Here is a 142,588-nt window from a genome sequence, read left to right on the forward strand (position 1 = left end):
CCTCTTTTGTTGTTTTGTTCTCTAGAGAGTTGTGCTTAGCTGGCCATGCAGTGGGATGTTTTTCCTGCTGTAGGTCAAAAGGAAATTGGGAAGAACTGGGTTTTTTATTCAAGGCAGGGATCTGCCTCCTGCATGGCATCAGACCAGCAAGTATGGAAAAGCAGCATCTGAGATGTGAAAGAAGCCCAAAAACAGGGACCCAACCCTTGATGCCAACACCCATCTGCCTTTTACTAGATGCCTCCTTCATCTCCACTCCTGGGGAGTGCAGAACTGCCCCAAACACAGCTCCAAACACAGCTTTCACTCGTCCTGTCACAGTGCCCAGCTCCACTTGCTCCAAGAGCACTCTCAGAATGTTTTTCCTGCCTCTGTGCAATCCCCATGCTCTGTTTGCGTCTCCTCCAGGCCTTTAGCTGAAAGCACAGCAACATCTCCTGGAGCAGGGCGGCTACTGCAAGCTCAAAGGGCCACCATCAAACTGAGTTCCCTCAATTCCAGATCCTCTGGATTTGTTCCCATGGTGCCAGGGATGCCCCAGGGGCAGTGTCCTGCACATTTCCTCACCTTTGGGAGGAGAAGGAAGGACCTGCTGTTGGAAGCTGCCTGTTCATTGTTCAGATGTCCCTCAGGAAAGTTGATCAGACCTGAGCAGGCAAACACCAGGTTGTGTGAAGAATTTAGAAGGAAACCAGGAAAAAGGAGCTGGATTGGTGGCATCACACTAAAGGAGACAGGAGGGATTCACCCCATCAACAAGAGGTGCCAAATGCTGGATTTTATTACCAAATGGTTTCCTGTAAAGACAAGCAACTGGGGATGTGCACTGTGGGTATCCCTGGCCCACGAATAAGGAAATTGGAAGAAGGAGCCACCAAATGAGGTCCTCTGCATGGAAATAAGGCAAAGTGCTGTCCTTGCTGGCCTCCTCAGTGAAAATGAGGCAAATGCAGAGCAGCAGTGAATGGCACCTCAGAGGAAACACAGCAGCAGTGGGGCCAGGCAGGATCTGTGTCCCAAATGCATCCTCCCTGTTTGCAGTGACCCCACATCCTGCTGCCACCTCAGGGTACAGAGCCCAGCTGGATGCCAGCCCAAGCCCACCTGCAGCTCCCCTCCCTTCTCCTTCTTGCACAAAAAGGTGGAAAACCCTGGAAGCAAACAGTTGCTCCCCTAGCTTGGAGGGAGCTGGAAGGAGAGTGAGGATGGATGTGAATGCAGATTTCCTGTCTGGTGCCATGAAAAGGCATTGCTTGTACTACAACAAGCCCTGCAGCCTCAGCAGACAAATTATTTGTTTAATTAGAACTGCCGTCCTTGATGCATCTTGACTTGCTAATTAGTATTTAAGTGCTTGTGAGGTAGTTTGGATGTATTCCTTCAGCATCAGACACGTCTCCATCGCCGTTGCCATTCCTTCCTCCTGCCCTGTGCCATCACCTAAGTAACATCATTCCTGCTTCCAGACAGGATGAATTCTCTAAAGCAGGAGGGAAACACAAACTTCTTTGCTTATTCATGCACAGGGAGCTCTTATTTGCATGAGAAGAGATGAGGCTGTGGAGCAGCACGCCCTAAAATCTGGGGAGAAGGGAATCTTTGCACTAGGCAGGGAATAATGAAGCACAAATGTGGATAAACTGATTTTTTGTCTGTTCTGCAGCATTTCTAGGTTTTTACACCCTGTTTTCATCACACAAACCACTCCACTCAGCTGATCCACAGCAATGGTGGGCTGGGAGCACCCCTGGCAATCCCAGTGGTGCTGCGGTGGGCAATTGCTTTGGCAGGGAATGCAGGGGGATGTCCTACATGACTGGGTTCCAAAAACAGGCATGGGTTTCTGAATGGGCACCATGGCTGCTGCATCAGTCAGAATAAATTGGGTTCAGCTAAACTGGGTTCAGCAGGCATGGACAAAGGTGCAGCCATAGGGGAACTTGTTGGAGCTGGACATTAGCTGAGGAGTTTGTTAAATTGCCCCCACAAGCAGATGAACTTTGAATTACCCTCACAGGGAACCTCAAACTGGTTTGGGGTTTTTTTTTTGCACATAGTATCTGGCAGCTGTACAAAGTACCAAAAAAAATCCCTTATTTCACAGATTTCCTCTTAGTTTTTGGAATGTTTTTCTTTCTGTAAGCATGAAGATAGGAACTATTAAAACCCATTTTCAGCAGTTCTCAAAGCACACAGTCATGGCAGCTGCTATTTATGAATGATGTTTGGGAGGTTCTGTCAATGGAGGAACAAACAGATTTTTGTACGTGCACAATTCTGGATATTTAGCACACAGAGGCACTTCCCAAATGTTTTGTGAGAACAAAAAGCCCTTTCCCTGGCTGTTTACAGATGGCTTGCAAAGAATAAGTGAGAGGTTCAAGCGTGGCTGAACTGAGCAGCTGCTGAGAGCTCAGATAAATGATTTCCAGCCCTGCTCTTCCCCAGCTCTGCTTTGGAGGCTGCAGAAGGAGACATTGCAGGGTGATGCTGCCCATCACATCAGGGGTCAGAAGGAAATCTTGCCTCATTTCCATTCTCCCCACCTGCCCTTTGGAAGGTTATCCTTTAAGCACTATCACTGCTGGAAGCTTTTTAGTGTTCAAGTTCCAGCCATGACCTCATGGGCTTTTTGGAGATGAAAGAAGCTTGTGTGAGCAAGGAGATGAAGACAAGCCCTTGCTCCTGGATGCCATGTGCCCTGGGATGTGTCCATCCTTGTGATGAAAAATGCACACATCATCCCCTTTGGTTTCCCCAGCATTGATTCTGAGCTTGTGTGGCTTCAGCAGGGCAAACTCTGGCTTTCCACATTTCCCAGGCTCTCTTGTGTACCTGCTGTAATGATGAAGTGCTGAGATGAAGAACACAGCATTTCTTTCAGAGCCAAGTTGGCCTCCAATTCCTGTGTTGCCAATGTCTGCACCCAAAAAAAGCTGAGTCAAATAATAAAATAAAGTCACCTGTGAGGTATCCTCTGCATCCCCCATCACCAGAGCTAATAAGGTAATCCCCCATTAGGCCATTAAAATAGGTTTTAAGTCCCAGAAAGGTTTTCCTTCAATATAAACAGAGGGTTTTTCTAAGTTTCTTTTACTTCTCCTTGTTTGCTCATGAATTGGGAATCTCTCACATCCTATTCAGAAGCTGTTTAGGATATTTCTTTCTTTGTAGGTGGGGTTACTGAGCCTGCAGGAATACTTGGCTCAGACTTTACAGGAGGCAAACTGAGACCTCAAAGGCTATTTAAACCAAAACATAATCAAAGTAAAAATGCACTTCTCTTAGGAAGATCTTTCTGCACAGCTGGTCTAGGACAGGAGGAAGCCCTCAGAGCTTTTACAGGGATTGTTAGACTGGACCTACCACTCTGCTGTGCTTGAAACTTGTGGAGAGAATGCCTCCCACCTCTGAAACACAGACTTCAGCCAGGGCATCCTGAGGGGAGGGTGAACCAGCAGGGTTTGTCTAACACATCATTGTGCATCAACCTAGAACATGGAATAAATACCTTCACAGTCAGATGTAAGACATCCCTTAATTTTTCATGGTGGCTTGCTCTGGAGTGTCAGAGTTCCTACTGGAATATCCACTAGGAAAAAGAAAGGATGAGTGCTTTCTACCCTGACACAACAAGGGAATGGAATAACAAAAACCTTAAATTTTCATCCTTTCTGCAAGGAGCAGTAAGATGGCTTGCTCTGCATCAGATCCTAACCTCATCCATGGATTTCTCAGGCTACAGAAGGGGATTAAATCTGGTCCCAGCTTATGTCTCTTGGGTGGGAATGGGTATCACATCAACCTCTGTCGTGCACAGAACAGGGACATCTTAGGGACATGTTCAAGGCAGATGCTGCTCTGGGTTTTGTGGCCAGCTTTGGGAATGTGTCTCTTTTTTTGGTCCCCAGACACAGTATGTACCCAAGAGTGAGGTTATTATGAAAGCCCTCAGAAAACTGAGTCAAGGTAAGCAACACTCCAGACTGAAAGGTCATGGAATCACAGAACATTTTAGGCTGAAAAAGACCTCTGAGATCAACTCCAGCTGTTCTCTCAGCACTGCCAAGGCCACCACTGATCCATGTCCCCAAGTCCCACATCTACACAGCTTTTAGATCCCTCCAGGGATGGAGCCTTCACCACTACCCTGCACAGCCTGTGCCAGGGCTGGACAGCCCTTCCCATGGAGAAATTTTCCTGGTATCCAACCTGAACTTCACCTGCCACAGCTCGAGGCTGTTCCTTCTCATCCTGTCCCTGTTCCTGGGAGCACAGTCTGATCCTTCCAGGCTGTCCCCTCCTGTCAGGAGTTGTGCGGAGCCAGAAGGTCCCTGAGCCTCCTTTTCTCCAGGCTGAGCCCCTTCCCAGCTCCCTCAGCCCCTCCTCATTGGACTTGTTCTCCAGTAATGGTGAAAAAGCCCTGGGGACTGGTTAGAAACTTCAACTCGGGGACTGGTTAGGAACCTCAGCTCCCCCATGGGTAGAACCAGCTGGGCAGGAGAGTACCCAAAATCTTTAATTGTTGGTTGAATTTAGTTTGTGGACTTTTCTGTAATTCAGGACCAGTAAAAGGAGGAGTTGTGACAGAAACTCGCTGCCTGGTTGGTGTGGACAGGTCCCTGTTCCATTTTCCTGGAGCAAACACCATTTTGTGTTTCCACCTCTGGGGAGCTGTGTCCCAGAGCTGTGCCCCCACACACAGCAGCTCATGCTGGCTGCTGATACACAGCCAGGGCTGTGGGCTAGAAGGTCTGCAAGAAGATCCATATTCCATGAGGGATTGCTGATGTGACAGAGAATGCCCAGGACAGGCTTCACTCAAACCTGCTCACATGCTGGACACTCCAGTCACCGCTCTTTAGACTGATGGCCCAAGTGCATAATGGAGAATTAACAGAGACCTGGGGGGACTGAGGAGTCAAGTGTTTGACAGCAGTGCTCTGCTCTCCCTGTTGTTCTGACAGCTTCCCTGTCAGGCCTCATCACACAGCCACTCCTGGGTCTGAGGGATGACAAAAGGAATTAGCTCAGCTGAGCTGGATGACGTTGGAAACAAACATCTCTCATCTGCTGAGCATTCCCTCTTGGAGCTGTTCCCATCGCAATGGCTGCAAGGGGATGCTGGGCACCACACACCTCCTGCTGCTCCCTTCTGCTGAAGGATGGGCACCCAGGAATGGCATCCCAGAGCTGGGACAGGCACCTGCCACCAGGAGCTCTCATCCTGGGACTGTCACCATCGCTGGGTTCTGCTCAGCGCCTTGGAGCTCACAAACGGTGCAGCTGGAGATCAGCAGCTCCAGTGCAGTAATGCACCACAGTGCACTGATCAGCAAGGCATGCACAGGCTGTTGGAGTCAGAGGGAAGGAGCTCTGTGGGCCTGGAACACTTTTGGATTGCATCCATGCTCCCTCTGAAGCTGCCTTGTTGTGATGCCCTGGAACAGAGGCTAGACAGAGGTAAAGGAATAAAGGAGGAATTAATTTAAAAGCCTTCAAAGGACACACCTTGGTCAATATAAGAGCCTGGCCATGGTTCTGCCCAAGATGGATGCAAAACGGATGACCAGTCACAAATTTTCCCACTTTTGTAAGTTTTGGTCCATTTCCATATTGGGGGTCAATTGTCCAATTACAGCTTCAGGTTATGCAGTCCCATCCTCTCAGATTGCTCTCCTCAATTTGCTGTTGTTTGCACTTCTTGAGCCTGAAGTTGCAACACTGTCCTTGGTTCTCAGGCTGGAAAAGGATTGTTTTGTCTAACTAAACTGTGAAGAGAACTTGCTAACACTTTATATGCAGCTCAGAGTCACACACTAAGGCAGTACAGAATCTAAAAAATATGAAAGCTAAAACTTAAAGCATCAGTTATACTATTACCGTCTCCTTCTATTTATCTTGGATGAACTCTAAAACAATGGTTTTAGATATCCATGCTGAGAGCATTGACACTGACATGTGAAAACCCCATCTTGGAAAACAGACCTGCTCAAGGCAGAGGATTTATTTTAAAATCAGAGCAGATACACTGCATGTGTCAGAGGTTTCTCCCAGACCTGTGGGGTAAAACCTTGCAAGGCACCACAGAAGCAGCCAGATTGGTGGAGGAGAGTATTGAGGAGCAGATTTCTTCTGCTCTAACAGGGATTTGGGATTGGGACTTTAGTTGAGCACCTGAGAGGTGCATGTCAGTGGAAAGAGTCACCCTGCAAGTATTTGTGTTTACTGTATGCAAAATATCAGCACAACAGAGCAGGAAGGGACCCAGGGATGGACCAGCACCACCCACAAGTGCTGGGGGTTCACCCCACCCCAAGCTGGGGTACTGACTACGTCAGCCATGCTGGACCTGCAGTCAGCTTGTGGCAAAGCAATCTCTGCTCATGAACATAGCTTTAAATGCAAAATGCAAAATGAAGACCTGAATCCACCTACAGAGTCCAAAGATGAGCCCCCAGTTACAAGATAAGTCAGTCTGAAATGAAATCGATTGTCAGTTGAGGTGCCACCTTTGTGCCACCAAAGGACACAGGAGATGCATTTCAAACCACTTGAACAATCAGGCCTGTTCCAGCACCAACAGTAATAGTCACTTTTCCAGACAGAATTGACATTATAAATGAGTTGTTGGTTAATTTGGTGCTGTGTTAAGATCATTGATTCTACAGCTACGTCCTTAAGCAACAGTGCCTGAATACAAAGTACCCAGCAGCAAAATTATAACTGCATTTGGATGCAGAACACAACCTTCTTATCACCAGACTTCAGTGCAGAGTTTCGGGGTTACTCATGCAAAAATAGCTTGTCTGAATGAGTGAGCATGTGAGGGCTGCTCCTCAGCCTGTAACCAGCAGCAGCTGGGAAGCAGCTCAGCAATATCTGCCTCTCTAAGATCCAAACCCACCTCCTTGTGGAGGAGCCCACGTGTTGGCCCATCAGCAGCTTCCTCACCCTGCCAGAGCCAGAGCACATCCAGATTTGCTGCTTTGGATGGGGTCATCCACCAGATTTACAGCTGGCCTAGCATTTTGAGGACATTGAAACAGCATGAGTTTTAGCACTCATAGGGGCAGGACCACACAGGTGAGCCATGAAGATGCTGGTCCTCACCTCAGTGGTGGAATTCCAGCTCTTGTGGAAAAGCTCTGTGCTGGAAGTCTGGTGGAATGTGTCCCTGTCCATGGCAGAGCAGGTAGGACTGGGTGACCTTTAAGGTCCCTTCCAGCCTAAACCCTCCTGGCATCCTGTGATTCTCTCTTTTCAAAGCTCCCCTCCACAATTTGGCACTATGTTTGTTTATAACTTCTGCCTTTCCCATCCCAGCCTTACAGGAATGCATTGTGCTCCTAGGCAGGAGTTGTAAGGAAAGCTTCCAGGCAAAAAACTATGGGAAGGGGGTAAAAAGTGCAGGAATGTCCCTTTCAGGGGGAGCAACCATGAAAAAACCAGGGACCATGAGTAGTATAACTAATGGTGAGGAACAAGCCAGGAGCCTGTGTCACACAGCTGCTGGAGCAGAAAGCAGAACCATAACAGAGCAATGGGATATTTTCCCTTAAAGTTTGCATTGCTCTCCACAGGAGCACAAAAAGACCTTTGCTCACCTTGCTCTGACAAGTTATAAATAGAGGTTAAAAAAGATTATTAAACTTGACCGCTCGTGTCCACCAAAAGAATGAAAAACCTTTAAACCCAAATTATTTGATGTAAGTAGGACAGTCCAACCTTTATTCTTTGCCAGGAGGTTGGTTAAATAAATGCTTTTCTCTGAGTGAATAAATGAACTTCTCAGTAAAATCTGTCAGAAAAAACTCCCAGTGGACAAGGCATTGAGAGGCCAATACTGACACATTCCCAGACACTCAGAAATACTTTTTTTCCTTATCAATTCTGCTTTTGAGATAAATAGCCCCCTCTCTCACCTACCCCTGTGTGTTTTTACACACACCCACACACAGATATGTATATATGAATACATAACTATTTATTCCCAAAACTTAAAGCAGCTTTTAAATCACATGATGAGATGTAAATGCTCATCTCCCAGGCTCATACCCATGCCTGAAATATCAGGTGTGCTCCCACCTGGTTTGGAGCTGGCTCTGGACCCATCAGATGGCAAGCAAGGGCTATAGATCCTGATCCTATACATCCCCAAGTCACTCCAGCTAAACCATGTTTCCTTGGCAGCTGAGAAGTGGGATAATAAGATTTCTACTCCAAAGATACGTGCCCAGAGCACCAGGCCTTTAATTATGCAAAGGACTGGAGCCAGCTTCCTCCTGCCTTTTCAGATAAGTGGTTTCACCGAGAGATTACAGCCAGCAGAATTTGGCACCTGGCTCTGCTGGCACCAAGGGCCCTTTGTTCTTTGCCCATGCAGTCTCCTGCCACGGAAATTTGTGCTTATCCCAGGATCCACCCCAGTGGATCCAGCTGCCATGTCAGCAGATTAGTGCCCACAAAAGAGCAGCAGCAGCTCTGGGCAGACATTTAGCATCTCCCAAAACCTTGGGGCCGAGCGGTGCCGATGCTCATTTGTGCTCTTTTTCCCTCATGGGAAAAGCTGGCTCCAGCCCCATTCTGCTCCAGTCCCTCTGCCCTGGGAGCCAGGAAGGCAGTGAGCAAGCCCTGCTCCTGCTGAGCTGGGTGCTGTGGAGGCTGTTTTGCTGCAGAACAAACTGCTTCTGAGTGTGCCAGTGGTACCTGGGCCATGGCAAATCACAGGAACCAGCAGAAATTCAGCAAATCCCTCTAGAGCTGGCTTGGCAACCTCAAAGCACCTTTCACTGTCTGATAACTAGACACAAAACCAGCCTTGTTTTCCTCTTCTGCAGCCTCATGGTGGCTGGCCAGCCGAGCACCAAGGCAAGGGCACCTCACCCAGGGAGAGGAGCACAGGGCTGCCTCCTGACTGGAGCCACTCCTGCTCTCAGACAGTTTCATACCCAGAAATCAGCTGAAATCAGATCTGCAAAAAGTGTCCTTTAAGTTCCTGTGGATACAATGAATTGCTGCACTAGCATGAAATGTGCAGAATGGGTCTTGGGAGCTTTGGGAGAAGCAAACTCTGGTAGTAGAAGGTTGGGTGGAGGTTTTGGAAATTGCCTTGGTGTTGGGTTAATGCTTCTAAGTGAAGTGAACACTAAAGCTAATACTGACTTCAAGGGGAAGGGGTACCCCAAGGGTAAATCCTGGAGATAATTTGGATACTTTCTCTATATTTTAATGTTTACACAGAGGAAAGACTTCACAGCTGCATATTTACGGAGACTGTACAGAGTGAGAGTGACATCTAAAGAAACACATAGGCTTTCTTCTCCAAAGAGAAACCTGGATTGAGACAAAAATGACCTAAATAAACATTGGAAGATCATAGGAAAGTATTCCTTGGAGGCAGAGAAAAGGAATATATACATGCAGATAAGTGTTGGGTATTGTTCTTTGGAGAATTTCAGTGCATCAAAGGAGGCTGGTATCAGCCCTGGAACAACATCAGAAGAAATGTTGTCTGAGGAGAAGAAGAAGGGCTAAAAGAAATTTATCTGGGCAGAGGAAGGTACAATGGACTCGCCAGTTTTAAATCCTGAGGTGGTTTCTGGCTTTTCCATGTGTTGCTCACTGGGATTGAGAAAGAACAACCTCTCCCAGCTCAGAGGCTTGTGAGCAATGGAGAGATGGACAGGTGGAGTTTGTGGTGGGTGCAGGAAACAACAATAACTTATTGGGTCAGATTATATAATAAATATCATCATTTATGGGCTCAGATGTCTATTATAAGCACAGAACAAGGTAACTACACTTGTATCTGCTCTATCCCCATGTTGGAACTGTTCAGCACCCCATTGTGTCATAAATCCAGAATATAATTTAAGAAGGAAAAAAGCATCAAAGCAAATGAGAGGTGGACTTCAGGAATGCTTCAATGGTGTGTACAGCATGGAGCACTGACCTCAGAGTGCAATTGAAAAGGATATCATAATACATCAGTCTGGAAGCAGAATGCACAGTTTATTGCAAAGAAGAAGGAAAAATCCAGGGCAGAACTCACTCACTCCTCCCCACCTCCATTTTTCACTGCAGGTAAATCAGATTACAAGAACTGCAGCTTCTGAAATGACTGTAAACTCAACTAGCAAACTGCTGGGCCTCCTGAGCACCTCCCCATGTGGAAAACAGCATAAAAACTAAATACAGCTTCAGGAAAGAGCTGTGTTAAGTGGCTCATCTTCAGTGTGCTGTCTGTGTGGATGAGCTGACACTGCCAGGTACAAAGAAGAAAGAAGCAGTTGAAAACAGACCTGTTTGCTCTGATCCAGCTGGGTGTGTTCTGCCCTCTGGTTTGTCTGGGTGATAATGGCCATTAGGTGGTGGGTGGCTTGTCATTATGCTGTCCCCATCAGCTCAAGAGGGCTTGGAGTAGTCACTGAGCTGCGTTTTCAGTGTTAGGCTCCTCCAGGTTTCAAGCCTTAGCCAAACAGCCCCTCTGCAATCCAGACCCTGAGTGAGTTATTGCAGGGCTGGATTACCCCACCCTGCTGAGACCCAGCACTGGCAAAACCAAGTCACTAACACAAATCCTCCTCCTCTTTCTTCAATTCCATGGCTTACACTGCCATATCTAATATTTAGTAATATTTAGGAATACCTCTGACTGCACAGAAAGCTGTGCCAACCTAGAACAGCTTTAGCCCGAGGTGCTCTTTCAGGAGCACTGAGAAAGGAAAACTTGAGATTCCCTTCAGCGCTAATGAGAGGCTCTCCTGGGTACTCAGTAAATCTGACCAGAGCCCATTGACCACAAGTTCAAAGACCTGTGAGGTTATTCTCAGGCCAAGGAGATGCTGCACTAGAGAGGAACCCCACAGGGACCCCACAAAGAGTGTTTGTGTTTTGAACATCAGTTTTCTCCCTTTCCTCTCTTGGCTTTGCAGGACCCTCACAGGGTCTGGGTCCATCCTGATACCTCTCACAGCAAAGCCTTTGAAAAGTTTTGCATGAAAGAGATGGAAATAAATGGGAGATTTAGGTTCCTTTCCCAGCCTGCAGGACCAGCCAAGCATGTTGTGATGCATTTCAGGGCTGTATCGGGCTGGCACATCACCTGGACATGAAAGGGCTCTTCACACTAAGGAAAACCCAGTAAATGTTGGAGTTATTTCCTGGGGAGGAAGCTGAAAAACTACCAGCACAGAGAGCTGGGATGGTGCCCAGTGCTTCCCTGGGGAAATTATCCCAATTCCCCATCTCATGCATCTCATACCCAGGGTCCCAGGACCACCACAAGCACATGGTTTTTCCAGGGGACGCTGCTGCCAGCACATGGTTTTTAAGGTGTCTAAGGAATAACCCTGCACAGCCTAAAACTCTTTGTCCACCAAGAAGAGAACTCAAAGAGCTTTTTATACTGATGCTCCCACACTGGATTTATTTGGTTTTATTTTCCTGCCACCTTGCTGTGCTTCCTATACACCATCTATCATGCCATTTATATACTACATTTATATGCATCTACCTCTGTGCAACCCCATGTGGCAATGCAGTGTGACCCAGGCTCAAGCCCTGAAGTGCCCAGGCTGAGGCAGGGATGGCAGCAGGGAGGATGAGGAGAAAGAAAATTGTTCCACGTGTGATTGCAATGGGGAGATGCAGGCACCGAGGGGGAAAACCTCTGCAGGCACCATAAGGGAAGGAGGAATGGCTGTGGATGTGCACCAGATCCCACTGGCAGAGCTGTAGGCACCAGCTCCAGCACAGCACAGGTGCAGTCACACAGTAGAAACACATCTCCTGTCCCCTGGGGCTCAGCCTCTTTCCTGGGAAGTGAGGATTCACAAAAATAGGAAGCTGGAAATGCTACTACACAGCAGCTAAATATAGCCTGGCCAATGGAGGAGCTGCAGCCCTCAGTCCAAAACCACAGTCAGGGAAAGAGAACTCCTCATTCCCTGCCAGGATGAGGTGGGATGGAGGGAGCTGTTGGCCATGGTAGAGCTGGCACAGCTCCAGCCCTTCCTGGGTCCTGTCCCTGGGCATAGGGAGCAGAGACCAGAGCTGCAGAACACACAACTGAGCTGCTCTTCCATAGGGCTCCTAATTTTGCCATCCTTGGAGGTGTTCAACCTGTTCCCCCCATGAAAAACCCCTTGGTTACAGCTGTATGTTTGCCAAATGCTGATTTTGGGGGCTGATTCCCCCAAGGCAAAGAAGCAATGGAAGGTGGATGTGGTGTTACCACCACAGAGATGCCAGCAGCGGGGCTGGGGCTCAGCACATGGATCAGTTGTCTTTGTTTTGCTTTTTAACAGCCGATAACCAACTTGGAAAAGTAGGTCTGGATCCAGCATGGAGGTAAGCAAATCACTGACATCATAAGGGAAATTGCAAATTTACTTTGGGAAGGGGAAAAAACATCCTTAGATGCCACTTTAGCCCCGAAAGTGAAGTTTTCTTCAAGGTGTGGAGACTTTATGGTTTAGTTATAGCTTCCACCGCAGGGTGAACTAGTGAAGGGCAGTAGAATTACTGGGCATGAGTAATTAAATTAAATTTAAAAATTAAGTTCTCCTTATCTGAAACTGAACACTGGAAATTAGTAGACACTTGCAGTCTTAATCTCTGTTCCTCAGATCTCTGTCTGCAAAAGGAAGCAGCATCACCCCTGTCTAATTTCCTCATCTAATTACACAGGATTACAGAGCCGGCAGCTCACTAATACTTATGCTTTGTTTGAGATTCCAGTGCAACACCCCAAAGGCAGGACTTCTGTGTTCAGTGTCACGTCCAGACACCCTTTGATTAATAACTTATAAAGTAACATGCTAATGAGAAGGAGAAGAAAGACTTTTGAGTGACTCCACATTTACCAAATGGAAAAATAAGTATTGAAACCTACAGCAAAGGACTTTTCAAAACTTATCCACAAGAAGATCAAGCCCAGGATGACAAGACCAGGTTCAGGATGCACAAGCACCCTGAATTCTGGGATCACCTAGTGCCAGGCTTTGCAGCCCTGAAACTTCCCATAACAGACCCAAATTCCCTCTTGTTCTGTGGTACCAAACCCAAGGAGGGCCTTGCTTGAGGAGACATCCCTGCTGCTCTTTACAGCCACCACAGTTGTATCAGGGGAGGTTTAAACTCGATATTAGGAAAAAATCCTTCATCCAAATGGTTGTCCAGCCTGGCACAGCTGCCCAGGGCAGGGGTGGAGTCCCCATCCCTGGAGGGATCTAAAAGCTGTGTATATGTGGCACTTGGGGATGTGGGTTAGTGGCGGCGCTGCCAGCGCTGGGGATGGTTCATTTCAGTGACCTTACAGGGATTTTCCAGGGTAAATGCTTCCATGGTTCTGTTATGGGAGGTCTGTGTGTCTGGCAGGACTCCAAGGATGAAAACCAGCACTTCAAAGCTGCTTGGCTGCTCAGGCCATGCCAAACCCTGCCTGGGTGCTGCAGGGGGAAAGGGGCAGCAGCAGAGAAGGGCTCCACTCTGCTTTTCTGCTGGATTTGTTCAGTTTCAGGTCTTCTCAGATTTTTTTTCTTAGAATCACGGCATCCCAGAATGGTTTGGATTGGAAGGGACCTTAAAGCTCATCTCATCCCACCCCCTGCCATGGGCAGGGACATGTTCCACAGTCCCAGGTTGCTCCAAGCCCCATCCAGCCTGGCCTTGGACACTGCCAGGGATCCAGGGGCAGCCACAGCTTCTCTGGGCACCCTGTGCCAGGGCCTGCCCACCCTCACAGGGAACAATTCCTTCCCAATAGCCCATCTAACCTGCCCTCTGTTAGCTTAAAGCCACTCCCCTTGTCCTGTCACAACATTCCCTTGCCCAAAGTCCCTCTCCAGGAAGGTTTAAGTAATACCATTTCCTTCAGGTAGGAAGAATTGCCCTGGCAGGTGTTTCTGCTGACAGAGTTTACCCCCTCCTTTTGTTCAGGAGAAGCAGGCGAGGTGTGCAAGGGGAGCTCTGCAAAGCTCCAGCATTCCCAGGGGAGGAAGACTCCGGCTTGGCAGTCTCCAAGCGCCCTCTGGTGCAGACCAGACACAGCCAGCAGCTCCAGCCAGCTCTGCCGGGGATTTATCCAGCAGAACATCCATGCCGGATGTTAATGGGGCTGTTTGAGGTTATGGAAAGGGGGGGGGGACAGCCACCCTGCCCTGTGAAGGCAGCGCTCTCCAGGAGAGAGAGCCTTTGGATCTCTGCTCCCTGTGACAGGGACAGCACCCAGGGAATGGCTGGAGCTGTGCCAGGGCAGGGTCAGGATGGAGATCAGGAAACGTTCTTCCCCAGAGGCTGCTGGCACTGCCCAGGCTCCCCAGGGAATGGGCACAGCCCCAAGGCTGCCAGAGCTCCAGGAGGGTTTGGACAATGCTCCCAGGGATGCACAGGGTGGGATTGTTGGGGTGTCTGGGCAGGGACAGGGTTGGGCTGGATGATCCTGAGGGTCTCTTCCAGCTCAGGATATCCTGTGAATCTCTTTTGGCTGGACATTGGCACAAGACTTGCTTCAGAATTTACCGTAATTTTTAATGGTAAATGGGATGGGTCTGGTGGAATTGAGAGGATCAGCTGGTACCTGGATTGGAGCAGAGAAAGGCATAGATGGCTCTTCATAGACCATCCAGGCAACCCAGCAGAAGACAGGAAACTTGGAAAGAAAGAGGCTTTTCCAGACAGCACAGAAAGATAAATTTGAGGATAACCAAGGGTATGAAATGTGGGCCAAGAGGGCAGTGAAGAATAGTAAGAAATTTGCTGAGATAACTACAGCAGTGAGAAAGAGGGGAAATAAAAAGCAATGAAAAAGATCAGCAGAGCCATTCTAGATTGGCACTGAGAGCTCAATGGCCAGGCAAGATACATGAGGAGAAACATGCAGCCAGGTGGGGGTGCAAAGAATGACTAACGAGGCATCAGGCAATGGATTCTGTCTGTCAGGTGCTGCAAACACAACACCCAGCATGGGGCTGAGCAGGAGTCAAAGCATCATTAATTCAGTGAGGTCTGCTACAGGCAGGGATCCGGGGTCTCAGTGGGAGCATCTGAGAAATGAGGGAATGAAACAGAAAAGCCATCAGCTCCCTGGATACTCTGAAATATGAGCTGCAGCTATTTTTAGAAGGATGAAATATCCTGAGTGGGAAGGGAGTCACAAGGATCAGTCATGCAGTCCAACTCCTGGCTCAGGACACCCCAACAATCCCACCCTGCGCATCCCTGGCAGCATTGTCCAAACCCTCCTGGAGCTCTGGCAGCCTTGGGGCTGTGCCCATTCCCTGGGGAGCCTGGGCAGTGCCAGCACCCTCTGGGGAAGAACCTTTCCTGATCTCCAGCCTTCCCTCGGGTCCTGGCTGTGGAGGACTAGAGAAGGTTAACAAGTTGTCCATTTACACAGGACATGGCTTGCAGGCTAGTTAGATTCTACTGAAATCTGCTGAAAACTTCTTGGGACAAGCTATTAAACATCTAATTCCTATAGCTCTGCAACACTAGTAGGTCCATTAATAAATTCATATGGATTCTTTACTAGGAAAAAAATGTTTTAAACAAAAAGGCTTTTGCTGACAGAAAAGAGGAAGATTAAGATGGCTTGGCTTTAGCAGTAGCAGTGTTATTATCTAACTGCTGGGTCCCAGCAGGAGATCCTGTGGAAACTGTGCCAAGATCAAGGATGCGTTACAAGAGCCCACGTCTTCCTTCTAGTGATTTCTGAGAAACTCAAGTGTTTTGTAGAGATGCTGAGGGCCACTTTCTAGGGAGTGGGATTGTGCTTAAGATGTGGAAGCAACACCCCTTTACCAGGCCTGTCCTCGCTGCCATGCCAGCATGCCCAGGAAGCAGAGACAATGCTGAGCCAGAGATTCCTGTGCTGCTGCCCCAGAGCACACACAGCCACGGAGCCCTGGGAGACTCCCAGGGGAGCAGCTGCTGCCCAAACAGCCCTCTGGGCTCGCAAAAGGCTGTGGGAGCTCTCCTGGCCACTGCTGGCAAGCTCAGCTCCTCCTCATGGACCTGACAGGGCTCTCCTGCCTCCCCACCAGCATTTCTTTGCATAAAACATTCTGTGTGTGCTGCAAACAGTGAGGCTGCACTGGGAGAGCTGGGAGATGGTGCCAGCAGTGCCTCAAGGAGACACAGTGTGCATAAGCAAGGGCTCCCTTATGTAAGAGTCTGCTGTCAAAGCCAGGTCAAAACAGCCCTTTGCTTTTCTGTCATCCTTGACTCGGTGGGGAAGCGTCAATGCAAACATCCCTCTGCAGTGAGGAGAGGCTTGCAACAATAATCTACTGCAAAATGATACTCTCCAGATTTTAAACACCTGCTGTTGGTCAGGGGCATTCAGTGAAACTTATCAAGCTGTGCTTGGTAAATAAAACCCAAAAAAACTCTGAAAGATAGCAGTATGGAGCCTGCAAAATCTTCTGGGCTGAAATAAGTGCTGGATTGGCAGCAGGGCCACGGCTCACACTTCCATGATGTATCACAAACACTTAAAGCAGAGTTATGCTTGAGCACTTTGGGCAGAGGACCAGGATGCTATGGATTCAGGAATGTTAATGAGCTACTGCTCTGAACTGATAGACTTCTGTGGGAAGTCTCTTCCCATCTTTATTCAGTGCCTGGAAGACCAGAGGCTTCAGTCAGTGTGTTGTTGACTTGACAGAAATACTTCAGTGGAATGTAAAGGAGCAGCACAGCTGGCTCCAAGCTTATTTAACATCCCTGTGTTTACACTGTAATACCTATGGGACAAACAGTGCTGTGATATTATTAGTTCTTCTCTGTTTTAATTCCCTCAGAAATAAAGAATCACCACAATCTAAGGAGGCTGGAAAAAGGCCTATAAAATCATTTCTCAGTGGGACACAAGAAGAAACAGAAATCAAAGCCTTCAGACACAGTTTCCCCAATTTGACCTGGGGAGCCTGGGTCAGCAGTTTTCAGTGTATAGAAAAGGAGGCTCAAGTTATGAGGCTCCTCTTTCTCAGGATAGAAATAATAAAATGAAGGGTAAAGCCAAGGGATTCCTCCATGAGGGGAACAATGCTGAGAAAGACAAAGAAAAATTCTTTTTCTCCATGACTGAAACCCACAGATGCTGTCTCTCCTGGCTGTACTGGGATAAAGGTGCCCTGCAGAGCTCCATGTGACAGTGACACACCTCCTCCAAGGGTGTGCAGGATTCCCTGTGGGATCATTCTGCCTCCCAGCACATTTGGCCAAACTAGCATCAAGCTCCACAGCCACAGAAACACCCACTCCAGTCCCAGAGATAGCAAAGCTTAAATGGTCTTTCATTTCCACCTTTGTTTTTTGGATTCTCTCCCATTCTTCTACTCATGCAAGATAACCTCTTGTGCTTCACCTTCTGAATGTGTGATCCTTGGCCACACAGCTGTCACACAGACAATCCTGTGCTCAAGAAGCTGCTCTGAGATGTTATTTGATTGCCAGGGAACTCTTAAGTTTAACCTGGAGCAGATCTTCAAGCAAAAGACATGGAAAATTCCTGCAGAAGTAACTAAAAGTCAGTTATTTTCCTCTTAACTCCAAGCTGAAGCACCTCCTGGGCAATCACTTTCAATATGCAGAAGCTGTGTCCAAAGACAAAATAAAATAAATCCTAGGAATGCCAATGGCTTTGGAAATCTAGCTGGTGCCTGAAGAAGGTAACTGGCGTGCTCTTACAGCATAGATGGTGACATACTTTGGTGTTTTAGTTGCCTCTGGTGCTGCTAGAATCAGCTTTCCTCTGCAGGGAAAAAATTAAAATAAGCTATTTCTGTGGAAGGGCCTTTTCTCCAAAAGCAGAGGGAAGAAAGCAAAGCTCAGAAATGTAACCTGGGGGGCAGCACGAGTGCTTGTGACAGGGCTAAGACAAAGACACTCTGTAAACTACAAAACTTCAAGCCCTTCAGACTTACCTGTAACCAATATTTACAGTATGGGTAAGGATGTGTTTATTCTGTTATGTGCCTGACCAGATAAAGAGGAAACACAGCCTTTGTAACACTTCCCAAGAGTATTTATTATTCAGGACTGATCTGTGTCAAAGCATGACTTACTTCATACCTCAAATGGCATTTCACCACAGTGCAGCTGCACAAGCCTCTGCTCTCCCTGAACACATCCCTGATGTGCCAAGGCAGACTTTAGCTCACCACTTAATTCACATACATCAGCTCCTGCATTTGTTTGAGTTTGAGGAGTTCAAGAAACGTTCTCTTTTCTCTGCCCCAATCATTTGAAAAGTTTCTTTCTTTTCTTCCTCCACTGTATATTATCCACATCTTCAGTATCACCAGGAGGATCTGGCATTACAAAGCCATCAGTCATTTTATAGTAGACTATTGTGGAGTCTGTCTCAACTATGGCCAAGGTAACTGACAGCAGGGTGTCAGGATCCTCTGGAGGCAGAGAGGCTTTCTTCAGTATTTCCCTTAACCTAGGAGAGGAAAAAAAACATTTAGAAAGGAATCCACCACCATCTGTGATGGCACAAAGGTAGAACAGCACAATTTTTATCCAGCCTGTTTTGACTCTGCGAAATTGTCTTCACTAAACTAAGCAGAATATCTGTTCTAATAAAAATCCAAAGTTGTGTAATCAAGCAACAAAAGAAAATAACAGAGTCAGTTACACACACCTCTCAACACGTTTCTAAGCTTTGTTTAGGCTGAGGGAGGTACACTCACATGCACATCCCTCAGCCATCCCTCATCCACCACAATCCCAGCACAGCAATGTCTACTGGCCCTGTTTTCAGCAGACTTATATAAGAAATCTAATTAAGTAACACCTGGTGCTCAGTTGGAGAACTGAATAATTAAGATGTGTTCCATTTGCAGAGGTAAGTCTGCCAGTCCCTGTGCCACAGGTCTCTGCCAGCCTGTGGAAGGCCCAGGAGCCCAAGCCAGGTTTCTCTACATCCCTGTCTAGACTAGAAGCCACAGGACTAATGCTCTTCTTCAGAACAGTCAGCCCAAATAATGTCTTCCTTAAAAGCTCAAGACAAAGTTATGCAATTTTTCCTGTTTAGATTATTTTAAGAGTAACATGCCAGTTACTTTACGGTTCAGAGCTCAGGACAGCACTGATCCCTGGAGTCCCTGCATTCCTGGTCTGACTGGGGAGCAAGCTCTGAAGGAGTGTGGTGAGCACAGACAGACCCTGCCCCCAATGTCAGGTGCAAGAGGGCTCCTCTGAGATTGCTGGGACAGGTTACATTCCAGGGGGAGTTCAGCTGTGCACCAGGATAAACCAGTCCTGGCTTTGTGCACCCTGGAGAGCTCACCCAGCAGAGCACAGGCAGCTCTGGGGCCAGGGCTGTCTAAAGGCAGCAGCTTTCAGACTTCAATCATCATCTTCCCTCAGAACCCCTTTGATCCTCTAATAAAAGCCAAATGGAACGTGGCAGAGAATGAGCAGCAGCCTGGAAAGGCTCCCTGTTAAGCCCATGACCTTCTTAAGGACCCATCTGTGTTCTGAGCTGTGCATAATCCAGCCTGGTAAATTCAGGAGGGCCTCTCCTCCTGCTGCACCACTGGCCCAGACACAGCAAGGCAACACAACACATTTACTCCATGCCACAGAGATACCAGGGCTGGGAAAAGCACTATCCTAGCCCTCACACATCAGCACATTTTCTAACAACACAACAAATAAGGTGACAGAGACTGTGCTGGCCACTGGTAGAGGAGAGAGACTGCAAGAGACTCCTTCAGGTAATGGGGCATTACTCCTGTGCTCACTGCCACCCCAGCAGCTCTGTCTGCAGGCTTATTTGGCAGGTAACTTATTTATTCTGTGCTCTGAACCTCTGGCTCCTGTCACTCCCAGCCCCTGTGCAGAGGCACCCCCAGCACCACAATGTCCTGCCAAAGCCCTGGCAGGGGACAAGAGCCTGGGAAAAGATTACAGATCTCTTTCCTGATACATGCAGAGAGCATAGTCACATGCAGAATCATGGAATGATTTGGGTTGGAGGGGACCTTAAAGCTCAGCCAGTTCCATCCATGGGCAAGGACATTTCCATTATCTCAGTTTGCACCAAGCCCTGTCCAGTCTGGCCTTGGACACTTGCAGGATCCAGGGGCAGCCACAGCTTCTCTGGGCAGCTGTGCCAGGGCCTCTGCACCCTCAGCAGCCAAGGGTCTGGGAAAGCTCTAAGCAGACAGACTGCTGGCAGAGACCCTGTGAGGGAAGAACTATCCGTGAAGCAGTGGACATTGATCTCTCTTGCTCCTGTGGAGGCAATATAGAATTAATGACAACATGCCAAATTAAAGGGCATAGCCCAGGAGAGATATTTTGGGAGCCAAAGAAACCAAACTTGTGTTGAGTGTGGACAATGCTGTATCTGAGCAGACTTGGGCAGAGGCCTGGATTGGATTCACCTGTCAGCCAGGGCAGAAGCTTCTTCCTATTTTCTGGAATACCTGTCACTGGTTTTCCTGATAGTCTATTAAGAGGAGGGATGGAACAGTGAGGCTGTACATCTATATTTCTGATACTCATGATTTCTCCTTATACTGCCAAGCACAAACACCTGAGACTTTATTTCCCTCTGTTTAACACCTAGGACTTTGAAGATGCCCCACGATCCCAAAAGCAGCCAGGTCCTGACAACAGATTAATGCCATTTCTTGATCCTTTTCAGGAGACAAGAGTTCCAGGATTTATGTAAGGGGCACAAAGACACACCATTGCATCAGGGTGATCTGCTGGCTCTGCTGTCCACAGATGAGGAATGACAAGTGCAAATGCCCCCTTTTCCCCTTCCCCCTCCCTCCACAGGCAGCCCCAAGACAAGGGCTCTCATTCATGCATACCACAGTGTCCACAGTGCACTGCAGCACATCTGCACAGTGCTGAGAGGCTATCTTTTAGAGGGATAAGCTCTGGAATTCAGGAAGTCTGTGTCAGACATCATGCCTTGCCCTCCTCCCCTGAAGGCATCCCCAGCAGCCTCTGTGTCCAGCCTGCTCACAATGTTCTCTGCACCAGCAGACACTGCAAAGGAGCCATGGCACCTCTGATTTTACTGTGCTTGCTGCCTGCCACAAGCAGGAAGGTGAAACACTGCAGGACAGGTATGGCTTTTGTAATCCTTTTCATGCATCAAATACTATCTATGGAAAAATAGGAAAGCATCAAGCCTTCTTGGCCTTCTAAAATCCAAAGAATGCACGTTGGACATCCTAAATGAGGCAGGAACCCTTTATTTCAAGGCTGCCCATCTCCCAGACAGCTGCAGTCAATGACGGAAATAAAGTCCTAGGCAGGAAGCCCATGTGGTAACACCCCCAGCAGAGCCATACCCTAATTTAAATTCCCCAGTTAATGGCTACCAATAAGCTCCTCAGTGACCAGTACAATCTGCGACACCATACAGCTGATGACAGCCATAAAAGATGAATTTGCTTAAATAAAAGTGGATTTAACATTTCTGAAGGTGTCAAGCATCAGTGAACAGAGGAATTCAGTGCATCCAGCATTCTGGCAGATGCCAACAGCCTACATTCCCCAGCACCCTGAGCAGCCTTTCCCCGAGTCACAGCTGTGCCAGGACACCTCTGGAATTACTGATAACTGATGGACACTGACACCAAGGGGCCCATGACCACTCTGGGCTTGGCTCCCCAGCTGTGCTCCAGCAGTGTGAACCCCACAGAAGCTGTGGGGTCAAGCCTTTGGTATGGCCTGGCTCCCTCTGGGTCCTCCTTTTCCACAGGAATTCCAGCATGCCCACTCCACTGTCTGCACTGCCAGTTTTCAGCAGAATGGAGGCTTGACAAGAGAAAAGGTGCAGCTGAGAAACAGATCCTGCTGTTCCGCAGGGTCTCAGTAAAAGCTCAGCTGCATGGTCACTCAAATCCAGATCTGCTCCCACCAGGCCAGATCAAGCAGGACAAAGCTCTCATTTTCCACCCAGGAAGCAAACTCACATTCACCTCACGCTCCAGGAGATGCAAAGGAGCGTGCACTCAAACACTCTGGTCTCCAAAGAGCTGGCATTTCTAAAACACTTTGCATTAGAAAAAGGGCTCAGAAAAGGCTTCCCAGCTATCTCTAGACTAGAGTCAGTAGGGATTGTCTTTTTCTACCAAAAAATTAGTCATAGGAGCAGGTTTAACTTACTTAACATTCTGCAAAGAGCACTGCAAGCTAAGGGAACAGCACTGGCAATGTCATCCTGCCTCTGTCATTACTGCTGCATTCAAACTTAAGGATAGCAGTGAGCTGACCCTATCTTCTATTACTGTGGCAATTAATAGCTTCAAAATAAAACAAATCCCAAAACAAAACAAGAAAATCCATACAAATCTATCCAGAGAGCAGAGGGGAATGTTGCATCCTTCCCCTACCTTAATTTTGCACCATGTAGGCCCTCAACATCCATCAGAAATCTGTGCTGTGTTTCCCAATAGCTCCTAACAAAATAACACTGTCCTTTTCTCTGGGAGAGAGAGCCAGGTGTAGGCTGCTGACCCTGAGCTTTCAACTGACTCTGCAAAAACCAACCAAGGGCAGAACCATAAAGAACTCGAGCAGCAAGGTCTGTGATGAACAAAAGGGCATTTCAGAGACACATCCCATGCTTGCATCCCTCTGCAAGCTCAGGGCACGTTTATGGAGGTTGCATAGAGCTCCACTGAGCTGAAATGGAACTACTGCCTTCCATGCCATAAAAGCCAAAGGCTTTCAATCTGCCCTTTATACTTGGATGAGTAATTCCTGGCAGGCTTGGCCAGCCTGACCAGCTCCCTCCCCTGCTGGCCAGGCAGGGCTGCAGAGTGCACACAAGTTGGTCTCTGTGCCCCTGCAGAGATCATTACCCCAGGCACTGGAGCGTGCCACTGTCCCAGCAGCAGGGCACAGGAACCTCCCAGAGAGCACAATTCCTTGGGTTTAGCCAGCACTGCAAACTTCAGCACAGCTCAGCACCAGCAATGCTGCTCCAGACCCTGCTGCAGGGCAGGCAGCATGAACCCAGTGCCCTGAAATATGTGGGAAGGAGCACAAGGGGCTGGGAGGAGGTGTAAATGCACAGCACTGCTCCTTGTTTGTGTGTTTTGTTCCCAAAACACACAAACAGGGAATGCTAGAAGAAACCATGGAGTGTTTTATTTACATTTATTTTTTTCTTTCCATTACTCAGTTTTTTGTAATGGAAAGAAAAAAATAAATGTAAATAAAACACTACATGCCACACTGGTCAGAAGAAGGAATTGAAGCCCTGAGGAATATTAAAGATATTTTTCCATGGAAGCTCAAGAAGAAAACAAGAGAAACCACACAAGAGGGAAGTATCAAAGTTCAGCAAAGTTCTACAGGATACACTAAATACTGGATATTCAACCAAAGTACTGCATAACCCACTCTGCTGTGGGAGCTGCAAACTAATTTAAAATATTAAATCTAAAAAAATAAATAAAATACTAATAAAGAGCTTACACTTAGGAGCCACTAATTATATTTTCAATGTGTAATTTACTGCATGAGTAAATTATGCTTTTAGCAAGGGAGTTACTGACAAAACTGTGAAGAGGATGCAAGATGCACATCACACTTCCAGTGCTTTAAAATAACAGGATTTTTCAGTTTACAGCAAAATTTATTTCACAGTCTACAGACTTTGAAGACAGTAAATTCCAGTCCTCAGATTTCCTTCTCAGGATGCTTATCAGCCTTAAAACAAAACATTTATGAATTGCTTTCTTCTAAAGTAAGTCAGCATTTTAACAGAATAAGCCTTTCCCAAACTTCACAGGTCTCCATGACCTCAGGCAACTTCATCCTTCATTTACAGCAGGCCAAGACTGACAGAAATTGCATCATATTCCCCAGGGCTTTGCTCACAGGAGATTCAGCAATCTTCATCTGAAGAGCACACAGAGCACAAAGCCACTTCTCAAGACTGGGCTCCACAGCCCATAATTCTGTAAGTCAGTGGGTTCCACAGCCCATAATTCTGTAATTTAGTGGGTTAGGGTGCTGCTATCCTGCCACAGCTGGATGAGCAGCTTCCACCCAGCTCTGCAGAAGTGAACAGTGAGCTTAGGAAGCAGAACAGCTTTTGCCTTCAGCACTTATCTGTCATGCTCAACCTGGACATGATGAAATTTTGTAATAGGCAAAAAATATTGAGTATAAAACATTTAATTTTTGTAGGGCACTCATATTTGTCATTTGCCCAGGTGTCCTGCTGGTAATTTCCACAGCAATTTTCCTGTGGCCTTTTAAGGACACACTTCTCAGTGGCAGCCAAGTTGGGAACTCCATGAGACACCTGGAGCTTGGCTGACATGGATTTCAAACAGAGAATCACCACTGTATATCTCTGGAAGACCAAGCCCACAAGAGTGACTGGACTAATATTGGCAAAATGTGAGATCTTTTTTAGCACATACATAGTGCTAAAACCCATTATTTTCCAGTGAATCACTTTTTTCTTCTACCAATAAGAAAAGCACAGAGCAGAATGAAGATGGAACTCTGATTTCAAGGTGTCACTTCCAAACCCTACTGGTTAAACAAGGAAGTGCTGCCCATAAATGCTGCTGTCACTGGCTTCTTTTGCAGCTAGCACAATTCCAGGCCCAGAATAGACAGAACATTTTCACCTTCCCAGAGGAAGGGCTTATTTTAAGGGCTTATTTTCAACACTAAGCAAGCTGCATTCACTTGTACTCATACCTCCTCCCCTGCTTTTAGCAGGTAACACAAAACCACAAAGTGCTGCTTTGATCAAAGTGTAGATGCACATTCAACGCCACAAACACGAGTGTTGTACAGAAACACAACCTCCCAGCCTGACAACATCCATGGCTATTGAACACAGACAGGACACAGCTGGCACTGCAACCTGGGATTCAGCTCATTTCAGTGACAACACACCCTGTGTCACTGCTCTGCAGCAAAGCCTGTTACAAACTGTACTTTTAATCAATGTGATGCATTCACCACACATCCTTCCAGTACTGGATTCCAGACACTCTGGTGCCAGAGGCAGAGCAAACAGCATCACCACAGAACAAACAAGTGCAGAGGCTCCCCATGAAAGGCTCCAATGACACAGAGTAAGATAGGACAGGCATGCAGTGGAATACCTGTCATTAAAAATCAATCAGAACATACTCCCAGCCTTTAGCCAATGCCAGGAATCCAAGTTTTCAGCCCAGGTGGAAACACACTATACTAACCAAGCACAAGAGCTCAGCATGTAGGTGGAATTCCTCAAAGATCCCACATGCTCACTGGCTGCCTTCTATTTCCCCTAAAACCTCTGAGCTGAGAGCTGCAGCACGTCCCTTTCATTCACACACACACACACACACACACATCTCCTGCTTGCAGACAGGCTGAAAAACACCCAGCATTTCACCCAGCAGCATTCCTCTCCTGTGGAGATCACATCTCCAAACCCTCAGGAGTGATTAACCAATACTTGCAAATACAATATTTTTTTCAGCACAAAACCAGTAGTAAGCCCCATCAATACCTAGTAAAGAATTTTCTTCCCCTTCACCTAACAAACAGTAAAATGATGATAAAAGTCTGTTAGCAAGACATTGATCTGTCATTTCCAAAACCCAAAATAAAAAGCAAGAACATCACTCCTAGAGTGCACAAACACATCCAATAAGTGCAATTAATTGCCCACCTACCACTGTGTCAGGCTGCTGCCCACAGAGCAAGAGGAAGCAGCAAAAAACAGTAAGATTTTTAGAGCCAGCCATGAGCCAGCTCCTAGCAGGAGTGGGAACATAAGAAATTGAAAAATGTACAACCTTGTGATGCCTTTAATAGTTCAGGTCTTCAGAGTCACCATGGCAGACACCAGTCAGAGAAGGCAGCCTTTATCAGAGAGCAAATCATACCCTGTGTCTGAGGCTGCCCTAAGGGCCAGTTAAGAGAGACTGTAAAACTACTGAAGTGGAAGTTTTCTAGGCTGAAAATATCTGTAATGTAACAAATTCATGGCTGTGCTGTCTTCTGCTTGAAGAGTTGCTCCTGCATGTGTGAGGAAAGCAAGCCAAAAATCACAGGCACGTGAGACTCTGGATGTAAAGTGAGAGGAGTTTCCTGTTCAAAGTAGCCAAATTATAGTTTGAAAACTAAAGCAAAGCAAACCATACAAGGTTTATCCACAAATCTGACAGTAAAAAAGCTGATTCTTAGGCAGCTCCAAGAGGATTGCTTTCCTCTTAGGTCCTTTTAAGTCCAGCAATTCAGAAAGCATCACACATTTCCAAGAGTACAAAATCAGCACAGGAATGTTCAAAACATAAGCTGTGAAGGCCTTGTGTTCTAGCCTTGTCTCTCAAACACATACTTTGGTGTCCATGTTATCTCCTAGCACATATGCAACTCCAGACAACAGGAAGTGTTTATCAGTGGGCATCAGTTTCTGCTTGACCTCCAAGAACCACCTCCAGACAGGGAGAGGCAGAGACTGATGCAAAGCTGAGGTTTCCTTGATGTTCCAATCTGCCTGTGTGTCTGCAGAACCAAGTAACTCTGCTTACAGGCTGAGAGGCTGCTTTCCTCTGATATTGCTCCATTTCCTCCTCCTTCCCCTCCTGACCAAGCCATCCCCAGGCTGTCAAATGTCCCTGTGCCCCATTTTCTGTCAGTGGTGACCCCAGCAGTGAGCACAGCCTCACCTGTCGTGGCTGATGAGGATGTGGGCAGGCACTGGCACCATCACCTGGAGCCCCTCGTGCTCCTTGGCTCGGCCATGCAAACACACCAGCTGCAGCTCTGCCACGCCCACCGGCTGCACCTCGTGCCAATTCCTCCCTAGAAAGGTTTGTGGGGATGAGAGAACACAAAGCACAAGTTTTTATCAGTCAAATAACAAATGCAGTGTCTAAGTTAACATCTGAGGTTTTCTTTTCCCTCCCCCTTTTCCCCCTTTTCTTCACAGGAAAATTCCATTCCTCTGCCAAAGCCCCCTCCTGAGAAGCAATCCTGCTAAAGAAATCCAAGGAGCAGGAGCAGCCTGCTGGCTCCAGAGCTGCACTGAGGGGTGGTGAAGCGATCTGTCTGACAAAGCTGCTCTGCAGAAGGCACAAAGCAGATAAAACCACAGAGATTTAGCCACCTGGCTCAGGACCCTGATCTGTGAAGCAGCAGGTGTTAGAAGCATGGTTAGTGATCATACACAGTTCTAACCTCTGCTTGAAGGGATAAGGATGAAGTTTTTGCTGCAGAACTACAGAAATCTTCTTCTGAAGTCTATTAAGGCATTTTCTTCAGAGGTGTAACAGCAACAGACACAGCAATTCCTGCACTGTACAATCCCTCCCTTCCCTGACCTTGAGAAGCACCAGGCTCCAAGCAAAACTGAAATATTTTTCTTAGGCTGGCTGGCTGCCTACTCACAGTCCCTTTTCAATAAAGCCAACTTGGAAGAAGCCAGGCAGAAGTTTATATATCACATAACTCTGCTCCACTCTGAGCAGACAGCAGCAGAATACACTACAGGATTTCACAGGACCACTTTGGCCAGAAAAGTGCCAAGATCAGGGAGTCCCAGCAGTGACCTGACACTGCCAGGTCCTCCAGCCATGGCCCTAAGCACAAACCCTACAATTTAATGAATAAATTACTATGTTGTTACATAATATTACTACAATGGTTACAAATTACTGCTACCACACTTGCAAATGATCCTCTTTGCTAGAGGAACCACTGCCCTTTGCAGAAAACATTCCACCACAAAACAGGCCAGCACACAACACTCAGTCACGTGCTGAATGGTGACTTTTGTGAAACACTGTGATGGAGTTAATTCACTTTAATCTGCAGGTGAGGACTTTTACAAGCTCAACCACGGAACCTGTCACTTCACCTTCCTACATTCCTTTTCCTCCCCCTACTCCTCTTTTGCTTCTATTTCCCTGCTGACTGCCTTTTCCCTGAACACCTGCACCTGGAAGTGCTGGATGAAACAAGAACTCATCTTTGCACAGGCTCCAGGTAGGAAGAGGATAGAAACTTCCAGCACAAAAACTCTCAAAATGGGCAGCAAGGCCTTTGGAAGGAAAGGTCCTGTCCCAGGGCAAACAATGAATTTAACAGCTCCTCAGGGCAAAGGCATTGGTTGGGATGCAGCCACTTCCCCCATTTACCTTCCAGGAGGTCCAGGTACACCAAAAAGGCAGCGTACACTTGAGTGCTGTCAGACACATCCAGGGACATCATTTCTGTGAACTGAGACCAGAGAGGAACATTAATGAAGGAAAGCACAGGTTAAACTAAGAATGCACAGACCAGCAGAGCCACTGGAGCTTCAAACCCGTTTGAAGGCAATCAAAAAGCAGGATTTGTTTCCCGACAGTATCTCAAAGGCTCCTTTTTTCACATTCCCCATATTTTAGCGCTTAAAAAAGCAAGCAAAATAAACAAACAGAAGAGGAGTCTCAACTATTTCTGGAACAGCTCTAGCTTTGTGGAATTTTACCTATATTGGGGTAAATAATTGTACCTATTTTTGCTGCAACGCAACGTAACACGATGGCCAAATTAAACAGCTCCAGGTTTTCAGTGTGGTAAAAATTAAGACGGAGTCGATGTTTAAGGCATTTACGTTTCCCAGATGGGATCCCATGATTTAAAACCTCCTCCCCTGCTGGCAGTGGCATTCCCCAACTCCCCCTCGAGCCGGAGCCCCCCTCGATAAACCCAATATCATCGATTAGATGGGAATTTCCCGGCAGAACCCTCCTGGGGGGATCCCATGTGCACCTCGAGGGGAGAATCCTGCAGGGTCCGGCCGGGAGAGCGGGACCCCGAGAGGGAGCGGGACCCCGAGAGGGAGCGGGACCCCCGCCCCGGCCTACCGTGGGGTGAGCCGTGATCCAATTGCCGCCAGCCGCCCCCGACCAGCTGCCCTGTGCCTTCTCCTCCCTCCCGGCCGCAGAGCAGCCCTGGCCCGGATCGGTGCCCCCCGGAGCCGGGCAAAGGCCCCTCCGACACGGCCCGGCCGCCGGCTCCATGCTGCCCTCCGTGTGTGCAACGCGGCTTCACTCCGGGCGGCGCACGCAGCACAGCGCTCCCGGAAACTGCCGCACCGCCACCACCGTTCCGCCGCCGCTCCGCTCCTACCTACATACATACAAACATATATATATTTATATATATAAATATATATAAATATATATATATATAAACATGTACTCCTTTCATGGCCCCTTCTCCTAAAGGCTCCAAAGCGTTATCAATCTGCAGCGTCCAGAGCTTTGCCAGACTACATAAGGGACATGCCTTCAAGGTATTGCCATTAAAAGCACCTTGGATTGCTTCATTAGAAATATCTCTGACTTTGCCTAATGCCAAGTGTCCCAGGTCTGGCTTATCAGCTCTATCTGTCTTGGTGACTCTTCTGATGAATTTCAAACAGTGGCTATTCTATAACACAGGATCAGTGAAAATTGGTCTCTACGTACGTAACATAATTGTGTGTGGTTTGTAGGCACAGGAAGTTATATTTGGGCCAATCTAATTCAAGGAATTTTGTGGTAAACTGAGCAGCCATTCTGGCTGTTTATAAAGTATTGTGTTAGCCAGCAGTTCAGTTTGCTGGGCACAGAATAGACAGCTAGATGGATAAAAAAATCCAGTGTCCAAGACTTTCATGGAAGAGTTGGGAACTCAGTGCTGGGAAAATAATTGGATGGATTTGAGTTCTTAGAAGCGAAGAAGCAAGTGAAAGGAGATGGATCCACATCAATCTATAGATGAGTCAATTACATCACCAGCATGGAACCTCTGTTTTCCTCAATGTGGGAAACAATTTAGAAGAAATCTGCCAAACCGAGGGATTATGCCTCTGCCAGAGACAGCTGTCATAGCTGGAATCTCCTTGTTTGGTGTTACATATTTAGAGGAGGCTGAAACAAATGACTTAAATTGATTTCCGTGGGACTTACATCTGCAAAAAGCCGTTTCTTCCTCAAAGCTAAAATATTTCATCACAGAGTGGCTCATTGTCTTGCCACAGCAGGATGAAGTCTGGGCTTAAAAAACCCCACAGAATATAGTTTTGGCCACCAAGAAAGAAGTCAGAATGAGTACAGATTTCTTTGTGCGTGGACATGGAGTCATACACATTTACAGGTGTTGGAATGACATGAATTGCCAATTAACAGTTTACCTGAGCTCTCCAAACTTTCCCCAGCTGTGTGTGACTGGGAGTGCGAGATGAAGCTGACTCCTTTCCCTTCTGCATGGAAGAACAACATCTCATGTTTCAGGCTTCTGCTGCTCTCACTCTTTGTGCTCCACGGCAGCCAGCCAGCCCAGGGATTTGTGTGAGCAAGGGAACATCACTTTGGAGAGAGAATCACTGGCTTTGGGATGCTGCTGGAGTCTTTTCATTTGCCCCCAGCAAATCGTTATGGCTCTGATGCTGCTCCCAAAATAGAGGAGTGTGAAAAGAGCTGAAGGTAGTTTAGATTTCACTGAGGACATCAAGAGCTGCTGCACAGGGGAAAGGCACAATCAGAACTCTGGCAAAGGCAGGCAGAGGAGGGGCTTATTTCTGCTGAAACATCCTAAAATCGGGACTGTGACCCAGCTTGAATGTCCATGGATGGAAAATGCCAGCTTCCAGCCCTCCCCCTCCCCATCAAGAACAATTTGGCAGAGTTTGTCCCCACCCTCCAAATGCTCCCGGGGACAGCAGGGGAATTCCGTGCGTGTGGATTGGGCTGGCTCCTGTGGAACTCTAATCACCTCCCACCCGCTGCAAGGCTGCTCCTTCTATTTGGATAATGAATCCAAGCATAAAAGCAACATGTGGCAAACTAACCATCACAGAAAAGCCTCATTAATGTATCATTCTAGAAGGACAATTATAAAGGCATCTGAAGGGCAAACAGGAGCGACACATTTGTGATAATTGTTCAGGAAGATGAGGACAAACTGAGAGAGTTTCTCAAATTTTAGTGCAGATGATTCTATAACCCCTAAAGACTCTTTATTGAAGTTTCCTAGAATGATCCTTTTTGGGAAGTCATCTGCTCAGGAAATGAGACAATATAATTTGGTGTGCATGATAAATTAGGTTCTATAAGCAAAGAGGAGCAAACATTAACTCTGTATATATAATGTGTATGTGTGTATATTTTTATATTTACTACCTGGATGCAAGCAATTCACAGTGAGACTATGGATAATTAAACAATTGTTTGCCTGCTAAAGGTTTCCTTCTTTTTAAGTGTTGCAAGCACACAGCCAACAGGAACACATGCTCAAAGTGGGTCTGTCCACCTTGGAGAAACTTCCACAGTAAAACCCAAATATGCTGTGATGGGGTCCTTAGAGATAATTAGAGATTTCATCTTGAAAAGGGTCTAGCATGCCCAAATCCTATTAACTTCTAAGAGAACTATGATTACTATGCCCCTTTTAAGATCATGACCCAATAATTTTAATTGCTGGAATATGTTTTATGTATTTTTATGCTAAATTGCCATCAGTCTATTCACGGGAACATTTCCATGGTGGGTAAGTCAATGAAGTAGAGGGAAAATCTTCCCGGTATTTCCTGTCTTCAAAGAAGAGGTGCTGAGAAAGCTGTGGTTGTTCAGCCAGGAGAGGAAAAGGGTCCAGGCAGACCTTTGAGCCCCTTCCAGTCCATGAGAGGGGATTACAAAAAGAGGGAGAGTAGCTTTTTAAACGGGCAGATAGTGATAGGACGTAAGGGGAACATCCTTAAACTTACAGAGAGTACATTTAGATTGGATATTAGGAAGAATTTCTTTCCGGTGAAGGTGGAGAGGCCCTGGCACAGGGTGCCCAGAGAAGCTGCGGCCGCCCTGTCTCTGAAGTGTCCAAGGTCAGCTTGGATGGGGCTTGGAGCAGCCTGGGACAGTGGAAGGTGTCCCTGCCATGGCAAGGGGTTGGAATGAGATTGTCCTGAAGGTCCTTTCTATGACTCCACCATATTAATCTTCCAGCTGCTTTCGAGCTGGAACAGCGCATCCCTCCTGCAGCGGGGGATGGGTGTGAGGTGTGCGGCTGCTCCGTACGGACATCCCGCGGATGTTTGCCAAAAAACTTCCTGATATGAAAGCTCAGAGCTACTTTAATTCCCTACCCGCGTGGAAAGGATGAGGGCGAGATCTTCGCGTAAGCCTCGAACAAAGGGACGTCTCAGCGTTAGCAGCAACACTCCGAAAGCCCCTTTAAAGCCCAAAACTCGTGTGGAGAAATGCGGGCTTTGCAGCTTTTACGGCGGGGGCTGCGCTGACCGCAGCCTCCCGGGTGGGCACCGGCTCTCACCTGGGGTCGCGGCGGCAGCGCGGGGTCCGGGCGGTGCCGGGGGCGGTGAGCGGGGCTGGCTGGGCGGGCCGCGGCGCCGCTCGGCTCCTCCTTCCCCTTCTCCCTCCTCCGTGCCGAGCCTGCCCCTCCTCCTCCCGCGTTCCCTGCTCCGAGCCCGCTGCGCTCTGCCTGCCGGCGGCTCCGCGGCTGCCCCTCGCCCGCCCATCATGGCTGCGAGCGCGCCGCTGCTGCTGCTGCTGCTGCCGCCGCTGCTGCGCGGCTGCGGGGCCGCCCCCGAGCCGCCCGAGCCGCCCGAGCCGCCGGGGCCCGAGCAGCCCGCGCTGCCCGAGTCGCCGCTGCTGCAGCCCACGGTGCTCCTCGCCATCCTCGCCCGCAACGCCGCGCACACGCTGCCGCACGTCCTGGGCTGCATCGAGAGGCTCAGCTACCCCAAGAGCCGCATCGCGCTCTGGTAAGGGCCGGGGACGGCCGGGGAGGCGAGAGGTGGCTCCGCGGGGTTTGCGGACTCTGCGGGACCGGGCAGCGCGGAGGGGCGGCGGCTGCGCCCAGCCCTGGAGCCGGAGCTATGCTGTGGCGGCCGGGGAGAGCTGAGGGCTCGGCCCCCGTTCCGCGGTCCCCCCGCGTGTCGGCAGCGCGGTGTCTCCACCGGGAGCCGCAGGGAGATGAGTTATCCCAGCAGAGCTGGCCTGGAGCCTGGGAACATTCAGCACCGGAGCATGTGTCCAAATCCACAGGCACGGAGAGCGTGGGGCCGGCTCCCGGCTGGTAAATCCCGGGCTTTGTGGGAGCTGCTCGGGATGTTCCAGGGCTGGGGAGCGGCGGGCTGGGTAGGTGCTGGTGGGCATTGAAAGGAGCATTGTTGCCAGGCTGGAGGCTGGAAGATGGATTAAAAGATGTATTCAGAAATCGCAGCATGGGGGCAGCTGCGGCGGTCAAACAGGGGTCGGGATGGAGGAATTGGAGCAGTTTGGGAACTGGTCAATCTGCCTTTGCGAGGAGACAAAGGAAAAAAATAATGTTTCATCCTGACATAAGTGTTGGGAGGAACAGGATCGCTTGGAAGAACCCCAAACAGAGTTTATTTTTTCTCTGTAGAGCCTGATCAAAAGTTCGCTGAATTCTGTGGTGAACTTAAAAAGTCAAAGTTTCGTTTTACTTTGAAGGGGCGTGGGGAGGACCTGCCCCCCAGTCACATCACTGAAGTGTCATTAAACAGATGTTTCTGTGTATGCTTCAGTAACACGGCTGTAATTTGTCTCCGAGTACGGGGCTCTGCAATACGTCAGTGCATGGATCTTCGTCTTTTTTTATTTATTTTTTTTCCCCTTCTTTTCATGTTGCAGGTGTAAAAAGCAAGTTGTGCTATCAGGCCAAATTCGGGGTGCCACACAAGTGTGGTGTGGAATCACAAGCTGGTGTGTGGCAGTGGGTAAATTCACATTCCTCTCTGTGTAGATCTGTGACTCCTCATTCATTTGTAACAGCAGGAATTTTGCCAGTTGAGACTTCCTCATAGCAGATGTGTATAAAAGCAGATATTATCAGACCCCACATGGCCTGTGATTCAGCTGAGCTTGCTGTTTATAAAAACTTGTGGGAGTTGTAGGTGCAGTCCTGATCACCAAAGCAGAGCGCATCTCAAAATGTCTCTTGCTGTACAAGTGCAAATAAGTTTTATGGGGGGATTTTAAGTCCTGCAGATATTTGGTTAACTCTACAACTTTTTTAGTACATTACTTGTATTATCCTCACTAGACTTAAGGTCACTGCAATATTGTGTGAAAGTATTGTGGGGACTTACTTTTAACCTAGCTTAAAATACGCTAAGGTTCTTATAAGAAATCACTCCCTTTTTAAGAGGATTGCACACAGATACAAGGCATGGCTAAGCTGGAAAATCTGCTGATGAAAATGTCAAGATTTATAAAATGAGAGTGACTGAAATTGTCACAGCTACTGGAAGAGAAGTTCTGAGGATGCTCTGAGTTGCCACAGAGAGTGAGAGGTACCTGTGGGGTGGCAGTGGTTCCTTGGAGAGGTTTAGTTCTGCTCCTCAATAAGACTTGAGCTTTTCCAGAATGTTCAGGACACAAAGTACCCACTCAGAGCAAGCTCACATACGATACCTGTAAAGTCTCTTGAGAACAAGTAAAACCATTCAGACCGTTTCTGGAAGCATCTTGTGTTTCAGAGAGAGTCCTTTCAACAGATGAATGCCAAGATTTACCTGTGTCCCTGTGTTACTGGGATAGGAGGGCAGGGGAGTGATGTTTGTCATGGACTTGCATTCTTCCATTGCCACTTATATCCTACTTCAGTGTTTTCTTGAGTAAGTCAGCATTTTAAAATGCCCAACCGTAGATCTTGAGAATGAAAACTGAAACCATAAATCATCTCTCAAGCTCCCATATGCTCTCTCTGTGTAGCTGGAGGGCTGAAATTGAGCAGTGGATTCCTCTGACAGATTTCTAGGAGGGAAGCTTTGTGAGTGACAGTAAAGATGGGTTAAGAGATAATGAATTTGAAGCAGACACTGAATTTCTTTTGTGTAGTCTGTATCAATTAATCCCAAGCTTTGTTACCCTGATACTGAGCAAAAGTCTTACCTTTGCTCTTAATTATGACTTAATTCTGAAAATGATTGTGGGCCGCTTCGGGAGGACTGCCGGCTCCTAATGAGCCTTGCAGGCTGTTTGGTCTGGGGCCAGCTGGCACGGAGGAGCTGTGGCCGTGCAGTTAAACCCTTCCTTCCCTCCATGGCTGTGCAGTTAAACCCTTCCTTCCCTCCTCGAGATTCCCTCCCGGGAATCAGGAAATGCATCCGAGCTGCTCCCTGGCCTGTGTTAACCCCAGCTGTCTTTGCTGGGGACAGGGTCATCCCGGGATTGTGCTGTGACTTCAGCTGGGAATTTCTGTGGGACAGCTCAGGTTTCTGTGCTGGCCCTGCTGACAGACTTGGCCATCGGTGGCCTGGGAGCCCTCGGTGCCAGCCAGGCCGGGGGGAATGGCAGCTTCCTGCTTCAGGGGGAATGGCAGCCTCCTGCTTTGGCCACAGAACATGATCTGGTCCCATGTCACCATGGAGGTGCAATGCTGAAGGGAGCAGCTGTCCCTTCTTGTGGAGGAGGAAGCGTCACAGCTGTCCCCTCCGGGCGCCCAAATACCCCGCGCTGAGGGAAATGGGCTGGGGCCCACAGCAGGAGAGGCCTAAAGAGAAAACCGGGCTGTGGGACCCAAGTGCCTAAAGAGAAAACCTGGCTGTGGGGCTCAAGTGTCACAACAGGAGAGCCTAAAGAGAAAACCTGGCTATGGGACCCAAGTGCCACAACAGGAGAGAACCTGAAGAGAGAACCTGGCTGTGGGATGTAAGTGCAGCTTTTTATAGCCACAAAGGTTCTTCTGATGTGCTGTTCGTGTGGCTGGGCTTCTCCCTGAGCTCCCAGCCCAGCTGGGAAACTTGCAGGGAAAGTGTGCAGTATTGTTTGTGCTGGGTTTGGAGAACTGCAAAGGGAGGGAAAGAGATCTTTATCTTGGACAAGAATGACCCAGAAGTTACAGTGTCAGTGTGCCCCAACCCTCTTTTTTTTAGTGGGCGAGGTTGTGGGGTTTTGTTTTGAGCTTTATCAATGCTGAGTGTTTATTTGAGATTGGTCAGTTACAGGTACGGAATGTTTGCTTGTCAGGAAGGTTCGTCTTGGCTGCAATAGACAGCCTTTTAAAAGTCTGTGTATTCAGCAGTTTATCACATTGCCTTTCACTTTCCTTAGTCTCAGATTAAGTGATGGTATAGCAAAGAAAGTTGCTGTAATTTCATCTTCTGCTTCATCCTAGTGGGTCATCTGCTCTCTCCTCTCTTAGTAACCTGGGGATGGAATGCCTGCATAAATGAGTTGGTGCTTGGGAGCAGTAATTAGGTCCTTTTGTGCTTGAAAATCTGCTTTGGAGGTCAGAGTATACTTATATTTCGGAAGTGATAATGTGAACAATAGTGAGCCAGGTGGAAATATGGGATAAATCCCAGCTGAGAGATGAGTGGATGTACTGTAACACAGCTCCAGCGAGGCAATAGTTTCAACTTAAAAGAACCGCTTAAAGCTAAAAATAGAAGCTGATGAGATCAGTGTAATAATTGTATTTCATAATTATGTATTATTAGACTGGAACTAGCTGATGATATCTGAGCATTTTCTTATTCTTTTGTGGTTTACTTTTCAAATGTGAAAAAATTCCACATAAAGGGCAAAAAACTCCAGTGAGATGCAAGGATCATTTAAAACTTTAATGGCTGTTATTACTCTCAGAGAAATGTTGGCTTTCAAGCACCCTGTTTTCTGTCCTTGTCTCCATTTGAGCAACGAGGTCACTTTAATCTTCATGGTCATTATTAGTCACTTAGGAATGCTGACATTCCAGTCTGCTGGCTCTGCCTCTCCTGCTTCTGTCCACTGGTGTTTTGCATCCATTTCAGGCGTGCTCACCTGTGCTGTGACTTCCATCTGGCAATATTAAAACATAGGTTTCAGAAATTAACTGACTTTTCACTTGAAAAAGTCAATTTCACTTGTACTTGGCTCATCATAGCGAAGTACAAGTGAAATTGACTTTTTCAAGTGAATTTTAATGGGATTTAGTGAATTTCAAGTGAATTTTAGTGGGATTTAGTTTCCTGTTTGTATTTGTAGATACTTTAAATTTATTTATTATGTAGTTTTAATAACAGTTGTAGATTAAGAGGGGGCAAGAGTGAGATGGGCTTTGCACAGCTTTGGAATTGCAATTAAAGTGATGTTCCTGTTGTGCAAGATGTTGCAGACAGCCTTGCTGGCAGAGAACTTGCATTTAGATGACTGCATCAAAAAGAAAGAATAGGAGTAAATACTTCCAATTTCTAGCTGGGGAAATAGGGGTAGAAGGGTAAAGTAACCTACAATAACCTACATGAGATTGTTGAATTCATCAAGACTGGAGATAGAAAAATCAAGAAATGTCAGTTATAAATATTTCCTTGCCAAGGTCATTTTTACACCAAGGTGCAGAAAGATTACATAAAAATGGAAAACCAGGGAAGGCTAAAGAACTGTTCCCATAATCACAATATCCATAATCACTTTTTTTTTTTTTTTTTTCCTTTGGGTTTCTCTCCCTCATCTCAGTCTTGGCAAACTGAAGCAAATGGCATCATGAAATTACTCAGTAGAAACATTTGAAGGGAAGCCAAAAATTGCTGCTGTGCCTTGCTGAGATCTGCATGGCAAGACACAAACCACTCTTCAGCTAAAAACTGTGCAGTTCTGCAGAGAAGCCATAAAAGAGGCGTGAGCTGTGTGATGGCAATGTGCAGGGTAGCAGGAGTTTCTTTATTTTTCCCTGTTGTAGTCACAAATTACCAGATTCTGATGCTTTTTTGATGACATTTAAAAAACATCTTGTCCCACACTTTATATTGGGGTCTAGTAGACAGCAGTGTGAATGTTGGGATAAAAGAAAAAAGGCAAAAACAATTTGTTATCACCATAAAATGAATAAATAGCCCTCCAGAGGTACAGGGATAATACCATAAAACTGATGCTTTAAAATGTGTAGGAGTCCTGTGGCACTAGTGAGCATAGTACATTGTGTGTGTTTGTTTAATCATTTTTTTATGCCTGAATTCTGCATGGTCTGTATCTCTGAAAATGCAGCTATTTATTTTGGCTGCTGTCTTTTGGCACCCACCTTTTGAGACAGGGGTCTACCCTGTTATCTGTGTGTCTGTCCCTTGTGTCATGGGCTGCCCGGTGCCTTGTAGTGCAGGCTGTGGGTTTAGAGACTGGAATCCAATAAAATAATCTGTTGCCCAAAAGAAGCAGCGGGCAGAGTTCAGTAGCAGAGGCTGTTGTTTATGATAAGCCTTTGGATATTTTCAAAGGTCAGGAAGATCTAACTTTCAAGCTTTTTTTTGTCTCTTTTAATATGTACAAAGTAGGGATGAAAAGACCTCAAGGACTCATCTAGTTCATTCCTGCCCAGGGCAGGATCCCACTCCATCCGTTACTTGTCTTTCCAGCAGGGTTGGGATTCCTCATCCAGTCCAGGCTGCCCAGGTTGTGCACTGACCTGTCTTTTGAACCTCCTTCAGCTGGGGGGAAGGTGGGAGGCAGCTGTGGGGCCAAGGATCAGCTACAACCAATATTGGCTGTTGAGTGGTCCTATTAATCTGCCCCCTCCCAAAGAAAAAAAATCTAAAAAAATTTAAGAATAATAATAAAAAAGTCAATTTTGCTTGTACACCAGCTATTTCAGCTCCTCATTTCTGGTGAGTGTGGGAGTAGGGATCAGTTTGGTCTGATCAGGGGGAACCTGCCCAATTCCTGCTGTCATTTTCATGTTACAGGGACAGAGCCCTCTCCCTTTCCCCAGTGCTTCTCCACCTGAGCTAATGCATGGATCTCCTGGGCTGGTTAGTGCTGGGATGCACCTCCGAAGGCTGGCTGCTCCCAGAGCCAGCTCTGGTGAAGGCAGAGCACTGTTTCAGTTCAGGCTTTTGATGTCTCCAGGGATGGGGACCCTGCAATCCCTGGGCAGCCTGTCACTGTCAAGGACTATCCTGGAAATTCATGTGGGCTGAGGGTGGCAGACCTTTGGGACAAAGGCTGTTGTTCCAACCACTTTTTCTCCTTTTTCTTTCCCATTTTCTGTTAAATGGATCTCATAATCTTCTCAGAAAACTGTCTGGTCACTGCCATCAGATTGCTGAGGAAGGGACCCCAGGTGTCTGAGTGCAGCTGGAGAGGGGTCAATCCCTGGGAGGTTTGGCAGGGCCCTTCCTCAGGAGACCAAACCAGGGATTTGTGCTGAGCCAGGGATGGAAGGGCTTTTTTGATCTCTTACATGAATTATCACATACCTGCAATTATTTATTTGAGTCCCCTGGGACTAAAAATCTTCCTGCACTGGGTCAGGATTGTCTAAAACCAGATCTGTGATGCACATGGTGTGCAGAGCATGGCCCAGCACTGCTGCCATCTCTCGTCCCAGGCGGCTCCTCTGGGCTGCAGGGTGGAGAGAGGACCGAGGTGATGTGGGGTGCTGTCTGTCAGAACCTGGAATTTCCTTCCTGTGGCATGATGTCTCAGACTTGGTATTATTGCAGTCTATTTCTGTGCATCTCATTTCCTTTATTCTGGTCAAGCATTGTGCATGTTGATGGTGCTTATGGCCAAGGGTGGATTACAGCTAAATGGGACCCACATGCACCAAAATTTCAGGGTAAAGAAAGATAGGAATCAAAAAATTTTTGGTGTTCTCTGATGAAGTGGATTTTTTGCCCTTTTCTGTAGACTGCTCAGCTCCTTCATACAGGCATGTGGCACTGCTGATAAATTCATCAATTAAGAAAAACATTATTCTTTTTTTCTTTTTTGTTTTGGTCTACAATTTGCCTCATTCAGTGCCTGAATCCAGATTTTAAGCATGAAATGATTCATTTTTGTTGTGTGTGCAGCCACATGCATTTGTCTGTATATCTGTATCTGGTGTCCTTGGGCCAGAGCACTTTTGTGACTGTAAAATGATGCCAGCTCTCTTTCTGCAAAAGTTGACAGGGAGACTAATAACAACATGTTGATTATAAACTTTTTCCATGTGACTATGGATCTGGTATATACTTTGAAATGGAGTTCAGTCATTAAAGTTTTATGGTGAACCACTTAGGTTGTGATAAAGTTTTGCAACATAACACATTGTTCCTCCTCTTGACATGATGTGGCACTGCTAAAAAACAGCTACATCTTGTTCTAGAGACTGAATTCACTGCAGAGGACTGAAATTATGCTAATGGCCTATAAAGCAGAATTTCTTGTATTTCTTTGGGAGAAGTGGTTGCTTATTTGAGGTAGCCGTTAGACATTTTGGGAAGTGAAAGCTTACTCAGAAGTGAAGGCTGCTTTCATTATGACCAACTGTTTAAGTAGTCAGTGTGTTTTTTCCCCTTTCTAACATGTAACTAACTGTAGAATCAGGTAAAACTGAGCATGAAAGATGATAATGTTGTTTTGGGAATATGCCCTCACCAAAGTCTGTCCTTGCTGTTTTTCCAGGGATCTGTTAAAACATAGATGTTGATGAGATCTTTGTATCATCCGTGGTGCCTGAGTGGCTGTAATACATGGAATAAAGAGATTTTCCAGCTATTTCATTCTGTATGGATGGACTGATAGGAATTACACACATGCTATAAAGATAAGCAGATCTTGATCTGGAGCAGGATTTTGAGGCTGTCCCCCTGGAGCTCATGAAGATCTAAATTTATGCTGAAGCATAAGATGGTGGGAGTCCATGTGGCACTACAATGCCATGGTAGGCCTCATTTAAGCTTTTTCACATTAGTTTTCTAAGACTTCAGCTCCAGAAGGGAATTTTTTTGTTGGATTTTTGTTTTGTTTCTTAAAAGGTTTTTTACCTGTAAGGAAGAAAACGTTATTTATAATTATGCTTTTCCTCTCCTTTCCTCACACAGAGCACAGGCTTCCCTTGATTCTGAAAGGGTTGCTTGCTTGGTTTTGCACTTTGATCTCTCTGCACAGGGAAGGTTATGTGTGGCTGCAGCCTGGTTTGAGCTTTGCCCAGTGGCAACAGTGAGGCTGTATTACCTGGGAAGGGTTAGTTTATATCCTGAAGCTGATAGCAGGTGCTTATCTCTTCAGTTAGCAGGTCAGAACCTTCAGTTAGCAGCTCAGCATCTGCTCTTAAAATGGGTGCTGTGTTGTACCTGTGGGGCTAGAATAAGAATTTGAGGTTGTTAGTTGAGTTATTTCCTCAGTACTTTCAGTCATTCTTATAAGGTGCTTGTGAAAATTCAAGGTCGGGTTGGATGGGGCTCTGAGCAACCTGGTCTGGTTGAAGATTCTTTATTGCAGGGAGGTTGGACTGGGTGACATTTAAAGGATCCTTTTCACCCAAACCATTTCAGGATTAGAGAAAAAGGCTGTTTTCCAGCATTCCCACTTTGAACTGCTAATTGTGAATTGTCCGATTAAAACTCTGACAAATGCAAACCCTTTGTTGGGGTTTTGGGTTTTTCTTTTGGTTGGTTGGTTGGTTTTTTTTCCCCTCTGGTTTTTAGCTCGAACATGTAAATTATTCCCTACCAGACTTCAGCCAAGTGAACTTAAGTCCTGTAGCTGGACTGCTGTATCATTAACTAACCAAAAGCCTGCTTCAGGCAAGTCATAAGAAGATGTCAGCTAGCACATGTGATTTTGGACAGGAGAAGCTGCCAGAGGTCTGTTCTGTCCCCACAGTTTGTGTCTAGGAGGCAAAGAGGAACATGACCAGTGAAGCTTTACAGCAAGACTCTTCTCTGTCCATCAATCATACCCAGTTCTTGTGAGGAAGCAGGAATGTTACACCCTCTTTGCATCAAAAAGAGAACCAGAAAAACAAAGTGTGTGAGTGAGATGGAGACATGTTTCCAGAGCAGGTGCTGAGCTCTGTGCTTGGCTGCACTGCTCCAGGGAGCTGTTTTGCCTTTTCCTTGGGGTGTCCCAGAGTGTGTCCTTAATGCTGGGAGCCTCCCTTGGGGTTCATTGAGGGTGTGTTCTTACTCTTGCAAATGCTTTTTCTTACATGAAGACAACAAATACATTCCTTTAGTCTAACCAGAACTTATAATTAACACCATAACTCATAAAGACAAAGGCAAAAATATTTACAGTTCAGTGAAAAGCACAGCAGTTATGTGCAAAAGTCACTACACTAGACTAACAAAAATCTTAATTTAAAAAAGACATTAAAATATATGTTAGCATAGGAACTGCATAATTAGGGTAAAGATTTATGTTTTCATTTTGGAGAAATAGTAAAAGGCAAGCTCTTTCTCTTTTCTGTAAACAGAAGGATTAAAAGGAGTTCTAGTGTCTTCAGGAACCACTGGCCTGCATTTTATTGCTCCTTAATTCTTGGCTACAGTTGGCTAGAATTACCAGTGGGAGAAATAGCTGGAATAGCTTTCAGGTTTGGAAATCTATATATTCAAGGATCTGTTTTACTGGTGGGTTGTACAGGCTTACAAAGTCAGGAGGAGCAGTGGTGTCAGTAGGGAGCAAGGTTGGATAAGCTCCTGTGTTATGGACAGGATTCCTTGCTGCCCGAGGGATTAAAGGGAGGTTAGGGCTTGGGAGCGGGAAGACTTTGAGAGCTCCAGTCGCTTCTGCAGATCCTACAGGTGGAGAAAAGGGCTGACAGTGGAGTGTCTGACATGGCCTTGGGATGCCCCTGGATTGGGCTGGGGTTCCTTAGAGGGTTGTGGTGAGGAGTAAGATTTGGAGATGTTAATTTTCTGGTGGATTCTGCGTGCTGGCAGAGTTGGGAAGCAGATTGGTGTTTTAGCTGGATGGCATTTTTCTCTCTCAGTGTGTGCAGAGGGTTTCTGTCAGTCCTTTAGCCAGAGTTCTGCACTTTCAGTGCCTGGAACTCCACAGCTTCTTTACTTTGGCTTGGCTCCAGCTCCTTCAGCACTTTCAGATGGGAGTGGGATGTTGGTAGAGATGAATCCTTTCTGTCCCTTTTGCTACACGGGACAGCTTAGGTGAGGTTTGGGGCTGGGAGCTCCAAGCTGCTGTAGACTGAGATATGAGCAGGTTATTCAGGCCCTGGAGGTTTAGAAAAGCCAGCTGCTGGTAGGGACCAGGCACTGCATGTGCTCTGTGCCATTTGTATCTGGTTTAGCACAACCAGTTCCTGCAACAACAGAGCCGCAGCCCAGTACTGTGCTCATTTTTCCCAGTCTGACTCCCTTAGCATGACTTGACTCACTCCCATGAATCAGGCTCTGGATGCTGCCGGTGTTTGCTCCCGATGATAGGTGCTCCTTCAGTAGCAAGAGCTGGATGGAGTTTCCATTTATTTGTCTCCGAGATGGGCTCCATGGGTTTGGAGGAGCCTATCCAGCCTCCTCTAAACTGGTTAGTAGAGAATAATAATTGCTTTTGGGTCTTTTGCCTCCTCAAATATTTTCTTCCTCCGGCTTTGGCTGTCAGAGACTATGGTTGCACTCATTTTTCAAAACACCAGTCTGAAATAAGTTCAGTGTGTGTGACTGGAATATGAAAATGTCACTGGTGCTAAATACTGTCTCTTAATTTATGATTTCTTTTAAGTTCAATTTTTTTACTTGAAGCAGGATTTAAATGGAAATTACCATATGGAATTTTAAATGGAAATTAAGTTACTGAGTGTGTTTGTGATACATGTTTTATCACTCCTAACATACACTCTCTCCCCCTTCTCCCTTTATTTCTCACACAAACAAGTTATTGCTTCCACAAAAACTCTTGTCAATGAGATGTCTTTTCAGACTAGTGAGCTCATGGCTGTCTGCTGGCAGAATTCTGCTCTGACTTAATACAAACGAAGGCTGCTGCCAGGTTTTTTTGGCTAATACCTGAGCCTTGAAGGAAGCTCTGTTTCACAGAGCAGAAATTGAGCTGCTGTCAGTGGTGCTTCCAGCAGCCATGCCTACGAACTTCCCATCTGGATTTTTGGATGAGCCAGTCTTTGTAGATGTGGTGCAGATTTAAGAGGAAGAATATGTGTTCAGGGCTAGGCTGGACCTAAACAAGAGTTTATTTTCTACACTCAGCAGTTCATGTTGGTTGATTCTGCCTGTGGAGAGCTTCAGTCACCTCCAGGTTTGCTCTGTTGCACTTCTGCAAGGTGCAGAACTCGTTGCTCATGGAGCATGTGGCTCAGAATGACAGGTGACAGGCAGAATAAAGCCAGTGTCCCACAGAGGTCTGATGAGGAGAAATGTGCTCCAGTCTTTTATCTCTCCAATAGAGTGAGATCTCCAAGGAGAAATGATGGTGCAGGAATTGCTCGCCTGTCAAAGTTGACCTGCAGATGTGGGGCTTGTTGGGTACTACAAGGACACCATTGGGATAGCCCAGAGGTTGAGGAAAACATCTGGTTCCAATAGTTTGAACACACAGCTGGACCAAACCTCCAGCCTTTCCTCAGCTAAATGTATTTATTCCAGGTCTGCTGACCCAACAGAGGTATATTTCTTCAAGTTCTATGCTGGCACAGAAATTCAGAACATACTTGGAAGAAACCAAAATAAAGAGCCCAAACCCCTAGATTTCAGCTCATTAGATCTCATACTGAGTTGCATGAGCTGAAGAGGTTAATGAAACTCTTTAAAACCAGAGTTCTACCCAACTGCAGCCACTGATAAACTGGCAGAAGTTTGAGAGCAGAATGGTTTCTCAAAGGAGACAGAACCAGCCTCTCAGTTTTTCCATGAACTGTCTTTATTTCATGTATTTAAGGAATCCCTCTAGTGGCCTGGTATTTCTGTGATATATCAGGTTTTCCCTTGCAAGCTGATGTTGCACATCAGTTGCTGCTATTGTATGGATTTGAGATGGAGCTATTGAGGAATTATTTGAAAGGCTTTAGAAGAAGGATCTGAGATGGTTTCAGATGAAAATATTTTTTTTAAGTGCTGGGAGGTTTTTTGTTTGGGTTGGGGTTTGGTGAGCTTTTTTTTCAGTGAGTTTTTTGTTTGGGTTGTTTTTTGGGAGGTCTTTTTTTGTGGGTTTTTTGTTTTGTTGGGTTTTTTGAGTCAAGCAGGTGATGCTAAATCTTTGAATTCCATATGGAACCATTAGCTGACGCTTTGCCTTCACTGTGCAGTAGATCAGATTAAATGATCTATTGAACACAACTCCCAAGAAACTTGATAGCTTCAGCAAATAAAGCAAGCCATTAGGTTTCAGTTTATCTGCTGGTACCTCACATCTCTGTGTAAACCCCAAAGCCTTCAGAGACAGTCATGTTATTTTGTCTGTGGGTGCATATTTTCTAGTATCTAAGAAGTTGTGGCATGTTATCTGCTATTCCCTGTGCAGTGCTGGGGTTGGGGTTAGGATGGTGTTTACCCTTGGAAAGGGAGAGCCTGGGACTGGATTCCTGCATGCTCAGCAGAGGGACTGTGGGTTCCTTGAAGCTGGACATTCTCTGCTCTTTCATTCCTCCCACAGCAATGCCTTGTGCTGAGGTATTCCAAAAATTCAGTTTTCCAGCCTTTGCAATTGCCTGAGAGCCCCAGGGAGCTGAGATGTCCAGGCCTGGGAATGCTGCTGGACAAGTGCTGCGATGCGTGTGAGGCTCCTGGGCCAGAGCATGTCCCTGACATGTCCCTGTCCCCTGAGGGACCAGACAAGTCCAACACCTGCTGGGGCTGGAATGAGCTTTATCTCATGCACTTCATCCCCTGGCATGGGGAGAGCTAAGATGGGAATCTTTCCCGTTGGAAAACAGCGTGGTTAGGAGCCATGCTCTGCAGAATAAAGGCACATGTGCATTTTTCAGGGCTTCCAGTTACCCAATTTCCTAGGAACTGGCTACTAAAAGACCTAAGTGCCCATTTCCTCTATTTACATCCAGTGATGGGGGAAAAACTACCTATCCTCAAACTGTGGTCAGGATTAAACCTTTAAGATATAAACTGTGCACTTGCATTCTTCTCCACACCTCACTTGCTGATGCAGCCTTCAGTGCTTGGCTCTCCCAGAGATTTGCCTGGTTCAGTGGATGCTCCCTGGCATTTGTCCCTCTCCAGTGACTGCTCCTGAAATCCACACAAAGAGAACAGACCAGCAGAAGGGAGAGTTGTGATGTTGTGGTGTGCAGAAGAAGCAATCCCATCCACCAAGTGTACCTCTGATTCCATGATCCAGTTTCCTTAGCTGGGGATGGGAAATGTGCAGCATTACTTACAGAGGGCTGCAGAGCCTTTAGCTTACAAGATTAGGGTTAAGACCTCGCTGTTTTTCTTCTCTTTAGCATTAAGTCAGCCATCAGCACAGCACCAGTTTTCCATCATTTTGAGTCCAGTCAGTCTTTTCCAAGAGACAGTGTGTTCTGAGCCTGGCATCTGTAGTGTGTCCTGTGTGCTGACCCCACAGCAGCCATGTGTGCAGCACATGTGTGTCCATAGGAGAGGCCCTGTGAGTTTCTGTATCCCTGAGTGAAACATGAGATCACAAATGGAAGAGATTCAGATCCAGAAATTTTAGCAAGCCCAAAGTATTTGGAATTTAAAGTAGAAATACTTAGTTTTTAATTTTTTTTCTTCTCTCCAGTACTAGTATTTCACTGCTTTAAAACTCTAAACCCTAAAAATCAGGGACTTCACATCAAAAAACCCAGAATGGTTTTTTTTTCAGTGCTGGAGGCAAAATACTTGGATGGGAAGAGAGATTTTGTCTGTGAGTTTGTGAGAGTTTCTTAAAAGCAACACAGAGGAAAAGTTGTTCTTGATATTGGCCACAAATTTATCACTAGTCTGACAAGTACTCTGTGAATGCACTAAGTAAACTGCTCTACAAAAGCTGAATATCTGACATTTATTTCAGTGTATATTTTGGAAGGAATGTTAGCTTATTTTATTATTCCCAGCCCTGACACCCACTCCTTTTTTTGGTGACTTGGGAAAATCCATTAATCTTTTTGGTTTTGTTTCTCTCTCTGCAAAATGAAGCTACAGTGCTGCCTCAGTGCAGGGTTGAGACCCTTGCTGTGGGTTTTGGGCATGGCCTCTGACCTCTGTAATTCACATCACCCATTCCCAGGGGTACACTGCAGATGGGCACACCCAGCCATTCAAAGCAGGAACACTGTAAAATCTGTCAGGAGAAACTTCAGAAGATTTTAGTTGATGAATTCATTATTTCATCCTAGCAGAATGGTGTTTGCTGTGTTTTCCCTCTCCCCTTATTCAGAACCCTGTCAGCATACGAGGTTGTCACCTTTTCAGCTGTTTCTTCATCGGAAATGGGATGGACAAAATTACATCCAGGAAAACTCCCTACTTCATCTGTAAATGTTGAATATATTTTTCCCTGCTTGGCTGCAGTAGTTGTTTTTCTATTCTCTTAATTATGTATAAAACATTTTCAGGCATTTGCCAGCAAATATGATGTAATCCATTTATTTTCAAGCAGTGTACCATTCCATGCAATTCAGAGAACCTCTGTTTTCCAGGGGAACTGGCTACTTGAGGAAAATTGGGCCAAAATTATGAAGTCTCAAGTTCCATGCTGGCTTCAGCAAAGTCTAACTCTAAAATAACTCACTGATGACTGTAAGTGTTAGTTTAGTGTTGGTGAAAGCAAAGTTTGGCTTAAATTCCTTTACGCCAAGGGAAGCCTGTGCCAGGGAGAGAGTAATGAAACCTGCTGTGTTTGTGTGCTGTGAATTTGCAGTGGAGCAGGGGAAATGTCTGGTCTGATGTCGTTAAATACTCTGTATTGTGGGTGTGTCTTGTGGGTTCTCAGGGATGGTGCTTTGGTTGGGTTATTAAATTGCTGATTCTGAGAGGGAAGAGCTGGTCAGATCTCCAGTGTTGGCACTTCAGTTCTGCTTTTTTGTTGCTGCTTCCTTGATCCCAGGTTATGGGAGGTTAAATGAGTTTTGGATTTCTGTCTGGGTTACTTTTCGTGGGTGTTCTCTGAAGCTCTGATGATCCTTGAAAAGGCAAAAATCTGATATTTCTGAGTCTGTGACTAACTCAGGTGCTTTATCCTCTGGCTGTGCCACTTTGTGGAGTGTGACAAGTGTAACAAACTGGACCCTGGGCGTCACCCTGGCTGGTGCCTTGCACAGCCTCTGCCTGCTTGGGTGGTGGGGGGGCCGTGCTTCGTGCAGTGATGAAGAGGAGGGGCTGCAAATTCCTTGCTAGATGGACACAGAGGGAGGGTCAGGCCCCAAACACCAAACTCAGTTTGACAATGCAGTGAAGACGGGATGGGGTGAAGAGCCTGAGCTTCCTGCAGGCATTGAAGTGCTTGGAAGCAGGGTCTGAGTTAATTAGGTCCACTAAGGGAGCATGAATCAGTCCCTAAAGCCTGGCTGCTGAATACAGTATTGTTTAAGATCACAGAAAGTGACCATAAAGCTCATCCAGTCCCATCCCCTGCCGCAGACAGGGACACTTCCCACTGTCCCAGGTTTCTCTATGGCCTCTCCAGCCTGGCCTGTGACACTTCCAGGGATCCAGGGGCAGCCACAGCTTCTCTGGGCACCCTGTGCCAGGGCCTCACCACCCTCACAATTCCTTCCCAATATCCCATCTGTCCCTTCCCTTTGGCAGTGGGAAGCCATTCCCTGAGTCCTGTCACTCCAGGCCCTTGTCCCAAGTCTTTCTCCTGCCCTTTTTGTAGGTGTGCTCCACCAGAATGTCAGCCTGCCTCCCAAAGTGTCTCCTCCTGTGATTGTCCTGTGAATTGGGAAAACCTCTTCCCTGCTGTAGAGGTGACAGCTCAGCAGCCATTTGCCATTTTATCATTCAGAGGCAGTGACAAACCAGTTGGAACCATGCTGAACATTTGATTTATTTATTTTTACTTTTCTTGCATTGCCTTTTCTGTATGGTTCTTTTTAATATTAATGCAAACTGCAAAACTAGTGCATATGCCTTGACTTAAAGACAGATTGTCCTGACCTGCACTCATCATCTCCTTTCATTTCCTGACCATATGGCAGGCAGCAGCATCCTGGGATATGTGTTTTGTGGACAATATTAGCTTCCTTCAGGTGGCTCCCACCAGCTGCAGCACCTTGGATATCTTTGGATGAACTTGGAGAGAGTGTGGGTGGAGTTAATGCCTCTATTTCCAGGGGCATCTGCTATATGGCTAACTTTTGCTGCTGTGTTTTGAAGTTTTTGATACTGTGGGCCAGATTGAGAAGCGTTTGTAAAGCAGAAATTCTCCTTTGCTGGAGAGAGGTGTTAGCTCAGTGAATTCTTGAAAGGCCAGGGTAGATGGGGCTTGAAGCAACCTGGGATAGTGGAAGGTGTCCCTGCCCATGGAAGGGTGTGGCACTAGATGGGCTTTAAGGCCCTTTCCAGCCCAAACCATTTAGGAATTCTATGGCTTTGCACTTAGCCACACACCTGAGTGACTTAAGAAGGAGCCTCAGCAGGTGACAGTGTTCAGTGGGATCAATAATGCAGATCTCTCACTGGCTGTGGTGTGACTTGCCATCCTGTAAGATGGCACCTGGAAGCTGTGTTGGAGGTGAGGATCCATGTCTGAGCTGTGGAGCTGTGCTCTCCCCAGCATTCACCTGGAGCTCTTGGACCAGGATTTCTCCTGGTTTCTAGCAGCATGTTCTTGTGTCTTTGCTCTTGGGCTGGCCATGGACAGATCAGTCCCACTCCTTGCCTCGCCTCATGCTGTGCTCTAGGCAAAACTTTGAATCATAGAATCTTTAAGATTGGAAAAGACTTAATGGTCACAGTGGTCTGGCTGTAAAAGTGAGGATAACCTTGCCCTTGCCTGCAGACTTGACTGATCCCTGCAGAAACACAATTACGGAATGGAATTATAGAATATCTTGAGCTGGAAGAGACCCATAAGGGTCATGGAGTCCCACTCCTTGCTCCTCAGTGTTACCTAAAACTAAACTGCATGACAAAGACCTTCACTGAGAACCTCCTTGAACTCAGACAGGGTTGGTGACATGACTTCCCTGGGGAGCCTGTTCCAGTGACACCCCTGTGGTGCAGCTTCACTCTATTTTCCCATGTCCTGTCACTGGTCACTAGAGAAAGGAGTCTCCATCCTTGGAAGAATTCAAAAGCCAACATGATTTTGAGTCAGACATGACTCTGAGCCGCCTGCTCTTGGTGGCCCTGCTAGGGGAAGGGGGGCACAATGACCTCCAGAGGTTCTTTCTGTGATTCTTGTCCTGTGGTGCGGAATTAACCAGCCCAGGGGATCATGTTGGAAAGCCCCTGTGCAGCAGAGGGGTTGGCTGCCCCTTGGGACAGCCCTGGGGCTCAGAAGAGGAGGAAGGCCAGCCTGCCTGCAGGCTTGCTGTGAACTGGGGCAGTGCCTGGGTCCCTTGGGAGATACAAGATGTAAAACATGGCAGCTCTTCTCCTCAAGAACCATTTGTTACAGCTCCATGGTTGACTTTTTTTGCTGTACCTCCTGACTGTATTTTGAAAGCAGATTCTGTGCTAACATTTTTCATCCCAAAGGTAACTGACTTGCTTGTACAGAAGCTGTAGAAGAAATAGTCAAGAAATTTACTTCTGTTTCTATTCCTCTGTGTCTGTACTACATGTTATAAACACCTGGGATTTTATCATCCTTGTGTTGCCCAGATTTCCTGCAAGCAGCCAGTAATTCACAGCCGGCTGAGGAGAGCAGCAGTGTTTATGATGTGCCTGTGCCAGCCTTGGCCCTGTTATCTTGCTCTGTAAGAATAAACTGAAGTTATTCTTAGTGTCTAAAGCTCCATGAGTTTCTGGGTGCACAGACAGCCCATTGTGCTGCCTGCTGAGACAGTGCTGGGGATCACACAGTGAGGTTTTAGCAGGCGGTCTGGGTCCTGGGGAGGGTTTGGCTCTGACCCTTCCAGCAGCACTGAAAGGGGAATGGTATTCCGTCAGCTGAGCGTAAACCCAACATGTTTTTCCTGTGCAGCATAGCAAACTTTAACTTGGGTGTGATAGATTTTTTTTATTACCTTTCACAAGCAAACTAGAAATACTTCGCAGACATCTGTTGATCACAGTTTGAAAACTACTGCTCTCAAGCTACCCTGAGGTTGAATTCCTTTGGAAAAAGTCTTGCTGACTTTGTCTGCTTCTGTAATCACAGAATCACAGAAGGGTTTGAGTTGACCTTTAAGCCCCTCCAGTCCCACCCCCTGCCATGGGCAGGGACACCTTCTATGATCCCAGGTTGCTCCAAGCCCTATCCAGCCTGGCCTTGGACGCTTTCAGGGATGGGGCAGCCACAACTCTGGGCAACGTTGGTAAGTAAGATAGCTGGTGCAACACACCCTGAGGGTAATCAGCTCTAGGGGCAGGGATGGAATTACCCTGCCTAACTGGGCTTGGGCTGGTCTGTGTTCTGTATTATCCATTCCTGGTGGGAGCATTGCAGATCCTTGTGGTGGAAAGAGTTTTCCTGAAAAGCAGTGAAAAAAAGAAGCTTAAATTGTTGTAAATGCTTTTGCCTGTGCAAGGCAAGTCTGGAGCTCTCTCTCGGGGTCCAAACCTTTAAACTTGTCATGGCTCCCTGTGTGAGAGCAGGCAGAAGGAGCTGTTGGAGTGACAGCAGCAGCCGTGTGTGCGTGCTGACAGTGGTGCTGGAATTTCTCTGTGTGTCTGCAGCAATCCGTTCATCGGGCGCATGCTCCGGCTGCAGCCCTGTCCGTGCCCAGACACTGAGCCCTTTCATGGAGAAGTGCAGAGTCATATTTCTGAGTGCAAATTAGCCAGGGGATTGTTAGCAGTGTGGGCTTGGCCAGGCTCATTTCTGAGAGCAGCCCTGGCGCTGGAGCCCGGGAGGTGTGGGCAGACATCCCTGTGTGTGTGCTGCCAGCAGAGGGGGGAGCCCAGGGCTGGCACCCCATTCTCTTGGGGGACAGCTTGCACACAGGGCCAAGAGTCCTTCAGCCAAATGTCCTCCAATTTGACTTGCTGTCTCCCATAATTAGACTTTTCCATAGGGTAGGCATTAGGAATATAATGCTTGGCACTGGGCTCATTGTCCTGTGTGCCCCAGGAGTGCTCAGGACCTGTCCCAGCCTGCTGGGAGTTGCTGGGATGCTCCTGGGATGCATTGCTGGTATTGCACTGGGTGACTCAGTGCTGAGGCTGCTGCATTAGAGCAGCCCTGAGTGTGGGACCCTGTCTGAGTCCAGACTTCCTTCCTGCCTCTAACTCCCCTTTTCCAGGCCTTTGTGGGCAAGGGCAGATGGTTATTCTGATGGAATGGACACACACTGGTGTGAGCTTCAGCTTTCTCTGAATGTACAGCTCACAAGGGGCAGAGGAGGAGCAAGTACTGATCTCTTCACTCTCTGGGACCAGGAGTGGGGAAATGGCTGGAGCTGTGCCAGGGCAGGGTCAGGCTGGAGATCAGGAAAGGTTCTTCCCCAGAGGGTGCTGGCACTGCCCAGGCTCCCCAGGGAATGGGCACAGCCCCAAGGCTGCCAGAGCTCCAGGAGGGTTTGGACAATGCTGCCAGGGATGCGCAGGGTGGGATTGTTGGGGTGTCTGTGCAGGGACAGGGTTGGGCTGGATGATCCTGAGGGTCCCTTCAAACTCAGCATAGTCTGTGTTGGTCAAAGGAGGCTTCTCAGGGGTGGGTGTAGAAAAGCATGAGCTGCCACAGTCAGCTCTGCAGGTCTGGTGTGGACTCCTGCAGCATGACTGCAAAGGTGGCGTTTTTCAAGCTGTCATTCAGTGAGTGTACCCCTGGATGCACACATCCAGCCCTGCTGAGCTGGAAGGTGTCTCCCAGCATTTGTGCCACATTTTTTCAGGAATCCTCACGCACACACCGAATGCTTTACTGTCGAGGTTTCTTCAGGATGTCTGTGTGCACCTGAGTATGCAGGCAGGTAGCAGCCTGCTGCAGACAGCTCTGCAGGGCTGGCTGCTCTTGTCCTGCTGACAGTCCTTTTCAGCCTGCAGCGACAGCAAAGGAATTCCTGGTCCACTGGGGAGGCACAGAGTGTGCATGGAGATCTGCCCCAAGTTCAGAGCTGACCTCAATCAGACCTGTTGGGGGGGCAGTCCTGTTGCAGGGTCTGCACAGGGCGGGGTTGTTGAAAGCCTTCTAAAAAAATAGTGAATTACTGAGTGAAGGGCTTCCCTCAGCCCTGCTGGTGGGCTGGAGGCTGTGAGCTGTGTTCTGAAGAGTTGTGCAGGGGAAAAAAAATCTCTGTTTCAGTGACCTTTGCATCAAGCTGTGGATAAAGTTTGAAAGTTCCAAGGAGTCTGATGTGAAAATATGGAGTAGTGTTGGTCTTCATTAACTGTTTAACTTTGAGCATCTCCTACCCATCTAAACATAGCCTTTTTTCTCTCTCCAGAGGCAAAAAAAAAATCCCTTTGGATAGCCAAGCATCTTTTGCCACTTTGTTTGTAGGATGAGCAGTTTATGGCCTATTCTTATATTTCTCTACTCCAAATTTTGGACCTCTTCTCCAAATGATAAATTTGGGCTTCATCTCAGAGAACACTGTTGCTGGCACTCATTGAGCTATTCTTCCTGTTCTCTTATTCTGTTATTTTAGGTTTATGATGGCCTCAAAGAAAAGCTGTCTGACAGCTTTTCTGAAGAATGGCTTTATTGTTGCCTATCAGCAAAATTTTCACATGAAAGGGTCAGTTACTGTGTGAAGCTCTCCAGTGTCACACAAAACATCCTGCCCGTTTCCAGATCACAGAGCAGATTCTCAGTTGGTAAAAGAAGTTGAGCATTAGCTCAGTGTGTTTCTTATTGCTGCTTGAACTCCTAATTAATAATGTGAATTAAAATATTCCATTTTCATTCCCTCATTTCTTATAGTGTTTCTTTCAGCCAGCACTGGACAAGAGATGAAAAATCACTTGTTTGTAGTCATTTAATCACACAGTATTCCAGCAAGAGTGTTTCTGTGTGCTGAAATTACCTTTGGTCCTGTAGGATGTTTAGAATGAAAACTGATTTGTAATGAAGTCATATTTCATATTTTAAGTCAAGAGTTCTTAAAAATGTCTTTCCTAGAAGGGCACATCCTTACACAGCTGGGAGGAATGGAACATACCAGGATCACCCAGATAACTTGGTTATGTTCAGCCAGTCCTGTTTGTCTCTGGATGGAGCTTGGAGCACCTGGACCAGTGGAAGGTGTCCCTGCCCATGGGATGGGATGAGTTCTAGGTCCCTTCCAGCCCAAACTGTTCAGTGGTTCTGTGTAGAGCTGGTGAAAGCTCTTGTTGGGTGGTGTGGGACAGAGAGGCATTAGAGGGAGACAGTGAGCACTGGGTGCTTACTGGTACTTGTAGGGCAAGCTTCTGACTTTTTCTGGGGGGAAAAAATGTCCATAAATTAAAAAAGTAAGCCACAAAAAGATTTGGGTCTGTGTTTCCCTCCCTGCTGGGTGACTGGTGGTCCATGGTGTGAGTGTTCTCACCAGGGGTGAGGCAGGCTCTGGGCTCTTAGCATTGCTATATCTGCAGGCTTTGTGCAGAGGCCAGAGCTTTTCAGGTGTTTCTGTTTTGGGGACGCTTGGCAATGTGTTACAGGCTCATATTCAGTGTGACCATGGAATAATCAGTGTTGCTGAGCACCTAAATATGAAACCCATCAATTTTTTTGTTAGCAGAGACAAGAATATTTCTAAATCCCCGTGTTCTTTCCCAGTGGCTTACACACTTACATTAATCTCAAACAGCTGCATCAGCTGTGTCCGAGTTAGTTGCTGGGATTAAGCTATCCTTTCAGAAATTACACAACTGTTGCAATTAATTCCTCCTTTGAACAATTGATCCCAGAGGCCAGTCACCACCCTGATCCTGCATGTATGGGATTTCCTGGGCTTCCCTTAGGGGCCTTGTTCCCTTGAAGCCAAGTCTGCTTGGAAATACTCACAAGATGCAGCTGGGTTTTGTTTCTCTTTAAAGCTTAGCAGCTTTAAAGCATGGGGAGAACTAAAGATAGAGGGAGGACTTGGGATTGAAGCAGCAAGAACCTCCTTTGCATTGCAAGATAATTCCCATTGCATGGATGGTAGGGAAGCTGTTGGCTTTGGCATCAGGGAGCCAGAAGGGTTGATTTAGATTAGATACAAGGAAGAAGTTTTTTGCAGTGAGGGTGATAAGGCCTTGTTACAGGGTGCCCAGAGAAGCTGTGGCTGCCCCTCGATCCCTGGCAGTGTCCAAGGCCAGGTTGGACAGGGCTTGGAGCAATTTGGGATCATGGAAGGTGTCCCTGCCCATGGCAGGAGGTGGAATGGGATGGGCTTTAAGGTCCCTTCCAACCCAAATCATTCTGGGATTCCATGATTCTGTTGTGGGGAGTGAGGAACAGGAAAGTGAGTGATTTCTTGAGGTAGCATGGAAAGAGCCCAGATCCTGGTGTGCACAGAAGTATGTACACACATACATCTGTGAGTCATTCACTTGGACTTGGAAGATCACTGAAGGTTTTAAAATCAGTGCTGCTGCCAGCACAATCCATTATCCACAGCTGCTGAAGGGCACTGGGAAGGAGTTCGAGGGGAGCCCTGTGTGCTGCATTCCTGTGCTCTGAGGTCCTGTTCTTGTCCAGCTGCCCAGCCTGGGGAGCAGCACTGCTCCTGTTGCTGGTTCCACGCTCCCACACAGATCCCTGCCACCCATCTGGGCCCAGGTGGCCTGGGGACCAAGTTAAAATAAAAAACAAAATAAGGTATTTCCAAAAGTCTGTCCTTAATTAAGGAAAGCCTGGAACAAATGCCAAGTCCCTACAAAGCCAAAAAATCTTATACATACATTAGAATTTTGGCAACTTATTTAAATGCTTAAGCAGTTCTTTGAACTTGGGCTGAATGTTCAGGCTCTGTTTATGAAGTGTGTGAGCATAGTTGGGCTAAAATAAGTGATTTAGGTGGTTTGGATCTGTCCAGAATCTCTGGGCTACATTGTTGGTGTGTTATCCCTGATCCCATGGGTACCTGGGAGATCTGAGTGTCAAATTCACAGATGTGAGGCAGGGCTCGCAGACCTGAAAATCATCTATTATCTGAGTCTGGTCTCTGCTGGATGAGCAGGAGCCATATCTGCCTGTCGTGTGACAGGCAGGGGGAGTGTTTGGAAGGATACAGGGAGCCCTACTTGATTTGTTGCTTTTTTGAGATGATCCTGGGCAGGAGAGCACAGAGTAGTTCACAGTAACTCCATTTAAAATTATACAACAGAGTAAACAAATGGTTTGGGTTGGAAGGGACCTTAAAGCTATCTTGTCCCACCCGCTGCCACACCTTCCACTAGACCAGGCTGCTCCAAGCCCTGTCCAGCCTGGCTTTGGACGCTTCCAGGGACTTAATCTGTGGTAAGAACAGACATTTTCACAGCTGGAATTAAATCCCTCTTACTGTGCTTCAGAAGTGTTTTGCTTCTGTCTTGTTTTGAATTTTTTTCCTTCCTCTTTAGGATCCATCCCTTCTCTTGCAGTCTCTTCTGGTGCACTGTTCCTGGTCAAGGTAATTCGTCCCTGGCTCCCAGTGGAAAATGCCACTTCGGTGGGGGGGGGGGGGGGGTTTATATTTTGACTTGGTTTTCTAAGCCTGGCAGCTTTCAGACAAAAAGAGCAGGGAGAAATGACTAGTCTGTTACTTTATTTACCACTTGTTTTGGGAAAACTAAATCCAAATTTATGTTTGACTCATATTAGGGCTCTGTGGCTGGACTCTGCTTTTTCAGTTATTTTTGGCCAGGCTGATCTCACACCCAGCCTGAGCAGGGCAGCCTGGGTGACAGGAGCTCAGACCAGGAGCTGGGCTCTTGGGCTGCCTCAAGAGATTGAAAGCCAAAGGTTTTTATGCAGGATCTAAACTCAGAGGTTAAAATTCCCATCCTGTGCTCTGTGCATTGTGTGTCATTAGTGTTGTGGTAAAAAACATGGGGCTGCTGGAGTAAATTATTAATAGTGGCTGGATGAAGTGGTGTGGATTTTTCCAGTGTTCTGGGGTCTGAAATCCCTGGAGTCTCCCCAGAGCACTGGGGGAACCCTCCATGCAGTGCCTGTTGCTGCTGGCTGGGCTCAGGAGGGGTTCAGGTGTGGTGACCACATATCCTCTGAACAGAGAGAGGCATAGCTCTCCCAGGATTTTCCTGGGAAGCTGTGAGAAAGTTCAGAGAAAGAATTAAACAATTATTATCCCAATCTCTGCACCTGGCAGGCAATCTCTGTTTGCCACAGATGTTTACAAGAAGGAGTTGTCCCTTCTTGACCAATAGGTGAGAGAAGATTTCTAAAGGCCAATCAGGTCTTAGGTCCACCATTGTTTCTATAAGAAAGGTGGATTTCTAATAATAAGGTGATTTTCATGCCTTCTGATGGTGGAGTCTCTGTATCACCTTTGTCTGTACCCAATACCCCGCTGGTGATACTCAGGAAGATGCTGAGTCCTGCTCTGAGGGCTGAGCTTTGTCCTAGAGTATCTGAGCACCTCTGTTAGCACAAGTTGTGGAACAGAGCACACAGAAATGTGCTTCCTCCTTCACTTGGTGTGAGCTGTATGGTTTTTGGTGCTCAGCTCTCTGAATGGTTTATTGGTGCTCAGCTCTCAGGAAAATGGCCAAGGGAGGTACTGGTGTTTTGTCCCCAGTTTCTGCGTTACAGTTGCTAGGAATGATCTCCTGACAGGCTTTCCATTGACTTTGGGCTTTGCTGTGGAGGAGACCCTGTGGGTTTAGGGCACATGGCCGCCCTATGGCTCTTGCTTCAGTGGAACTCAATATTGGACCCCATCCCCTAGCAGGCCTGGAGGGTGAGTTGAACCCCTGGCTGCAAGCAGAGAGGAACCAAGGGAGATGGTTCTTCTCAAATGGATATCCCTAGGGCTTCCTGGAATTTGGTTGCATTTGCAACTTAGTTCTGCAAGCAGCAGGGGCCCTGGAAGTGCCTGTATCCTCCTCCTGTGACCCATTTTCAGTGCAACCCCAGCATCAGCACTGCCATCCTTTGTGTGCTCTCAGCAGAGTGATGGGAAGGGCCCACTGGAACCTGGGTGTGCAGATTTGGCTCTCACAGCTAGAAAGGGTGAGCCCAATACCCTCCTCAAACCCTGACAGAAAGGGAAAGGGAAAAGGAGAAAAGCTCCTTACAGCTTTTGTTTTTGAAAGCTGGCTGCCTCCAGCCTGTCCTGACTCAGCTCTGCACTGCTTGACAGTGAAGCACTGACCCCTGTTTGAAGCTGTCCTTCCCACCCTGTTTGCTGAAGGGAGAAGGTGGTAAATGTTGAATTCAGTAGGAAAATTACTGCAGGGCCCTGGCTGTGGAGTTTGCCTCAGCTGTGTCTCAGCATATCCCCGTACTCTTGACGAGCCAGCAGCACACAGGATGCATTTTGTCCTCTAGTATTTTTCCTATACAGATGGTGAAGGTGAAAATTTTCTCCTCTGACCCAGTGCCTGAGGTAAATGAATTAAATAGCTTGGGAGAACAGGCCAGAGTGTGAAGAAGTGAAGAAGGTGGATTGTTATTTTTAATTCCCGTTTTGGGGAGGAAAAGAGGAGAACAACCATCAAAGCCTAAATTAACTCCCCCTCGCAAACATAATTTGCAGAGACATTATCAAGCTAAAAATATGAGCAGTTTGTAAAAGGAGCTGTTTACTGCATGTGCTGCTGCTCACATTGCTTAATTAAAACAGGAGTTGCTTAACATTGTGCTTTGATTTTCCACTGTGCATGATCCATGAGTTTTTTTGGGAGGGGTACTTTGCTGAGCAGGAACAATGAGGGCTTGTGTCCATGGTACAACTCCTTTTAAAGCCAAAGTCAATATTGGAGTGGTTGTAGGTCTGTCAACATAAGCCCCTCTACCAACATTCTCACTCACTCAAACTTTTCAAAAATGTAACTTCTGTTTATTGGAAATGGGTTTAAATCTGAGTGGAAAAAGCTACCATGTTACTGGAATAGAGGTGTCCATCTGAAGGTATGTTCTGGTCTATTTATTAAACTTTCTTTTCTGAAAAGAGTGGGAGGAATTGGAATTTTTTCCTCTATTTTTCCCTGGTTGTGTTGCACAGGCTTTAGGTTGTAAATCTTATAGGGGACCTTTTTTTTTTTTTTTTTTTAATTAAATCCTAGATGTTTTTAATCAGCTCTTGAAAATGGTGTTGCTGATCCACTCAAAAAACAGGATTTGAACCTGGTGCCAGCTCAACAGTATTGCTGATAGACTCCCACACAGATAATGGTGCTGTGCTCACCAGCTTGCTTTCAGAAATACACCCAAAATCCAGGCAGTGCCTTAGTCTAAGGGCCATGTGGACAAGCCATGCTCCTGTGAGCTGAGTGGAGCAGGGTTACAGTGATCCACTCTCTTCGTCCTGTCCAGTGCAGATCATGGACCAGTAAGGATAAGAGGATGGAGTAAAAACCCTTTTCCAGCACAGGCAGGTGGGCAGAGGTGGTAGCATCTCTTGTGTGACGTGTTCTCACCACTAAACTGAAGTCTTAGCTGTGTACTTGGCTTCTTGAAATGCTACAGAGTGCTATAGAAGAAGTGTTTATGATGTGGAGTGTCCTGATGTGCCTCTCAGGGCAGCTCTTGCTTCCAGTGAGAAGTCCTGCTCACACTTTAATTAGCTTGTTTTTCTTGAGCAGGGATTGTCATTACAAAAAAAAAAAAAAAAAAAAAAAAGAGGGAAAAGAGGGAAAAACAAAGTCTGTGCCTGTTTTTCCACACAGTGCTGTTGCAAACACCAGAAACACCAGAGCTGCTATTTTTTTCTGGAGGGGGAAAGGTGAACTGGTTCAGATACTACAAAAGGAGTCAGTGCTGATGCTGTTTGATCTCTAATTAATTATTCTGTAACTAATAATGATAATTGCTTTTGTAATGGCTTGGGTTGTTTGGGGTTTTGGAGAGTTTGGTTTGGGTCTTTTTTGTTGGGTTTTTTGAGCTGAAAGCTGGAAGAACAAAGGTTTGCCAAACTGCTAGTCATAGGGTGTGTTTCATCCAGGGTGGAACAGACTTTGTTGCCTTTGAGGACTTCTGGGCTTAGAAATGCTGCTGGGTGGATAGTCCTGGAGAGAGCTGTCCCTCCTTTGTGCCAGAGCCTTGGCTGATCCCTGCCTTTGAGAGGTCTGCTGGGATGTGGATTTGCCTTCCATGTATCACCAGGACAGCCTGGGCACTACAGTCATAGAATGATGGAATGGTTTGGGTTGGAAAATGCCATTTTCTTCCAACAGATTGCTTGTAGGTAGATCTAGAGATCCCTTCAGCTCCCATTTGCTCATCTTGCTTCTGGCTGGAGGATGTTGGCTGATGGTGTCATCCAGGGTGAATCTTGTCAAGGGCCTGCTGCCCTTCCAGGAGCAGGATGGAATATTCCAGGTGTGATGGGAAGAGCATCCTTCATCCCCCTTGTTGTGCTTAGGGAGGCAGAGGTCTTCCTCTGACTCTGCCAGTCACTGCCATTCAACTTCAGGGTTTCTTCTGCTAGTCAGAGATTTGGGCTTTGTGTAGCAACTCTGAGCAACTGAGGAGGCAGCTTTCCATCATGGTAACCCTTTTCTCTGAGTATGGACCACTCTACATTTTCATGTTGTCACAGAAATTTGTGTTTCATTTGAGAGCTCTGGGTTTCTATTGCACAGCCCTGCAAACAGCTCCCCATTTTGGGCTTGTGTGTGCACAAAGTTGAATGGAGAAGGATCTCCAGGCTGAGATTAGTTTGACATGTATGCAGCTGGAGCTTCCCCTTTCCCTGCCCAGACTGGAGCAAATCCCTTCACATGTCCCCACTGAGTCTGTGAGGTTAGAAGGACTGGGATGAGGTTAGAAAGAAAGGTATGAGGCTTGCTGAGGGGAAGAGGCACATGGACCTGACTCTGTGAGAGCTGTGTGCTGACTTTAAAGGGTCTCCATGGTCCTTAAGGCTGGTCTGGACCTGGACAAGAGGATGTTGTGGGATGAGCTGCAGCATTCCCAGGGTGGCCACCCTCCTCTTGGCCTCGTTTGTGTGATGTCCAGTTGTGTTGTGGCCCCAGTGCCACCTTCTTGGTGCCACTGCAGCTCCAGTGACAACCATGAACATGAAGCCATTCCCCAGGTCTCTGGTATTTTAGGAATTCTGGAGCTGTTGGCTGACTGAGCAGCTGGAACGTGGGAGGAAAGCAGAGTGGTGGCTGTGGGAGCCCAAGGAGGTGTGTGAAGATGGGCTCCAGGGGATGAGCTTCATCCATGAAACACATGGAGCAAGCTGGACTTACACCAAGTCAGCACTGAGACTTTTCTAGTCCAGTCTGAACATCACTGCAAACCAGATCTACAGTGCAGCCTGAGCCTGGGTCCTGGACTAAAGCAAACCCTGGAGCCCTGACTAAGCCCAGCCTTGCTCTGTCACAGGAGAGCAGTTCATGACACAGGAACCAGCCTCTAACACTTGCTGAACTTTCACTATTTATTGTTTCAGCAGACATGAATAAATATTCAACAAATAAACCTCCTGGCCTTAAGTGATTGTGATTTTTGACTATAAATAAACTGAAAATCCAAGTTCTTGGTTCTTTTTTACTTTAAAGCAGGCTAGACCCCATGGGAATGCTATGTTCCTGTTGCACAAACTGAAAAGGGTTCATGTCCTGGTTTTCATCTCTAGGGTCATATGGTGGCTTGGAGTGGAGGTATTTTCCTGAAATAGCTTTGGAGTAGCTGTAGGGTTTGGGATGTGGCTCCTTTCTCTCCACTGGCTACAGGGAGCTCTGGCTTTAAGTAAGGTGGAGAATGTTCTGGGAAGTGCCTTTGGGTCTCTGGAGCTGGAGGATGAACCAAGAAATGGATAGCAGTTGATGGGAGCTTCCAGCAGCCTCCCTCAGTGATGTGTTTTACGCTGGCTTTACTGTCTGCACCAAACCTTGTGGGACTATTTATGCTCCCAGAGGAATATGCAGAGATTATAAATTCCCAGTGGAGCTTGCTGAGCTGTGCACTGCCACAGGACTGTTCTTTCCTGCCCATTCCAGCTAGGAAAAATGAGCAGCCCTGTCAGTGAGAGGAGTTTGGTGGGATCTGACACAGCCCCATGGTGGGTGTGCAAATCCTGGTACTGGGGAGGAGCAGCTGGGATGGGACTTGGCTCACTCATCCTGTGACTTGAAGGCAGAGAGCAGTGTGTGGGAGCATTTCCATGGGATTGCTGTCAGGGATGGGAATCTGTGCCTCCTGCTCTGTTCAGTTCAACCCTGAGGGAAAAAACCATTCTTCAGCGAGCACTGTGTCCCTCCCCTCCACTGAGAGCACATTTTAGTCATTTGTTTCAGTTATTACATGGCTCTTTTGTCAGCCCACAGGCTTTGTGCCCTTCCCCTTTCCACAGTGGTGGTGCTCAGTCACCAGCTGGGGTTAAACCTCAGTCTTAAACCTGTTAAACCTCAGTCTTGTCTTTTTTGGTGGCTGGACTGGGCAGAGGGCTCCATGGTAGAGCAGGGTTTAGTCACAAACCCTGTGCCAACTGCTTCCTTTGCTCTTGCTTTGCCAGGGCAGCCACTGACCACAACATTGACAACACCACAGCAATCCTCAGGGAGTGGCTGAAGAATGTGCAGCACCTGTACCACGACGTGGAGTGGAGACCCATGGAGGAGCCCCCGTGAGTACCTGGGAGGGCTCTTGGCTGCACAGCCCAAATTCCCAAGGTTTTCTGTTTCCAAACCAGGAGCTGGCACTAAATGTCCAAGTGTTAAAATGTGGATTGTTTGCTTTCTTGAGTCTGTCCCATTAAAATTGTTTTCTTAGGGAAAAAGGTGAGGTAAGGTCTCTAGAAAGGTCTCTGACTTTAGTGTAGCACCTCATGCAGAATTTTGTGGAAGAAACATTTTCCATTGAGTTATTCAGCATCTGTCACTGCTCTCTTTGCATGGTAAACAAATTACATCAAGAGCTACAGGGAATTAAAATTACCATTCTTTATTTGCAAGGAAGCAGAGAAATTATAGCCCCATTCATAATATCTATGAAAGCTCTGACACATCAAATATTCAGTAAGTGCTGAGCCACAGAACTAGATTTAATTCCACATACTGTGCCTTTACATGATTTGCAGGACCATTGCTTTGAAATATGATGTGTTGGATTTTTATTACTTTAATTTTTATTTATTTTGAAGATCAGCTGTTCCTGGGTTTGTTCTGTTTGCAGTTTCTTCCATCAAGGAAAATTACATCAGTTTCCCCTTCCTTTAGGCCTGCTTTTATATTTGAGTTTGTCACTGCAGCGATGGGGAGCTTGTGGTACAAACCCCCAGGGAGTGCTGGTTTTATTGACATTTTTAATCATTTCCTTTGAATTGAGTTTCCTTCATCCTGCCAAACTTTGCTTAAGTTCTGCAAAAACCTTTTGAAATTCTTAGCTCCTTCCCTGACTTAACTCTGGCACTGTTTCAAAGTCTTGGATTTTTATTCCTCCTTGGGATCTGCCCCTGGGTTCCCTTCCATCTTTGTTAAAAAGCCATTGCTGAAGGCAGAGCCATGCATGTGACTTTGCTGCCGTGGTGGGGCTGGGTGTTGGGAGATTTAGGGGCTGCTCCTGGGATGTGTTAGCAGTTCCCAAAAATGCCCAGAGCCCTGGAGGAAGCCAGGCTGCCTTTATCTTCACATCCCAGCCCTGCTGGTGCTGCTAGGCCAAGGGCAGGTGAGTTTGTACCCCAGGTCAGGGGGGTCAGGGGGCTGCAGGTGGGTTTGGAGGGTCCCCTCTGCTGCCCCAGCAGCTCCTGCCCCGGGTGTTGTCGTCAGAAAACTGGCACTGCTTGTTCTCTGGTGCCTTCTGTGCTCATGCCAGCACAGAACTTGGAATTATTCTCCCTCAAAACCTCTCCTGGGTTGCCTGAGGTGTCTCTATGCTGTTTTTCTTTCATAATGAAGCAATGGAACTAACTTTCTTTCTTTCTTTCTTTCTTTCTTTCTTTCTTTCTTTCTTTCTTTCTTTCTTTCTTTCTTTCTTTCTTTCTTTCTTTCTTTCTTTCTTTCTTTCTTTCTTTCTTTCTTTCTTTCTTTCTTTCTTTCTTTCTTTCTTTCTCTCTCTCTCTCTCTCTCTCTTTCTTTCTCTTTCTTTCTCTTTCTTTCTTTCTCTCTCTCTCTTTCTCTCTTTCTTCCTTTCCTTTCTTTCCTTCTTTCACATTTTTTTCAGTGTAATAAGGCCCAGACATGGCTTACAGTGACTTTTTATTTCTTTTCCAGGTCCTACCCAGAGGAACTGGGGCCGAAGCACTGGCCCAGCTCTCGGTTCACCCACGTGATGAAGCTGCGCCAGGCTGCCCTGCGCGCGGCCCGGGACAAGTGGTCAGACTATATCCTGGTGAGCACGAGCTCTCATTCATTACTAAAGCTTTCCAGGCACTCTCTTCAGTACTGGGGGCTGTCAGAAAGTTTTCTCTCCAGCTAAAGACAGGTTGAGATGTCGTGGGTCATTTCTTGCTCTGGTGAGCCAGAGACTTTGTGGTGAGGGAGGTGAGTCCTGGCTAAGCTTGGAGCTTTCTCCACAGGCACCAGGATTGAGCACAGTCCTGGTGGTGGGAGGGTCCCCCAGATTGATCCCCACCTGGTGAAAGGTAAGGGAAATAGTTGTGCAGGGCAGTTGTGGGAAGATGCTGCCTTTGGTCACTGTGAGGGGGGTGTTCCCAAAGCCTCCAAGCAGGTGAGGTGTGAGGGCAGTTGAGGAGTTGTTCTTGATGCTTTTCACAGAATGAGCTCACCCTGAACTTCCAGTGATGTTATTTTCCCTGGCAGCTCCCTATGCTGGCATGAGGTTGGATGGACTCAGGGAAGGTCTCTGCCCGTCTCATTGCTGTGCCCAGGAGCAGCTGCCCCCATCTTCCCTGTGACAGCCCTGTGCCCTAGGGAGTCAAACCCACCAGCTCACTGCTTTTAGGGTGGGTTTTTTTGCTGACCTCATGGAATCATAAAATTGTTAAGGCTGGAGAAGGCCTGAGATCTGTGAGTCCAGCTGTTGACCTGCCATATTCACCATTAAGCCACATTCCCAGGTGCACACATTTTTCAACACTTCCTGGGATGGTGACTCAACCCCTGGCCTGGACAGCCTATTTCAATGCCTGGCCATTCTTTTAGAAGGAATTTTTCCTAATATCCAATCTAAACTTTCCCTGAGAACACAGCCTGACCACCCTGGCTGTCCCCCCCGTCAGGAGTTGTGCAGAGCCACAAGGTCCCCCTGAGCCTCCTTTTCTACAGGCTGAGCCCCTTTCCAGCTCCCTCAGCCCCTCCTGGTGCTCCATTCCCTTCTTCTGGACCTGCTCCAGCCCCTCAAGGTCTTTTCTCATTGTGAGGGGCCAGAGGTGCCCAGCAGTGGCAGCACAGGGGACAGGCACTGTGCCCACATCAGGGCTGCTCATGTACCTCTGGCTGCCTCACTCCCAAGAAAGCATCAAGGGATTCATATTGTTTCATGTGTTAACAGTTTTTTTCCCTCTTCCTTCTGTAGTTTATTGATGCAGATAATTTACTGACCAACCCAGAGACCCTGAACCTGCTGATAGCAGAGAACAAGACCCTGGTGGCGCCGATGCTCGAGTCCCGCTCGCTCTACTCCAACTTCTGGTGTGGCATCACTCCCCAGGCAGGTGACCCTGAGAACAGGGCTGGGGCTGTGTGACTGGGGTCCTCCAGGGGCTCCTGCCCTGTCTCTGGAGCAGCAGCCATCCTCCCTGTTCTCTGGGCTTTCCCATCTGCTGCTGTAGCTCTGAGCTGGTGTTAACACGTGGTGGGATCCCACACAAACCCCACTGATAAACAGAATTTTTTTAAGGTGGTTCCATGTTTCTGTAATGGCCTTAAAACCCTTGGGACATAATTTTAGGCCATTTTTTTTCTATAGTGGTGCTAATCCAAGAGGAATTTGCTTTTCTTTCCTCAGACCTCCATTGTGTCTAAGTTATCTTTCTCATCTCTGAACAAGATTTTTGAAGTGGGGCAACATCCTTTGCCTTGTAGGGAGTGTGTGTGCTGAAGTGTGCATGTAACAGGTACTGGTGCTGAGCCTAAAAATTAGAGTTCCATGTTACCTTCTCAGTGTTCCCTTTTCATGTTACTTCTGATCCACATAACTGCACTGGTTCAGAGCACAGGTTCATCTGCAGATGTCTAGGGAATAGTATAAGAATAGGGAAAAAAAGTGAGTGTTACTTCTCCAAAATACTTTTCTTTCCTCTGGCAATCCCCTTCTGGGTTTTTCAGGAATATATTTGTCTTTAGAGCTCTCAGTGATTCTTTTTTATTCTACAGAAATCCCTGTCTGAATCTCTTTTTTGGCACCCACACCATCTTCTGGCAAGGAGTTCCACAGTTCAGACCAAGTAATTGGATAAAAATAGCAGGAAAAGATCCTGAACATTCCAAATTCTTGGGAAGTAAATAGAGAGACAAGAAAGGGGGTGTGATGAGGTGTGTTTGTTTGTTTCACTTGGGTTTGTTTGCTTTGTTTGAAAATGGAGATATAAACTTCATAGCAAATGTATTGGTTGTGCTTTTAAGTTTTTAAGGCTAAGTCCAGAGTCAGCCAAGGTTTTCCAGGGGTACATCAGCCCTGCTTCCAGGCTGGAGTGGATCTCTGCCCATGTGCACCAACCCTATCTCTCCAGCAGGAAGTTTCCACCATTACCAACACTGACTGAGAAAAGGGGAGAGGAAAACCAGCAAAAGCATCTTGCAAAATTTGGTTAAAAAAAAAAAAAATCCTGCTGGAGTGAAGAGGAAAGTTCTCCCTTTATTTTTCCTTTTCTCCTGTTTCTACATGTGGTCCCAGGGCTGTGTGTGCTCAGCCTTGCTCTCCCAGGGGGCTTGGGGAGGGAATCACAGCTGGAGCACATCCTGAAACATCCTTCCCCAGCACAGGGCCACTGAGCCAAGCCCAGCCCCAGACAGGCTGGCATTTATCTGTCATGGAGCAAATCTGGGGAGAGGCAGCAGTGAAGGGGAGTTGGAGCCCTCCTTGCCCACATGGTTTATGAGCAAGGACAGCCCCAAAAACCCAGGGTGACAAGGAGGAGGAAAGATGAGTGTCCAGCATCTTCTCTTGTGGGCATTCTCAGGTTAAAGGGTGGGTGTGTTAACCCTTCCTTTGGTGGGAATGCCAGTCACATCTCCTCCTGCCTGCTGCTTCCTGTGGCACTCAGGATGGCTGTGTTTGGGATATGCCATCCTCACAGCATGGTCACAGTGGCCCTGAAAGGCAGAGGGAGATGGCAGATCCATAACCAGGCACATTGCACCACACCCTGGCCCCACACAGCCCAGGCAGAGCAGTTCTTCTGGCTTTTGCTCAGCCAGTGCCTGAATGCTCATGGAAAATAGAGCATAAATGGAGCTTTAACTTCTTTTAGTGACTCATTGTTTCTGTAAAGCCCAGAATCTGCTCTCGATTCAACCATCCAGATGTCAGTTTCATGCTCTGGGGTTTTCTTCCTGGAGGAATTCAGTGTATTTATGTCCACATGAGCCACACACACTGTGGGTGTTGCACCCAGAGTGCTGAAGTGTGGCAGAGCTCCTGGTACAGGGAATTACCCAGGAGTGACTGAAGTGCCTCCCCAGGCAGAGTCAGGAGTGAGTATCAAACCTGCTTGTCCCAGGGTGGAGGAAGCAGGGATTCTTACACAGCTGATGGAGACTGAGATGTTGTCTTCAATGCAGTGACAACAAATTATTCTTTTAAAAGTCATGGATAGGATAGAATTTATGGATAGAATTAATTTGCAGATCCTACTCTCTGGGATACTGAATGGACTTTGTGCCTGTTGAGTGTGGAGGATGTCATGGATGCTCAGCTGCTTCCAGGATCAGGCTGGAGAGTCTAAGTGCAAAAAGGGTTTTGAAGAACCAGGAGAAAATCGTCTGAGGTTTGGAGCTCCATTGCAGGGGAATTTTACAGTGGAAAGGTTGAGCTCTCCAAGAGCTTCTGTAAAATAGGGAGAAGGTCAGTTTTTAACTTTTGGGAAGAAGACTGTTTCTAAATACTTGACTGAGCCATTTCCAAATGGGAGACACTGAAAAAACTGAGAGTTGAGCCCTGGTGAACCTCTGCTGGAGAGCTCAGGGTGTGAGCTCTTGGTAAGGAAGAGCTTTGAAGCAGGAATCTCTTGTGCCAACAGCCCCTCTTTGTGGTTTCAGGGCTACTACAAGAGGACCCTGGAGTACCCCCTGATCCGGGAGTGGAAGAGGATGGGCTGCTTTGCTGTCCCCATGGTGCATTCCACGTTCCTCATTGACCTGAGGAAGGAGGCCTCTGCCAAGCTGGCCTTCTACCCCCCACACCACGACTACACCTGGAGCTTCGATGACATCATGGTCTTTGCCTTCTCCAGCCGCCAGGCAGGTGTGTCCAGGGCTCCTGCTGGGGAGGGCTCCCTCCTAGAGACACACAGGCCTCCACTGCAGGGGCACAGCCCCAGAGTACTGGGTGGGCTTCCATGGGGAGTTCAGACCCTACTCCCTTTCCTCTCTGGGATCTGGGCAGGGGTATCCAGCAGCAGGTGACTGGAAAGGCAGTTTTGGATTGCTGCTTGTTTCCTGGGATGAGGCAATATGTCAGAGACAAAATGTGGGGTTCCACCCTTGGTTGGTGTCACAGCAGGTGAACACAGGGGGGTGCTGGGAGAGTGGAAGGTGGTCTGGGGGTGAGGTATCTGTCTGAAGTTACCACTTCCAAAGGATCCATGAGGAAAGGGGTGAGGACAAGGGACTCTTCTTAAACCATAGGATCCTAGAACAGTTCAGGTTAGGAGGGACTTTACAGCTCATCTCATTCCACACTGTGGGCACAGACACCTTTTCCACTAGACCAGGTTGCTCCAAGCCTCATCTAACCTGGCCTTGGGTACTTCCAGGGAGAGGAAATCTCTGGCTGTTGATGTTTTAAGAGAGCTCCAGGTGTTGCTGGGACATCACTGTCTCTGAAGTGCCTTGTGCTGCTGCTGTTCATGCTTGTGATGAGGATGTTTAGTCCCATTTATTTCTGGAGAGTGGCTCTTGGGGATGTTCTGTTTCCAGCTGTCCAGGCTGCCAGACCTGTGTGTAGCAGTGTCACAGCTGAAGGGGGCTCCCAGGACTGCAGTGGCCATCTGTGTTTTTCCTTGCCTGCTGCATTGAAAAGGGAAAAGTTTGGGGCATTAAAAGGAAAAAGGGATTGGTGAAACCTCAGCAGCACCATGAGTGCCTTCTGTTCAGAAGTGAGTGGTTTGGTGGGGTGAATTATCAAGGAGAAGTTATTCATGAATCCTCTGAGTGATGTGCAGTTGGTGCTCCCTGTCCTCTGCAGAAGATGGAAAGGTAAGGAGAGCAGGAAGGCTCTTGGGAGCAGGCAGGCAGGGAGAAAGCCAAGGGAAGAAGGGTGGCTGCTGTTGTTGTTGTTCTGCAGGCTGAGCCTCCCTTCCCACTGATCCCAGAGCAGCACAGCAGCCACCAGCTGCCTGTAGCTTCCCTTGTAGTGCTGGGTCTGGTTGGCAGCACCAGAAATGATGTTGTTGTCTTGGCAGGGTGAGCAGGGCGTTCTCAGAACCAGCTGTGGGAGGATGAGGAGTGTCAGATAAGATGAATGGTGGAGGAGAGGCAGCAAGAGCTGAGATTGGAGCCCTTGGGAGGCAGAGGTGAGAAGGGAATTGCAGAGCAGCTTCAGGGTCCTGACTTTCAGAGTCAGGCCATGAGTGCAGAAGCACAGTGAGACTCCCAAGGCCATTCAGTTCAGTGTTTCCCCAGCACACAAATCCATCACTGAACCGTGTCCCCAAGTGTCACCTCTTGGCTCCAGAGGAGAGCTGAGGTTTAAGTTTGGAGAGCAAAGCAGGCTGCTTAAAATCTACCCCTCCACTCCTTCCCTCTGACAGCTCTCCCAGAAGTGCAGCCTCCAGCCCCTGTGGTAACTGCAGTGCATTAGCTCCAGCTGCTTCAGAAATATTTCAGGGATTCAAACCCATCATTTTTTCCTTCTGTCCTGCAACACCAGCTTTTTCCAGGACTGACCCATGACATGGAAGGCTTTGCTCCAGCTGTCTGGCCTGTTCATCTGCTCAGATTGTTCACTTGTGTCCTGAGCTCAGTCTTGTCACCCAGGATAAAGGGATGACATCCAAGTTCAGAAATGTGAAAAATGTGTGTGCTTTGAGGGAAATTTCTTTTTGGAGTAATTTCACTTACTTTCCCTCAAGTCAGAAATTATACTGGCTTTTGTCCAGGCCAAAAGCTGTGCTTAAAAAATCATCAATTCCCAACAGGCAATGTGCTGCTGGAAGCAGCTGTTCTGTGGTGCTCCAAAGAGCATCCCACCTCAGGGAGAGGACGTGGCCTGTGTGGGAGTGCTGCATGTGAGCAGAGCTGAGTGGAGGGGTTACTGCCAGCACTGCACTCTGCAGAGCCCCTTGCACTCACAGGAGAGCTTTCAGCCAGGTCAGCCTGGAGAAAAGGAGGCTCAGGTGAGACCTTAGAGACCATTCCAGAGACTAAAGGAGCCTCCAGGAGAGCTGGAGAGGGACTTGGACAAGGGGAATGGCTTCCCACTGCCAGAGGGCAGGGTCAGATGGGATATTGGGAAGGAATTGTTCTCTGTGAGGGTGGGCAGGCCCTGGCACAGGGTGCCCAGAGAAGCTGTGGCTGCCCCTGGATGCCTGGAAGTGTCCAAGGCCAGGCTTGGATGGGGCAATGGAAGCTGTCTCTGCCCATGGCAGGGGGTGGCACTGGATGGGCTTTATGGTCCCTTCCAACCCAAACCATTCCATGATTCCATGATCTCCTGAGCTGCCTTTTAGGCTGGGTCTCTGAAGGCCTTGATCCAGCCAGCAGGAAGGTCTGGTCACAGGGAAATGGGGGCAATTTTGGTTTCTTAACTGTAGCTGTGGTTTTAGGCTGTGACTGTAAATCCTGGACACTGCCGTTAAAGCCCATTAAGAAGAATAATGCAAGCACCTGTAGTTTTTCTATCCCTTGTAGCAATCATTTAATTTTGTTATAAAAACAGAGCTGGAGAGTGAGTTCCCCTCCCTCCTTTATGGGAGCTTTACCATTTTCAAGTGCATTTAATCCCAGACAGAGCAGGAACACTGGTGTGAATCTGTGCAGATTACGTTCAAGGCAGCGGAAGATAAGAGTGGAGATCAGTGAACCAGATAAGATTAGTTGATTAGATCAGTGCCAAATCCATTCATGTCTGCAGGTAGTAGTTTTTTATTGTGCCATTTACCTAAATTGCAGCTGACAGCTGAATGTGTTTTGGCAAGGAGCATAGCCAGCAATTTACTTGTAGAACTTAAAATGAGAGAAACACCAGATTCATTAGTGCCAACAGTTCCACTCTGCTAAAAATACCATGGATTAGGGGCACTGACAGATGAAAGCATCAGCTCACCAGGTAGTGTCTGCTTTTCATTTATTTCCTCGAGGGAGGGGGCTGGTTAAGCTTGTTTCATTAAAAAGAATTTAAAAAAGAAAGACAAAGGCAGTTTTTGGCCGGTTGCTTGGGTTCTAGCAGCTTTGATTTGGGTTAATTAATAAAGGACCTTACCAGAACTCAATGAAAAACAACAGAAATCCTTCCCTTGGCTTCTCTGGATGTGGCCTTTGAGCATGTTGCCTGATGTGAAAGGCAGAGTTACAGCCAGTGAGCAAATCCGTGTCCTCTCAGAGGGAAAAGTGTTCTGCTGATGCTGGAATGTTCCCACTGGGTGAGGCTGTGCCCTGCAAATGCATCCACTCCAAGGACAGGCTTTGCACCTTCTCTCTGTTTCCCACCTTCAACAAGCAGTTGCAAAAGCTTTTGAGTACAAGGGTGTTAATGTTGTCACATCTGTTCTCCTCACTGGTGTCTCATTGGGATTTTCCTTTCATCTTCAGGGCACAGTAAAAATTAGTTCTGGAGAGGAAAGGACTATGTTTGGTGGTGACTTGGCATTTCAAAGGTTGTTGTTATATGTATTCCTTGAAGCCTTTTGCCAGCACAGGTGAAAATGTATCACCTTTATTTCCTAGCCAAAGCAAAAGGAAGCAGTGATGAAGAACAGAATGGGTTGAGTTAGAAGGGACCTTAAAGATCATCTCATTTCAGGGACACCTTCCACTATCCCAGCTTGCTCCAAGCCTCATTCAACCTGGCCTTGGACACTGCCAGGGATCCAGGGACAGCCACAGCTTCTCTGGGCACCCTGTGCCAGGGCCTGCCCACCCTCACAGGGAACAATTCCTTCCCAATATCCAATCTAAACCCACTCTGTTTCAGTGGGAAGCCACAGCCCCTGTCAGCCCAGGCCCTTGGAGGGTTGGTTAGGCAGCCAGTGGGGATTGGTTTTATGGGAGAGGCCACTTGCTGCCAGCCAGGTGAAACAGAAAGTGGAACTGGAATGATTCTGATTCTTTGCTTATGAGGCAGAACTATTTGGGACTGAGCTCCTGGCACAAGTGTGTTTGTGGCAGTGCAGTGCCCTGGTAGCAGGGCTGATTTCTGCTTCTCTGTGATCCCCAGGAGTCCAGATGTTCATCTGCAACCGTGAGCACTACGGGTTCCTTCCCATGCCCCTGAAGCCGCAGCAGTCGCTGCAGGAGGAAGCTGAGAATTTTGTGCACACCCTGATCGAGGCCATGAGTGAGTTGCTGTGCCCTTGCCATGATAGACCCCCCAGGTTAATGCCTGCAGAGCTCTCCTGCCAGCAGCCCAGCTCTCATTCTCTTGCAAGTCTGCATCCCAACCTGTCTGCTCTAATCTTGTTTTGATACACAGCTTTCAAAATTTTCCACAACTTCTCTACCTAGAGATGTAATTGCTTCATGGTCAGGTCAACTCCATCCACAAAATCCCTCAACTTCCCTAGATCAAATGCATCCTTCATGTGGAAAAGGGTGCTGCATGTCCGTGTTTTATTCCTGCCGTCTGTCTGGCTCATGGCTGCTGGCTCTGGCTGTGCCATGTGGTGCTTCCTGCTGTTCCCATGCTGCAGTGGCTCCTCATCCCGGCATCCCGGGAGGGAGGGAGACACCTTCAGACAGGTCATGTCCACTGCAGGGAGCGCTCGGGGGTGACTCTGGGGTCTCTCCTCTCTTTCAGTCGATCGCCCTCCCGTGGAGCCCTCTCAGTACATCTCTGTGCCCCCGAAGCACCCTGACAAGATGGGCTTTGATGAAGTAAGGAGCCTGCTCTGCTCTTTATTGTCTTGTTTTCTCACTCATCACCTGATCCTTAATATGTCCCTTCCAATATAAACCATGCCATGACATGGGTGTAATCCAGCCAGGAAGAGAAGGCAGAAGTGAGGCTGAAAAACAAGTTAACTCCTCTGTTCTTGTGCTGTTTGCTGTACATCTGATTCTGCAGAGCAGCTTGGCCTCCCTTCCATCTGTGACAGTAATTGGGCCTTTGGTGAAGCTCTCCAGTGGCAGGAGGGAAGGATTTCTCTCACCTGAGAGAGACCCTGGAGAGCTGAGAGCAGGTGGGGGATGCAGGCTCACAGCTGAGTTCTGGCCCACCTTGGACACCCCCAGGGATGCAAACCGTGGGAGAGAGCTGGAGAGGGACGTGCCAGGCTCTGCTTGCCTGGTGTCTGTGTTATTCCCAGAGCCAGCAGCCCCTGTGTGTGCAGCTGCAGGGTGGCTCTGGGACTGAGGGAGTTGTGGGGATCAGGGGAGCCTTTGTCTTCTTGCTGTGCCCTGCTCCATCTGTCTGTGGGGCTCCTGAGGCTGAACCCAACCCAGCTGTGTGTCTGTGTTTAAGGCACAGCTGGAACAGTTTTTTTTCCATGTTGTCCTTTGTGGCTGTGCTGTATTTATCCAGTTTATTGTTCTTTAATTTGTACTGAGCTGAAATTCGTTCTGCTCCTTACTGAAATGAGGATTTGCTCTGTGGGCTACAAGGCTGTGCTTGTACCAGCCTGCCTGGGACTAAAAAACATCCCTGAGTCCCTGAGGGTTACCTGCAGTGAGGGCTTCAGTCCTCAGCCCTCCACCAGTCTCCTCAAGGCTTTGGATAGAGCCCTGCCCAGACATCTCTGTTCCCAGCCTTGGCTCTCTGCTCTGGCAGGGATCACAGTGGATTTTCAGTGCCAGAAGTAATCACAAAAATCCTTTCTTTACCATGGCCTTGTACTTGGATGGTGGCCCTGCTGATAATCCTAAATCCAGGCAGTGGCAGTGTTCCCCTAGGATTGATGCTGCCGATGGTCATGTTATTCTGTTTTATACAAACCTAAACATCCTGTGTCTTTGGAAATTACAGACTTGGCTCTAACTGCTCTCTCCTCATTTTCTTCATCCTGAAAGAGCAAGTTTCCTCTGTGAACATCCATAAAAAGTAGTTATTAGAGAAGAAACCTCTACACTTTCAACTCAAAACCAAGCTCAGCTTTTTGACAAATTCTAGACAACCTGGAGTGAACACACACGTGGTATTTTCACAAGACCTGCTTTTCCAGAGGGGCTGCTGGAGAGGGCTGGATCAGGACTTCCCTTCTCCCTCCCTCCCAGCTGGGAGTGTGATGTCCTGGTGTCTTTGTGTTCCCCCCAGATTTTCATGATCAACCTGAAGCGCCGCAAGGACCGGCGGGATCGGATGCTGCGGACGCTCTACGAGCAGGAGATTGCAGTGAAGGTAGTGGAGGCTGTGGATGGAAAGTGAGTTTTGGTTGGGCTTGAGGATGTTTTCAGAGTGGGATGTGCTTTACTGCTTCACAGCATCTCCTTGGGTGCCCTGACCTACTCCCAGCAGGGCAGGGTTTGGCTGCAGGGGGAGCTGAGCACCACTCGGATCTCCCCGACCATCTGCTGGGACAATTCTGCTCTTTTTCTTTCCTCCTTTGCCATTAGTCAGTCTCTGGATTTGTGGATATTAGAGGGCTTTTCCAATATTAATAATAATTCTGTGATTCTAAGGTATATTAAGACCTTTTAATAATGAGTAACCAAGGCAGAAATTTTGAGTCTGTGAGTTGCAAAAAGGCCTGAAGGAAAAAGGAGCCCACATACCATCTAGTGGTCTTGGAGACTTGGGATCCTATCAAAGCCTCAGAAAGTTAATCAAAGCCAAGCACCTGGCAAGAGGATTGTCCCACAGGAAGTTTTTGGCAGAGTTAAAGATAATTGATGAACCCATGAAAAGTCTTTGGCAGAGTTAAGGATACAGTTTATCAGCTTGACTAAGAGATGTAAATCAAGAAGTTAATTTTCCTTTCTGTTTTTGAGCAAAACAAGTGTAGGAATTTCTCAAGGTGTGCCTTTTCCCTGACCATCAGCAGCATTCCCCATGCTGTGCCTGTGTCTGGCTTGAAGTGACTTACTGTTTTGCAATGGTGATAAATACTTTGTGTTTCCCAGAGCACTGAACACGAGTCAGCTGAAAGCTCTCAGCATTGAAATGCTGCCGGGGTACCGGGACCCCTACTCCTCCAGGCCCCTGACCAGAGGAGAGATCGGCTGCTTCCTGAGCCACTACTACATCTGGAAGGAGGTGAGGGCTTTGGGGGGCCTTGAGGGTCCTGCAGGAAGGTGCTGTGTCCTGGTGCACAGCCAGTCCTGGTGCAGAGCACTGGATCCAGCCGAGGTGTCTGGAAGTGTAGGATAGGAGTGATTTCCTTGGATTGCAGGGCTTTTCTTGAATGCAGTGTTCACCTTTCACACCTCCCCTTTCCTTTTACAATACCTACAGGGGCTCCAAGAAAGCTGGAGAGGGACTTGGAACAAGGGATGGAGGGACAGTACAAGGGGGAATGGCTTCCCACTGCCAGAGGGCAGGTTAGATGGAATGTTGGGAAGAAGTTCTTCCCTCTGAGGGTACTGAGGCCCTGGCACAGGGTGCCCAGAGAAGCTGTGGCTGCCCCTGGATCCCTGGATGTGTCCAAGGCCAGGTTTGATGGTGCTTGGGGCTACCTGGGACAGTGGAAGGTGTCCTTGCCCATGGCAGGGGTGGAAGGAAATAATCTTTAAGGTCCCTTCCAACCCAAACCATTCAGGGATTCTGTGTTTCATTTGCCCTCAGCTCCAAGTAATTTTTATCAGAACACTTTCATGACTGTTTTTGCAGTCCATCCAATATCCTGCTTGGGGCAGGCTTGCTTAGAAGAAAGGCAAGAACGTTTTAAAAAGCAAGTGGGGTTAAGGAAACACTCCTGTTTTTTTCCCCTTATTCTCCATCTGAGCAGGAGCAAGTTCCAGTGGCTTGGCATATAACGTATATGTCACAGAGCGGTTCTCCAGCTTCCTGCCTGCGTGGTCTGGGAGGCATTGGCAGGTCAGGGTGGCCCCAGTGACAGCAGGGCACCCATGGGGGCCACTGAGCTCACGCTGGAGCCCTCGTGTTTCAGGTGGTGAGCAGGGGCCTGGAGAAGACCCTGGTCATTGAGGACGATGTGCGCTTCGAGCACCAGTTCAAGAGGAAGCTCATGAAGCTGATGGACGACATCGAGCAAGCTCAGTTAGACTGGGAGCTGATGTAAGTTCCTGCTCCTCTGGGAGGTCCTGGGCACCTGGGGAGGTTGGCAGCACTGCTGGGGCATGGCAGAGGTGCAGGTTGATGCTGCAGGGCACAGAGTTCTTGGTAGCCCTTCCCACCACGGCAGATCCACCCTCTGGAGCAGCTGTTGCCAGGGCACCATCCCTGCCCGTGGTGTGGACAATGTTGTTTGACTCAGCTGTGTTGGTGATGCTGACAGAGGAACCCGTACAGCTCAGTCCTGAGCCTCAGACTGTGTCATCTTAGCTCCCTTAGGAAGCCTCTCACAGCTGTCCCACCCACTGGATTAAGGCTTGGATAGTGGTGCAGGATGGAAATCTGTGAGCTGGGTCAGGGATTATTCTGGGACTGGCCCTTTGCCCTGGCCTGGCTGGCACAAACAGTCATGTCCTAATTGCTGTTGTGTGATGGTGTTCGCAGGGGTCTTAGGATGAGGGAAAGATGAGGATCTGACTCCATGTTTCAGAAGGCTTGATTTATTATTTTATGATATATATTATATTAAAACTATACTAAAAGAATAGAAGAAAGGATTTCATCAGAAGGCTAGCTAAGAAAAGAAAAAGAAAGAATGATAACAAAGGCTTGTGTCTCAGAGAGTCCGAGCCAGCTGACTGTGTTTGGCCATTAATTAGAAACAACCACATGAGACCAATCTCAGATGCACCTGTTGCATTCCACAGCAGCAGATAACCATTGTTTACATTTTGTTCCTGAGGCCTCTCAGCTTCTCAGGAGAAAGAATCCTAAGGAAAGGATTTTTCATAAAATGTGTCTCTGACACTATGGATTCGCTTTGGTCCCATCTCCTTTTCTGACCCCTGCAGCTACATTGGCCGGAAAAGGATGCAGGTGCAGGAGCCCGAGAGAGCCGTTCCCAATGTCCGGAACCTGGTGGAGGCTGATTACTCCTACTGGACCCTGGGCTACGCCATCTCCTTCCATGGGGCTCAGAAGCTCATTGGGGCTGAGCCCTTCAGCAAGATGCTGCCCGTGGATGAATTCCTGCCCATCATGTACAACAAGCACCCTGTGTAAGTTCCTCTGTGGCTCAGGGGGAGATGGGCTGGATTTTGCTGACTGATCTTAAACCAGGTCTTGTTGGTAGCCTGGTTGGTGGGGGACTCCTTGTGGTGCTTGGTTTTGTCCTCCTGGCACAGGTCAGAGGAGGTGACAGAGTGGAATGCCTGGGGCAGGGCTTGTGGGCTGCTTGTCTGAGGCACTTGTCTGTCTCTGGGAGCAGGCTTTGGTTGTACAGGTGTGTGTGGTTGTAAGGACACGGTTCTGGCTGTACCCCAGCACCTCTCCCCACTCCCAGACCAGTCTGCTCCCTGCACTGGCCATGTCTCCCAGGGACAAGCTTGGCACCAGTGAGGTTCCTCTGTTGCTGACGGCGTTTCTCTCCCCCGTAGCACAAAGTACATGGAGTACTACGAGCCCAGAGACTTGAAGGCCTTCTCAGCAGAACCCCTGCTTGTTTACCCCACGCACTACACGGGGCAGCCGGGTTACCTCAGCGACACAGAGACCTCCACCATCTGGGACAACGAGACCGTGTCCACGGACTGGGACAGAACACACTCCTGGAAGTCCCGGCAGCAGGGCAAGATCCACAGCGACGCCCAGAACAAGGACGCGCTGCCCTCCCAGCCCTCCCTGGACACGCCGTCAGCCAGGGACGAGCTATGACTGCCCACCTCCCCGGGATTCTACTGACAGCTGAACCTGCCTCACACTTTAGCTTTTCACCCTTGAAAGTTGTAGAGCAGCTCTTCATGTGGTCTCCTTCCCACCACTCCCAAGGGCCGGACACCTGCCCAGGCCGCCGAGGACAGGGTGGGGCACCAAGGAGGAAGCAGAACAAGCGTTCCAGATCCAAGCAAAAGCCCTGGCAAGCTTTTGTTAGAAGAAAACCAGCCTGGAATGACATGGTTCCACAGTTCCTCGTGTAGAACACTGTATTTATAAAGATTAATATATAGAGGTGTACAAATGTCAGTGCCTTTCGGAATGGCTGTACCTGGGCTGCTCCCTCACTGTTACTCCTTGTAGGTCTGTAGGCTTTTACCACCCTGTTTGCTGAGCATCTGGGGGATTTGGGTTTGTTTTCCAAAGGGATCTCTATCAGAATCAAGATGTTTCCCCAAAGTGTTCAGTGCAGGAGAGCAGTGCTCCTCTGTCGTGTCCTCTCCCCATCACACTCCTGTACCAAAACCAGTGCTGGCTTCCCATCAGCTCATTTTTAATCTTGCTGCATCCCATCTAAACAGGCCTCTGGATCCAGAACAGATGTCTTGGAATGTCTGAAGTCATGGAAGCCATGCGAGTGGAGGTAGCTGGATTTATTTATCTCTGCATTGCCTGAAGGGAATGCAGGCAGAACTGGTCCATGTCACATCCTGCTTCACCCCTGCCTCAACTTAGTCCTTCAGGAAAACAAAACCCCACGACCTATTGGCAGGCCTGTTTATTCAGGCCATAAGAGCAAGTGTAGAAGTTTTGGGAACTTAAAATGTAAGAAGTTAGGTTACAAACTCTCCTTCTAAAACCAAAAGAACCTACAGCAATGTAACTCTCTCAACAGCCCGATAGAATTGTGTGTCACAGGACGGAAGGGCGACTTGCCTGGATATTTTTTCATGTGAGGAGTGAACTTTTCTGTGTTTTGGATGAGTTCTGATGTTTTTGCTGTTGGCTCACATGCCAGCAGGATATGGTGTTTATTTTTTTTAAAAAAACCTTTCTCAGAGGCCAGGTGATCATGGACTGTACTGGCACAGACCCCAAGCTTCTGGGTAGCAGGAGGATTCCCTCCTGGAATTGCTATCTGGGGGCTCACCTGCTGGCAGATCTGTGCATTGAGTATGTGTGGCTAGGGTTTTGGTTTTAATTTTTGTTTGTTTTGAATAATTACTGATCAATGTTGTGCTTTCTGCTGCAGAAGACATGTTATTACCTGTCAGCCGGTCTGATAATACATAGAACCTGGTGCAAGATGAGCAGCTCTGTGTGTTCTTCATTGTGTGGGAGAGTCTTGGAAGGGTTTGGGTTGTGGAAGGCACCTCTGAAGGTCCCACAGTCCAACCCTTTGCCATGGGCAGGGACACCTTTCATTACACCAGGTTGCTCCAAGCCCCCTCCAGCCTGACCCTGAATATTTCTGGAGGTTAATGGAAGTCCAGCTCAAGGGATTCCTGGCCCTGTCCCTCTGCAGGTTGTGATTCTGCAGTTCCCACCTGGAAGCTAAGTTCCTGCTGGTGTCCATGTGGGAGCAGATGCCCACAATACCTGGTGAGTATGGAGGTTGCCCCGTGGGCCCACACACAGCCTGGGTCATTCCTGCCTCACATTGCCTTTTGCTTCCTCTGCAGGTCTCTTGCTTTATGAGCCCACATGGCCTGTGTGAAGGACACTGGAAGTCTTCACCCCCTCCACCCCAGCACCAGGCCTTGGATCTCCTCCTCTGGAGTGGAAGAATTTTTCCAGTTACAGCCCCATCTCAAGCATGACTAGTGCGTGAGATGAGGCCAGAGTCGTTCATGATACCCCCTCCATGCTGGCCACAGCTCCAGTGAGTATTGTTCCTCTTCCACAGGTTAACCTCCTGTCAATGGACCAATCCATTGGTTCTCTTTCAAGGGTCAGGTTCCCTCCATTCAACAATAAAGTGTTCTTCATTATCTTGTTGACGTGTACAACCAAGGGGCAAATGTGGCAGTGCCTTAGACATGACCTTAGGTCCCTGACACAATTTTGTTGGGTTTTTTTACTCAGCTAATGGGTTTCAGAACTGAGCAGGAGCACCATCTTTGAACCAGCCTTCTGGCAGCTTCTTCACAAGGCAGGCTGTGGTGGCAGGCCCTAAAAATGGTTAATTGCAGTAGGGACTGCTTGGAACCCACCAGCTTGGTCTTTGCTGTGGGCTAAGGATGGAAAAGTGCTGTTGTGCTCTCAATATGGCATGTGAAATTCCAAGTTCACCAATGGATTGTATTGATCCTGAAGGAAATGGAGTGAGGTCCTGGTGTTGGGTTTTGTGGCCTAAGGTAGTTCAAAAATGAGATTCAGGCGCTTTTTGTTGTGTCTTCCTTAGTTTAAGATGAGAGGGCCAGGGCAGCTGTAGTTCAGGGACTGAGTGTGAGACTTGTGGGCAGCTTTAGGAGCCTCCCCTCATGCTGAAGTGATTTGTGAGACGGCAGAAAGGGGCTGTAGTGAGTAAACTGTTAATCTGAATGTTGGTATTGTGTGCAGGGAGGGGAAAACACAACAAAGACTGGGAGAGCAGGAGGAAAAACACACAGTAGGGAGAAATGGATACACTCAAAGGCACTTCTTTTGTATCATCTGGCCTCAGAAGTCATTCAGTGGCTCAAAAGAGAATAATTTCATGCAGAAGACATAAAACTGGTCTGCAATCTTAATTACCCAGTTATGGAAATCTTTAAGCTGAAACCTCAGGAAATTGCACAAAATATCCCTGTCTCTCAGAGGCTGCTATGTGCATGGCTGATGGGCTGGAAGGGCTTTGGTCCTTTGGAGAGGCTGAAGAAAGTGACAGCAAGGGAAGTGCTGTGAGGTGTTTTTACACATCTGACATGCACTAATAATAGGAAATTGACCGATTCCAGGCAAATATTAATGAAAAACAATTTATATACTTATCATATAAAGATTATAGGTAAGCAGTTAAAAACGTAACATATATAAACATTTGCAAAGTGTAATTTTAAAATCCAGAACATTTATGTTTCAGCTTAACACTGCCATATATCCTCTGAGTGAGCAGTACTATATACAGTAGGAGCTATGCTATGTACACAAGGAACTGCACTGTACAGACCCCAGAAACAGAGAAAACTGAACTTCTAGTTTGCCCCAACTCTGGGCAAAGGTTAAGGCTCAGTAACAACCCCCCTCTGTCACCCTATAACAAACAACTGGAATTCATAAATTGTTCAGGCTGTGACCTACACCAGGCTTGTGGGACCTGCTGTAGGACTCTTGCATGTAGAGCAGACCTACAGTTGGTCTGTTTTACCTACCTGTAAACAGAAGTGGTAAATCCAAATGCAGTGTAAAACTTAACCTGAGCCCAGTGCTGCAAATTAGTGCCACAGAACTGGGGGTAAAAGGCCCAGGCATGGATAAAACTAATAATCCTTAAGAATCCTATAAGCTGTTTGTTTGGATAATAGCTCCTAGATCTGTGCAGGGATGCACAGTGCTACCAGCAGAACCAGAAATACTCTGTGTATTTCATGTGTCTCAAACCAGGGCTGCTTACAATCCAATGTCTTACTTATGGCTTTTGAAGAGGTTCAGATTTCAGTTCCAGCAGAGCAATTGCACATTGGGAGGACATCCATCCATCACATGGGAGTGCACACAGAAGGCATCAGGTTCTGGTCCATGGCTTAACCAAGTCCAAGGGAAACAACCCTGTTGTGACATTCAGACCTCCATCCAACACAAAGTAGTGTTTGTCCCATTCATGAAGTTCATGCAAAGGCAAGTGCAGTTCATTCATTTTACAGTTCTTTGGAAACAAGATCCAAAATGGGTCATTCTCTGGTATAGAACAAGTGCAAAAAATTCTCAGCTGGTTCAGGCAGACATACTCAGAACTTGCTTCAGTTCTATAAAAATAAGTTCAGATGATCTTTTTCTGTATAATACTGGCATGAAGGAGACCCTTTTCTCACAGAGATGGCTCATGGCATGTCCTCAAGACAAATGCAGCAGCCTGGAGCCTTTGCACCAGGGCTGCCCATTGCTCCCACTGCACATTTTCAGCAGGGGATTCTGACAGATTCCCTGTGACCCGGGAGGGCAGTGCAGGTGCAGCCTCAGCCCAGCAGCTCTGCCCTCTTCCTCAGGATGAAGTCGAAGTTGACGTGGCTGTTCATGCCGTAGAACACGTTGGCGTCACGGGGGAACACCAGCTCTGCACAACAGGGCCACAGCAGAGTTAGAGGGGAGGGGGCACAGCAGCAGCAAAACTGAGACAGGACAGGCAGCAGGACAGTGTGGGCAGGGCCAGCTCCCTGTTCTGCCACAGCAGCATTTGGAGCAGGGGGAAAGGGAGTATGCTCAGCCTGGCAGAGGCCCTGGCAGACTCTCAGAGAAGGCTGAAGGTGGGTGGGATCCAAGGGCCTGGTGTCAGGAAGGCAGAACATCACCCCCACCCAAAATCCTGTGGTCACCCCATGGCTGCAAGGCACACATGGAGTCAGCCTGGCAGCCCAGGAGCTGGCTGTGCCTGTGGGAAGGGGGCTGTGCTGACAGAAACCACCCCTGAGCAGCCAGGGGGTTCTCACTGGCAGCTGTGACCCATCAACAGCATTTCTAATGCCTCCCGTTTTACTGTTCCCTTTGAAATCCAACAGAACTTTGCAGGCAGCAGCAGAGTTCTGCTTCCCTACCTTTGTCCTCAGAGATGACCTGCACAAGCTCATAATCTTCAACTGCATCAGGCTCCAGGTTGTGCTTCAGCAAGGCTCGCTGGGTGACATCAGGGATTCTGTCTTGGTTGGTTATCTGCAAAGATAAGGTGCAATGAGAAATTCTTCTCATTCACTCTTGTCATTTAGTAGTTAGTAAAAACCTAACTGCTTGTTCTTGGAAGAGGTGTCAGAGAACTGAAAGCACAGGTCAGTAACAAAGGGGCAGGTGCTGACAGACACTAGACTTAGCGGTTTTGACATTTGGAGGTGGTGGCTTTTTAGTTCAAGCTGACTCAGGTACAGTACTAGTGAGACAGCAGTAGATGCCAGTGTCTGCTCCCTCTGAGAGACCTCACTCACCAGCCACTGAAGCCCCTGTGAAGAGCTGCCCCAGCTGCTGTTGCAGCCTCCTGCTCTAAGTGCTCCCTTGGACATCCTGCAAAGCCTTCTGGCCTTGTAGCTGGATTTGCTGTGTGCTGTGCAAGTGCATCTGGAGCAGACAACCAGCTCCTCCAGAGCCTCCTGCAGTCTCACCAGCAGCCAAATCCATCAGGCCCTCAGGGAACAACTTGCTGGATTTGGGGAAGTGAGACCATTAAAATCAGGAACTAAAGATGCTGAGAACTATCACGCTTTTGTTTCCCCCCCAGCTGAGCTAAGCCACGTCACCCATGGTCCAGCACCTGTGGCATTGCTGGGATATGTCTGTGGAATAAGCAGAGAGGGAAATGCCTGAATTCTGGGGCTGCTGGTCTGGCAAGAGGAGGGAGATTGTCCCTTCTTCACTGGGAAAAGCTGTGGAATTAAAGGGCATGTCAGCTCCCTGTTTCCAGAAACCAGCTCCTGGGGAAAGCTGCTCCAGGGAAAACATACCAGCTTATGTCAAAACCTCAATGTGCTCACAGTGCTTCACCTGGACCTTTCTGATAAAACACAAACTCCCATTTCCAGATCAGAAACTTCCCTAAAGCTGTTTCAAGACATCTCATTCCTAGCAGGCTCCATTCTGCATGGCACCATGTGCCATTTTCCCATTCCAGCCAGGTATGATGAGCCAGTTCAGTGAAGGGGGGCTCTCAGAAGGCAGTGCTGGGTTCAGCCACCCGCCATGGGCACAGGTGCCGAGCCCAGAGCCGTGGCACTCACCAGGATGCTCTTGTAGATGCTGTCCTGGAGCCCGTCCATGCTGACGCGGATGATGCAGGAGCCCTCGCTCTGCCGGTTGTACACGGGCAGCGCTCTGGGGGCACTGCCCAGCACCGAGCCTGAGTCCCTGCAGGGCACGGAGCCACTGTCCAGGCCTGAGCCAGCGTCACACACGGAGCCCTTGCTGCAGCCTGAGCCCTTGTCAGAGCTGATGGAGCCCTTGTCAGAGTCATAGCCCTTGTCAGAGCCCACGGAGCTCTTGTCGTCATTGGAGGCCAGCAGGAATGAGGGTAAGGATGACACCCCTGAGGAAGGCGTGCTCATGGAAGAGTCAGGAGAACAGGAGGATAAGGAGTAGCCAGAGATCTGCACAACAGAAAGGAAAGTGCTGTCACAAAGGGGACACATTTGGTGTGTGTGGCTGTGTCATTGTGCCAGAGGAACGGGAGAATGCAGAAGGCACGGATAAAACCTCAGTCACCCACACTGCCCAGCCTGCTGAACTGAGAACTGAACTTCACTTGATGGATTCCAGCATTTTAGTGACAGTTTCTGTCCTGCTGGGGATGCTCTGGCCTCGCAGTAAGAGCAGCCCAGGAGGTGGCAGCAGATCCAAGGAACAGGATGAGGCTGCGGGCAGCCAGCCATGAACTGGGACCAGAGGGTGTCCCAGGCACTCCTGCTCCAGGGGAGAGCCCGTACACAAGTGGAAATGCACACACCCCCTCCTCTCTGCCTTCTTGAAACTGCCCCTTCCTTCCCCTGCTCAGCGTTTGCCTTTCCCTCCCCTCTGCCTTGCTCAGAATCTTCCTGACAGAACAAACCCACTGTAAAGGACAACACAGAACACTGTGAAAGAGCCCCGACTGGATTACTTCCATTTTTACACATTTCTCTCTCCATTTCACTAAAACCAATGCTTTAGTCAAGACCAAGATCCCTGGGCCTGCCTGCAGCATGCAGAGGCCCCAGGTGTACCTTTTTCAGAGGGTCCTCAGGACTGGAGACAGGAGTGACACACACATCCTCAGTTTCAGAGTGGTTAAACTCACACGATGAAACACTGGCTGAATCCGTGCTCTCCCCAGAGCTCCCTCCTGCAGGAGAGCTCTTCAGAGGTTGTTCTTTGGGTGGCGTGAACACATCAGTGCCCAGAAAAAGTCTAGGATAGAAAGAAAGAAAGCATAAAAGCCAGTAAGTGAGAGCTGGGCTGAGCAAGCTGTCCCTTGGTTCGGAGCTCTTACATTCTGGAGATTTTTCCTCTCTGGTGTGGCCTGTTGTCATTTCCTTTGTGGTGTTTATAGTTTGTCCAGAGGCTTTTATTACAGGCTAACACAACACCTTCCTGACCCAGAGTGCCCACAGCTGCAAGGCCACAACCATCTCATGCCTCACTAGAACAACACTCTCCTTCCATCTCTTCACATTTTCAGGCTCATTTAGCAGAAAAAAGGGCTTCAAAGGACAAATTCACCCTCCTGCCAATTCCTGCCCTCTATTAAGGTGCCACAGGTACCAGGTTCTCACAATAAGGGGATCATAAAGTGTAAATTAAAGGAACTCCCTCTCCGAGACTCATTTCTAAATGCAGGTCAAGTGGCTTGAAAGGAATGTCAAAGAGAACAAGCTGGTCTGACCCACCAAGAGGAGCAGGGAGCATCAGCATGCAGTTACTGATTTAATACACCTTAAAGAGGTGTCACTGACTGCTTTTCTACAGCATTCATTAGCAGAACACATTCAGAGTGCAGATAGTTTTACTTCAGTCTTTGAGCTCTGCTTTATTCCATGCAGCTTTCCCTGCATTCCTGCTAGCCTCTTGTTTCCCATGTCCAGCTGCATGATGGCCCTGTTCCTGTCTGAATCTTTGTGGTATTACACCAAATTGGACCATGTCCTCATGATTTTTTTTTCCTTCTCCAGCTGGTTGTTTCCACTATCAAATACCTCTTTGCTAACCTTAATTTTCATATTAAAATCCTGTAAGGAAATTTTGCATGTCTACAGCAATTTAGACTAATAATAGACCAGACTTCATCCTCCTTTACTCTGTTTTCCTGCTGTATTCAGCAAAGTTATTACACAACAGGTACTGAATTATAATCCATCACTAAAAATGGTTTCTTTTTTTGACACCATAGGAAGGATTCTTTATTCTAGTCTCTTCTAGCTTTAATAATCCTCATGACTGCTTCTAGCAACACAAAGGGACAGCTTCAGCCACAAGGCTGCATTTCTCCTTAAAGCAATGCAGAGTTGTGGATCCCCAGCCAGGTTCTGCAGCTGATTAAATGAGCACTACTTGAGTTATCCAGGTCCCTATTCCCACCCCAAAACCCCTCTGCCCCATCATACTCACGTGCTGATCCTCTTCACCATGCTTTTCTGGGATTTGGGAGACAGGATGTTGGTATCAGCAGCTGCCTCAGCCTCACGGGAGAGTTTGTAACTGCAGGGCAGAGGCCAGCAGGTGAATATTTGCAGACAATGTCATTAAGTTGTACAATGTTATTCAGTTGTACAATTCTCCTTGAAACTGCCCCCTTCTTTATTAGCTGTTATTTAGCTGTACAATGTTATTCAGTTGTACAATGTCATTTAGTTGTACAATGTTATTCAGTTGTACATCTCACGGCAGCGACATTCAAGAAATCCCAGTCCTTCAGTTATTCTCACCTCACAGAAGGTTGCAGCTCCACAAAGGGGAACACTGCTCTGCCTGCACTTTACCAGGGCCAAGGGGATATTTCACCCCCTTGTAACAGGTTTTAAAACTCCCCAGTGTTTGCATGTCCCTGCCCAGGTGTGGGGGGTGAGAAGAGAGGTTTTCCAGCTGCACTGAGCACCCACCTCTCCTCCTCTGTTAAGTGTCGCTGTCTCCTGAACCACTGGATGAATTTTTGGTCTGGTATCAGGCAATAGCTGTTGCATGAAGATTGCAGGAGCTTGATCTGGGCAATGACTTCAAATTCCTAAGAAAATAAATAATCAGATAGAAAGTCTAATTAGAGAACAAGATTATATTCATTCATACAACAAGGGATCCAGGACAAACTTAGCTTGATGTGAAGTTCAGTTTCAGTTGAGTAACTATTTCAAGAACCAGTTTTCTAACAATAAAGTGGGATTTTTTTCCCTAGGATCCATAATGTGCACTCAGACTTGCTCCAGAGGAATGTAAAGTGCTGCCCTTAAGGCATGTGACCAGAGTGTGCTGCTCTTCTGTAACTGCACTCATACACACCCTGCCAGAATAACCCTGGGTTGTTCAGGGCAGGAAATGGCTCCATCTCAGCCAAGGCCAGGTCTGCTTTCAACCCTAGGATGGAGATCTGGCCTGACTTCATTCAGCCCAAGGTAACCCCAGCACCTCTACTCCTACAGGACATTACTTATCTCTGACCAACAAGGATCAGGCCAAAGGGACAGACTGACAGCCTCCTCTGTACCTGGCTTGCTCTCTGCAGACTTTCACCTACAAAAGTGAAAGGTTTCCTGCAGGAGAAGGAGGATATTTACTAACTGTGTGTTCTGGAAAGCAAAGGTCTCCTGCCACCAGGTCTGGTTCAGCTGCTAAAGACAAATGCCCTTGGCCAGAGGGTATCAATAAACCAAAAACTACAGAACATTCAACCTACCCTTCGTCTCTTCTCAAAATTGATCAGGCCACCCTGTTGGAAGGAAAGAGAAGGGATCAGAGAAGAGCCAGACTTGTACCTTGAGATAAATGCACAAAAATTCACACAAGTTCCAGTTAATAACACTGCATATTGCTTCCCTTTTCTTTTTGTAAACAGATTTTAAGAGCTGCAGAAGGAGAGGATGCAGAACCATGTAAACTCAGTTGGGAAGGCAGGGAGGGTATTTAGAGTTCCAAAAAATTGCCCCAAATTACCTCAACATAGTCCTGAAGGGCTGTGTCAAGCATGATGAGATCAGTCAGGAAGGTGCCAAGGTAAGGGACCGTGCCTTGCATCACTCCCTGCAAGTGAGCAGAGCAATGCTGGATTAACTGACCGAAAAATGAGAATAATTACAATTCCAGAACACCCCTGTGTAAGAAAATGAGATTAAAGTAATCTGCTTAACCAAGCATCAGTCCTATAATTATGTTTTCTTTCATTACATCATTTTCATTAGATAATATAGAATTTAAATCCAATTCCATTGAGACCAGGATGCTCTCACAGGTATTACCCAGTGGTTTTGCATTACAGTATGGCCATTGATTCCCAACAGTGGGTCCCCAGGAAACCCTGCCTTTGGGAGGAGCACTGAGGACCAGGACAGGGTCCCTCTGTCACCTGCTGCAGGAGGAGGAGCAGGGGAATGGTTGTGGCCAGCCTGTGTGAGCAGCTTCTGCTTCATCCCTGTGGATTTTTACCAGAGATGTGTGATTATACCTTGTGATAGTGAAGTCAAGTCAAGCCACCATTTTTTTTTCTCTCCAAGAAGTGACATCTTCCCCAGCCATCCACTGCATTTTAATGCTAATTAGTCACACTTTAAACTTCTAGACTGCCAGCATTTGCAGAGTTCAGGCTGGCTCTACACTTGCAAAGGAAACATTGTTTCTACCATGCAGAAGTATCCATATTTTTCCCAGTCAAACAACTACACAGACAAAAATCATATTCAGCACTTTTGCCTCTCTATTCCAGATTTCTCTCTCCCTGTCCTTTTAAATCTTTGCCAGCTTTGAGACAAAAACCATTTTCATCAGCAGCTGGACCCCAGACACATTTTACAAAGCAATCTCTGTAGAAGCCTGTGCAATTTTCAAGCTGGTATGTCAGAAGCTTCATCAGCATGTTTGAAAGTAAACGACACTTCTGCTCTGCCAGAGCTAATTCTCTTTATCACAAGAACTCCAGTATTTACAGCAGCACACGTTTCACTACATGGAAATTGCATTTCTCTCTAAAGTGTAACAAGAGTAGATAATGGAACTCCTTCTTGCAGGACTGAAAAAGAGAGCTGGAAGTGATGACCACATGTTTATATTCATCAATCCCCTCCTGCCCAGTCTGGTGAAGACTTTTCTGGATTTTGCTTCTTGTAGAATTGACCAATTAGGTTAATCATGTTACCATTCAAAAAAGAGAGGAAAACCCCCAAACACACCTTGTTTTTTTGAAGTTGCAGTCGTTTCTGTGACTTTTTCTGATTTTCTTTCTCACTGCTGTCCAGATTTGCAAATTTGGATGTTGCTTCCTGTGATGTGATAAAGCATTAAAGGCAATTAATGAAGGATCCAAGTGGTAAACTGAAAACTGCATGCATGCAAAATAGTAAGTACATTTAGCCAGACAGGTTAAGCCAGCAAAAAATACTTGCTGTGCAGACACATGTGTGTCTACATACATGTTGATTTCCTGGGACTTGGATGCTGGTTGGGAATTTTGGACAAAAATCACCCAAGATGGCTGTGAGGGAATTTTTCTGCAGAATGGCTTTGGCCAAAGCCAAGTGCTGCTGAAAATCTCATGGGAGTGTAAATCAGAGAAGCTCAGACATACTTCAGGTGTCCAGATGCTCTATCCCAACACTCCTGACATGAGGAATTCTAGTTAATTCCCTCATCAGGCCTGCTACAAGTAAACATCTCCATCTTTGTAATGCTTGGTTGTTTTTCTTATGCTGCAACACCAGCATCCAGTGACTGTGGTTTATTGACTAATCCAAAACCATGCAGGAAATTAAAGGAACAGGTTTCCATCCCCACAGCTCCAGCTTTCATATGAATGGATGAGATATTTCACCATAGTTCTTTAAATCTTTATTTCCCTGGATGCACAGGGGATGTTGGAGTTATGTGTTTCTTACAGTGGTTGTGCAGATGTGTCACAAATCATTATCAATGTCTGTTCAGGAGGAGAGAACACTGCTCCCTTTCCATGCCACCCCACCTGTTTCCAATGGCATTTTGTTTGCTCCACACTTGGATTTGCAGGATGGACAGGCAAGGTCCAACATGGCTTCCCTTACAGGGGCTATTTACAGTGAAGGAAAACTAAGCCTTTGAGGATTCAGTGGATATTAATCCTCCAAATGGTCCAAGATGAAAAGTAGGGGACAGGTTCTAGCTATTCTGAGGGATTTTTCTCCTCTCACTGCTTCCAAAATGTTTTTAAAATCTGCTTAGGGCAGCTGGAGGGTGATTTACTGGGAGCCAGAGGTCTAGGCTCAGACTGAGTTGTTTTGTCTTTTAATATTTAGTTAATCAGGCTGTTTTGAACACACATTTTCCCTCTATGCTTATTATGGTCTCACCTGCTTTAAAAATTACCTACAGATGTTGATAAATGGATGATAAACAAAACAGACTGACAGATGTGAGTGTGTTCACCCACCATTCCTGAGCAAAACACAGAGTTTCTGATCCCAAGGCAAGGGGCTGAGGGACAGATGCCAGACTGGCTGGACAGAACTGCCAAAGAATGAACTGCTTAGTGAGTTTATAGGAACTTTTTTATGCAGATGGAAAAAACCTGCCACAAACATTCCTTAGCTTTTGCCGAACACAGCCCTTCCCTGCCATTCTTCCTCACCCCTTTCAGGCTCCTGAGCTTACTGGGGTTCACTCAGGAGAGTGCAAGAGTCAAACTGCTCCACACAGAGCCTGCTTTGTTGTCCATCTGGCCACACACAGAGCAGGAAGCTTGTTCCTTCAGAATTCCCAGCCCTGCTTTGTAGTTCTGAGAAAGGTACAGGATAATGGGACAAACATCTTGGACTCATTCCTCAGCTGAAGGTGTGGCACTGCTCCAGTGACCTCCTGGGCTGAAGGGCTGCTGTCCACCCAGATCCTGCTGCCAGAGCCTGCTGGCTGTGGCTATCCAGGCTAAAGCTACTGATTCTTCCAGGAACAAGGAAATCAACTCTCAGCCCAGCAAGAAGTTCAGGTTCTACAGCCTGCTCTTCCCTAAACACCAGGGAAGGTCCTTGAAGAAGAGATGAGCTTTGGCAGCCTGTTTCAAAAAGGGTTAAACCTCCGATTTCACTGAGATCACAAGTTCTGAACTCACACCAGTTCTCACCTTCATCAGCAGCTCCCTACTTGTCAGGTAATTGTCATGGTCTGAGAAGATCTCTGACAACTCTTCATACATCAGCAGGATGTCCCTGCACAGGGGAAGATAATGTCATTTATGTCATTAGCAAGCACTCTAAAATCCAATCAAGTTTCTGCTTGTTTCTCATCAATCATTAGCAGTTCTACTTATAAAAGATAACAGCACCAAAATGCACCCAGTGAGATGCTGCACATCTCCTGGGAGCCTTGGTGGGACATTCTGGTGCTTCCAGCAAAGTTTGGCCTCATCTGACAGCAAAGAAACACCAGCAGCAGCCCCTGGGCAGGGCTTTGAACTGTCAGTGCAGTGTGAGAATGGGTCAGGGGATACAAAGGAACAGAAAAACCCAAGTTTTTGTCCTATTCCATGTATTCTGGAAAGCTGGAAGCAAGTAAGTGCAGGAGTAGTTTTTTGCCCAAGACAAGATAGGCAATATTTTGATCAGAAACACAGGGCAGTAGAAGGAAAATCCGACTTCTTTGGAGAGGAAATACAGAAGGATTCTGCCTGGCAGAGGGATACTTTAATTTATCAAAGGCAAAGAAATCTGATTTCCCCAAAATGAATGAGCAGAACACCATCTTTTCTAGACAGCAACTTCTGGCATCTGTGGGGCAGGCAGTAAATATAATCACAATAAAGTGAAGAAATATTTTCTCCCCTGGAAGAAATATTATCTTCAATACTGGATTTTGTAATTTGGGAATATATTTTATGTAAATATCAGCACCAGGAGAAGAGTTGGGAGGATCTGTAGCAAGCTGGATCTCCTCAAACTTCATGGGAAAAAGGACAACAAGCAGAGATGCTGGTGACCTGGGAGTGGTGAGCATGAGCTGGGTGAGAAGTCAGTGCCACAGTTTTTCTAGAGAGGTTGTGGAAGACCCAACATGCTAGAAATGAGAGAATTCAGTATCCCCAAGGGCAGGTTGTCCCCTCAACAGGAAAGGAGCTCACAGGAGGGGTCTGAGCATCCCAGGAATGGGAGGTTCTTCTGACAGGACCCATGTTAGTGAAGGAACAGAACAGAAAGAGTGAGGAAAGGAAGAAAACAAGGAGCACTGAGCCCTGTGACCCTTGGGAACTGAGGGAGAGGCTTACTTGGAAACACACATCCAGGTGGTCTTCAGTCTATAAATGGAGTTGGACTGCAGAGCTGAAATGATGGCCCTCAAGGAGGAGAAGTTCTTCAGGATTCTGCATTCCTGTGAAAGGAGTGGTTGGAAACACAGGAGCATTAAATGTCAGCAGTGCACAGACCTTGGTGCTCCTCTCTCTGAGCCCTGTCAGGCCTGCTGCACATTCTCACTGCTGAGCAGCAGCTGTGCAAATACTGAGCATCAAGAACATCACTCCCCACTCCAGCCACCAAACACTGCACAAGCTTTGGCATTTAGAGCTTGTTTTCCTCACTTTCATCTATTTATGGTGTCACAGCTTCCAGTTCTCCAAGTAAAAATAAAAGTGGAACTGAGTCCATGAAGCCATGGTGAAAGGCACAAAGGTTATACTTCTTAAAAAGCTCTTTATAGTTACCAATCCCTTTTACCCCTTAGGGAGAAAACCAGGCTTTGCCTCTTTATGTGGTATTTAAAATGTAAACCCTCAATCATCTCAGTGTCAATTAAAAATAAAGACATGCAAAGGAATAACCTGTTATTCAAGTATGTGCACACCGTTAAAGAGAAAAACCTTCTCAGCTTTTCCAGAGCTGGGATCAAATCTGAACAGAGAGACTGGCCCATGGATGTTTCTTGTGCATCTACTTTGTGGCAAAAGCTTGGGTGGAAAAGGAAAATGAAAAGCTCAAAAAAGTAGCACATATTTCTCATAAAGAGGAGGGAAGCAAGAGGGCAAGTCTGGTCTGTGACTCCTGGAAATCTGTTGGTGGCTCAAGAACCAGAGCTTGGATGCCACAACCTTCAGCACAGGTGTCTGTACATGCAAATCCAGCAGACAAAACACCTGCCAATCTGACTGCTGCATGGAGATAAGAATGTATTCAAACTCAAATTCTGCTTATCAACGTTTTTATGAATCTGATTCTTACCGTAATAATGCTTATTATGTAAAGGATCCTTACAGTGAAAAGAGACACGATTTATTCCTTTGTAGGACTGAACAAATGTAAAGCGACCTCAGCATAAGCAAAAGTCAGACCTTAATCCATCAGCATCTCTGTTCATGAGCTGCATTAGAAGTGACTGATCAGCTAAGGAGAGTACAAGCTCTCCCAGTTACTGACCCACAAAAAACTTCTAATTAGGAGACTCCATTTATCCAAGTGTGGCTTAAGCAGAGAGCCTGGGCTGACAGCACCTGAAGCAGGTGGGCACCTGGGTCAGATAAACACCAAGTTCAAGATCATGGGGCAGGACTCACTGGAACTGAAAGCTGTTTTTGCATGGCTTGGGGCCAAAAAAAAAACCACATAACAGCTCTTCTCCAGAGACTGACATGTTAAAGAATGAGACCTTTCTTTTTGTTCAACCTGAAATTTAGCTTGTGGAGAACACGAATTTAGAGGCACAAATTACCAGCTTTTCTTATTTCTTCCCAGTACAACAGGAGTTTGAACTGGAAGAACCAATTTGGAACCATCTTAACTTAACTGCACACTGTGTAATTTAGAGCACAGTAGGAGTTTCATTTAATACTGGATTTAGTGTTCTCAGTGGTTCAACCAACTACAGACTAAAATTGAGCAAGCTTTCGTTTGCATGTAAGAAGAATTTTTAAGACTGGTTTTAATAACTTTCATGCTGTGTCCTTCACAGAGGGAAAACCAGAAAGAATTCTGTGCAAAAACAGCTTTGATTTTAAAAATTTTAAGCATAACAGCACATTAATTATTTCATTTTTTCCTTTTATTTTTAAAGAAAATATTGTTTGAGTGAAATTGGCTGCTCCTGCTCAGGAACCTTAGATCTAGGTGGAGCAGAGGGTTGGCACTAGAGAAAGTATCCAGTTTATCTTTTGAACCAAGAAAATGGATCCAAAAGTCATGAGGAGATAACAAGCGTGGAACTCTGTGCTGCTAAGCTTAGTTATCAGTGAATAACTGTACTTTAATGAGTGGATTATTTTCTAATTCAGGCACCTAGCTGTTCAAAACACTCATTTGCATGCACAAAGCAAGCAGCTTTCTTCAGAAGTGGGCAGCTCAGTAAATGTGCACCCAGCTGCTGTACACGTGCCATTGCTCTGCAGAGTGTGCACATACATTTTTCATGTGTTTCATGCTACGACTGGAGCACTTAATGAATTAAGTAAAGAGAGAAGCACAGAATCAGCAGGGGTGTAGAACAAAGTTCTCCATCCACAGAGTGAGTGGGATGAGGGCAGTGCCTTCCCTGATTTCCCCCGGCCTCCCTTCAGCCTTGGGATGATGATGATGTTCTGTCCAGCCTGCCCCAGGAAGCAGGCCCTTTCAGCTGGTGCCCTCTGCCACTTGGATCTGCATGTAGAAACTGGGAATCAACCTTCCTAATCCCTTCACACAGGCAACAAAGCATCCACCAGATGATGATAAAAACAAGCAGATCTAAGTGCCACAGGAGAGGTCCAGGCCCTTCCCCATGCCAGCTTCCTGAACCATGCAGCTGCCAGAGCTCAGGTGCCAGGACTCAATGCTGCCTCTGGAAGCACAGAAGTTGCCAAGGCTGGAAAGCCTCTGGCTTCAGCTTTTTCTGACTGTTCTGTAGAGCTCAAAAAGAATCCATGGGATTCTTAGGAGTCAACACACATCCACATGGAAGTGCTTGAAGTGCTCTCTTCCAGAGAGATCTTGTTTATTGCCAGCTGCCCAGTGCTCCAAGGGGAATGAGGAACATTACAGTAAAGTATTAAAACCTAGGAAATTAGCAAACTAGGTATGTAAAGCAGGCATGGGAAAACCCCCTTCTTGCACATATTAGGAAAAACAGGATAAAAACATGGAATCTGCTACAAGACCCTCTTGGAAGCTCTGCTGAGGCACAGGGAGGTGATTCCACATGCTGCTGAAGGCCAGCAGCCTCCCACCATGGAGTGATTCCAGCAGTGGACAAGAGAAGAGCTGCTGATATCAGCTATCTGGAGCTCTCTAAAGCTCTGGCATGGCCAAGCATCAACCCCATTTCCATGGTGGGGAAGAACTGAGGGGAAGAAGGGCAATATCTATTTGGTATCACAAAAAAATCAGTTAAAAATAGAAAGAATTAGAGCTAAGATAGCCTGGGACCAGTGTGTACAACCCCTTTCTCCTCTCCCAACTGCTTCACTCCAAGGCACCCACCCAAAAAACAATAAACAGAATAAATGCTTTACATGTGCAATGTGAATCCACTTCTCAATGATCTTGGCCCTCTGCTGGATTTTGAGCTCCCTGGTCCCCAGGATAGTGCTGATGACACATTTGGTGACTGCATTGAACTGGGTGATGGTGGCTCTGACAGTGGGAGCCAGGTTCTTGTTTTCCTTCTTATCCCTTTGAGACCAGATGGATCCCAAACAGTGGTAGGGCACAACTCTTCTGAAGAGCATCTAGAGGGAAACAGAGGTGTGGTAAGCCAGCAGCTTTCTCCTAAATCTTTTATTCACAAGAAGAAATACAAGTTTAGAGGACAAATTTAAATCTAATATGGTACTTAAAAGTAAATATTGGTTCTCTCTTAGTTTAAAATATCCTTTGGCATACTCTTTATAGGCTTGATGCCTCAAATGAACTGCCAGCTAAACAATACTGGGAAAATTAGGGACACCTTTGTATCAGCTGCATAATCAAGATAAAATTCTTTTACATAATGATATTCAGAAGGGAATTGATAGACACAAAGCAAAATCTGAGCATTAAAGTCCAGAATTCCTAGACATCTTTAAGCCAGGTACTGTTATAGTTAAAATGTGCTATTTCTCAGTGCCAATAATTTTTGCAAAAGAGGCTACACATAAAAAACCAAACCAAACCAAACCAAACCAAACCAAACCAAAAAAAAAAAAGAAAAAAAAAAAAAACACCAAAAAAACCACCTTCAAAATGACAGAAGGAAAAAGCTCAATGACTGAAACATCTGGGATAACCACAGAGCTGTGTTCTGTGTCCCAGCAGCAGTCCGGTTCTGGAACCCTACACTTAAAGCAATGTAACTTAGCAAAAAAATGTTTTATTTTATAAAGTTGTATTATATGCAATACTCTACATACCACATCCATGTATGTCAACTGTTCTGCCACAACGTGGTCTTGAAAAGAGGAGAATTCTTCTGGACTGCTGATCTCCAGTTCCTCTCCATCAACCAGGTCACTGGAGGAAGTGCTGCAGAACCCATCTGGCCAGGATGGAAAACACCACTCAGTGAATTTATACAGCAAACAATGAATCAAAGCAGGTGTTTATTTTGCAACATCACTGTATTACAGCAGAATGCCCCAAGGGCCCTGCCTGATGTAATGGCCCCACTGTGCCACTGGAGTGAGGAAAATGACCAAAGATTAAACTGGCAAAGAAAAGGTGGAGTAAAAGGAAATAGAGAGAACAAATCTTAGCAGAGAAGGGACTTGATCCATTTGCTAACTGTTCTTCTGAAAGAAAAAGCATTACCAACACCCCAACAAAAATTCCTTACTCGTATTCCACAGTTTTGTTAATCTATTTTCCAGTATTTATAATCTGAAAAAAAAATTCAAACTACAAAAAAAATTCAAAGACATGAGGCTGCAGTTATACCCCCAAAATACTGCATTAGGAATGATCTTCTATCCAGAAATAAAAGAAGACACCAGATTTCCTGGCACCTTTTGTGGCTACATGGGCTATGATGAAGAGGGTTTATTCCAGCAGCCTTCACCTTTTCTCTCAGGGAATTTTTCCCAGGAAATGGAATACAGTGAGCACCCACAATATTCTGCAGAATGGTTCTCCTAAATCTGCACTGGGCAGCAGAGAGGAGGTGAGAGAGCAGAACTGTCCTCACTGAGGAACCTGAGCCAGTGCAGAAAGGAGAGGGTTCCACAGCTGCTGCCTTGTCACCTTTTAGCTCCAAGAAGTTGGGAACCAAAAATTCAAACATCAAGAAATATGCCCTTGTTTCCCATGGTAGAGGAGGAAGAAACAGAAATTCCCTGAAAATAAATCCTAATTCTTTTTACTGTAAGGCAGCAGTAACTCCATAGGGAGGGAGAAGAAAACAGGGACTTGCTGAAGACTAACAACCAAAGTACTGAGTTTACTACTGGTGAGATTTCATTTACAAAAACAAAGAGTGTTATGCAAGACTTCATACCCAGTTAAAGCAGAGCATTAAAGCAACAACAGCAGATAATGTGATAGAGAATCGTTGTTTTTCAAAATACTTCATTGTTCCTTCCTCCAGTAATTAACAGAACATAATCACCAATGTAAATTGCTACAGTTTTGATGTAACAAGTTATGTCTACAAGCTGATTTCCATCTGTACATTTGAATTGCACAATTTACTGGCAGAGCTCAGTGGGGTAAATGGAGACCTCTGTTCTAGGCTGCTTTTGCATGGCTGTTTTGTAACAATTTGCATAATTAAATGGACTTGGACTGGACTGCTACAAGAATCTCACTCCTTTTGGCTTTGTAAAACCTCTTTTTCCTTTTGGCTCTTGAAATTCAACTGGAAATCCTCACCACTGAACTGCAGCCCTACCCAAAACCTCACAACATGCTTAAAACAAGGTCCTGAAGCACAGTGCAAATTTTCCATTTCTTTTTTCATCCCTCTTTTTCTCCTTCATAGATGTGTGAGCAGTCTATTCCCTACTCTCCAACAAGCTGGAATCCCCTTGAACTCAAGCATCTCATCATCTTGGGACCCCTGTGATCCACTCAGCCCTCTCAAAGTCTGACTCTTGACTGCACTGAGGGCGAGCTCGTGCCCCTCCTGACCCTGCAACCTCTGCCTCTCCTTGCTTTGCTTGCTCAACCTGCAAGAATTGAGGCCAGAAGCAGCTTTTATCTTCCTGTCTGGTTCTGCAATCTAATCTACTGGCATGGCTGATGGCAGCACAGAACAGAGGCTTGATTACCCAAATCAAGCCGTGGGATTAGAGCCCAAATTTCAAAATTCAGAACCCAGCAGGAATGCTTTGGGACAGTACTTATCAACAAAGATTGCAGAAAATGTATCAGGAATTTTGAAAGAAAATGTACCATGATGGAGCTCTAATGAAAGTAAGGCAATCCTAAAACTCTTTTTTGTAAATCCCACAGCCTAATTTCATTGCCCTCCTCTTATTTTACTCTAACAAGCAGCCTCTATTCTGCCACAATTTGGAAAATGTTATCATTCCTACTGGCCCACATGTGACTTAAAAAAGAATGTTTTCAGTTGTCACTTGAGGAAACAAATAGAGAAGCAGGGCTGCTGGGAACTTCTGTTGACTCTGAAGAACAGATGAACCCAAATACAGATCTCATGAGTTTCCTTTTCCTCTTTCTGAGGGAACTGATCTGTTTGTTTGCTTTTCCTGATTTATGCAGGTGCTCATCCACACCCATCTATTAGATTGGTACTTAGATACTACACAATATATGCTTATGGGAATGCCTTTAGATCCTATATTTGCAGGGATTTATCATAATTTCAACAGGATTTTGTAAGAAAATAAGACATTTTAAGCTATGGTTTTCCAGACATAATTTGCAATGTTGTTGACAATTTTCAACTCAGTGTAGCAAAACCAAAAAATTACTAAAAAATAACCACTTTTCTTAAAACTTTTAAGTTCCTCATTTCAGAATAAAAGGCACAATAAACACCTAAACTTCCTGAAAAAAGGCTCTGAACTTTCCATGTCTCCATGTCTCTATCTTTCTTTGAGCTCGGGGAACCCAAGCCAGGAAACGTCAGCACGAGTGACATCTGAGCCATCCTGTTCCTTACCTGTGCTCAGTAAGGGCCTGGGCTCTGGGCATTCCTCCTTTTCCTGTTCATGACTGAGCTATTTTGGCATTTCACAGTATTATACATTGACATGGTATTTCTGGAGCATCCGGCAGACGTGACTGTCATGTAATGAAAGTGGGGGTTTTTTTCTGGCATTTCCTTTATCATTTATGGCATGAATTATTCTCTCTGACCCCTCTACCAAAGGTGGAAGCTGATTCCAGTTCTCATTCACACCCTGTGTGAGCTCCCCCCACTCCCCAGCTCCGGCACAGGAAGTTTTCTGACCAGGATATGGGGATGTGTCAGGTTTGTGTGACTACAGTTCACTATTGTTCCAGCAGCCTGTGACCCCCAATAACGTAACATTTTCCTCTGTCCTTGGATACCAGCAGCCAGCCACTCCAATAGGAAAAAACACCCACAGGCACTTCCTTAGACAAGGTGGTAACTAGGAAGAAAAGCTGCAGGACAAAGCTTGTGACTCAAGCTGTATTTTGTCACAGCTCTGTACTCTGTTTTTTGTTTGTTTGGGGTTTTTTTTTGGGGCGGTAGGTTAAGTGAGAAGCCCACCTAGAGAGTAGCTGTGTGTTTTAACTCAGTGAAATGTGAAGTGTGCTGACAATTACCCCGTTGGCTGCTGCAGCAATCACAAAGCTTTGGCAATAATTTTTATATATATATATGTAGGTGTGTGTGTGTGTGTGTGTATATATATATATATATATAAAATAGCCAAATCTTTATATATTCAAATATTTATTTATTTATTTATATTTATATTTATATATCCACCCCAGGATGAACAGACACAGGCACCTCACCTCACACTGTAACACTATTAGAGAGAGCCTCACAATATTATTGATAAGCATGAGAAGTGGTGAAATGTACTGCACATAAATCCCTGGGGCATCTTACAGGCAGGGAGGACAGAAAGAGAGAAGGGAATGGTAACTCACCAACAGCTTCTACTTCTTGGTTCTGAAACTGCTTCAAGAGGTTCTGCACCCTACTCTCCATGTCAGAATTGGGCATATTGTTCTTCAGGTAATCCAGCAACTTGAGCAAGCACATGTAGTCAGGGGGCTCCCTGAAATCCTCCGAGCACTGATCGAGCCAGGCCCGTAAGACTGATGCTATTTCACTGCAAGGAAAAGAGAGAACACACTGCTTGCATCCAGATGGAACTGAGAGTACCTGCACCCACCAGAGCCACAAGCACATGACACATTCACAGCCCACCTGAAGCATCTGTGCTGAGCTGTACCACAGCCATGTTTAACAACACCACACGTTACACACACCATCAACAGCACCACAGAATTTCTTCATTCCGTCTTGGGCCACTGGGGTAAACTCAGTGTTTGCTCCATAACCACTCCCTGGCATGTTGTGGGAAAATAGCAGGGAGGAAACAAGGTATTCATGGCTCCTTCCCAGTGGAAATGCTAAATCAAATGCTTCCTCTGGGGCCTTTCACCAGCTGCAGGGTCTGGGGATCATACTGGAGCTGCAAATCCCAACACAGTGTTCCTCCTTATCTACAGCCTTGGTACAAAGCCTGCCTGCTCATGAAACTGTAGCTCACATGGAGGAAAAGGAGGAAATCCCCAGCCTGACCCCCCAGGCACACACAGTGAGTGGGAGTGCCTCATCTGGGGGATAAACCCTCGCTGCAGCAGGAGCCTGCCCTGCCAGAGCCAGCTGGGAGTGCCCAGAGCTGAGCCACAGGAGAGACACTGGGCCTGCTGATCCTAGTGACTGGAAATCCGTCAGCAGGGTCTTCATCTCATCCTCAGCACAAACCAAGCAGGGGCTGTCAAAGTACAGCAGGCAAAAAGGGTGTCCTGCTCATGCTGGCAGAGCAGGGAAGGATGCTAAAGGAGCTGCAGCACCACTGGATCTTGCTCAGGGAAGTTATCCCAGACTTTGTTAGTACATGCAGCTAAAAGAACACCAACAATCCTTCTACAGACTGAGGGGGATGAGGGAAAGCAGAGCTGATGACTCAGTGTGGTTTCCATCCTGCCTGAAGCAGGGAGGAGGGGGGAAGTGATCTGTTTGTTTGCTTTCCCTGATTTATGCAGGTGCTCATCCACACACAGCTATTAGATTGGTGCTTAGATACTGCACAATATATGTTTGTGGGAATGCCCTCAGATCCTACATTTGCAGGGATTTATCATAATTTCAACCAGACTTTGTAAGAAAATAAGACATTTTAAGTTATGGTTTTCCAACATAATTTGCAATGTTGTTGACAATTTTCAACTCAATGTTGAAAAATAGAAAAAGCAAAAATAGAAAATTACTAAAAAAACCCCCACTTTTCTTAAAACTTTAAGCTCCTTATTTCGGAATAAAAAGCACAATAAACACCTAAACATCCTGAGAAAAAGGCCCTGAACTTTCCATGTCTCCAAACCATTTCTGTATCTCAAGCACAGGAAACTTTCCATTGGAGCTGTGTACAAATACTGGCACATTCCTGGTGCAAACTGGGAAACCAGAGCAGTCTCTGGTTAACTCAGCTGCTCAGCAGCATCCAAAATAAACCAAGAGTTAAGAAAGAGAAAAGAGAGTTTCTCCTACTCTCTGTGTCTCATCGGAATTGTGTAAGTTTTCCTCAAAACTCAATTAACTTTTAATACCAGACAGATTTCATCCAACTTGCATCCATTTAAGTCTGTTTTTATTTCCCTTCTTGTTCTGATAATGTGCAACTTTGAATTTTCAGTTAAAGCATTTGAAAATCAGTTGGTAACATTCTTTGGTTAGGCTTGCTGACAGGAGAAATGCTGGAATTATGATTTCAGAGCTACAAAAAGCATTCACAATCAAAAATTAACATGCAAACACATTCTGGATTTCAGGTTTCGCTCCAAGCTGTGGCACAGCCAGCAGTGCCAGACCAGCTCCACATCCCAAGGCCAGGAAACACCACAGCAGGCAGATGGTCCCAGTGATGCTCCCAGACTCTGCCACCACCCTCCCAGTTTCAGCTGTCCCCTCTGGCCCCACACACCCAGAACGCTGCCACAGAGCACCAACAGTCACAAACACCCCTGTCCTGTGCCCACAGTATTTTCCTCTCATTCCCCCACAGGCAGGGAGCACTGTGCCCCACTCCATGCCCAGGTAGTGCATTTCCTCCTGCTCTGTGCTCCCACTCACATCACAGACCATCATTCCCCCAGTCCCAAAAGCCAGGCTAGGTGTTCTATTCCTACAACCACTGGCCAATTCAGCCATGATCTGGAAGGAGAAGCCTCTCCCCAGGGCAAGTTTTTGCACTAATATTGTTCACACTCTCTACACTAAGCTCAGTTTCCAGAGGCTTGGTTGGTGGCCACTTTCTTAAGCTGAACAATAAACAGAGTTTAAGACAGATCCAGTCTCCCAGAGCAGGGTGAAGAGTTCACAGCTGTTACAGACACTGAATTTGCCAGCAAAATCATTTCAGTCAAGAGGGGAAATGGGAAAGAGAGAAGAGGTACACTGTGCCCCAGTGCTCTCCTGCTGCCCAGCTGTTCTACTGGAGTGCCAGGGAATAATGCAGCTTTCCAGACATGGGCTGGACACTTGCCCACATCTTGCAGTAGCTTTATATTTGCTGTCCTTGCAAAGAAACTCTCCATACTCAGTCTCAGATAGGAACTGGGGACTTCAAGAGCTCAGACAGGAAAGAAACACTACAGACTACATTTTTCATGGGTTGATTATAAGCTATAAATTTTTCCTTTCCTGCCTATACAAAAAAAAAACCTTCAATGCTTAACTCCTGTGCTGCTGGCCACAGACTCCAGGCTCTGCTTAGCAATGCTTTCAAGTCTCACACCTATCAGAAAGTCTTCTAATTTCCACACCAGCTTTGATTGGAGCCCATCTCTGAAGGTTTCAGTCTCCAAAACCTATCCAGGTAGGTGGAGAAGTGTATCTGAGCCTGTTGTTCACAGACTGGGACCAAGAACTCACCCACACCCCTCTGCCCATGAGCTGCACAGAAGGTGACAGGGCTGTGGCAGCTCCAGGTCCCACAGCTCTGTCAGCTCAGCAGGGCACAGTGGAGGTGGGAAATGAGATCCTCCCACCACACGGGAATTCTCCATGGCCTTGTCTCTACTAGGAAGACAACTCTAACAGTCCTGACAGGATCTGATAGGAATTAAAGACAGCATTTCACAGAATCACACAGACTAAATTAAGTCACCCATATTTTCTCAACTTTGCTTGTTAAATCATGGGTAAAATGTAAGCAAACCACAAGAAAAGGCTGCCCCAAGGGTGGCTTCTCACACCCAGTTTGTTTATAAATACCATCCTGATGACCTCCAGCAAATTACCATCTCTGTCTGAATTGGAAAAACCTTTTTCAGTAACATATGGGAGACTTTTGCTGGGACACACGTGAAGCTGCTAAGGGAACAGCTCTGCTTGCAGTTCTTTGTTTTAATTGAGATACCAATCATTATTTTTCTTTCTAATTATTCTTTTCTTCTTGGTTCTGGTTGTTTTCATAACTCTCCCACTGCCCTGTGTTTGACTCTGCTTTTCATGTAACCACACTGGTTTCTGATGTTGTTTGAGCTTAATTTGCTTTACTGGAATGAATAATTACTGCTTTCCCAAATGCATCTTTACTGCTCCCCACCATGGACTTCCCAGGCATCAGAAGCTTCCAGTCAATTTTCTTCCATTTGTCTCACATTCCTTTGGTGTCTATTGTGCTGGAGCACAATGTTTCAGACCATTTTACTTCTGCAGTGCTGTAACTGTGCACATTGTTTTCCAGTGGGGCTGTCTGGTTCAGAAGGAACCAAAAGTCATCAAAGTTTTGGTCAGGAAGATCTCAATGCACAAAAAGCCATGGGAGAATGTTTGCTTGTCACTGTGAAAAACTCCAAATGCTGTGGTACTACATTTAAGGTTTTGGGTACTTTTATTTTAATGCAGAAGAGGAGAGGTGAACATGCAAGATGTGTGGTCACTGAATAATTCCCTAATTTTCTCTATTTGAACTATCTCACCCAAATGCTGTGGAATGAAACAAGGTTTCAGTTTAGCTTCAAGGTGCTTTGCAGTTTTCAGTTGTGCCATATTCCAAGTTTTAATAAATAAATTCCACATTTTGATAATAAAGTGGATGCAACTATGAGCTGACATTCAAGACAAACAAAAAAGCCCCAAGTATTTTGATTCACTCTGTGGCCTGCCTTCCATCTGAGGGAAAGCACCACCAATGGACTCCCCACCAGCAAACCAAAGGCAGTAACCGAAGGAAACCACAGCCTTGTAGTTCAAGAGGAGGCTTGAAAGGACTTTTTGCTGTTACTCAAGGATTCAAAAGCCATAGCATTACTAATGTTAGACCTCTGGAAAGCAAACAAACAAACAATCATTGCCCAAGTCCACAGGCCAACACAGCAACATGTCTGCCTCTTGAAAAACCTTTCCTGCAGGTAGTCCCAGGCTTGTCCTCCTGTATTTTTAGTAAGGTCTCCAAGGAACTAGATTCAGCTGACATTAAACTAGGCTTCCCCAAATGCAAACATCCCAGGCAAGCCTGGACTGCCAGCCTGGATAGCTTTTTGTGTGGCTGGACAGGAATTAATCCCTTCTGGGAACTGCACCAACACAAATCTTTAAAACTGGTGTCAGCCAGCCCAGCACCTCTCCTTGATGTACCACCTCAGCTCCCCAGGTGTCACAGGCTTGTCACAGCAAGGGATCCCAGTGCCCTGGCCTGCCTTGGGACCCTCACACCACCCAGAGACCTCCCAGGATCCTGCAGAGCCACTGGATCCCAGCAGGTACAAGCAGCTGCAATACCTTAGACTGGGGAGGCTTTAGGCTCCTGTCTCAGTTCCAGTCTGGGCTCCAGTGTCAGCCTTTGGGGAAAGCAGTGTCTGCTCTTCTAACATATCACCTCTTTAAATTCATGGAGCCTGTGCTTTGGGAGCAGCTACCTGCCAGAAGTGGACTGACTGCCCAGAAACCAAAATCCCAGAAATCGAAATGAACACTGTCCTTCCCTAGGACATTTAAAAGGCAAGAACACAACTGAATTATCACAGAAATTTTATTGACCCTCTTGAAATCTTAATGCAATTTATCATGCTGATAATTTGTGTTTAATGTATATATGGTTTTATTCTGAACTGTCACACACCTTGGTGTGTTACACATTTTTCTGAATGTGAACAGAAGTCCTAAGCTAAAAACCAAAGACAACAACAACCTATAAGGAGAAGGGAAGTCTGTCACCCCTTGACACAAAAACATGCAGCATGAGACACAGAACAAGGCAATCATGTTGATATGATAACATGAAGAACAAAAAAATTACTTATAGGAGGTAGAGGGTCAAACAAGCTACTCCTTTCAACTCTCTTATCAGACAATTAAGAGACACAGCATCACATTTCTGGAAATACAGGGTGAAGTTCATCTAACTCAGATGTTTAGGTGGAATAGATGACCTTTTCTAGACTTTATTCTTCTGTTACTTGTGATTATGAACTGTCTGACTGAGTAAAAGTAGTGAGAAGTGAGGAAAGCAAGTTACTGAACATGAAAAGTCAAAGTGGGTCCTGATAGGGAATGGAAAAGGCAGGTTGTTTGAAGCTTACAAAATTTTTCATGGTTTTGATGAGTTTACTCACAACTCTGAGATCCAAGGTATTTTGAAAAGTATGGTACCTTTGTTTAAACCACATATTAGTCAGATCCCTGTTGAAAAAAAACCAATTTTTTGACCACTCCAGCAGCCCAAGAAATGATAGTAAAGATGTTCAAGTGAAGAGGAGAAAATGCCCTTGGCAGAAAGGGTCCTAGGAGGGCATGTTTCTGAACACAGCTGAGATCAGTGATCTCAGGTCAGTAACAACCTCACATCAACTGCAGCAGCCTGGAATCACTGCAGGATCTGGGAATGCAGGGCAGGCTTAAAGCTCCCAAAGCCCCTCTAACATTTTGGCTGTGCCACAAATGTGCTCAAGCCCTCCTTTAGGATCTGCAGGTTCTGAACACTGAAGCAGGAACATAAACACTGTGTGGAATATTCACTTTTTTTTTTATAAATACATCATATACATCAGGCATTCTCCTGAAAATACACCACAGCTCTATACTACAAGTGCAAAAAGAGCAGAGAATTCAATGTAGAAGGCAGTAACCTGTGGACTTACAGTGCACCACAGAGAACAATGTTCCTTCCACACACACCCTCAGTTTTTGCTGTTCCTCCTTCTTTCAGGCTCCATGAGGTACTTAAGGAGTCATAACCTCTCCTTCTTGCTGTTCTTAACTTGTGCAGCATTTTTTGTGTCAAACCAGTGGAAATGCTTTAAATTGCACCCCACTTCTAATGGCCCAACTGGCTTTTTAAAGCCTCTCAGCTGCCTCAACAGGAGTCTGATGAATGCAGAAGGTCCCTGGCCACAGACCACAGGCTTTCCCATGAGATATTTTTCCTCTGAGAAATCCAGAGTTAATGGCAAGAAATAACAAAGCTCTATTGCTGATTCCTCCTCCTTCTCCAAGTCATAGAAAAACAAGAGCAAAATTATATCATGTTTCTGTTCTATGAGAAAAGAGGGCAAATGCAATTTCATTGGAATTATCCCAGACAAGAGAAAACCTGAACTACCAGAAGTACACGTTTCACAACAGGACTACAAAGCCAAACACCTTCCAGATACCACTAATCACACCTAAGAGACAAGGAGCCAGAGCAACTGAAAGCAATGGAAATTTTTAAGGAAGGAAAGCGAATTCATATTTATATGGGATCTGTTTAAACATGTATATAGGCCTGACAAATAACTTTCTGACTTCATTGCTGAACTTTTTATAGACACGGATTTGAGTAAAGATATCAAATTCACATGTAAAAGGTATCTTATGAAGGCCAAAGGATCAAAATTAGCTGTTCTGAACTATATTGATGAAAAATCTGTCAGGAAACCCATCAGAAGTTGAGCTACTACAGGAACAGGACCAGAGGCTTTATCCATTTGTCCCTCCCTGGCTGTGCAAAGGTGTTATGTGCCAAGAGGGAAGAAAGCACAGATGCAGCAGGAAGCAACTGACAAGGCTGGAAAATTGTATGTATGCCAGGAGGAAAACACTTCCACTAAAAACAAACAAAGAAAGAAACAAACCAAAACAAACACTCTCCTACTAAATGCTATTTGCTTGCACGCACAGGTATAACTAAAAACTGATGCATTCTGCCCAAAGCCCAAGTGACAGAGGTAACATCAAGATTATTTTCACCCCTTTTCTCTCCATCCCATCATCAAAGTCCTCTGGGTCCACAAAAAGGCAGCTGGGGGATTAATCCCACCATGGTTTATACTGGTGAAATTAATTCCTCACCCCCAGTATAAACCCTTCAGCTACTCTGCAGGAAGGGTACAGCTTTAGCTCATGTTTTATGACTGAGATCAGGGAATGTCAAATGGTTTGCCCAAAGCTGTAAGAGACCCTAGAGCTCAGCCTGGATGGAAGTGTGGGAACCACTGACTGACTGCTTTTGCTTCTACCAATGACATAATGCTGCCTCCCTGGTGCCTCTAACCAAGTTTCAACTACCAGCTGTTCTTTGAGGAGTTCTCAGGGCAAAATGGGAGCAAAACATTTTACCAGTCAGGAGAGACTGAGGGCAGAGCTCCTATGTCAGGTCCCACGGGGCAAGAGGAACAGAAAACCAGTAATGCTGACAAGAATCAAGCATCTTCATTCTGTAATCAAATATAACCATGCATGCCACAGTGCATGCAAACCACAGGTGTCAAAGTACAAATGCTGATGACCTAAGGCACATTTTACACCCAATGTCTAAAGATAAAACCCCAGGAGGATAGCCAAACCACCTTTTTCTCATTTAAACTGCAGTTCAAAACAGCTTTGCTATTTCTTTTGCAAATGAGGATGACCTCAGAATTTAAATTTCACTCTAAAAGCAGCACTGTAAATCACAGGGCACTAACAAAAAAGACCCACGCACACACGTTGCCTGAGTCACCCTCAGCTTTGCTCTGAAGGATTGCTGTAATGACAAAAAAATCACTCATAAGCAGTAACCACTTACTGCCACAGATAAGGCAGAGGAAACAAACACTCCTTGTTTGTTTAATCAGCAAAATGTTGGCCTAGATGTGTTCATCTCATGTTTAATTCCAAAACAATTTCCCTGCAAAAGATGCCTGGATTGTATTATTGGATATGTTACAAGACAATTGGCACTTGGCCTTTCCACAAGCTTGTTTAAGCATGCAAACAGTGCTGTGGATTTTCAACAGAAACAACAGCTCTGCTGCTTGCATCCTCCTGCAAGACCAAGCCCTGCCTGGGGCTTGCTCCACAGTGCAAATCCATACTTACGCCCGGAGTACCATCTCAGATTCCAAGGAATTCAGGTTTGCCACTTCTCCTTGGCTTGAGGTCTCCAGGTTTCCAAACCTGAAAAAGGACATGGATGTTTAGAAGAAACTCTAGTGAATAAAAGCAAAATCCCAAATAGCATAATTCAGATACAATTACCATAAACAACTACAAAGCACTTCCAGCTCGAACTACAAGGAGTTTTAACAGGTGGGCAGAATTAAGAACCTTGAAGATTATTTCATTTAGGAGGGAAAAAATCCTGAAGAAACAGCCAGTATCATTCAACCTAATTTTTTAATTTATATGAAGCAGCCTGCACAGGAGGAACCAACCAAAACAGTATCTTTGCTCACAGCTGCAAAGCTTTCATTCCATCCTTTCCCAGGGCAATATTCCAGTGTGCAGAGAGACTGTGACACAACCACCTTCTCCAATCCAGCTCCTGTGTCTCTAGCACCTGCCATCCCTAACAGCTCCAGGTGTTATCTCAAGGCTTCCTAGGTGGCAAGTGCTCACTTTGTGCCCAACTCCTGATATCAGTGAGAAAAGCCCCCGATGCTGTGAAAACACCACTGGAAAAGAGGGAGCCATGGGCACAACTCCAACAGTGCCAAAGGGAAATCTCTCAAAGGAAACCCTGTGCCTTGCAGGCAGGATCATCCACTTCATTTTCAGCGGGAGTGCCCATTGTTTCAGATATACAGCTCCATAATTAGCCATGAGGAATCCCATGGCTCCCTGCAGGCAGGTTTAATGAAGGTGAACGATTACTCACTGTCCAGAATAAGACACGCTGATTTTATCCATTTAAGTTTACACATCTCAATTGATTTGAAGAGTTAAAACAAGTGCATCCTTAAGTGTTTGTGCTACAACAACTTGGTATTATCAGATACAGAGAACACAGTGAGCTGTTTCTGTCCTGAGTGTTCGTGTCAGAACTGTCACAAACTTACCCAAAACCATTTCAATGGATCAAAGGAGTGGTAGTTTTATGCTCCCTTCAAGGACTGGTCTAAGACTTCCTATATATGGATCACAGACATGTTGTTAAAGGGAGAGGATTTCACTCTCCACTGCCATCTACTCTATAAAATGCCCAGAACACATCTTAGCCAGTAGACAAAAGGCACTTTCCCCCTGCCAGGGAATTTTTTTGAAATAAAATTAGATTTTTATGTTCAGTTTTCAAAACTTGCAGTTAATTTTTTGAGGAAAATTTATTGAGATGAGTCCCAATGTCACTGTCATAGTATTGCATGAAATATTAAATATGTCTTTGCAGAACATCAGGCACTTGTGTTTAAGTCCCACTAGAGACACAAGCTCAGTTTTACAGCAGAAATCCTTAAGACAGCAATAAAGAGCAGGCACTTTTCTGTGCAAAACTGGAAAAGGATACAATGCTTCCTCATGCTGCCAGATGTAAATCTCTGCCTATCTCTCATCCCTCCATGAACAACAGGTCATTAAATACGGGTTAGGAGGAGTTAACAACACAAGTGATGTGAGGACCAACCTCTCTGCAGCCTTCCAGCACTCTGTTCTCACCAGCCCCCGGACAAAGAGCCTTTCACTGCCCAGCCTTGTAGGAATGCTTTGCATACAAAAAGAGACACGAGAAACAAAAGGATCCTGGAGCTCACAGGACTTTTCAGCCTTGCTTGGCATTTGGGAAGTTACAAACTGCACTCAAAGGGACTGACTAAGCAAATGAGACCAGAATGTAATGGGTAACACTGAATGTTTAAATACTGGAAAACAGACTGGAAAACGCATCTCTGTTCAGAGGGAGGGAGGAAAATACTGTGAATAACTCAGAAATAATCAGGAAAGTTGGTCTCTGTAACAGCCCCAAACAAAACCTTAAATAAGCTTGTAAGCATTGAAACAAGCACTGTGGAAGGCCAGATCCTCAGGAAAAATAAGGTGGTTTGACTCCTACACACATGGAGTCATGGAAGTGAAATCACTTCTCTAGCTGAGTAGACCAGCCACCTGATATAAAGGAAAGAGATGAAATAACAGATGCTACAGGAACAGCAGTGAGTCAAACACCACAAAGCTGCTGTCCCAAAATGTGTGGCTCTGCTACTGCAGGACCCATTCCTCCAATACTCCCCCTGTGCCTCCTGTCCTTTCCACTCACCCTGCAGCAGACCCTCCTCCTGCAAAAGGAATGAATGGGAAACATAAATCTAACTCGTTCCTCACTGTCATTGCCCAGCTCCAGCTCTCCCACCAAACAGTCTCAATTCCCTCTCTGTGAACTGCTCCACACAGGGACTGGTGCTGCCTTCTCTGTGCCTGTGCCAAGCACAGCACACCTCCACTTCTGAGGAACACGGTTATCAGGGCAAAATACATTATGGAAGAGAGGAATTTGGCCTCCTTCTAACCTCATGTGGACAGCTCACCACCTCTGGCTTCCATCACACTTTGGAATACCCCCCTGGGTATTCCACACTGTATCCCACATCCAGGGCCAGGAGGAGCTGCTCTCCTTCCCTCCAGGAACTTCCATGGAAAGCTTTCACATCAAAATGCCACCAGGATCTTTTTAACTCTCCCTGCCCCCTTGTACCAAAGAACTAGAAAACATCAGAATGTACAGTGTTAAAAGCTTGGCAGATTTCCAAAGCTGTCTGCTGCACTTGGATGCCAAACTCCCATGAATGCTAAAGGGATGTGGATGTTCAATTACTCCTAAATAGCTTTGGAAACACAAATCATCCCACTCTCACTTCTCAACATACCAGTCAATGCTCAAGATTTTGTCCAGTGACTTCTAATTTATCTTAAAATAAACCTTTATAGCATAAGCTGGGTTTGTGTAACACATTCATCAGACAATTCTGCAGCACTGCATCCACATCAAATCCAGCAGAAACTGAATGCACTGGGCTTGAGGGGGATCCAGCTTCCACAAATACACTGTGGAGAAGGTTTTTCAGTGAGTATGACCCTACAAAATAAAACATCCTCCAAATGACATGGATGATGTTCCCTCCTCCTCTCTCCCAAGGAGCTGCTCACCTGTAAAATGCTGGAAGGGCCTTTTTTGATCTGGTCACATCACTGTTCTCCCTTGGACCAAACTCAGAGAACTCAGCACTTCCAATTGTTCCCTTACTCCACAAGCCTGCTCTATCCCCAGGAATAAGAGACAGGGCTCAAGCTATTCAGATGAAACTAAAATTGACAACAAATGCCAAAACTGTGCTGCCTTTGTTTTGTTTCAAAGAGATTGCCTCCTGCATTATTACTTCACTGGCACACAAAACAAATCACAAATTATGCACTGACACCCACTTTAGTCTCTGATTATTAACAAGTATCACTAAAAACAAAGTTGCAAAAATGCAAGTTCTGGGCTACTTAATTAATCTAGAGATGAAAACCAGCTGGTTAAAATCAAATACTATCCATCTTCTTTTCAATTTTTTCCTTAAAACATCTGCTTTTCTTCACAAGTCCATATTCCTCAGCTACATGTATATCGTTCTAACTTTTATAGCTTAAATTTAATCTATATTTTCTCCCAAGCCATAAAATTCTAGACTATCCATGATACACAAAAAGCCAAGAGAAACATCCATGGATTCTTAAGCACCACACTCCTGTGATTTGAGAGAAGGGAAGGAAGTGTAACCTCCTAGGATTTCCTGTGGATCCTCTCATGTATTAAAAAAGGCTGGGGGTGATACTGATAAGATCAGGCAGCCCATTCCTCTGAAGGGGAAACTGTAACTTGCTCAGAGAGGTACACAAGCCAGCAAGATCAAAAATGGGCTCAGAATAGAGAGTTCTCTTCTATGCAGACAGTTCTCCTGCCCTCTCCAGACATTTTCTTTAAATCAGTGCGAGAGGAGGAAGTCAAGGCCAGCTTCCTTAGAGCCTCAATGTTTTTATATTCTTGTACCTATCCACTGTCAATTTTTATAATTTCTCACATTCTGAACCAGAACTGGGATGGACTGAAGGATAAAGCACACAACAGTCAATGTCACTGTAACCAAGTCTGCTCTTTTCTCAGCTGACTGCTTACCTGATTGTCAGATTATTATTATTATCTTTACTAATTGAGCTACACAGCTTTCATACAAAGCAGCCAAGACTGTCATTTCCAGATAGAAAAGAAAAGCACAGATAATTTATCAATGCCTTGTTCTTTATCTACCTAGTGGGAGATAGTACAAAATTAAACCCTAGCAGCTCTTTTGCCCCTTCTCTGTTCTAATTACTTCATGCCAGAGCAATCATTTCTGTGAATCACAGATTTTGAAAGTGCAACAAATATGAACTCCTAAAATAAGAGCACCCCTGACCCAGCCATGTCTCAGAATTTAGGGTGAGAAACTAATGCTGTGTGTCCCAAGCATTTATGCAGACCCAGCTGCCATGAATTAACAGTCTGACCATAAAAGTTATTCTTGTAACATTTAGCAGTTCTTGGGCTGTCTGCAGAAATTTATGGTTGCATATTCATGTGATGTAATAGAACAGGAGAGCAAATTCTTTCTTCTGTTTCTACAATCCCTGTTCTGTATCAGCAGCCCCCAAACAGAAGAGCTAGGTCCAAAAATACTGGTAACCAACAAAATTTTGGAATCTATTCTAGGTATGACTTTGCAGCCCATGCATTCTGTTGGTTTTTTGGAGGAAACTTGAATTAATTTTGCTGTGCTGGTCCAGCTGGGTTCTTCAGCAGCCAGACATGGCACACTTTCCTCACCTATGCTCTGATGAGTGCTGGGATGTAAGCAGCAACGCATTTATAGACTGGATCTTTATGCTGAAATTCTGGATTTTGCAGTATTCCTGACAACAGGTTATTAAATCCATGCCCACTAAAAGCAAGGGAAGAAGTTCCTGACAGTTTTCCCCTGTGGTGTAAAGGATGGGGAATTTCCATTTCCACTGGAAATTTCCACAGCAGTGGCTCTTACCTGTCCAGAAGAAGCTCCAGCACTGCCCTGGGAGAAGCAAAGGCCCTGTATGTTGCAAGGAAGATGCTGATGTAGGAAAAATCTGCATCTCCAAAAGCTGTGAGAAGGTTCTCCACCAGTTTCTCCAAAGTTCCAGCTTTTATAGCCCTGATCTTGGATGTTTCATACTGCCTGACAGTGTGCTCTGGGGGTAACTGGTCTCCTTCACCCTACAAAAGGAAACAAAAAGCACAAAAATCAGGCAGGAGGCAGATCCCTGACACAGATTAAATCCTATCTTTGCACAGGAATTGGCCATCACCACTTAATAAATTATTTTGTCAATTTTTGGTGTTCTCCAAGCACCAAATGCTGTATCAAATAATGGGAGTTTTAAAGTAACTTTATTTTAAAACATTTCTCTGACATGCTCAAAAAACCATTTTACAGTGTGTTCACTATCAAGTCATGATTCCACCATATATTATTATCTAAAAGACAATCCATTATCCCACAAAGAGTAACATTACTGAAGGGAATAATAAAAGTGATAATTCAGGTGTTTCATTTAACTCGTGAATGAACATGAAAACTGACCATAACTTAAGCACTGGCATTTGCAATTCCCTTCCTGAAAATACCATCTTTGGGGTGTCACACAGGACGCAAGGTCAGAACATATTTGGTGCAAAAACATTTCAAGATGCTTTTTGCAGGGAGGGTGTCAAGCTCATCTTGCAAACAAGACATTCTAACATTCCAGTTTTCTTAGAAATTCCATTTGGCACAGTACTTGTCCATAAATCTAGGGTTTGGGATTGTGTGTGGGTTTGTTTTTTAAACAGCATTTGTTTTAAATGCTTACAGTCTGTTTTGAATCTGAAAGAAAAATTCCTTAAATTATGTCATTATTTAGAGGGCAGTTCAGAAAAGTATTTTCGTGACTCTATTTTGTAAAGTATGTGGGATAAAAAATGGGACTATAAATAAAAAATGTCCAATATTTACTCAAACATCTTGATAGTGTGGGCACAAATACAGCATGTTAATGACAGTCACTACCAACCCTGGCTCGGGATACCGACAAAACAAAAGGAAAAAATAATCTATTAATAAGATAATTTAAAGAAATACTCCACCCACTTCCTATTTACATCACTACCCTCCACTGCTTTGGAATTGTTTCTAATAGACATCCTTTCCAGTTTTAAACAATATGGATGTCTTTAACACCATTCTAAAGTTCCGTCACTAATATTATTTACAAAGCTCTGCTATCTCATTTCACAGCTTCATGAGATCCACCAAACCCTTGATGCAACATTAAAATACAACATTACTGTCTGTATTACAAAACAAAAATAAAAAATAAAAACAGACTAGACAGAGAAATATTTTGCTACATTTTGTTCCACAGATCTTTAAAAGGCGTATAACTTGTAAGGTGTCTGACTTAAAGGTGCATCTGGAAATATATGAATTACAAAAATGAACTAAAGGTGTATGTGGAATTACATTTGATACTGTCATTACAGGAAAACTATTAACAGGATATGTTGTCATCACTATGTAGCTCTCTTACATTCAAATTTCCAAGCAAAACTTGGTTGCATAAAAAAAATTTGCAATTTTCTTGCTGATACAATTGTGATACACTTTTGAAGATAACTAGTTACACAATACAACCACTTTCAGAGAGGGAATAAAGTCTGCACCACTGTATTTAACTCTTAATTTCTGATCCAGCAGACTGCCCCACTCACAGTGTAATGGTTTATGGGCATATTTACTCAGGGCACATAAAACCCTCTCATTCTCCCATGTTAGTATATTCAAAACGAGGGCAGAATCTGCTTCCAAGATTGATACACACACAAAACTTTCCACTAATTTCAACACTACAACTTCCCCAAGACATCATGTTGGGAGAATGTGAAAAAGAAACAAAACCCCCAAAAAAATCCCACCAAAGCTAAACAAAACCAACCCAGTTTCTGAAAAATCTAAAACTTTGTCAGCAAAACATCAGACTGTTAGAAATCATTGTGAGAGTTCTGGGATTGCTTCTATTTGTATTATTCTAGCAATTCTGCCTGTACGTTTAAAAGGAAAAGGGACTTGGCAGACAAGCTCAATAACAGGCTTTGAGAACAAGGCCTTGTGGGCTGAGTTTCATGCTAACAGGAAACTGCTCAGTCTGGATTTAATCAAGAGGGCATCTCTCCACTGACACAAGCAGGCTACCCAAAGGCAAAGGAGTTTTCATGTTTGCCTTAGAGCTCTCTGCTCAGAGGAACACTCTACTCAGTGCCATGAAAAAATGCTCCTAAAGCTCTCTGCAATTTCTGACAGGGGTGCATGGTGACCACAGTTAGTGGTACCAACAAATGACACCAGTTTTGCACTGTTTTGTGCACCCAAAGAACAAGAAAAGCTCCCCAGCACCTCTTTGTCTCCTTCACCACTGTGTCCAGTGGTCTAACACAAACCTCAATACTTCAGGGCTTCAGTAACATTTTCTTGGTCCTCTAAAATGAACATATATGGCATTTTATAATCTGATTTATATCTTTTAAAATCTCATTTTGATTTTTCAGGCAACAGATTGTAACCTTGATAATCTGCAAGAATAAGTGATGAGCAAGTAGCTTCCTACAAGATAGACAGCATCTTTCAAAAACAAATGTAGAAAGATTAAATAGAGATATATACTTGCAAATCCTCCGTTTCTGAGGTTGTGTGTGTACTGATGGAGTGTAATTCCAACAACTTGACTAACCCTTGGCAATGCTGTACCTTCAGAGGGGCCCACTGTCTTTAAGGTGATCATCTTACAGCTCTACAGCACTAAACATTACCTACATGCACAGTTCTTGCTGAAACAGGAGAGCTCCATGCACACCAAAACACATCCAGGCTGAAAAGCTTCCTCCAAACATTACCTGTTAAGCTCCAGAGGGAATGTAAACTAAATATAAACACTACCAGTGCCTAAACAAATGCTACAGCCTAGCAAGAGGGATTAGAGACTCAAGAAAAAAAGGGAAGTTAAAAGTCTGATCAGTACAGAACCAGGCTGCTGCCCAAACAGATATACAAGAACTGCAGTCATTGTCTTAGAAATATCACTGGAAAGAACTGCTTTCACCAAAAAAACCCACTGCTCTGCACAGGTTTTTTTCCAATGCAAATATTATCTGTTGAGATTCTGGAAGTGAGAATCATGGCAAGAGGTCCATCTAATTGTTTTTCCGTATACAGACTGGAAAAAATACGAAAACAACTGGGATGAACAATAAGAAAAAGACGTAGCAAATATTCTTCAGGCTCAGTCATTTGTAACATTACTACTCCACTACAGATTTGTTTCATCAGAAATTCTGCAGTTTTTCTTCCAGAAGCATCTAACTATCACTTTAAGTGCATTTTTACCAATTTTGACAGATTCTTAAACGCTTTTCACTTTCCTTGAAACTTACAGCTTTTCCAGATGGAGAGTTTTCCACTGTTTTTATTAACTTATTGGACAGACACCCTAAGCCAGAATAAAAGCGCCTGAAGTGCAGTAACTTGTACATTAACTCAAAATAAAGCACTCTAATCAAGATTCCCACTGTTTGTCTAAATATGAGTCTGCTTTAACCTTCTGAAAGTAGAAATTAGATGCTCTTTGTGATTTTAATCTTATTTTTTTTCACACTGCCTCCTTACACACAGGTTCTCTAACACATCTTTAATATCTACAATCATTCTTGGGGGAAATAAAATAAAGGGGGGAAAAATCAAATCATGGCCTGATTGAACTTGAAAAGCTCCATATATATATATATTCAAATATAAGCATCCATAATGTCAGTCTAAGAGACGTAAAGCCGAAAATACCCTTTATTTAACACGCAGACACACATCGCTGAAGAAAACAGCAAGACAGATGAAACAGAAGTTGTTTAGCTGTCTTAGTCAAGTATTTCGGTAAAGAACAACTGCAAAGACAATAACAATTTTAGTGACAAAGCGTTTCCCTCCAACAAAGACCTCGATGGAGTTTTTAACCGAGTGAAGGAAGCGGGATCGCACTGCGGCTGCCAGACAGACAGACGGACCCACAGCAGCTGACATTCATCTGCACCCAACCCCACCGCATGACTGCCAAACAAAAAAACCCTCTGAGAAGTGCCGATTTTGCCCAAACAATGCCACATAGCAGTGCCTGGGCTAATCTTATCAAACACAGTCACAAGTATTCCAAGTGCTTTTGGGCCAGGCCGTTCCCATCCTGGCCACCTCCTGCCCTCAGCTCTGAGGGCCCGGCAGATCCAACACTGGCCAGCTCCGAGCACAGAAAACAGTCTGCATGGGAAAAATTGTGAATTTGGAGAAGTATTTCCAGCCTAGGAAAGTGCTGTGCCCAGCTGCCAGCACAGAAAACAGGCTGCAGGGGCAAAACTGCAAATCTGGAGCAGAATTTCCAGCCTAGGAAAGCTCTGTGCTGAGCTGCCAGCACAGAAAACAGGCTGCAGGGGCAAAACTGCAAATTTGGAGCAGTAATTCCAGCCTAGGAAACCTCTGTACCCAGCTACCATCAGAAAAAACAGACTACATGGGGCAAAAGTGCGAATTTGAAGCAGAATTTCCAGCCTAGAAAACCTCTGTGACCAGCTGCCAGCAGAGAAAACAGTCTGTAGGGGGAAAACTGTCCATTTGGAGCAGAATTTTCAGCCTAGGAAACCTCTGTACCCAGCTACCATCAGAAAAAACAGACTACATGGGGCAAAAGTGCGAATTTGGAGCAGAATTTCCAGCTTAGAAAAGCTCTGTGCCCAGGTACCAGCACAGAAAACAGGCTGCAGGGGGAAAAATGCAAATTTGCAGCAGAATTTCCAGCCTAGGAAACCTCTGTGACCAGCTGCCAGCAGAGAGAACAGTCTGTAGGGGGAAAACTGCAAATTTGGAGCAGAATTTCCAGCCTAGAAATCCTCTGAGCCCAGCTGCCAGCACAGAAAACAGTCTGCATGGGGGAAAATTGCAGATTTGGAGCAGAATTTCCAGCCTAGGAAAGCACTGCTGGCAGTGCAGGGCCTGGGTGGCCAGCAGCGGATGTCCTGCAGACAAAGGCAGATGCTTTTATCCTACAGTGCACTTGGACATGAAACGAAATAAAATTACGCCAGAGCTCTCCACAGAACTCTCTTCACTTCAATAACTCTCATTTCCTCGTTTTGGATACTGTTAAAAAAACAAACAAACAACAACAAAACCAGACCAAACAAAAACCAAACAAACACCAAACAAACACCAACCAAACAAAATTAAAAAGAAACACCAAAACACCTACGCAAAAACCAGATTTCTGCATACTGACTGCACCAAACTCAGAAACCAAAATAAGTTTATGAACTCTTTCCTAAGCTCCAAAAAGGAGGGGGATTCCTGGATTTCCAATGCTCCACCCTTTTCCTTTCCTTTCTTGCCACATAAATACCCGTTCTTGGCAGCGACCCAGAGTTTGCAGGACCAATTAATTCCATGATCATGACACAAAAGGCATTCTTGTTTTCTCCTCTGAGCTCACAGCCTGGCTGGTATCTGTCTGAAGCTGGCAAACAGTCACAAAAGCTGTGGGGCAGATTTAGAGGGGAAAAGAGAAAGGGAAAAAGCCTCTTACACAAATGCTCCTGCTCAGTTTGAACCTTTTCATTCTGACACCTTGCAGCTACTTAAAGACACTCTGGGCAAAATAAGAAACAAGAAATAAATTCTGTGGTGCTGAGCTGTGCATTCTCACACCTTCTGAAGCGATGCAAATTTTGACTCCTTTGGATATTGGTGAATTTTGTGGGACCAGCTCTACATAAATCAAAGCAAAAGTAAAGAAGCCTAATTCACAAATCACCTCCTCCTGTATACATCTAAAGGAGTTCTAGCAAGTGCAGTACTAAATTGAATCTTCAAAGAGGTCTAGGTTAAAATGGCTTTGTGCAGGTCTTACAAGTGTTGGAGCTTATCCAGCCCTGGGAACATAAAAATTCTGAATTTACCCACTCAGAAGCAACTGTGCAGCAAGGAACACAGCCATATTATTCACTGAAAACCAAGTCACCCAGGAGGTTCACTGCGCAGCATACAAGGTTTATAAATAAAGAAAAAAATCACCTGAACAGCTCCAGATCTCCATCTCTACCTTGTACAATTTATGCATTTACCTTCTCATCACTTCCTACCTACAAGAAGTTCTCTCTTCCTGCCTCTCACCTCTCTTGCTAGAAAGACCTTTTACCAAAACCAATACAAGACCTCCCACCCTCTTCTCTCATCTGACTTGGGGTCATCATTGAGTTAGCTGAACCTGAATCATCAGATTATTGATGTTTCTTTTTTGTTTGTCATGTTTCACAGATCTGCAGTTCACCATAACCCTGTTCCCTCTTAGGTATGCCAGGGATGTATTATTTTCATAACTTGTATTATTAAATATTTCTTGTGGTGGTTTTGATTGGACACTGAAGCTTAGCAAGTTCCTAATTTGAAACTGAGAAGCAAGAAAAAGAAACCAGTAAGTCAGGTAAGACTCTTAGTCATGTGCATCTTACATTGTCGAAGGTAAGAACTGTCATCAAATGACATTTACTACAAACACTCTTGTAATCCAGCAAATAAATGTGTCCCACAGTAAGCATCTTCCAAAGCCCTTCTGTATTAGAAGAAAATTATTTGTAAAACTCAGTATCCTCCTCTCTTCAGTGCCCAGAAACACCAAAATGTCCAATCTCCAAACCAAGCAGTAAATAAATATTCAAAATAATAAACAGCTAAGTGAGCAGAGCACCAGGATGAAGGCAAGGAAATGGGTGCCCATTCTGGCAGTACAATCAGCTAATTTTCTAAAATATTTTGAGTTCTGGAGGCAAAGGAAGCGTTACACAGAGTCTCCCTGAGAGAAGAGCTCTACAGAGTCTCCTGGGACTTGCATAAAGCAAGCAGTAATTAGTTGTGAAAAGCACTAACAGCTTTTCCAGGTATGGATTACAGAAGGTCCTTAAGGAGGTAAAGGCAGCTGGGGCAGCTCCCCTTTGCCCCAGAAACTGAAATTACTGCTTCTGTTCACCGCCTTTATCTTAACTCCTCTTCCTCCTTCCCCCCATCTCACAGCTGCCAGTCTGCCCTGGAAATCTGGAGGTGCCAAAGCACCCAGGAACCTTTACTGGGAAACATAAGGGAGAAGAGGTGCTGAGCAAAGAAAAGGACTATAAAGGCGGCAGACAGCTCCAGGTTTTCACTTGAGTCTGAAACAGCTTCTTGTGATTCTGATCACAGATTACAGGGATAGGTACAGTGCACCTGCCATCTGACAAATACTGACAGGTTCAATCTCATAGAACAGCAAATTCTGTACTTCTATGCAATATTTCTAAGCTGCCTTGATGTAAAAATGACAACTCTATGCCTACCCTAAGAAATGCCAGAGGAAAGCTATTATTTAAATGCTTTTTGTGAAACAGTGGTCAGCAAAGCCCTTTGCCATGTTTCTTTCATGAAAAATGCTGAAATATGCTGTCATTTTTTAATAAATACCAAGCATGGCAAAAAGAGGGGATGATTGATATTACCACTAACACAGATTTCATATGGTATCATGATTTTTGACTACCAACAGAATACTTGTCCTGTGACAAGTCACACTATTTTTTATCTCCTTCCAGAAATGTAATTTAAATTAATTGTGGAGCTCATCATCACTTTCTGCTCAGTCAGTAGAAACAAAGAAGGTCCTGTATGAGGCAGCAGGCAACAGTGCTAAATTCAAAATGCATTTAAGGATGCCACAAGTAATAATTCTGTTGCATAATAGTAGCACAAATGCATATTACATAACCCAAAATGCTTTTATTCATCCTAATTGTATTGTTGGCTTTCCTTTCACGCTGTAAAGCTTGCTCAAGCAGTACACAGAAATTAAATTTATACCGAGTCAGGAAATCAGAGTAAACTGCCACTTTATCCAGTGTAAACAACAAGGAAAGAGTGATAAATTACTAATAGTATGAATAGCTGGAAATTAAAGCTGTAGGTGAGGGGAGATGACATGGCTTCTGACAGAGGAGAAAATACTTAGCAGAAGACTGATTCATATTTTAAATAAACTGAACAAGGTATTTTTGTGGAACAACAAATACCCAAGAAATGCTGTTACATGTTTCATAATAATTAATTATTATTATTATTAATGTGAGCAATCCCTAATGCCAATTTTTTCTAAGCTTTTAAGAAGAAATGGGTTAGCAGTCAGTAACCACTTTTATGACCATAGCATGGAAACATACCTAAACTACATAATAAACTTCATTTCCATGGCTGTGCTTTTTACTACCCTTTGTTTTGAAACTAAGAGGCCTCTTCGGGGTGGGATCTGAGTGGAAAAAGCAGTAATAGGAAGTTAATGTTTCCTAATATTAAGTGTTATCAGCTTGAATATTTATTTATGTGCAGAAAGAGTCCAAAAATATTAACTCAACCATCAGTCCAGGCCAAACTGCATTTTTCCTATATTATCTAGACATCACAAGGGATGAGGCATGGTATCTCCTGGTGTTCCTCTCCTGCACACACATTCCCCTACAGAGCCAGGGAGTGACTGTGTTTGGTCACACATGTGTGTGCAAGCCATGGCCACATCCTTGTCCCAGCTGTACAGGTACTTTATGACAAATTCTGCATTTCACAGGACCATTTCACAGATGACAACCACCACACACCTACACAAATGAGTGCATCCTCCTGACTGCAGCACCAGTGGTGAACCCTCCTCTGCTGCCCAGCACAAGCAGGGCGAGCTGGCCCTGAACCCTCTGCAGATATTTGTGTTTTGGTTTAAGAATGCTCTGTTGCACTTGGACTGAAATCCTTAGGCAATAGACATAAATCAAAACACATAATTATGTGGAAGTATTGAGTCAGAATGCAAAGTAAGTATAGCTTGCAAGTAAGAGGAAAAGAAAAGAAAAAAAAAAAGCCAGATAAATCAGAAGTTGTCCACATTAGTTTGATTTTTCTTCTTTTTTGAGGGAGTTGTTGTTTAACTACCCACCAGGAGTTAATAGCATACCTCTGCTCTTCCCTGTCCTGTTCTCCCTGACCACCTGATGTTTTCCTGAACGAAGTGCCTGTTTTTGCAGGAAGAATGCAAGCCTCATGCTTTAAGTAAGTGTGCAAGAGTTCATTCACATTTTCTCTGCTCCAGAGAGCCAGGAGCCTGGAGCACAGCCAGAATCAATCCAAAGCACTCCATGGAAGGAATGCAAAGGCCTAAGATCTGCCTTCCAAGTGAAACACGTTGCTGTTACTCATGGGGCATTTCCAACAGCAGCACAATGGGCTGCCATCTCCAAACTAAAGACATCAGCCCTGCCCTAAAGGGTTTCTACTCTAAGAAACACAAAATGCATCACAAGTACAGCCAGAGATTACTACAAACCAAGCAAATAAAAGCAGCGGAATATCATCATAATAATTTTCTTGCTATATTTGCATGGAATATTAAAGCCAGGTTTCAAATGTACCACAGGAGCATTTAGTTAATTAATTTATTTTGCACTGAAGACAACAGCTAATCCAGATGAGTGCACTGACTTGTTTGCATCCCAACACCAACACATCTCTGAAATGTTATGAACCTCATCTGACAAGTTCTATCCACAGGAATTCTCCAAACAACTGAAGGCCATTCTGCACTCAATTTGATTCAAAACAAAAACTCAAGCTTGTGTGGGGCATGAACTACATTTAGGAAGGAATAAAACCCCAGGTAGCTCTAATATGATAGTCTATTTCTGCTTTAGGATTTATGGACACTAACACAGAGCCACTGGGATCTGGCAGCCTAATGAGATCTACCACAAGTCTCCAGTCAGAAGAGAGACTGTGGTCAGAAGCCCAAGGGCTATCTCAAAGCATTCAGTCATTCCATACTGTTCAGTCATTCTGAGATCTTTCAATGGAAAATGCCCCTTAGTAATAAAAGCATGCTGTTTTACTTGCACAGAGAGCCCATGCACTCCCCAGAAAGAAAGAAACAGCTACTGGGTGGAAGAAAGGTTGAGTCTCCATGGGGAGAAAGGCAGTACAAAGCAGGTGAGGGGGTGGGAGGGGAAAAGAAAATAATCCTTTAAACTGCTTTCAAACCAAAAAAGGTGGGAAGAATATAAGAGGAAAAAAATAGATGAAGTACACTATAGTAACAGGATTACTCCACAAAAGCACTTGAAATGCCTACACCTCCTTAGTGCCATTGTGGCCCAGGGGGAACACTGGGGGCTGATGTCAGAGCCATGTGCAGGACAGCCAGGGAGGTGGCACACAGGAAAAAGTCAGAACTCCATCAGTCTGCAACTCAGAAGAGTAAAAGGTCAGTGAATGTCACCATGCAAAGCTTCACACCTGAGGTGGAGTAGCCAAAATCTCATTTTGATTGCCAAAACTGCTGAAGGCAAGCTACACTCTGATCTGCAACATAGGGTTTATGCAATGAAACGGAGATAAATGTGAGAGGCCAGAAAAAAGGAAAAAAACTCTGCTGAAAGTCCTACCCTCAGAGGTCCCACAGTGGCACACAGATCTGAGAAAAGACCTGAAGGCTTACAGTAGGTAGAACATTACATATTTCAGCACAACGATTGGAAGTAACAACAAAAAGCAAACAAAACAATGTCTGAGGAGCCCACATGTAGAGTACCCTGCTCTGCTCAAGCTGCCTCATTTTAAAGCAGCTATTGTGAAGATGAATGGGGGAAAGCAAAGGGCAACCCACACAATTCCTGCTTTTGCAGAGTCTGAAACTGCACAGATGTAAACTTTTGCTTTACACACATAAAAAAGAGCAGGATCTGAGCACCCAGAGTTCTCCTTAACGAGGAGGAGGCTGCAGGGCTGCTGGAAAACCAGCCCACACCAAACTCCTGTACCTTGTGGCAATATGGCCCTGATACCTCCTGGGCATTAAAGTCCTCATGATTCTTTTGATAAGTACCTGTGTTCAATCTAATTCTCCCTCATTAAACATTTGCTGCAAACAAATTGAAACTAGAACTTTATAAACAGCCACACATAATAACTGCCATTTTAAACCAAACTAGAGGCTTTCCCTCCTCAAACCAGATGCTATAGGGGAAAGTGAAGAAATAACACACATAACATTCAGAATTTTCTAAGCTTCACACATAACATTCAGTATTTTCTAAGCTTCACTCCCCTTCCCTGCTGTAACTTAATATTTGAGCTTCCTTTCACAACTGCTGTTGCATGGGGGGCAAATGCTTCCCCAGAACTCTGGACTCTCAGAAGTCCAGGTCTTCTCCCCAGGTGGTTTTAATTATTTCACTTCTGGTCCTAAATTGTTTCCAGGTGCTGCTGTGCCTGGCTAAGCAGCTGCTCCTCGCTGCATGTGTCACATGTGAAGAAGATATTCATATGATAACAGTGTGAAGCCACTAAATAAATATTACCATGCAGCTCTGGCAGCTAATCCATCTCCCCCGACATTTTTAATGGTTCAAACCCTTCAACAGCCTCAAAACCCCAGCCTTTTTGAAGTCACATTGTCCCAGAAACTATTTTCCACTTCTCCAATGAAAGGGGAATCTCCCAAACCCAGGCCACAGCACTGAGGCTGAATTTTAATCCCTACCCAATCCCACTTTTGTGCTGTTACATTACAACATCCAACATAATCAGTCTAGAGAAAATCTGCAGCCATGCTTTGAAAGTTATTTGGGTGAAAGGTGCTGTAAGAATGCAAGACCATTATCTCTTCACTTGGGTGTTTCTGCTTTCCTTGCAGTCCCTAAATTGTCACCTCTTGGTGGCATGGTGCTAAACTGAACTACAGTATTCAGACATTAGCATGAGTTCAGTTTGGTCCAAGGTAAAAGGATTTCCATTAATAGTAATTGGATTTGCATATCCAAAACACAGAATTCCTCACTGTGGCTTTAATACTCTATTTAAATTAAAAAAAAAAAAAAAAGAAAAAAAAAGAAAAAAATTAAAATGAAACACACATCCTCATAATCAATAAAATTCTTATTTCATAAGGTGTAAAAACTTAACATAGACTATAGTTGAGCCCTACATGCTAGTGTACCACCCAGGAAGAATTACAAGTCACTTTTGAAGAGCTTGTCTGGCCACTGCACATAGTGCTTTTTGGGGTGAATCCAGGGCAAAAATACTTCTGGGACACTGCAGGAGCAAACTGTGACACCTGCCCAGAGACAAGTGCTGGTGAGCTGCTCAACCCTTCAGGAATGAAGTTCCAGTTCTTTTTAGGAATCATCTTTCACAGTCTCTGATACTATATTAATGTGGTATTAACACTAAGACATCACACCCCCTTTGCCCTTGCTTTACAAGGCACTACACAGTGACACACAAAGGCAAGGAAGAGCAGGATCCACACCTAGCATTTATTTACCCTGTTACACAAAATAACCCTGCTTTCTCCATGGGGCTAAGCCATGATCTGACTGCTTTGTGCTGGCTTCTTCACACAGGTGCACCCCCTTAGAGCGCTGGCTAAAGGAAACTATATATTTAAAAAACAGCAGGAGTAAAAGATGCAAGTTCAAAGCGTGCATTTACACACTTGTTTTTAATTAGCTTTACTAAGGTTAAATTTAAATGCAAGTGTGACTAACATACATGAAATGTTTCAGCCTGTTCCTTAAATGAAGGCATCAAAACCCCAACAGTGAAACTAATGATTTCTCCAGGGCTGCTCTCTGCGCAACATCTCAGTCCAGTTCATGTGCTGCATCTCACAGCTTTCCGATGACACATAGCCACATTCCTTGCCAACTCTTCCTTAACCCAACAAGTGACCTACATCTAGCATTCGGAGAGAAAGTGCCAGTTCCTTTGCACAGCAAGCAAAATTTGGGGCTTAATCCTTTTACTTACAGCTTCTTAAAACAGCAAGCAAGATAACACTCAGTGATGTCAGCAGCAAGACAGTTAAGGCACTGGAATTTAGGGAGAACCTGTAGCATCCAAGTGGCACAGTTTAAAAAAACAGTCATCCTGGCTGTCAGAGGAATTCCCAGGGGAAAGCAATTACAGCACAGGATGTCATTCTAATCCTGCATGTCACAGGTAAATGCCAAGGGCAAGTTTTGTCCTGCAAGTTTTGAGCAGGCTGGCTAGGAGATACCCTAAATGCAGATACACACAGCGAGTGCAGCAACAGAACAGTCTCCAGCAGCTTTACTCAGGAGGCTCCCTTAACCCTTGTTATTCCACTTCATGTAAGAATCCTTAGCAAGAGGTGCCCCTGCACAGCCCCAGCAAGGCAGGCTGGCCCTGTCCCTCCCTTGTTCCTCATGGCTGTTGCCAGAGCATCCCAGCCCTAACTCAGCCTTCGTAGCACCAGGATTAAAGCACTGCCACCCTGTCACGCTTTGGCAGCTTGGAGTGAGAGGTTTTACACTCCACTGAGAGCTTAACATTGTGCTACAAAGCCAGTCACCCTTCTAATTATGCATTTTGCATTTGGAACTGGCAAAGTAATGGACAGTAATCTTTCAGGCTTCCTTTTTAGAGCTCTTAATAGGCTCAGTTTCCATTTTTGAGTGTCTATTGCACACACAGCCTCATTAACCAGCTGATGACTGCATCCAAGACTGCTACTGGGGATATCCCTGCAACCTAAACCAGGAAGCCAGGAGAAAAATATTCCATGAGAAGTCATTAATAAGGGCTATGGATGGTACCATGGTACTATTATGCCCACATGAAGGAAGGACAGGAGGAAAGAGCCTACTCCAAACCAAAACACAAGCTGAGCGAGATGCCAAAGCTTTCTTCTGGATAACTGAGTACATGTCTATAGGTAAAATCATTCTGTTCCCTTGAATACACTACTGTGTGGGTCTCCAGCACTCAACAGGCACGCTCCCCCCAGCAAACCCAATGTGAGCACACCCCATCCTTCTCCAAGACAGCTCTTCGGAGACTTTGGAGTGGATGATAGCACAGCTCAGTTTCCACAGGAAGCCTGTCAGCTGCTCGGGAGATGCTTTTCTGCTTCTGCCAAATACACAGCCAGAGCTACACCCTGGCCTTGCTCTGGGCAGCCAGGACAGGCTGAGGGAACCTGATTTAGCAGAGGGAGGCTGCTTTAGCCAAAAGTGACCAACACATGCTCTAAATCAAGAGACAAAACAGCAATCTGCAGCAAGGACAATGATCAGCCCAGCCCTTGCCTGCTGCTTCCACAGGAAACTGCACTTGACCAGAACATCTGGGATCTAAGGGTAAGATGAAAAAGAAATCACAGAGCTGGCTCAGAAGGGCAAGTGGGAGGGCAGGAGCAGGCTCAGAGAAAATGCAAGGTTTTACTTCTTCCTAAATGTTGATGATTCCAGGCACCACTTAAATCTCAACCCATAGTTAGGAGGTCTGTACTGGAAAGAAAGAAATCCAGACTAAACCTTCTTTCCTGCCATATTGATCAAGCCAGAGAGATGGTTGTGTCCCAGGTCCCAGCTGGGATACAGATTAGTTAGCCACAAGTTTTTGCAATGTTTTTCTGTCTGAACTCTCCAGCACAAACTTCCTGCCAATGTATGTGACTGTGAATGTGTTCAGAAGCCAAACTTGTGGTCACATGCAGTTTTCAGTGCAAGGCAATCACTCACACTAAATAAAAAAATATAAATAAATAAAAATTTTTAAAAAATATTTCTAAAACACCACAAAATTCCCAGAAAAGGTAATTATCAAATAACAGTAGTGCTAAGAATGCACACAAATATTAAGTGATAGATTTGCTACTTTTCAGCTTTTCCCTCTTTCAGCATTTTAAGGCACTGAAAAGCACCCTTCTAACAGCAGTTCATTGACAATTTTGGAAGAATATATTCTGCTATACACCCAACATTATAATATTAAAGACACTTTAAAACAAGCTATGTTTTGCTTCCATCTCTGCCTGAACAAACCCCAGAGCCATAAGTTCAGCTGTAGCCAAAAAGAGAAAGCAAAAAGTAAAAACTAAGTTTCTAGAATCTCCTCTAGATGTGTAATCCATGCCTAATGAAGCCAGGCAGCTTGGCCATAAGTGAGCAGACTATTTGTCTGTTATTTGGGTATTTAAGACTCAAAGGAAGAGGAGTCCTTGTCATCCATCAGTAAAGCAAGAAACTCGATGGCAAGGATGGACTCTGAAAGCTCAGCAACCATTTCAGGAGTGGGGAGTCAGCACTGAGGCCTGGGGAGCTCCAGTTCCCGGCTGCATTTCCTGTGACCTGCCCACTGAATGCTCACACACTGTAGGTCTCCTCCTCACTCCTTCCCAGATGAAGGGCTCTGATAGGAAAGACATTTGCAGGTATTCAGGAGCCCCTCGTGTCTGAGCGCTCATTCCTGCCATTCCCTGCTCTCCCGGGACAGCGGTGCCCCATCCCTCCCTAACTCCTGCAAGGGGCAGATAAAGCACTCCGGCCACTAACACGGGGCTCGACAATTGCCTCTTCACAGCACTTCAAAACCTCTTTGCTTTTGTTTTAGTAATCTTGTCTACCCTCGCACACCACACCCGTGCTTCTATTCTTCCTGCACCACTCTCCTCCATCTCCCACGAACTTCTCCACCCGCTGCTGTTTCCCTTCTCTCCTGTTTCCCATGGATCGCCGGCTGGAGTTCACCTCCCCTGGCACTGTCAGCACATTGCTCCACAGAAATCCAGGTATTTAGCGGCTGACCTACTCGTACATCCAGAGTTTGGCTGTCCTTTCCTGCTTCTGGCTGGAGCATGACTCAGCTCGTCTCTGCCACTGCACGGGTACCGGGCTGTCAGCTCAAGACCAAAGCCCCCCCCAAATATTTCTCTCTTGTGCTTTGGTGCCTTTTCTCCACGGACAATAGCACCATCCTCTTTGACATCCAGCCTCCCTGTGGGCTGCATTCACATCCTCAGAGGGAAGCCGAATCCCATTTTTCAGGTTCTTTCTGAAAATAAAGTTTCACAACACAATATTCTCTTTCTAACTACATCATTCAAATTCTTTGCTGTGCTCCCAAACCTTCCCTTCCAGTTACCAATATGCCTTTTTCTCTAGCCTGACATAATGCCATTCAAACTGATGATTGTCCACCCCAAATCCTCCTCATCCACTCTTCTGAGTGTGCCATCTCTATGTCCAAATCTCTGCTTCTCCATCCTTTTCTCTCACAAAGATGTCAGGCCGTGTACCTCAGCTTCCATGGTTTTTGTAGATTGTTCCTCTCTCTAGGATCCTGGAGACCTCTCAAAATCTATCCTGGAGACACCAAAACCCACTTTATTTTCAAGAAAAAATGCATTCATGCTTTCTCTGGTTGAATCTATTGTGTTTGGGAGGGATTCTCTCTCAACATTTCTAGAAAGCACACTTGATTTTTGAAGATTTGATACCAATCATCAGCTAAGATGTATGTACAGTCAATCCTCTTTTAATATCACGTCTGCACATTCTTTTAAGTCAAAACAGTGCTTTTGTGCAGCATCTCTCACAATACTGAGCTCCCACTAGAGCTTTTAATATTCCCTAATACTCTAGTGCTTAAAGTCTTAAGCTTCACTAAATATTTAGTGACTGAGTATGTGGTGACAAAAGCAGTGGCTGTTATTGGCATCCTTTGATGTCTAGTATTAAATTTGAAGCTAAGAAATTCAGTGATTATCCAAAAGCTTCACACTATTGAAAGTTTCAGAACTGCTGATGCCTGCTTAAGTCACAGCCTGTTTTTCTTTTTCTTTTGTTAGTTGTAGAAGTTTGAAACACAAGAAAGGCATTTCTGTATTTCAGTAGGCAAGTGTTTATGGTGCTGTAGCTGGAATCTTATGATTGGCCTTTAAACAATCCATTCTCTCATCACAGGGCCAGCCATCCAGTGACCCTGGATGGGTTCTTAGCATGGAGAATCTTAGGGAAGGTTTATTAGACTTGACCTGCCACAAGAACCCCAGCGCTTCAGAAGGGGTCATACTGCTAAGTGGACTTTTACAGGACACAAATGACATTGAGAAAAAGTTTTTTAAAAATTAAATCCAGGCATGCATATGATCAGTAAGTGAGTTACTATGTTTGTCACTGTGAAGGCTCAATACTTGCTGATGTACAAATAGGTTGTCGACCTTGGGTCTTCAATCTAAGCCTGACTTAGAGCACCATCAAAAAAATTAAAATCAACACTGCTAAATCCAACACCTTGTTAATTTAGTGCTAATGAGTTTCAAAGCATAGAAAAAAAATCATAAACCCATATAAACTCCAGATTAAAAAAAAACAAACAAACAAACAAAAAACAACGAAGTCACCTGATGACAGTTCTAAAAGAGACAATTTGGCTCTTCAAAGCCAAACTGCTGGGGGCAGGGATGGCTCTTCATAAATAATGCTCTGGGTTAGAGGCTATTTATTGATTTCAGGACCACAAAAAAAGCCATTAATAAAACAAGATCACAAGAAGAGCTTAAAATACTTTATGTTCTGAAGAGCTTAAGGGAAACAAACAGCCCACATGTTCCAAAATATTTTTAAGTAATATACACAAGATTTGGGGGTTTTTGCTCATGAAAGTGACTGGACTGGAAGCTGAAGTTACAGATTTATGCCCTGAACAGGTGTGAATTTCTGACACATTATCTCCTTCCCCACAAACATTCTGACCTCAAAAAACCAACAACAGGCCCAGGATCCTGACAGTCACTGCCCTGACCCTGCAGTCCCTGGTCCTCCTATTGGGATGGGCAGCATCAGCTGTGGGGATGAACACAGGAACATACCAGCTCCCTTCCTCTGAGAACAGGACCAAGGCCTAGCAAACTCCTTCTATTACAAGGAACAACACAGCCCAAGCAGGCCAAAAAATTCAGACTTTCTTTGTATTCAAAAAACAGAACTTTTCTAAACTATGTTTATGGGACACACTCAAAATGATCTCCACGTCTTAGACAAAACCAGCTGGGAAAGTTGCAGGAGCTCAAATATAATTGGTAGTATTTTCCTGGTAAAAACAGCAGGCAGAAATGGGAAATCTGCCACCCAAAGGAAGCAGATTTGAAATTATCTGTTCTGATGAGTACTCTGTGTACCTCTTGGAAACACGGGAAGGGGAGACTCTAAGCACTATCTGCATGCAGGACAGAATTTGCTTATTTCTCCTGACGCTGGCTTCAGCTCTGCTGTATTGCTTCATGTCACAGGGGCTTCACAAGAAAATGACTGGATAAATCTCAGGGCAGTTTTAAAAGCCTTTAAAATATCAACTTGGATACTACATCAAGCCAACTTCTTATATTACTGCCTTTGATCCCAAAGGAAAAAAAATAAACATAACAAAATACTATGAAAGTTACAGGCATCTCCTGCAGACCTGGCCCCAGCTGCCACAGCTGCACTGATTCCAATGAAGTGAGGACATTTTTTATCAGCTGGGGACTTGGCCTGATAAAGGTGAAGGCACTCAGCAGCATGTCAAATCAACTGTGTGCATTTAAGCTCATTTTACTCACCATTAAAGCCTTTGTGCTTTGAAAAACAGTACAGAGCTGTAATTCTTACAGAAATGCAATTAATTTCTCATCTGGCCAAGAAAGCAATACAGAAATAAGACCCAAACTAAAATTCCCTTAAGGTCAGAGGAAGTTTTGCTGACTTTGAGAGGCCTTCACCAGTCAAAACAACATAACTACTTGTTTGGAGACCTGAGATAGGTTCCTAACAGCAGAAATGAGCCATAGTCCAGTCTGAAAGAACTGTTCGATGTTCAGCTTCTCGGGCCATAAACTAAGATCCTTGTCTCTGCACCAAGAATCACCTGATACAGGGCCACAGCTGGTCAAATTGTTTTTACAGGTCAAGAAAAGAGGAAGAGTCAACACAAGGAGAGTGTTATTTCAGATGACCCAGGCAGACTAGTTCAGTGTTTGGTTTGTTCTTTAAAAAAAAAAAAAAATAATGAGAGCGGCCAGTGCTGGAAGTTAATATTGTAACAATTGCTGTGGAATTCAGCTCCCTGGACGGCTCCGAAGTCCATGAGCAGCCCTCCCCACCGTGCTAGCCTCACTTACCCCCAGCCACCTTGCTCCTTTGTTGGCAGCCTGCTGAATCTGCACTTTTTTAAGGGTGACATTGTAGACGGCTCCGTCTTCTACCTCTTCACCCCCGTCCTGAAATGTGGTCTGCCAGGAGAAGGAGAAAGAAAAATAAGATGAAAAGGAACGTTCTCCCCCTTCTACTGACCACAATCAGTCCCAGGTGCTCTGCTGCTGCAGGCAGAGCAGAGGAGATGGGCAGCACAAAGTAAACACAGCAATCAAAGCAATCCAGGATACCCTTAGGTTGAGGGAACACTGGAGATATTCTTGGCAAGCTGTCCTTTCCTGTGGTATCGAGGTACCCGGACTTTCCATTTAACTGTTTTTCCCAGACCAGCACATATTTTAAATAGTTGCATAAAGTCTTCTAAGGAAAGAGTTTGGTTTTGATTAGCAGTCGTCTCTTTCCTTCCCCCCTTTTCTACAGCAATTAATCTCTTTGGCCTTTCATTTAGGGAAGGATTCGCACTTTTAAAACTGCTGAATTACTTCGGCACACAGCCTTGAATCTTTGAAGCTACAGAGCGTTTAAAACACAGCGACATTTTCACTCTCTTGAGAAGGAGAGATTTGTGATTTGCTCTTCCAAAAACCTACTATTTCAAGAACAAGAAAGAAAAACCAAGCAGCTTTAGAGCCGGGGGAAAGCGGAGGAAGGGGGCACAGCATATCCCGGTACCAGGCACGGCATCGGCGGGCACGGCACGGCCGGCATCGGACACGGCACCCCCGGCACCGGGCACGGCATCGCGGGGAGCGAGCAGGGCACGGCTGGCACTGAGCATCGCCGGGCAGCGGCACGCAGGGCAAGGCAGGACACGGGACGGGAGGGGACAGCCGGTTACCATTTTCGCTCTCCACAGCAGTTTCATCCTCGGTGCCTTGCCGGGCGCCGGGTCGGACGCGCCGCGCTTCGCCCGCCGCGGGCCGGGCCGAGCGGAGCCGAGCGGCCCCCGGGCTGCGCGGGAGGGCCGGGCCGGGGGAGGGACGGACGGACGGACGGACAGACAGGGGGAGGCGGCCGCGCCTGGCGCCGCCCCGGCCCGGCCCGCGCGGGGTTTCCTGTTGATGGTCCCGGCGGAGCGCCCGGCCCGGGCCGGCCGTGCCTGCGCTGCCCCGGCAGCCCCCGCTCCGCGTCCGGGCCGGCTCCCGGGGAGGCGCCTCCTCCTCATCTCCCTGCCCTGCCCTGCCCTTCCCCTCCTTCCCTTCCCTCCCTTCTGCGGCGCCGGGGAGCAGGGGCGACCGCGGGTCAGGTGTCCGGGCTGCCGTAAGGAAGGAATTTTAAGCTGTGCTTAACTTTAAAAACTTACTTCTGCCGCTTGGGAAGTAAGGAAATGAAAGGTTTTAGTAAGCTCTGCCCGGCAGTCGCCGACTCTGTCCTCATTTTAATTCTATATCTCTCACAAAGAAGCCCCCATGAGCCCCTCTGTGGATGCTATGGCTGTAGGCACTTGCGACGATCTCAAGACACCCTAAAACTCGACTAACTTCGTTGCCTCCTGAGCTGTCTTTAATTACCTGCTTTTTGGAACTTAAAACTGGGAGGCTTCAAATGCACAAATTCCCGAGCAAGGCAACGAAAGTGCTAAGAATTGAAACAGAGCTCAGACCTCCCAAAGCCCCACACTAACCTCCAGCATGTTCCTGGTTTTATTTCCATCACCTGAGGAGCGCATTGCAGGCTCTGGAGCTGTCAGCACTTCTACCTCTTAATGTGAGAAACCAAACATAAGCAAGGAATATTATTTTCAGCTACGAAACCAAGACTGAGCTGTGTGGTCACAGGTGCCCTGATCTGGTCACTTGCCAGGCTGTGTTTTCAGTTTACATGTGTGATCATGAAGTGGTCGGCAATAAACAGATGTCAATAACCTGACTCAAGTGTACTGCACTAAATAATTGAAGTGTAGATTTCCCAGAGCCCTGTGGCTTCTCCTGTAAAACTGCAAAGGGCTTTCTGAATGCTTTAGATTTTACAAACCACTCTTCCACATCGTAATTTTAATGTGCAGAAAGTGGAGTGTGCCTTGAATCCCTCGTGGCCAGCCCAGCAGGTGTGTGAGTACCTGCGGAGCAAATTGCCATTGAACAGGACCAACATAGCAGCATATGCAAATGCACATCCAGACACAAGAAATGCAACACCACAGCCAAAAAATTACTCTGAAATAAAAGCTTTTTTTGTGATATGATGTCCCGGTGCCACAGTACACGCACTACCATCACTTTGGATGGCAGTCACAGAGCAATGGCACTTACTCTATTTCTTTACTAAAGAAAATGGCAGTGAGTTGATACAGTGGGAAGGAGCTCCTATATTTGATTCAATTTAGCTTCTCTTAAATCACATGTTTCAGACTGGATCCTTACAGAACACCTTATGGACAGACAAGCTCAGGGCTTTCCATTCAAGGCAGAGTAAAGCCCTCTCTGAAGTGATGTTCCTGAATCCTCTTGGCCACTGACAAGTGACAGAGAGAACCTCCATCGGGAAGGAGCAGCAGATGACCTCACACAGTTTATCAAGCAGCAGAAAGCTACCATTTTTATTCACAGGATTTGCCATTAGTAGTGAACAGAGCTAGATTTTCTTCACAGATTATTTTTAGGGAGATACAGTGCCCAGACTTTAGAAGCATTGAATTGTTTACATTGGAAATGATCTCTAAGATCACTGAGTCCAGTCATGTCACAGTGAAAAGTTACAGAAGGGGCAGCAATCAGGCATTCTATTGATAACTGTCTGCCTTGGAAAAGGATATTTCAAGGCCCCTAAAAATCTGCCTTATATGTGCAAAACCTGATTCTTTAAAACTGGAAAAGAGAAAAAGCATATTTAATACTTAGTTACATTTAAAGTCCATTATATAGTGTGCAACCACTTATTTGAGACCGAGACAGAGTCTGAATGCACAGGAGAACATGCACAGGAAGACCAACCAGGCTCTGATTAATCTAAAAGATGTTCTGTAAAGATTTTAAGGAGAGAAGGAAGCCTGAAAATGAGGAAGAAGAGTCTACAACTCAGTTTAGTAGAACTGCTGGTTTGCTCTTTTAGCAGACTTTAATCACAAAACTGATCTACACCAATGAACCATGCAGTCAACACCGTGCTAAACATTTGGTTCTTTCCAAATCATGTTCACATGCAATAACTACATTCCTGCAATAATCTAGCCCTGTGCCTGCCCTTTTTACCAAAGCAGAATTGTTCCTCTAATACATCTGAGCATGCATTCCCTCCCAATCAAAACCAGAGAGAAATCCACTTGTGAATGCAACTTTACACTTCTCACAGTGACATGTTATATAAGAAAATACTTTGAGGTCTGGAAAGCTCTCAGCCTGCAGATCATTGACCACTCACGGCCCAGCAAGGACTGGCCGACTGTGCACAGAGAATTAAGGCAGTGGCAGAGTGATGATTTTCCCTGGGCTTCAGCTGTTGCTACAGCTGGCACACAGACGCCTGCATGGGAAGACAAAGCACAAGATCTATAAAGCAGCTGGAAATAAAGAGCAGCTCTGACTGCCCCTGCTCAGGGCCTGACAGGAGGAGAGGAGGAAACAGGAGTCAGATATCCAAATATGGAAAATATTTGGGAGAGCAAAGGAAAAGGAGAAAGCAACAAGGTGGTGTAAGAATGATCCCTGATAGCTTCTCCAGGAGAGAAAGAAATCACACAGCCTAAAAGGACAAAGCCATGTATCTGAGGTGTGCATGCAGCTCACCTGCACTGGGCAAGGATGTTTCCTGGGAGATGGGGAAAAAAACACACCATTGTTTCTTTTTAAAGTTAAGCCATCGTTTCAAGAATGTCCTTTCAATGGCAGTGCCAGCCCAAGCCATTTCCACTCCTTGGTGCTTGAGTAGGCCAGGAGCCAGAACTGGTTGTGTGTTGGTCAGGCAAGACACTTCCTAGTAACCATGCCTTTGTAGTCAACATCTTTGTAGTATTACCTTTTTCTCCAAAGCAATGCCACCCTAAGGATATACCTAACTTAATTGAAAAAGAAAATTCCATGATTCCATGAGACACTCTCTTCATTCCATAGGAGATACAAGAATCCATCGCATAGAATAAAGCCTGTCCAAAGTGACACCCCTGCAATGGATGATGCCTTTGAAGTGAGTGCCTACAAAAAGAAATACTGTTTCTATTAAGACTGTATCATTAATTGTTATTCATCTGGTTTCTTTAAACCATATTTAGTTCTTAGTTCTTGCTTCCTGTTTATGGCACCTGCTCTCAATTTGATAACTAACAGGTGCTGTGGCCTACAGTTCTGGAGATTGAAACTAGAAAAAAAAATCATATGCAGGTGAACCACAAAAGCTAGATAATGCAGACGCTGTAGAAATCCAAACACAAATTGTGTTTTATATTGTGTTTCTTTGACAGCCCACTCTGACATGTAGCTTGGCAGCAGAGAGCTCTCCACCACAGACGCTACAGGAGCTTCACCTGGGAGTTCCTTTCCGTTGTGCACACCCAAGCTGCAGCTTCTCACTCCATTACACAGTCAGTTTGTCACGGGCTGCCTTAGAGCTGCTTAATATTCAGTGCACTGCAATCTCCTGAAGGTCCTTTATGGCACAAAGCACCTCACAGGCACATATCTCACATTTCCATCAGCACAGGCAATGCTCTGCATGTGCTGCAAGCTGATGTAGAAGGGAGCAGAGGTGAGCCAGGTCTTCCTCCTGCCTCAGCTGGGATTAATAAACTGGGTTATATATGTTCTTTGAGTGACTAAGATGCACTATCACTACACATCAGCCAGTCAGAAAAGTTGTTAGAATCAAACACTGAATTTCAATTATAAACTACAAACTAATCAAAGTGAACAAAATGCTGCATTACAGACTGACTGTCTGCAACCTTTGCAAGCCCCACCCCTGTGCAAAAGGGAAAGCACTGCTCCCCCTTCACTCTGAAAGATGTGACAATGCAGTTGCAGCTCAGTAAAGAACCAAACACACAAGTCCATCATAATCTGTCTTCATGGACACCAGAACTAAATAGAAGCCTCCAAGTAAGTGCAAATATTAACCAGCTTCACTGTAAAATGCCAGAGGAAATGCATCAGAGCTCCCATACATAACACTAAATTAATGTTTCATAAGGCTGCAAATTAACTATGCTAAGTCAAAAAATGATGTAGTTAAGGAAGCACATCCAGCCATCCCTGACCCTCTGATTTCACATGTGATTGCAATTAGATAGGCATGCACTGTTTCACAGGCTGTGCTGTGCAAAGAGACACAATCTCAGATCTGGGGGACATATCTCCTCCAGGAACAGCCAGTCCCTGCACTCCCATTGGGAAAGCCTTCAAAGCAGAGCTGGGTGTGAAGGCAGGCGCACATGGCTGGGCAAGTGCAGCCCTGCTGTGTGCTGGGGAGGAGCAGCAGTGCTGTACCCCTGAGCCTCTGCCTGCAGCAGCAGAGGCACACAGCAGTGTGAGCACTGCCAGTGTGCCTCAGTCTGCCCTTAGCCCTGTCCCCACTCACTCTCTGGGCTCCTTGGAAATGACCTGCAGGAGCAGAGGCTGCAGGTCCTGGAACTCAGCTTTCAGTTGCACAGACCACAAAACGCCCAGAAACTTTTTGTGCCCCCAAAGTGCTTGGAGAGGTCTCATGTTCCTGTTCCATGCCCACGTGGCCCTGCAGCTTCAGAGAAATATCTTTCTCTAATTTTGTGCTGCACAGCTCCGCAGTTGCTCACAGTAAATTCTCTCTGCTGCACATTTCAGCAGCTTTGAAGGAAGAAACAACACCCTGGAGTGCATGCTGAGAACATTGTTTTCTGAGGCTCACGACTCAGTCAAATCAAAGCCAAAACTAAGGCACTTCATAGTTATGGCTGTTTCAATGCCAGATTTTAGCCCACAGGCCTCAGCTACTCACACTGCAGAGCTGTTCAAAAGAAGGCTGCAAAAAGTCTTTATGGAGGGGGAAATAGTTTTCCACTCTCCTCATATTCACAAATGGATGAAATGTTTTCACTCAGACTTTCCAAAAAGTTCACCTTTGAGCAGAGGCCAAGGGCCTTATTTGAACAATTTTAAAACTCTCTGCAAAGAATAAATACTTAATCATATAAAAAGGCACTGCTCAATTACAAATTTGACTGTGGGCAACTCTCCTGACATCAATTCCATTGTCATGAGACCTGAATCAATCTCAGTTCTTACACAGAACTAATAAAAATTATCCCTGCCTTCTCCAACAAAAAGTTATGGAAGACTGAGAACAGAAGGCTAATATATCCAGCAATCATTTCATCTGTACAAGAACACAACAGTGCCATAACAGAACATACCAAAATGCCTAAGCCAAAATCTTCTTGTCACGTATAAAATAAGTCAAATGGCTTTCATATTGATGCTTGAAAGATTGTCTTCACTGTGTTTCAGATCTCTTTTTCTGCACCTAAGTCAGGTTTAATAATTAAATTGGCCATTGCACAAACATGTATTGGGTTGATTTAGCACAATGCTGATTTTCCCTCATTGCTCCCTGAGGCTGATTCTCCATAAGAAGCTTCATACTTTCAATACATTTACAAATTTATCATTTATATTATTGACTAGTTAGTACTCAATGCTCCCCCTCATTCCCAAATTACTTGCCATGGTTCCCATTCTTTTCGAGCAAGCTTCAGTTTCCAGAAAAATAAATTTAACTATTTGATTAAATGTGTTCTCAAAACTTCTGCCCTGTTTCGTTTCGCTTTGATTACAGATATACTCCACATATGCCTTTTATGGCCCTGTTACAGTATGTTTAAACACGACAAATCTCTGTTGGCTATAAGGATCTTCATCTCCTACTTCTGGCACAGAGTGTTTTTCATTTTTCCTCTTAAAAGAGAAATATTTCCTCCCCTAGAAGCCTGTATCACTCTGGTATCCTTTAGTCCAAACACTCCCCAGAAGACTCTGGGTTTATTAATGATATTGGAGGTTTGGGGTACTGGGAGTGCTTCCCCTTCTGTCTGGGGCCCCATCCCTCTGAGCAGACTTTTGCCAGGGAGCTCTGTATTTATATCTAAGTTGCTCAAAGCCCAAGGACTTCATCCCTCCCACCCACTGGGTTATAATCAGATGGCAGCAAGTCTTAGGTTTGACTCACTCCCTTCATGCACACAACAGGTAATGAGGAGTTTGAATTTCAATGCTGTTCCTACAAAAAATCCTACTGCTTGCATTTTCTTGACCTCTAAGATTAAAATAATAGGGATAAATTAATCATAAATCCATTTTGGTATTTGCTTTTGAAGTCTAAATGATCCATACTAAATTTAAGAACTATGTCCCTCCTTTATTGTGGGACATGTTTCAGGATACTCAGAAGTTCCTAGACCCCAATTTAAGGAGCCTGCTGAATGCCTGTCATGTCAGAGAGATCTTCTGGATCTACAGATGGTTGCACACCATGGACAATTTTCTCTGCCAGATCTAAAACAATCTTGCAAGCTTTTTACTGACTCAAAAATTTTCCCAGCACTCAGGCAATAATAAGCCAGAGTTGTCATGTCTTCTCCTCTTCATTGGGCTAAAAGGGAAATAACTGAAGGGAAGCATCAATTCATCTTATCTGCAGGTCTCTTGATTTTTTTAATGCTACATTCATTCTATCTGACTTCACCAAATCCTACAAAGATTTTACAGTCCTTCTACAGAGTCCAGGAGGCCCTATTAAATCAGACTCCTGTTAAATCAGAAAGCTTCCCCACAGCTTTCTTTTGAGCAGGGAGGAGTCACAAACAAGAGGATCATAAACAAATATGTAACAGATAACTCTAGAAATAGATATAGTGGTCCCTTTGCAACCACATGATGTTTTTTCATCATACATGCTCCTCAAACGATTAAAATTGCAGAGCTTTACTAACTGCTGCAGCCCTGGAATCTCTAAATTAGAAATTGTATCTTTTGAGTGCAGTGCAATAAATCCAGGTTTGGAGAAACTGGGGTTTGGGGGTTTCAATTTACTTTTTTCTTTGATTAGTTTTACCTCCTCCATCTCTAAAATCTCCTACAGTCACATAAGGCAGTCTGTACAACAGTGACTTGCCTTCCTCAGCTTCCATGAATCTCCCTCAGGGGAGTTGTTCTTTCATCATCTAAAAACTCTCCAGCAAGTTCCACCCTTGCAGAAGAAATTCTGTAACTGTTTGAAAACAAGACAAAGGCAGTTCTGAACTGCAGACAGCAACACATTTACTTCTGATTTTCATTATGTTCTCTCTCTCATGAAACATAGCAGTTGAGTAAAGTCACAACATGGATGAGGAAGAGGCTCAGTCATGTCCATCAGATGCTGTGCCAGCCACACACACAGTGGCACTCTGGTTTAATGAATGAGTGCTGAACATGTTTCTGGAAGTGTCTATTTTGCTTGGGGAGGCAAAAATGCCTTTATCAGCATAAGTCAACTCCCACTTTTTCCCTTTCTGCTCCTGTGACTCTTGTCTTCTACCTACTGCAGACTCTGAGCTTTCCAAAGCTCACATTCCTACCCACCAGATCAGTAAAAATGCAGCATTCAGACTTCCTTTTTCACTCATTTATTTAATACTCACTTTTAAGACCCCTCAAAACTCAATTTCACTTTTTGACTCTCCTTATTTTCATTTTAGAGGCTTTTCATCTCTACTGGTGCTTCTTCTCACTGACCAGTGCCTACCAGAAGCTCCCCAAGGATAAAGGCTTTGTCTTTTATATCCTAACACTATACCCTTGGTATCCATTTCAAAATGATACACCCAGCTTTGAGGTGCACCTTTATCCTGATGCCAGAAATGCAACAATGGGACAGAAGCAATATTTCCTTTACTAACAGATGTTTAAAAAATGCACAGCCCTTTTTGAGGCATATCACTAGTGATTTATAAACACTTGCTTCTGTTGGTATTTACCTTCACACTTTGCCCTACATCCTTCCCCTTGTTTGTTCTACCTCTGTTCTGCCTTTTGATTTCCATGCTGTGCTCTGAGACAGACTCCTGCCCACTTGCAGATGTTCTAGGACAGGGCACAAACCCTCTCTGTGACCTTTGGGTGCTGTTACAGTGCAAGGACAGGTTTTATGATGGATCTCTCAAGTCCAACATCTAACACTCCTGCCACTGGTGCCACTAGGATGTAGAGTAATAGAGCACAACTCACTGTGAACAAATGATCAACAGCTATAAAAAAATGCTGTGAATTTTTGGGAGCAGCACCCTCCAGCTAAAAAGAAATCCCTCTTGCTACTTGGCTGCTGCTGCTGTCATCCATCTGTCACTTCCTTGAAGTGCTGCTGGTGACTTCAGCAGATTCACTTGCAAGGGAAAGGTGACAGGATTCGCCCCACAGGCTGTAAACACACCACTCCCCTCTGGGATCACCTGGCTTTATTATTATTGGCACATTGTGCTCAGGCAGCAAAGACATTCATTTAAGGATACTTATTTCTATTTCCAGCTCTATTACATCTATTTTTGTTTGAACTTATTTAAAGGCAACATTATCAACCCAGGAACAAAAGGCAGGAAGGAGATGGAAGCCCACAATGCTCTAGACAATGACAGGAAACAACCTGTGTTTTGACAGTTCCCCCAATTCTCTTCCAGATGATCTTTACCAAAGAATTAGACAAGGTCCAAAAAGCAAAATAAAGCCCAAAACCTTGTGAAGAGGAAATCCTCTTGTAAAGGTGCTAACAGAGTGGAAAATTCTAGAGAAAATTCAGGTCTATCATCTAGCCTACTGCCAACTTACTTAGCAAACTCAAACCCTATCCATTGTACTGGGATGAGTTACTTGTATTTCTAAGGTTTTACAGAAAGACTTCCTCAACAAAACCCAAGACCTTCAAAACTGGCCAAAGTTGAACACTGCTATGCAAAATTGTAACAAAAGCTGGCTCAGAAGCCACTGTTTTGTTCTGTGGAGATCAGCTGGAAACACAGGAATAAACAGGATGGAAGAGCCTCTTTTCAGGGGCATGTTATAAACAGCAAATTAATTGTGCAATATGTTACTATGCTCAGGGAGATGAGCTGGACTGGAAATCAAAACCTAGAGTAGATAATTGTAAAATACGCATTAAAAACCAATAAACCACACATCAAAAAGTCAAAGGAATATTAAATTCTTTCACTTTGGGTTATAAGATGAACACTGAGAGATCCATGGAGAAACATTTCTGGTTAAGTTACTCCGTACTTGTCCACAGCTGAATTGTCAGGACATATATATGCACAAAATAGGCAGTTTTTCAATCCTGATGT

At 45.8% G+C, this 142,588-nt stretch overlaps 3 protein-coding genes across 5 annotated transcripts; 1 reads left to right on the forward strand and 2 right to left on the reverse strand.

Moving 5' to 3' along the window:
* Positions 1 to 18,012: 18,012 nt before the first annotated feature.
* TSEN15 (tRNA splicing endonuclease subunit 15) lies at positions 18,013 to 29,039 on the reverse strand. Its single transcript, XM_063165465.1, has 4 exons — positions 28,860 to 29,039; positions 28,149 to 28,230; positions 26,679 to 26,814; positions 18,013 to 18,454 (listed from the first exon to the last, which is right to left on the reverse strand). Exons 1-4 carry the CDS (start codon positions 29,013 to 29,015, stop codon positions 18,250 to 18,252), a joined length of 579 nt encoding a protein of 192 aa, XP_063021535.1. The 5' UTR covers positions 29,016 to 29,039; the 3' UTR covers positions 18,013 to 18,249.
* A 3,589-nt stretch (positions 29,040 to 32,628) lies between these two features.
* COLGALT2 (collagen beta(1-O)galactosyltransferase 2) lies at positions 32,629 to 79,291 on the forward strand. 3 transcript variants are annotated; one of them, XM_063165464.1, is made up of 12 exons: positions 32,629 to 32,755; positions 62,341 to 62,451; positions 64,037 to 64,154; positions 65,301 to 65,435; positions 67,985 to 68,189; positions 72,321 to 72,440; positions 72,900 to 72,976; positions 74,352 to 74,458; positions 75,158 to 75,290; positions 76,144 to 76,271; positions 77,120 to 77,326; positions 77,705 to 79,291. In XM_063165464.1, the coding sequence occupies exons 2-12, from the start codon at positions 62,438 to 62,440 to the stop codon at positions 77,979 to 77,981; spliced, it is 1,521 nt and encodes a 506-aa protein (XP_063021534.1). In that variant the 5' UTR covers positions 32,629 to 32,755; positions 62,341 to 62,437; the 3' UTR covers positions 77,982 to 79,291. The 3 variants fall into 3 exon arrangements, with proteins under 3 accessions (XP_063021534.1, XP_063021532.1, XP_063021533.1); XM_063165462.1 differs by lacking the exon at positions 32,629 to 32,755 and adding an exon at positions 35,651 to 35,669; XM_063165463.1 differs by lacking the exon at positions 32,629 to 32,755 and adding an exon at positions 51,099 to 51,117.
* A 1,636-nt stretch (positions 79,292 to 80,927) lies between these two features.
* Positions 80,928 to 133,236, reverse strand: RGL1 (ral guanine nucleotide dissociation stimulator like 1). Its single transcript, XM_063165461.1, has 18 exons — positions 133,151 to 133,236; positions 132,279 to 132,389; positions 113,195 to 113,403; positions 108,243 to 108,320; positions 99,815 to 99,999; positions 96,142 to 96,266; positions 95,266 to 95,481; positions 92,059 to 92,162; positions 90,922 to 91,006; positions 89,006 to 89,095; positions 87,777 to 87,863; positions 87,520 to 87,552; positions 86,732 to 86,853; positions 86,241 to 86,330; positions 84,860 to 85,043; positions 83,882 to 84,247; positions 82,715 to 82,829; positions 80,928 to 82,236 (listed from the first exon to the last, which is right to left on the reverse strand). Exons 1-18 carry the CDS (start codon positions 133,175 to 133,177, stop codon positions 82,139 to 82,141), a joined length of 2,325 nt encoding a protein of 774 aa, XP_063021531.1. The 5' UTR covers positions 133,178 to 133,236; the 3' UTR covers positions 80,928 to 82,138.
* Between the last annotated feature and the right edge of the window lie 9,352 nt (positions 133,237 to 142,588).

Source organism: Melospiza melodia, chromosome 11, assembly GCF_035770615.1.
Source record: "Melospiza melodia melodia isolate bMelMel2 chromosome 11, bMelMel2.pri, whole genome shotgun sequence".
NCBI lineage: Eukaryota > Metazoa > Chordata > Aves > Passeriformes > Passerellidae > Melospiza > Melospiza melodia.

What these genes read in the sequence shown, in the direction of transcription:
- TSEN15 (XM_063165465.1), bottom strand. Translation starts at nt 29,015, where the DNA reads ATGGAGCCGGCGGCCGGGCCGTGTCGGAGGGGCCTTTGCCCGGCTCCG. An exon ending in GTACCTGGACCTCCTGGAAG is followed by an intron (nt 26,815 to 28,148) that starts GTAAATGGGGGA and finishes AAACCTTTCTAG; the next exon opens with GGAGGAATTGGCACGAGGTG. An exon ending in ATCCTCATCAGCCACGACAG is followed by an intron (nt 18,455 to 26,678) that starts GTGAGGCTGTGC and finishes TTCCTCTCCTAG; the next exon opens with GTTAAGGGAAATACTGAAGA.
- COLGALT2 (XM_063165462.1), top strand. An exon ending in GGTGTGGCATCACTCCCCAG is followed by an intron (nt 65,436 to 67,984) that starts GCAGGTGACCCT and finishes TTGTGGTTTCAG; the next exon opens with GGCTACTACAAGAGGACCCT. An exon ending in CTTCTCCAGCCGCCAGGCAG is followed by an intron (nt 68,190 to 72,320) that starts GTGTGTCCAGGG and finishes TGTGATCCCCAG; the next exon opens with GAGTCCAGATGTTCATCTGC.
- RGL1 (XM_063165461.1), bottom strand. Translation starts at nt 133,177, where the DNA reads ATGAAACTGCTGTGGAGAGCGAAAATG. An exon ending in AGTGGATTCACATTGCACAT is followed by an intron (nt 92,163 to 95,265) that starts GTAAAGCATTTA and finishes CTCCTTTCACAG; the next exon opens with GAATGCAGAATCCTGAAGAA. An exon ending in CACTTAACAGAGGAGGAGAG is followed by an intron (nt 86,331 to 86,731) that starts GTGGGTGCTCAG and finishes TCTGCCCTGCAG; the next exon opens with TTACAAACTCTCCCGTGAGG.